This window comes from Marmota monax, unplaced genomic scaffold (assembly GCF_021218885.2).
Source record: "Marmota monax isolate L192 unplaced genomic scaffold, Marmota_monax_Labrador192_F-V1.1 WCK01_AAM20220418_F8-fsc00164, whole genome shotgun sequence".
Taxonomy (NCBI): domain Eukaryota; kingdom Metazoa; phylum Chordata; class Mammalia; order Rodentia; family Sciuridae; genus Marmota; species Marmota monax.
The window spans coordinates 3,936,139-4,077,840 of record NW_026693313.1 but is presented as its reverse complement, the minus strand read 5'-3'; the positions used below and the strand labels follow the sequence as shown (position 1 = coordinate 4,077,840).

General features: G+C 46.7%; 2 protein-coding genes, 1 long non-coding RNA gene and 1 other non-coding gene across 9 annotated transcripts; 3 read left to right on the top strand and 1 right to left on the bottom strand.

Annotated features, from left to right (window-relative positions):
* Positions 1–22,685: 22,685 nt before the first annotated feature.
* Positions 22,686–69,393, top strand: Ezr (ezrin). Of its 2 annotated transcripts, none has more exons than XM_058583202.1 (14): positions 22,686–22,709; positions 23,725–23,808; positions 46,902–46,985; positions 51,274–51,369; positions 52,199–52,473; positions 52,960–53,043; positions 54,023–54,169; positions 59,889–59,985; positions 64,287–64,450; positions 64,811–64,941; positions 65,655–65,815; positions 66,148–66,240; positions 67,681–67,932; positions 68,118–69,393. In XM_058583202.1, the coding sequence occupies exons 2-14, from the start codon at positions 23,797–23,799 to the stop codon at positions 68,280–68,282; spliced, it is 1,761 nt and encodes a 586-aa protein (XP_058439185.1). In that variant the 5' UTR covers positions 22,686–22,709; positions 23,725–23,796; the 3' UTR covers positions 68,283–69,393. The 2 variants fall into 2 exon arrangements, with proteins under 2 accessions (XP_058439185.1, XP_046312596.1); XM_046456640.2 differs by lacking the exon at positions 22,686–22,709 and adding an exon at positions 22,999–23,130.
* On the top strand, positions 38,721–38,794 carry Trnat-agu (transfer RNA threonine (anticodon AGU)). Its single transcript has one exon. It is a non-coding gene; the product is annotated as a tRNA-Thr (tRNA).
* A 267-nt stretch (positions 69,394–69,660) lies between the features above and the next one.
* Positions 69,661–138,277, bottom strand: Sytl3 (synaptotagmin like 3). 5 transcript variants are annotated; one of them, XM_046456636.2, is made up of 16 exons: positions 138,143–138,277; positions 128,440–129,027; positions 126,362–126,580; positions 114,465–114,529; positions 96,429–96,480; positions 95,372–95,456; positions 93,916–93,994; positions 90,383–90,507; positions 84,213–84,344; positions 81,922–82,100; positions 78,183–78,285; positions 74,311–74,481; positions 73,084–73,189; positions 72,061–72,163; positions 70,981–71,186; positions 69,661–70,015 (listed from the first exon to the last, which is right to left on the bottom strand). In XM_046456636.2, the coding sequence occupies exons 2-16, from the start codon at positions 128,658–128,660 to the stop codon at positions 69,909–69,911; spliced, it is 1,953 nt and encodes a 650-aa protein (XP_046312592.1). In that variant the 5' UTR covers positions 128,661–129,027; positions 138,143–138,277; the 3' UTR covers positions 69,661–69,908. The 5 variants fall into 5 exon arrangements, with proteins under 5 accessions (XP_046312592.1, XP_046312589.1, XP_046312593.1 ...); XM_046456633.2 differs by having other exon boundaries at positions 84,213–84,347; positions 138,143–138,276; XM_046456637.2 differs by having other exon boundaries at positions 84,213–84,347; positions 95,384–95,456; positions 138,143–138,276.
* Positions 77,925–81,320, top strand: LOC124100962 (uncharacterized). Its single transcript, XR_006854490.2, has 2 exons — positions 77,925–78,269; positions 78,390–81,320. It is a non-coding gene; the product is annotated as an uncharacterized LOC124100962 (long non-coding RNA).
* Positions 138,278–141,702: the final 3,425 nt, after the last annotated feature.

Genomic DNA, 141,702 nt, shown 5'->3' with positions numbered 1-141,702 from the left:
CAAGAGTCACATGCTGTGGAGCGCTAACAGAAAGCCAGAAGCAGCCTAGGTTCCTGGTGGCCCTGTGGCTGTGCTCATCTGGAGACCAGCAGTTCACAGACTTTCTACTTTGTACCCAAGAAGCCCAAAGAAATCTCTGACTCTGCTAAGCCAGATCCTCAGGGTTCTGTGGGATACTGAAGATACATTATCCCATAAAGAGGTATTCTTCCAGGTTTGAACATCAACTCGATTATCAATGGAACATAAAAGGAAGAATTACTGAAAAAAAATTAATTCCTGAATCCCAACTCATGTGCCACTCTTCACTAGAAAAGAGAAAGATGTTAAAAAAGACTCTGGTTCTTGCTCCTTCATGTCCCTGAGATTTAGGGAATAGGTACCGGCGATGGAGCTAAGGATCCAGGATCCTGACAACAGGGACATGGCCCTCAGACATCAGTTTTACAGCTGATAACAATGGTTCAGGCGGATTTCCCCCATTTTTTTCAGGTGTCTGAGTATAGCTCTGTGGCATAATACTTTCCAAATGTCACAAAGCCCCTCTTCTGGTTGGAAGGTGCTGACCACACTTCTGTGGGTCTAATTCTTACAGCTACCTCTGCACAACTTTCCACGTACATAAGGGTTAAGAATCAGAGATGCTCCTGTTCTCACACATGGGTGAGATGAAGACTTGCTGTGAATGCCAGGATAACACTGCAAGAAAGTTCTAGAAAATTCTAGATAACACAATGGACACTCAATGACTTGTACCCTTTTTAAAAAGTGTCTCCTACTGCTCAGTTTTTGCTCTGAGAATTTAAACTAATTTCAATATGAACTTCCTTGTAACTTCTTTAAAAAGCTTTTTTTGCTATGAGAAAAGACTGTAATGAAATCTGAAGTATCTTATAGACGTTCATAGGTTTTGGACTACATACACATTTAAATAATATATGTAAATTATGTCAAAAACTTCAAAGCACTCTCATTGGTGTGGAGAATTAAAGATCTATTTATCTTTTAAATACCCTAACAATGGAAGGAATATTGGAAAATGATATTCCTTTAAAATTATTAATTTCTTTGTCTGAGCTCTTTCCCTCAATAATATTCAAACTCTCAGTTACAAAACCACTGATATACATTCTGCATTTCTTTCACAAAATCTCCAGGACATATTACTCACATGCAACAGTTTAGAATAAAGAAAGAATGGTCACAAAGATGCTCTGCCTGTCTTGATGCTTCAATGACTATATGTAATCCAAATTTAAAACAAGACTAGGATGGCCACAGCAGCCTATAATTAGTCAAGTTTTTAAAGGCATTGGGATTCTTGGTTGTGAGTGACAGAATTCACTTTCTAGGAGTAGCCAAGAAAAGGGAATTCACCTGTTCACTTAGCTGACAGATTCAGAGGGGTGGCAAAGCTGCGCCCAGGAGCTCCAACACAGTCATCTGGACCCAGTCTCCCTTCCTCTCACCTCTTGGTTCTTTCTTCCACTTTACTTAAATTTCAGCCAAGCTCTCCCAGTACGGTGCTTCTTGGAAAACCAGGTTGACATCCGAATAGTTATGACCCTGTTTCTCAGCCTCCCGACAATTTAAACAAATCCCCTGATGAGTCTCTGCTAAGGATTACTGCAGAGCCTATGCCAATGGACCAGGGATTCCTTCCACCTTTTGGGTCATGATCACAAACTCAGAGGCAAGGTTCCCACGAGCTCACCAAAGCAGAGGATGGAGACGGGGAGTGAACAGATCTCTAAGGTAAATGTGGGCTCTGCTGTTCCAAGAAAGAGGGAAGAATGTTGGAGCAGTAAAAACCAGAAACGTCTGCCATGGGATTAAACAGCATTTCCGCTTCCAACCCTCTAAAATATAACATTGTGTTGTAATTTTTCCCCCTATTCCCCATTCATTTGTAAATTCCTTGAAAGAAGAGAACAGGATTACTTGATTATGGCTACCTCTCCCTTCCAGTTACCTTCTTTGAACAGTATCTACCACTTGTCTGACTCTCAGTGAATGGATCTCAGATCCACAGTTGCTGATACCAGCAAGAACCATTCAAATGACTACTGCAAGTAAGAGTTACACGAGTTCTTTTAAAAGGCTTGCTCACTTTCAATTCATACTACATTAATCCTGGTTCTTTTTAAGGCAGGCTGAGTCACTTAAGTGTGATCTTGAAATGACCTAACATAAAACATTTAAGACTGTTCTTTCCCCATTGTGGGCCCTTGGCAGCCTTGTGGAAGATAATTGGACCATGTACACAAGAGTTTGTATCTCAGCTTTTATCCTATTCCATTGGTCTATACATCTTTATTTTAGTATGATGCTGTTTTGAGTATTGTTACTGTGTAATATATTTTGGAATCAGGAAGTGTGAAGCCTCCGGCTTTGTTTTTCTTTTTCAAGGTTGTTTTGTCTATTCAGGGTCTTTTGAGATTTCATATGAGTTTTTATTTATTTATTTATTTATTTATTTATTTATTTATTTATTTATTTATGTGTGTGCATGTATGTGAGCATGCATGCAGGCGTGTTGTGTGTGTGTGTGTTACTGGAAATCAAACCCAGGGCCTCCTACATGCTAGGCAATTACTCTATAACTGAACTACACTCCCAGCCCTATTTTTTAAAATTGTGAAACAGGATCTTATTAAATTGCCCAGGTTGACCTCAAACCTGTAATCCTCCTACCCCAGCCTCCCAAGTAGCTAGGATTACAGAAGTGCACCACTATCCCTGACTTGGGTGGTTTTTTCTATTTCTGGGATTTTGATAGGGATTATCTTGAGTGTGCAGCTGCTTGGGGGTAATATAGAAATATTAAGTTTTCTTAATTCATGTGACAGGAAGTCTCTCCATTTATGTATGTCCAATTTCTTCCAACAATGTTTTATAGCCTTCAGAGTACAAATTTTTTACGTCCTTAAGTCTATTCTAAGTATTTTATTCTATTTATGCTATTTTAAGTAGGATTATTTCTTAATTTCCTTTTAGGATCATTTATTGATACTGTAGAAAAATGCAACTAATTTTTGTGTGTTGATTTTATATCCTACAACTTTACCAAGTTTGTCTAGTAGGAGAAATAGTTTTTAGATAGAATCTTCATTGTTTTCTATACATAAGATCATGTCACCTGCAAACAGGGACAATTTGATTTTTTCTTTTCCGATTTAGATGCTTTTTTATTCTTGACTGATTGTGCCATCTAGGACCTTCAGTACTAGGTTGAATGGAAGTGCTGAGAGTGGACATTCTTGCCCTCTTCCTGATCTTAGATGAAAAGCTTTCAGTATGACATTGAGTATCATGTTAGCTGTTAATCATGTTTAAAATGTTTGTTATGTTAAGGTAATTTCCTTCTATTCCTTGTTTGTCGAGTCTTTTTATCACAAAAGGGTTTTGAATTTTGTCAAGTGCTTTTTCTGTATACATTGAGATGATCACATGGAGTTCTCTCTCCCCTTCCTTCTCCTAATCTGGTGAATTACGCTGACTGTTTTTCATGTGTTGAACCATCCTTACATTCCAGGAGTAAATCCCAGCTCTTCATGTTTGTAGTTTTTGTTTTTTGTTTGTTTGTTTGTTTTGTTTTGTTGGTTTTTTTTTTCCCATGCATTGTTGAGTTCGATTCACTAGTGTTTTGCTCAAGATTTTTACATTCATATTTATTGGGGATGTTGGTCTGGAGTTTTCTCTATCCTATATCTTTCTCTGTCTTGGTATCAGGGTAATGCTGACCTCATAAAATGAACTTAAATGTGTTCCCTTTTTTCTAATGTTTTGGAAAAGGTTGAGAGGATTAACGCTAATTCTTAAATGTTTGGTAGGATCCTCCAGTGACACCATTTGGTCCTGGGCTTTTCTTTGTTGAAGATTCTTGATTACCAATAAATGTGCTTATTCATAATTGGCCCATTCATACTTTTATTTGGTCATGATTCAGTCTTGGTAGGTTGTTTGTTCTAGGAACTACTCATTTCCTCTAGTCATCCTATTTGTTGGTGTCTAGTTGCTCTGAGCAGTCTCTTATGATTCTTTTTATTTCTGTGGCATCACTTGACCTGTTTCCTCTTTCATTTGTGGTTTTTGTTATTTGATCTCTCTCTCCCTCTTTTTTTCAGTCTAGCTAAGGGTTTTAAGTTTTTATATTTTTTTTCAAGAAAATCAACTGAATTTCGTTGATTTTTCTAATTGTTTTTCTTTATTTTTGTTCTTATATTCATTATTTCCCTCCTTTTAACTTTGGGTTTAGTTTTTTTTTTTTTTCCTCCTTGTTCACTGAAGTGTGGCGTCAGTTGATTTGTGACCTTTTCTTTTTAACATTGATGTTCAGTGTTATAAATTTCTCCTCTTAGAACTGCTTTTGCTATATCCCATAGTTTTGGTACATAGTGTTTTCATTTTCATTCATCTCCAAATATTTTCTGATTTTTCTTGTAATTTCTTCTTTGATCCATGGGTTGTTCAGTGATGTATTGTTTAATTTCCACACATTTGTAAGTTTTCTGTATTTTAATTTATTTCTAATTTTATCCCATCGTGTTCAGGAAAGATATTTGACTTGATTTCAATTTTCTTAAATTTTTAAGACTTATTCTGTGACCTAACACAATCTATTCTGGAGAGTGATCCATTCGGACGTGAGAGGACAGTGTGATCTACTATGGAATGGAGTGCTGTGTCTATGTTGGGTTCTTATGGTCTGTAGTGTTCAAGTTTGGTGTTTTCCTATGGATGTTCTGTCTGGATGGTTTGTTACTTTCTTGTTCTTTCAGTTCTCTTAATGCTTGCTTCATCATCTGGGTCTACTGATGTCAGGTGCATATATATTGGTAATTGGTACGTCTTCCTGGTGACCAACCTTTTTGCCATTACATAATGTTCTGCTTTATCTCTTGTGACAATTCTGACTTCAAGTCCAGTTTGTCGGACATAAGAATGGCCAGCCCTGCTCTCTTTTGGTCACCATTTGCATGGAGTGACTTCTTCTGACCTCTCACTTTCAGTCTAGGTGAGTCCTTATATCTAAAGTAATAGACAGCGAATACTTGATCTACCCAGTGTTCCATCCATTCAGCCACTCCGTGTCTTCTGATTGAGAAGTTTAATCAATTCACATTTAAAGTGATTATTGAGAAGGGGAGACACACTGTTGTCATTTTGTCAACTGCTGTTTGTCTTGTAGTCACTGATTCCCTCTTTTCCTCTCCTGCTACCTGCCTTGGTGTTTCATTGATTTTCTTTACAGTGACATACTTTGATTTCTCCCTTATTTGCCTTTGTGTATCTTCTACAGGTATTTTTCTGGTTACTATGGGGATTACACAGAACATTTTATAACCTTTTAATTTCCATCTTACACAAAATTCCATTTCCTTCACATATCACTTTCCATATCACAAATTATATATTCTTTTATGTTTTGTTTTTTGGTTTGATGATACTGGAGCTTGACCCCAGGGGTGCTCTACCACTGAGCTACATCCACTTTCATTTTTTATTTTGAGACAGGGTCCCCCTAAGTTGCCCATATTGGCCTCAGATTTGCAATTTTCCTGCGTTAGCCTCCTGAGTCACTGGAGTCACAGGCATGTGTCACTGACCATATTCTTATATTTTCTATCCATTTACATAGTTTCATAACTATAATTTTTCTGTTTGTTTGTTTGTTTGTTTGGTGCTGGGGCTCAAACTCAGGGCCTTGTACAAGCAAGATAAGCACTCTACCAACTGAGCTATTTCCCCAGCCCAGTAATTTTTAATGCTTTTAGCTTTTAAGTTCTATAGTGGAAGTGAATGAGACTTAAATGCCACAATCACAGTGTTATGGTATTTTGTATTTGTCTATTTTCCCTTATCAGAGAGTTTTATATTTTCATATGATTTTATGTTGCTGTGAAAAATGCTCATAGACAAAAAAAAAAGTATGTATTTTTGTTTAATTTCTCAGCCTCAAACTCCTGGTACCTCAGTAACTCAGGAGGTTCTTTTCTTGTGGTCTTCTTCACATACACATGATCCATCCCTTCCAGCTGGATTATTTTCAAGGTGTTCCAGTCTCTGAACTTAGCAAAGAGAAATCCCCAACCTTCATGTATTAAAAAGTATTAACAGCTGACTCTGAGATAAGTCGTTTTGTCCTTGGTCCCTGGCTGTCTCTCATTGCGTGCCCAGCACTCTGTCAAAATGTGACATCTCCCGACGTCCGTTACCAGTGAGCGCGTGGCTGGGGCCACACTGGCACGGTTCCCTGTTTCAGAAAGCAGAGGTTCTGGAACCTAGAGCTTTTTGTATATAGTTTGACAACATTACATTCCAGAAAGGTCCCAGGCTGGCCAGTCCCTCTTCTAATGCACCTTGTCGAACTCAAATGGAAAGCCCAACTTTCTCACAGCTAAAAGCAATTACATTCTGCCGACAATGAGAAACTTCAGTTTGGTTTTTTAGTTTATTTCAGACCACAAAGTTACAACTACACATAAACGTTTGATGCTTAAAATAGATTGGAATGATTTTTTTGAGTTGCCATGTCCATTTAAAATACCATATTATAAAGTTTATGGGTGTGGTCATCTGCCAGCAGGAGTATCCATTCCCTGGCTGCCGTCTGAGCTACAGATGAAGTCTTAGGAACTTTTTACTGCAAATGAAATGCTCTTCATAGCCTCTGAATATATTATAAGGCTCACTGGTGACATTATGGGGCAGCTTTAGCTAATAATTATCTAGGCTTTTGAGCTTAAAATCCAGTAGTTTCTACAACATTCTGCTGTGAGTATATAGTCTACCAGAGAAGAGATTTGCATGCCCTGTGTTGCAGAGTTGTCTTGCCTGGGTAAATACAATAAATAAATACAAACTAGAATGACTTTTGGTTTTTGAGACAGGGTCTTGCTATGTTACCAGGGTGGTGTTTGACTCCTGGGTTCAAGCCTTAGCCTTCCAAGTGCTAGGATCACAGGAGAGTGGGAACAGAATGCAGCAACCATAATATGAATTACGGTCCAGGCCACATGCAGCAGAGCTTGCATTCCTACCTTACCTGCTGACCACAGTTTGCTCCTTTTGCTTTATCCAGCTCCTGATCTCTCCTACATCAGAAGGAGGACTTCAGGCACTCTCCTTATTGCCCCCAAGAATGTGAGCTCTTTATTCTTTGACCTCATAACACTTTGTACCTCTATCCCTCTGCACATCTGATCCTTAGCCCTCACTGCGAGACTGGAAGATTTAAATTTAATAATAAACTACCCAGGTTTTGAGGCACGTTTCAGTGTTGATCTGCTATGAGGTTGTCTGCTTCTTAGAAATACGGTTCCTGCATGAAAATCAGGAATTCTTCTTCCCTAGAAATCTGCACCCCATTTTGGTATGTCTCCTTGAGACCATAGCCTCTAAACTTCAAGGAGTTGGTGGTCAGTTTCTCTGGGAAAGAATTTGTCTTGTTTAAGATCTAATATGGGCAAATGCCAGGTCAGAGTTTGCATTGAAGAAAAAGAAATCCCTCCGACAGAAACATGAAATTTGGAGTGTTCATGAAATATGAAGATAACAAGGGCCACCATGTGTGATCCCGTAGCAGATGAGCGTGGAGCCTGAGACCCACTCTCTTATTTCTAGTAGTAATTAATTAGTAATTAATAGATATTTTTAAACTTCTCCTATAAACAAAACCCAAAACAAAGCAGAGCTGCAAATGTGCTTTGGAAACTCAGGTATGTGCTGGGGAGGTTCTTCAAGGCTTGGCAACCAGGGGGCATAAATATTAACCACTGGCATTTGTATCGTGTTCTTCTCTCATAGGGCAGAGGTTATCACCCCACTTGACAGAAAACTAGTCTCTGAGGTCACTGAGCTGCTCAAAGGCAGGGTTCTGTTTCAGACCCAGGTCTCTAATTCCAGCTGCTGGGCTGCGGCCGGCTCCCAGCCTCCTTCTGCAGGATAATCAGGCCTTCCCAGAAATCTGCAGGGCCCACAGAGCCGGAGGACGTATCTGGTTGTTGTTTTTCAGTCCAGCCTGAGATACATTCCTCTGATGGCTGCCTGGCTTCTCTGGCCTCTGTCTTCAGGGCAAGTGCGCACGTACACACACACACACACACACACACACACACACACACACACACACACGGCTTTCGAGAACAGACACTAGGGTGAGAAGTCCCTCTTGTCCCACCTTCACATTCTTACAGAGCCAGCCAGGATTCTGCGCTATGGGAGTGGGAACCAGAATCTCTCTGCCATCAGGACAGGACAGACAGCGTCACATAGCCACCTCAGCAATTCCCACAATGCTGGGGACGACGTGATCTCCAGGGCGTGGGGGCCGCTGCTTCTCCCTCCCTCTGGAAAAGCTCATCAGCTCAGGTGTTGTGAGCCTGCCAGGCTCTGTGAGAGGAAGTGGTGACCAACATTTACCCCCTGAGCACCCGCTGTACTCAACACACATTAATAATAATTACGATTTCATGGGCACTCATGGTGAGCCTGAATGGACTCTAATGAATATCGCAATATCTCTAGGTATTGCAATTTTCTTGCAGGTGAGAAAAGACAGAAGGCTTAGGGATCTTGCTCAGGGGTATACAACAGGTGAGTGTCAAAATCTATCTCACTCCTAGACCACCGAGCTACAGGCAAGGTAGCTAACTCTATGGTGTGTTATGGGCTTAATGGTCTTGAAGTCCCAACCCCGGTTACCTCAGAATATGACCTTATTGGAAACAGGGTCATTGCAGATGTAATTAGTTATGGTAAGATGAAGTCACACTAGAATGGGAGCACCTTAATCCAGTAGGACTGGTGTCTTTATAGAAAAGACACAGAGGGCTCATAATGTGACCACAGAGACAGATTGGAGTTGATGCTACCACATCCAGTTTCTGGGGCCACCAGAAACTGGAAGAGACAAAGGATTTTCTCCTACAGGTTTTGGTGGGAGCAGGGCACACTGACACCATGGTTTCAGACTCCAGCCGCTGCCAATGTGAGATGACAATGACAAATGTCTGTTGTTTAAGTCCACCCAGCTTGTGGTGCTTTAGAACCTAGGAAACAGAGCAGGCCAAATGAGGGGGGGCTTGAGAGAGGTGGAAAGCAACGGGGGGCCACAGCTCACTGGGAAGATCTGGAAAAGGAGAAGGGAAAGTCTGCCGTCTTAGCTCTTGGTCTGAAAGGGTAAGCAGGGTTCAGGAAAGAAGAGGCCAGGTCCCAGGGGCTGAAGAGTACACCTGGGCAGGGGAACGTTCTGCAAAGTGCAACACGAGTGTCTGTGAGGGCCTGGGACAGGGGATGGGGGCGTGAGAGACAGAGGGGGCAACACTGGGTCACGGAGGGCTTGTTCTCCACGGAGGACACCAGATAGGATTGGGGAGCCAGCGGGGGCCAGGGGAGGGGCAGGGTCAGGGTCAGGCTGCCTGCTCCTCAGCACTCCTCTGGGGCCTGAGCTGACTCTTCTTAGGACCTGCCCTCCTTGAAGCAGGTATCCCCCTGCTGGGTGCAACACACCTCCATTCTCACGAGGTGACACCTGGATCCAAGTGTCTGCTGTGTTGTGGGTGCAGCAGAGGTACAGGGGTTGGACCCTCCACTCACTTAGCCAGTCCACCCCCAGGGCCAGGAGTCGTCTCTGTCCTGGAGGGCCTGGGCCCTCGGCCTTTCTCTGAATCTGGTGAGCTCCCAGTCCTGTGCCCCTAGCCCAACAGGTCCCCCACATTGCTGACGCTCCAGACACCAGCTCCCATGGCTGTGCCCTATGCACACTGGCCTGGCCTCCCGTCTTGGCCTTCTTGCAGTGCCCAGGGCTCTGCTGGCCTGGCCTTTCTGTTCCCATGGACAGGCACGGTTGCTCGTCCCAGCCCTCCAGGCTGCCCAGCAGGGGCTGTCCCGAGCTGGTGTGCCTAAGATCTGGGAACAGGAACATGACGTGACCCAAGCCACAGGTCTTGCTGCTGAGTCAGTCTGAACTGCAGAGTGAATCACGTGGACTCCTTGCCTGACAAGCGCAAGGTGCTTAGTGAGTACCTGTCAGTAAATGAATGGTCTAGGGGTGCACGGGATGGTTAGCACAATTGTCCAGGGCAGAGGACCTGAGCTTCTCAGGTACAAGGTGAGCTGGGGACAGGTAGAGTGGCTCTCTGATATTGACTAGAGAGCTAGAACTTTGCCATTCCACAGTCTAAGTTCAACCCTGCCTCCCCGGCCTCTGGCCACATGCCTTGGGTAAGTCACTTAACATTTGGGGTCCCCAAATGGCACAGAGATGGCATTTGGCACAGAGATGTTAATACCTACCTTTCAGAGCAACTGGGAAAGTGAATGTGAATCAGGTGATTTTTAAAGTTTGTGGCGAGCTGCACCCAGGAAAGAAGTGGACAGGTGGTGGGGCTCTCACCCAGATTCTAATTCCTGAGAGAAGGAATAAAAAAGGCATTAGCCAGGTTCTCCAGGACCCAGGTCCCCAGGGGAAGGGAACTATCCAGCAGGCACTCAGAGGTGGAAAAGAAAACTAAGGTCCAGCAATCAGGCCCACCCGGGCCTTGCTTAGACCGGCTCCTAATACATAAGAATGAAGAAGCCATGGTTGAGAAAACAAGGATCAATGACATAGATGCTGGATCTCGGGTACAAAGTGAGGACAAGCAGTGGAGCACAGCCCCAAAGCTGGGCCACCCTGCCGCCCGCACCGTGTAAGGCCCAAGGTGTTGGGTCCAGCGGGTCCTTGAGGCTAGCACAGTTCAGGCCAGGGTTGGGGGGCCATGGGCTGGAAAGGAGGCTGGAGAAGAAGAGTGGAAGAGGCTGGCCCTAAGAGTGGAACCTTCAGGGGCTGGACAGGGGCTGTGGGTGGCAGAGAGAGGAGAGGAGTCGAGGATGATTCAGAGCCTGGAATAGAAGGGCCTGCCTGCAGGAGCTTTGGAGTGGAAACAGGGATTCCTGTCTGAGTCCCAAGGGATCGGGGCTGTGGAGGAGGCCAGGCGCCTCTGCCCAATTATTTGCATGACAGGCGCTGGTCAGACAGGCCCTTCTCAGATGGCACAGCAGGCCGCACTCCCCGTGTCCCGGGCTTTCTGCTGAGTATGCTCACACCATGGTAACCACACAGAAATGAAAAAACCACTCTGAATGCTACAGAGAACTTTCAATTTCTTGGTGCATTTTCATTATACAGAATAATGAGTTTCACTGAGACATATTTGTACATGCAAATAAAACACTTCCCTCGTATCCACCCTCCACTGCCTTCCCTTGCCCTCTAATCCCCTCCCTTCATCCCTCCCCCATCCTCCTCCTCTTTTCTTCTAGTCTCCCTGTTACTTTCATATCTTTTTTTCCCCTCCTAGATTCCACATGAGGGAAAACATGCCAGGCTCATCTTTATGTGTCAGGATTATTTCACTTACATTAGGAACTTCAACTCCATCCATTTTCCTGCAAATGGCATGACCTCATTCTTCTTTATGGCTGAATAAAACTCCCTTGTATATATAAGCACATTTTCTTTATCTATTCATCTCTTGATGGGCACCTAGGCTGATTCCATAACTTGACTATTGTGAATTGTGCTGCAATAAACATGGGTGTGCAGCTATCTCTGTAGTGTGCTGACTTTAATTCCCTCAGGTACACACCCAGAGGTGGTAAAGCTGGGTCATATGGTAGATCTATTTTTAGTTCTTTGAGGAACCTCCATACTGATTCCCATAGTACTTGCACTAATTTACATTTCCACATTCCCACAGTGTATAGGGGCCCTCGTCAGCATTGATTGTTTTTATTGTGTTTATTTGTTTTGGTATTGGGGGTTGAATCCAGTGTTTTGTGCATGCTAAGCAAGTGCTCTACCATGGAGATATACCCCTGGCCCTTATTTTTAGTTCTTATATTGAGATACAGTCTCGCTAAGTGCCCAGGCTGGTCTTGAACATTTTTTTCATTAAATATTGGCAATTTGTACTTCTTTTTTATTTTTCCATATTTGTATTGGTGCACTATAATTATACATAATCATGGGATTTGTTATTGCATATTCATACATGAACACACTTATAACAATATAATTTGGTCAATATTGTTCTTCAGTCTGTGCCCTTTCCTTCCCACCTCCCTCCCCCAGACTCTTTACTAGTCTCTCTCTTATTTTCATGAGACACCCACACACCATTTTATTTCTTTTTCTAACTTCCACATATGAGAGAAAATATATGACCCTTGACTTTCTGAGTTTGGCTAACTTCACTTAACATAATGCTCTCAAATTCCATCCATTTTCCTGCAAATGACATCATTTCATTCTTTTTTTGTGGCTGAGTAAAACTCCATTGTGTGTATATAACCACATATTCTTTATGCATTCATCCATTGATGGATACCTAAGCTGGTTCCAAAATTTGGTTATGTATTTCTTTTTTTTTTCTTAAGAACTCTTCACATTCAATGATCAAACAATAAACATAATATTAAGAGATAAAAGTTAAGATAAAATATACAATGGAGCAGTTCAGTTAATCCATCCTAGAAGTGTCCCAGTGAAATGCCATGAGATTCATTAGTTTATAATGGCATCTCATGAAAATCAGTATTGAAAAAAGGTACAATGAGGAGGAATTTTGTTCTGTCAGATATTAACTTCTTCCTGCTACAGAGTCATAATACAGTGAGATGCAAGAACACATAGTTTAATGGGGGCAGAGCAGTGAACTGGCAGACAGACCTGGTACGTGGAGGCTTAATGCTATACACAGGTTACATTGAACCTCAAAAGGAAAAGTCCACTATGAAATAAGGGTAGCTGGAAACTCTCTCCATGTGGAGAAAAATAAACACCACAACCCTATTTAATTCCACACAAGGATGGACTCCATTTCCAAAAATGTGAAAGGTAAAAACTAAAAAGTTAACAGAAGAAAATGAATGAGAAAGACTATACTCCTAAAACTGAATGTTAAAAATACAAAACTATAAGGCAAAAAAAAAAAAAAAAAAACAAAACCCTGATGATCTTGATTATAAACACCACTGTGGGCAAATTAATAAAACAGAGAAGATATTTGCAGCATCTAAAACTAACAGGGACTCATAGCTAGAAAGCATATGAAACTCTTGCAACTCAATGAGATCCCCAACAGAAAAACAGGCCAAGGATCTGACCCACTTCCAAATAAGGAAATCCAAAAGGCCCACAAATTTAGTAAAGAGGCTCCGATGTGTTAGTAATGAGAGAAATGCAGAATAAAACAATGAGCTATTTCATCACCATCGTCATTGTAGGGCACAGAGAGACGGTGGCTAACAGCAAGTGTGGAGGGAGCAGAGCCCTGTGTCTGCTGGGAGTGTCTCCATCAGTGTGTGATCAGCTTTTCTGCTGCTGTAACTAAATGACCTGACCAGAACAACTGTTGAAGAGGAAAAGTTTACTCAGGAGCTCCTGGTTTCAGAGGTCTCAGTCCGTAAACAGCCTGCTCCATTCTTCAGGGCTCCAGGTGAGGCTGACATCAGGGCGGGAGAGTGTGGTGGAAGAAAGCAGCTCAGTTGATGATTAGGAAGCAGTGAGGGACTCCACTGGCCAGATACAAAATGTCTACCCCAAAGGCAAGCCACACCCCACCCACCTTCAGTTACCATTCGGTTAATCCCATCAGGGATTAATTCACTGATTGGGCTAAGGCTCTCATAACCCAGTCATCTCTCTTCTAAACCTTCTTGCATGGTCTCACACATGACACCTCACATCCAAACCATAATAGTCAGTTTATCAGTGCTCTGAGCTTTTCACCTCCGATGGTCTCAGCTGCTGTCTCTTGTCCTCATGTAATTAATAGCATCTTATTTCATTCTTCAAATTGTCCCTGTCTGGATGATGTCGTATGGCTACCTTCCTTAGATCCAAAAATGTCACTTGTGCTTATTTGTCCCAGTGAAATTCTCAGGTGCAGAGGGATGTAAAGGAAGATGATTTGGGCTTTGCTGGGGTGGGGAGTTGGAATAAATTGAATACTTTGTGGAAGGGAGGACAGGTGAAATGAGGAACAGTATGTGGATGTGAGAAGTAACAAAATCCATGAACCCACAGCAACATGGGTGACTAACTAAAGCGGTGCTGAGTCGCAGGAGAGCAGAAAGAGATGCATAACCTTATATCACTTATGTAAGCCAAAAGTTTTTATTTTTTTCAGAAAATACATGTAAATAAAATACACACATTAAACATATTAAGGTAACAGGGAAAATGAAAGTGAGAATAAAAAGAAATAATTACAACATAAATAGCTGGATTCAATTTGAATAGGTAGAATTTTCTAGAAAATAATTGTTCAGTTGAATCAGCCACAGCTACATCTCAATTGCTACTATTTGCTGAGAAATCTTAGTATTATGGGGAGTTCCAGCTGACAAAGCCCAGTTCATTCCACCACAGTGATGGAATCAAAATGTTGATTGAGCCCTTCTCTGTGTCAGGCACTGAGATAGACCCCAGGGGATAAGGATAAATGTCTTCAAGGAGCCATAATTAAGTTCCTGCCTTAAATTAGAACACTTCCCAATGAAAAAAATTCTGAGGGAACTAAACAGAAATATTTAGACCAAGAAAACCTAGCCTCAAGTGTTTTGAGAGTTGTACAATATTTAGAGAATGGAGTCCAATTCATTATTTAGGGGGTCCTTGGTTCCTGAGCAGTATTTTAAGAGGGGAAAGATAGGATTGCTGAAGATGAGTGCTCCTGATGAACGAGAGAAGCCAGAGAGCATGGAGATGCAGATGGGGAGACAAGAACAAGGGGTGATGGGAAGCAACTCTGGATAGATAAGAAACTAGATTCTTGGAGATTGCAGGCATCAAAAACACCTAGATAAAAAGCCTCACTGGAGGACAGCAACTTGCAATCTTTAAGAAGTTAGTTTCCGTTTGTTCTGGAGGCCATGGGAGATGCAGGGTACTGGCACAGATAATGGATGGTCATTCCTTTCACCTTATGGAGAGGGTCAGGTGGAGACTCCAGGCATTCATCACAGTTTGAAGGTTCTAATAAATAATGTTTTTCTTCTCTGTTCCGCTTCTGGGACAACTAAGATAAAACTCCAAACTGTTATTGCTGATAAAGCCACCATTGGAGAATGTGGCCACCAACTGTGGGCAGGTGTAGCTTAAAACTGAAGGGAGAATCACAGGAATGTGCCCCCTCATCAGAGGCAGCCCCCGTCCCTGGGGGCCTCTCATGGAGTGGGATTGGGGCAGGCCATGATGAGTAAGGCTGGGAGGGGTGGAGCAGCCCTCAGGTGCCCAGGTGGGTCCTCCTTCACTGAGGGGAAGGAGGAGCCCAACACACTGTACTAGAGGAAATGAAATAGTGCATCGCCACATGGAAGAGAGGTCTCCTTCTCAGTTCTATAAGACGACAGCCAGGCCTTGGGATAAGGGAAGAGAATGCAGAAAAGCCAGAAAGGATCAACACCACCAGAGTTCTGAGCTTCGGGGGATACACAGACCAGGTTTGTCCACATTCCTATGGGCTTCAACCTCACCCTCTCCGAGGCTGACTACCTAGTGGACTCCACTCTGAGATACAAAGTAGCTTTTGGATTGTCTTCCTTTAAAAGTAATTTCAGAATGAAAGCCAGTCTCAGGCAATGTGTGCCTAAGGACTTAGATCCACAGTCTCTGCTGTAGGTAGATCCAGAAAGCGGTTGGTTAGCTTTCCTTGGAGTGGTGGAGATTGCACCCAACATCCACGGGTGTCCTTGGAAGTCATCTTTGAGCCGTTTTTCAGCCTGGTGATGAGGCACACGGGATGGGGCATGGCCATAGGAGATCGCCAGTTATAAGACAGGCAGATACTAGAAGCACTTGTTGCAGTTTGAAGAGGCCTAATGAGTGCTTTCTGCCACTCTAGAAGCAGAACCCAGCTCTGCTGGCAAGGAAAACGTGCGGAAAACTGAAAACCACTCTGTTGTTTACTGAGGAAGAAAAGGCAGGGCAAGGGGTTTGGGCACACAGCACACACAGACAGGATCTGCTGGGAGGAAGAGCCCTGGCCAGTCATTTAGAGTTTTGTTCACCACAAATGAGGGGGAAACCCCATCCTCTAACATCCCTGAAGTTTAAGACCTTGAATTACCAACAGTGACAATTCCCAAAATAGAAAGTGCAACCACAGACCTGCCTTTGTGTATACAGAGAATGGAGAGTCTGTGGATGGGCTGCTGCCAGCCTGTGTGTTTCCCACCCCCACCCCCAGGCACATGGGGAGCCATCCCTGCCAACAGTGTCTCCTGTGATTGCTAAACAGTAACAGGGGGGCGACAGCGCTATGGAGCCTAGGGAGACATCACAAATCACCTTGTTGGACCCAACTCAGAACAGACACTAAAGCAAGTCTGCAGGGCATAAGGCGGAGGTGGACACACACCTGGCCCAGGGACACATTTTGTATGGCTTGCAGAGGTTTTTGAAGAAATATTAACCTATTGCCAATGCTTAAGAACTTGGAGATCTCAAATAAAAAGCAAGCTTTCAGACTTTTCTTGAAAATGAGACCTGTAGCAGGACAGGGCCGACATTCCAGCTAGGCCACAGCCCTCCAGGCCATCATGCCTCGCCAAGTCCCCAGGGCCTTCCCTCGGCCTGCTGCTGTGAGCATCCGCGTCTGTTGGCTGGCCAGGGTCTGAAGTGACTGCCAACACTCACAGTCAATGGTGCAACTGGGGCCAGACTCAGGACAGCCGCCTTTGGGCTCCACCACCCACCAGTCCATGAATTCCTGAATCAAACTCTTGGGTTCACCTGAGGACCCAGACCGAGGAGCTGGCTTGGAATTACGTATCAGCCAAGTGATGATGCTGATATCATGGAAATTCAGGAAGGTCTGGTAAATGCCAAGCAGCCAAAGACCAAATTTTAATGAAGTGTAAACTTCCGGGGCTCCTCCACGTGGCCCATTGCCTAGGGAGGGTAGCAGCTCAATAAATATTTGTTAAATGAAAGATGTGTTTCAGCCTGGGCTGCAGCATTGCCCAAGTTGTTATAAAGATGGATTTATTCTGGAGCTGAGTCCTTTTGATATTCAGTATGATCCAATGGGTCATGGACATTCATCACAGGCTACAGAAATTTGTTTGCCTTGTTATCAAAAGGATTTTATTTCCAATTTAAAAAAATTAGGAAAAAAAAACATGAAGTGCCAATTTTCCAAGTTTACATGTCAAATCTCTAGGATCTAGACATCTGTGCGCTAGTGAGATGTTGTCTGCACTGCAGAATACTCACAGGGCTCTGTGTTCAGCTCAGTTCCATAAATTTTCAGTGAGCCCGATCACTGAAGTACTGAGACACAAGATGCTGGCCTTAACTTTGCAGGGTGGGGGTAGGCAGGGAAAACCTTGTGATTTTTAAGTATTTATTGTTTATGTCTGCAATTAAGTACCTAACTACTAATATTTATTTGGGAAGTAGTTTGTTTCACACAAGTGGATTTCTTTTCATATAAAACCTTAACTCTTGCATAATGGACATAACATCTTCAGGACAGTGACCATTCTGAGGACTAGGCAGCCTGTAGCTTATCTATAAGATAATGGGATAAAATAGTTCCATTTGTTCAATCTATAGATGGTGGGTATATAACTGTCCAATGAATTATCTCCTGAAGATTTCAGACATTTCATAATTTTAAAAAAATCACAAAATAACATGTTTTCTGACAGTAGAGAGCAGATATAAAGTCCTTTCCCAGAGGAAACCATCACTGTGAGCATCAATCACTGCCCCAGGCTACACCTGGGCGGGACCCTGAGGAATGCACAGCTGCAGACGTGACCACAGTCACTTACTCTGGGCTCCCTCTGCTCTGCTTCCTTTTCTGCCTCATTGCTGAAGGCCTCTGGCTGCTGTCAGTGTATCGGTCTGTACCTTGCACCCTCCCTCCCAGACTGCTGTGTCCTGGGGAGGCAGCTTATCAAACTCTTAGAAGTGGCATGAGGGTGAACTTTAAGGGAAACCTAAAAAGATTCTAAATACATACATGTGTCCTTTCTGATGGTGTTTTGGGCAGCAGAAGTAGCTAAATAAAAAGTCCTGGGTATTGTGTCATGATTGGCAATGTAGGTGTACAGGCAAGAAAACCAGCCAGAGCACCCACCTTTGACACTAACTAGTAGTGCTCGGTCATTCCCTACCCAAGATATGAACATCTATTACCTGCCAGGCACTGCTTTAGCTGCTGAGGACCCAGCAGGGAACAGGACAGACAGGGAGCTGCAGTCCTGGTCAGGGAGAAGGCGAACACACATGACAACTGTGGTGTGGCCACTGCTCTGAAGTTGGCAAATGGGGGAAGGGAGTGGAGGGAGGTGGCACTTCAGGTGGCCATGTTGGGATGTGCTCTTAGAGGAGGGTCCCTTGGGCCAAGACCCAGAAGATAAGCTAAGGCCAGGCCGACAGAGATGGCACCTTCCAGGCTGAAGAAAGATCAAGCATGAGACCCCTGAGGTGGGAACAGGACCGACATTCACAGAATAAACAATCAGGCATCGGTGGGGAAGTGGAGCCAGCAGAGTTTGGGGACTGTGACAGCATGAGTGGCAGGAGGTGTGGCTAGGGAAGCAGTTACACACAGGGCCAAGGAGAAGTCTAAACTTTATTCCAAATCCCAGAAGTCTGGGAAGGATCCAATCCGCTGTGTTCTGGAAAGGGGGCTCTGAGGGCTGCTGGATAGGATGGATGGCGTGGGAGGGTGAAGTGGGGTGCTGGAGAGACAGGGATCGAGGCCGACTTCTAGATCTAAGCAGCAGGGCTCACAGCAGGGCTATTTGCTGAGAAGAGGAAGGCTGATTTCAAACAATCAAGAACATCAGAGAATCCAAGGTCAGGGCTGAAGAAGTGGCGGAAGCCTTGGGAACAGATGAGATGACCCAGGAAGGGAGTGTACACAGATAAGGGCCCAGGCCTGGGCAGGCTGAACCAGGGAGAGGTTGGGGAGGGGAACTGGAGGAGAGAAGAGAGGACACAGGATCCCCAAGAACAGAGCGTGCCAGGGAGTGCTCGGATGTGTGGAAGGCTGCTCAGAGGGTAAGATGAGGCAGAGGGATCTGGCACCTGCACTCAGCAGGACAGAGAGAATGGGAGCTAGACAAGAGAAGTCTGGGAGCAGGAATACGAACAATTTAATGCTCTGGGTCGGCTTCCTTGTAAAAGGTATCTGAACAGTTGATCTTAGCCATTTCTTGCAATGCACTTTGTACCACATGCTTTTAGACTGGGAAAAAAAATGCTTGGAATAAAAAAGGGGGGTGGATGATAAAGGATAAGAAAAAACTATAATATAGGAAGCCATGCTGTTTGGGAGTTAAACAAGTTGTGTGGTCGTTAATACTCTTTTACATGAAAATTATTAAGGATGTTTATATAAATTATTAAATAAGGAAAACGATTAAAATAGAACTGCTAGTGGCCATTCAGAATTCTTAGCGCACCCAAACTATGTAAGCTACTCCATTAAAATAGAAACAAGGGACTCTCCCTAGTTTACCAGCTAGTAAAATTCCTTAACAATTATGTCTAGACCCAATGCCCACTCACACAGCTGAGTGGCACCTAGGGGACTGTTGTGAAAGCCCCCTCTCACCCTCCCAGTCACTCTTCTGGAAGTCAGAAAAGAAAGTTCCATGATATCAGAAATTTGCATATCGAGTTCATGAAACTTTATGAGATTCCATGAAATGTTTATTTCTCTGTAACTATCATCTTAGCCAAAGAGAAGCTTGCCTTAATGTGATGTTTAAAATAAATATTTCAGCACCACAAAAAAGTAGAAAGGAGGCAATGAAGGGCACCCCTGGACCCCACTCACCTTGATAAAGCATAACCAATGCAGGTGAGCCTGCACAGAGTGTCTCAAATTGCATCATCTCCCAAGAATACTGCATATCTTAAATTTTCACCCAAGGTTAAGTGTTGAAAAATCACCCACAACCCTGTTTTGTCAAGGACACTCCACATGTGTTTCCTGATTGCCTATTGACTGTTCTTTCAAAGCGAGTGAGGCTGGAGATTGTCATGCTATTTGTGGACTTTCTTTAATTGGTTGAGATTAACCTGGCACCGGTGTGGAGACAGGCTCAGAGGTGACTTGATAGGAAGGCTACACTGTGTGTCTGGGATGTGACGGTTCTGTACAAGGGTTCTGGTTGTGGGCCCTCTCACTTTGGCTTATCTTGCCTTAAGAATCCAACCAAGGCCCAGTGCAGTGGTACATTCCTGTAATCCCAGCTTTCAGGAGGATCACAAGTTCAAGGTCAGCAGGAACAAGCCATTGAGACCCTGTCTCAAAATGAAAAGCATGGGGATGTAGCCCAGAGAACTTGCCTAGCATGTGTGAGGCCATTGGTTCAGCACTGGAAAAATTAAAATAAAAAGGTACCAAGAGCCCTCCTTTGCCAGGCTCATAAGGCAGATGTATGCTTGCACTCCTGAAATGGGGAGTCAGTCCAGTAAGCACGATTCCTGGTCCAGGACTCCCACGCTTCCTTCTGAGGTATTATCATATAAACAAATACAGGGAACATATCATATATTCCAAACACAGGGAACAGCTTCACAAATGGTGGGAAGAGAGGCAAGATAAGTAATGCATCAGGGTCTTGTCACGTTCCAAGTCCGTGGTTCTCAAAATTTGGTGCACCTGAGAATCACCTGGGTAGCTTGTTAAAGGCAGATTCCAGGGGCAACCTGGGTCTCCCTGAATTCCTAGGGAGGGCTCCAGAGAGGACCTGATACATGCCTAAGCTTCAGAGCCATTGTCCTAAGCAAGTGTCAAAAATTGCCTTGGAAATCAGACTTCTGCAAGTGCTGGGGGAGGGAGGGCTCAGGTTCTAAAGGCATTTGAAAATAAGTTACCCCTGAAAAATCCCCCCAATTTCTCAGAAGATAGAGTACAAATGGCTTTATTTGGTGGGGGCCCCTTTACAGTAAATGTAAGTTTAACAATATAATGCTTACACATTGAGACATATGAGGAATGAGGAATGCATATATAAAACAGAGCTTTATGCTAGCCTAACTGTACGAGGAAGAGAATACCTAAAAGTTGAATGTAAGTTAAAAGCTTGTATGATATGACTCTGTGTCACGAGAATACTATGAAATAGTCATTTTACAGATGAAGAGTTGGAAGCTCAATTGTGTGGCTTAACCAGAGCGACCAGCCAGGAAGCACTGGAACCAGAATTCAGCCTTAGCTCTGTTTGCTTCTAAACCCTGTCATCTTTACCACATTGCCACAGGCCATTTTTCAGTATTCCTCTGAAGGGTAAAGTTCAGAAATGTTCCAGAAGGTCTAGGGCCACTGCTATTTCAAATATTCACTTAATAAGACAATATATCATAAACTGAGTAAGATAAAAATTACATTACAAGCTTGTCCTAGCAGCAGAGCTGGGGTCCCAAACTGCTACCAAAACTCCAAGTGGTGATAAGGTGCTGCAGACACGGTGTTTTAGGAGGAATATGTACAATGTTGGCATTGTAGCTGATTAAATATCTTCCATAGTTTCCTTCTACCCCAGTTGCCATTATATCTTCTTTTTTTTAGTTGTAGATGGACATAATACCTTTACTTTATTTATTTATTTTTACGTGGTGCTGAGGATCTAACCCAGTGCCTCACATTCATTAGGCAAGTGTTCTACCACTGAGCTACAACTCCAGCCTATATCTACCTTTTAATAGAAGAAATTTTGTCTTTGAGAGGGAAATGACTTTTCTGATTAAGAGGACAAAACCTCAGAAAAGTCCTCCTTCCTCGACAGACCTCTGAAATGCCTGGGCCTACAGTGGGGAGGTCACAGGAGCTGGCAGGGATGCCCCAGCAGCCAAGTGCACCATGGTGGGTTGGGCATGACCATTCACCCAGCGCTGTGCTAAACACTCCACATGCACAATCTCATTTAATCCTAAATCTATATAGGAGGGGCTACTAGTGTCTCTTACCCTACATAGGGGGAAACTGAGTCAGAGAGTTTGGAACTTTACCCCAAATCTTTGGTTACTCCTTGTATCAGGACAGAGTGTTTACAGTACTGTTCTAGGCATTTTAATGCATTAACACCTCTAATCGTCATTACAATCCCATGAAATAGGAGTCATAATTAATGCAGTTTCACAGATATGAAAACAAAAGCGCTAAGGGATTCAGTAAACCCACCCGGCTCCCATAGGGAGTTAGTGGTGAGCATAGGGAAGGAATTCAGGGGGGAGTTCCGGTCTCAACCTTGTCCACATCACCGTCACCTGGGGGCCTTGCTGATACTCAGATTGCTGGACCCCAGCCCTAGAGTTTTGGAAACCCTTGTTGGGGTGGCACCTGTCGTTTCTGCGGCTGCAAGTTCGCAGGGGATGCTGGGACAGCAACATGCTAGTTGCAGAACCAGACTGCGAGAGCCAACGCTCTAGAGGGAGCTCTCTAACTCACTGCACAAGTTCTACTGGTCACCGAGTTCATGTGTTTTAAAAACTCCTCCTAAGAGCTAGTAAGAAGAAAAAAAAAATCTGGAATTTCAGAGATTCCCACGTAACTTTTTGCAAGTCGAGTCAAACAATGCAACACATTAGTCCTTTAACCTAACCAAGCGTTGGTGGAGCGTCTTCTACGCCCGTCTTTCTCGGATGAAGGCGGAGGCGGCACAGACCACGTGCACGGAGCCACCGCGACCAGGTACGGCCGCCCAGACCCGGGTCCCGGCCCAAGGACGTCGGGGCAGCCCCACCCCAAACGGCCGGGCAACCACCCCGGGCGCCCGCCCAGCCAGATTTATGTACATTTCTTGATGTCCCTGTGTCCAGTGCGGAACAGTGTTGCACCTTACGTCTCTTGCCGGAGTAGAACCTACTGCACACAAACCCCCCACCCGGGCAGCGCCGAGGCAAAGGTCCGCCAGAACCAGGGGCGCGGGGCCGCGGCCATCTTGAGCGGGGCGCACCTCGCAGGTCGCGCGGGCGGGGCGGGAAGGGGCGCGGCCCCGGGACCCCGCCCCGCGAGGGCCTCTCGGGCGCGCGGGCGGCGGGCGCACTCGCGGTCGCACGGACAGCAGGAGCGCACGGACAGCAGGAGCGCACGTCCACTGCAGGCGCCGCGGGTGAGCCGGGCGCGCGGCGGGGGCGAGGGTCGGGCGGGCTCGCGTGCGCGCTCCGCGGAGGGGACCGTGGCCGGGACTCGACGGCAGGTGCGGCGGGGACTGTCCGGCGGAAGGACAGCCAGCACGGGAGCCCGGGCGGACGACCTCGAGGGGCGCCCAGCGAGGCCCCACTCCGGGCAGGTGGAGCTGAACCTGTGCGGCCGGTCGCTGCGGCTGCTGCGCGACCGTCCTCTGCCCACTCTGTCTCCTCCCGAAGGGAAAGCGGAGCCAGGGCTGCGTGGACGCGCCCCTCCCGGTTCCCGGGCCTCTCCCGGGCAGTTAGTTTTTTTTAAAGTATTTCTCCGAGGCTGGACAGCTGCGGTTGCAGGCCCGGGGCAGCGATTGCCACAGTAGTGAAACTTGCTGTGCGCTCGGGCGGCCCCAGGAGGACCGCGGCGGACCCCGCGCCGGCAGCCCCGCCCCGTCGCCGCTGCCCGCCCCCCGCCCCCCGCCTCCGACCCCGCGGGGCGGTGACTCACCCGGCGCCGCCCGGCCGGTTCTTAAGCCGCGCGCCGAGGGCTGCCGGGCGCGCTAAGGGCTTGTCTCTGACTCCAGGTCGCGAGAACTTTGTCTGCTGCTGCACAGCCGAGTTTCGGGGGGATTGAGTGAGCCCAGCAGGAACCGAAAATGCCGAAACCAGTAAGTTGCCCTGGTTCTGGGCCGGGTCACGTGCGCCAGGCTCCCCCTCCGTCGGGAGTCACCTGCTTGAGTGGATGGGGACAAGAACCGGGCGCTGACGGCCTGTCCCCTGACCATTTGTTGATCCTTTTGCGGGACGCCAGAAAGACACTATTGTGCTCTTCTCTCGCTAGGCCTTTTCTCCGTGAGTCCCCTTCCCCGAAGTTGTGGTCATTCTTGAAAATGAGGCGGAGGCCCCCTTTACCTTGTTTCTGTTTTTTTTTTTTTAAAAGTGCCTGCTAGTGCAACTTTGAAGTTTCTTAAAAAGTGCAAATCGCACTCTGGTGGTTTTCAACTACCTACACCTGCTGGTCCATTTCCTTCAACGGTCCGAAACCACATGCAGCCCGCACTTTCCCGGGGCGATTTGAAGGGCATTTGGGAGAGAAGACACCCTCTCTGCAGCAGGCAGCCTCCATACAGTCCGATTCCCACCGGGTCCGGGAGGCGCTGGCCTGTAAACCTGGGAATTTGCTGGTTACAGCAGGATTCCTATCTCTGAAAGGGTTTAGCGATGGACTTGAATTGCAGATGAAGCCGCCCTGGAGCTTGATAAGGACGCTCCCTGGGCTTTGGTCGTGTACTGCTGGTGAAGTCAGCTGATTCAAGTGCTGTGTTCCTGCCCCCCGTCCACGAGTATGATTTGATTGTGTTGAGATTGCTGACCAGGCCTGGGTGGTTGTAGGAACAGGTTCTTAGTGCTATTGCTTAGAAAGTTGTATATATTTCAGCGGGTGACACACACCTGTAACACCAACTGTTCCCAGGCTGAGGCAGGAGAATTGCGAGTTCCAAGCCCGTCTGGATAACTTAGTGAGACCCTTGTCTCAAATAAAAAATAAAAAGGTCTGGAGATGTAGCTTAGTGGTAAAGCGCCCCTTTACCACTGGTCAATCCTCAGTACTGGAAACAAACAAAAACTTGTGTATATTCCACCATTTTAACACTGGTGAGCTGGGTGACTTGGCACTAGGAAGAGATTTGAGTCATGGAGAAAATATCGGGTCATTAACATTTATAATTAATGATACATAAAAATTTATTTCTAGTTTTTCGAATAATGTGATTCTTTAACCAATACTTTTGTGCCTTTCCTACTGTTAAGTTTTATGTTCCCTGAAAGGAATTCTTGATAAGAAGACTTATTTTACTATTAGGTTAAAAAAATTACTAATAGATTCAGACACCATAGACTTTTGATGTGAGTCATATTATTAAGATGACTGGTTCATGAGGCAGATGTTTTTTTTCCTATACAAAATTCTTCCTTTCATTTCAAAAGTGACACATAGCAGCCAAGCTCTACAGTGCCTGTGGTCTACCTCTGGCCTGATTGTAGCTCCTTAACCAGGACTGCAGAGTGTAGCAAGCTTGGGGATTTGGGGGGCGACGGGGGTCAAGAAATGAGCTTCTGGTGTGGTTTTCTGCTGAGTGCTAAGATAGTGCCCAGAAAAAACAGTGTTTCTGGTCACTACTTTTCTTTTTCTTTTCATAATTTGTAATTTCTTTTAGTCTTTTTCTGTTTTTTTTTTTAACTTCTTTTAATTGTGGTGAAATGTATGTAACACTTAATTTGTCGTTGTAACCATTTTTAAGTGTGCAACTCACTGGCATTACGTGTTCCTATTGTTAAGCAGCCATCACCTGAACATCATCACCCCACAGTGACCCCCAGTACCCATTAAGCACTCGCGCCCCATTTCCTCAGCCCCCAGCCTCTGGCCACTACCATTCTAGTTTGCCTCTGTGAATTCAGCTACTCTGGGGACCTTGGTGGGGGTGCCTTTCAGTATGTGTCCTTCTGTGCCTGTTTCATTTCCCTCCACATGAATGGCCTCTTCAGGGCTCACCTGCTTTGCAGGTATGTCAGAATTCCCAGCCTTTTTGTCTTACAGCAGGTGTGTTTGAACTTCATTTTGATTTAAAGTCTTGGTGATGCCTAAGAATTTAAAAATTGTTTCTGACACAGGGAAGATGGTTGTAAAACTGCAAAGGAAGGCGAGTAGCCATCACCCTGTGTGTGTGTGTGTGTGTGTGTGTGCGCGCGCGCGCGAGTGAGCCTCAGTACCAGAGGAACTTTTTGAAAGGCTGTGTTTTATGTAATATATTCAGTTACCATTTTTGAATCTTATTGAGAGGTCTCCTTTTAGGTGAGCCAGACTTGTCTGCTGTGGAAATCCCTGCCTGTTCCTCCTTGCAGGAGAGAGTGTTACCATCTACAAATTATGTTAGGACCACCCTGTCTGTCATTGAGAAGGGCACAGTAGCCATCTCTAAGGTAGTTATGGAGAATCTAGTTTGATAGTTTTAAGTTTTGGGGGCTCTTCTGTTGGTTGTATTTTTGGATTTGATAAATGGTGAAGGTATGTTCTTCAGTGAGCTTCATCTTTTAAACAAAGGGCTATTGATTCTAATTATTCAGTCCCAAGTTAAGAATTTCACTTAGGTAGCTTTCATGGGATTGAATGTTTAATAATAGGATTAAGAGTCAATTACACTTAATGTATACATCTGAATAGTTGGGGTTTGGGGCTTCCACCCACCTGGTGATTGATTTACCTGCACTGAGAGGATGACTTTGTACATAAAACAGTATAAATGAAATAATACTCATTTACTGTACCTTAATACTGCTTCTGAAAGCACCACTTATTGAGGGGGTTGAGTGTTTATGTGTTTGGCCAGCAGGGTGCCCTACAAGAGGTGATGAGGATTCTGTCCTGGGGGGGAGGGGGCACTGTCTGGAACCTGAACCAAGACACAGGCACACACTAAAGCGGAAAGTAGGGAACTCTAAGCTTTCTCAGGGGAAAGGAGCCTTAGTGGAGTGTGACAGGACAGACATCTGGTGGGGACAAGGGCGAGCCCTGGAGAAGCCCATTTCAGGGGAGGAGGGCTGTGGCCTGTCTGGTCTTGCTTTCCTCCGCTGCTTTGGGGCAGTATTCCGTGGGACTGGTGGACTTCCAAGGAGGGCACTCTGGTGCTCTGGCCTCCTTGGAGGACGGGGGTGGGGGGGGATTGACATGCAGGGAATGGTTCAGGAGGCAGTCCTTGTGCCACCTTCCAGGCCAGGTGACCCACAGAGTTTCTCCTCCTTCCTCTTTCTCACTCCCTGGCTTGCTTTTCTCATCTGATGGGAAAGCTTGGAGGTGAAATGCCTCAGGCACCAGGAGGTGTCTGAACTGTGTGGGCTGAAGGGTGTTAGAGGAGTTTAACATAAAGGGAGGTTTACCCTCCTTCAGAGAACTCTGAACATGGGTTCAAAGTCTGCCTGTGGCAGAGCTTGAGGAGAGTTTGTGAGATAACCCAGCTCTTTGAGAATAGTGCTTTCCACTAAGTATTTCAACAGGGACAGGATTTCCTGGATAATGGTTTTACTCCCCGCCCCCTGCCACCCTTCACCGAAGACACAGAGGACCCCTCTCCACCCCTCCTCCTTCACCATGGGCAGATGGTGAATGAGGTAGCTAAGATTTTGGCAGGTGGTGGTGAGAAATGCTGGCTGGGGTTGCTGGTTTGCCATCCTCACACCGTAAGGCATGATGAATATTTAGATTTCATCCGCTAGTTCAGCAGAGAGGCACTGAGGCTCCCAGGTGGCAGACACAGAAGTGGCCCTGTCATCATGGGTTTACCTTCTGGTTTGGGGACAGAGTAGTCATAGTAAATGCAGAGCCTCTGGTCTGGCTGTTGTGCCTGAGGTGTGTGCTGGTTGGGGGAGGTGAGACAGGTCAGAAAGGCGGCCCTGGAGGTGAGGGGCTTGCTGAACTAGGTGAGGACTGAAGGGGTTTGAATAGGGTGGGGAGGGGTCAGGGTGGGACTCCACCACTTGGATCTCGCCAAGTAGAGGACACTCTAGTTGGGTGCTAGGCAAAGCCTCCCGTGGCCAGAGAGGAAATCAGAGGTCAGGCCATATCTTACAAGCCATGTTCAAGCTTTTTTTGGTTTTGACCTTCTAGAAGGAGGTGACATGAACAGATTGGCCTTTGAAAAATTGACTAGAGGCTATAATGTAAGAGTCTGCAAGAGGTGGCAGGTAATGATTGGGTCTGGGGTGGTGGAACTGGAGAGAAGTGGATGTCCTGGGGGGCTCTTTGGGAGGTAAAACTCAGAGCACTTGGTGTGGGTTGAAGGTGCAGGGTGTGTCCACTGCCTCCTGGTTTCTGGCTTGCAGAACTGAGTGAATGATGGGCCCATCACTGAGATAAGGAACCATGGAGGAGGACCAGCTGTGAGGAGGGTCAGAGTCTGTTTTTGCACATGCTGTTAGGTCGTGTCTGTGGTGGGTGAAAGAAGTTCTTGCCTTCTTCAAATTTCAGCTTCACCTCCATGGTGCCAAAGAGAAAGAGAACCTAGACAGTGCCCACAATCCCACTCCTCATTCCTGTTTCTCTCCTGTTCCTCCCACAGTGGGCGCTTTTGTTACTGCCCTAAATGATAGCATTGAGATTTCTAACAAAATTTTGAATAATTTTGTAAGAACAAAATTATTTGTTAAGGGGCTGAAGTTGTAGCTCAGGGGTAGAGTGCTTGCCTGGCATGTGTGAGGCACTGGGTTCAATTCTCAGCACCATGTTTAAGTAAATGATTAAAAGGTCCATCAACAACTTAACAAATATTAAGTTTTGTTTTGTTTTGTTTTTTTAAGTTTGGGAAAAGAACACAGAATCACTTAGTGAATCATAGCTCTTTTTTGAAGTTTTTTTTTACTTAGACTTAAACTTGATGTATGTTGGATAGTTAGGAGATTCATTAGGTGATTCACATGCCTGTTCTCTTTTAGTACCTGGATGTTTTCACTCTGAAGAAATAAAACCACAGTCAACTTTAAAAAGCAGGAACACACCTTGAATTAGCCTTTATATTTTATTTTGTTTCAGTAATAAACTCCTCAGCCTATTTGCATTATAACACCTCAGCTACTCTAGTTTTTAATTTAAGCACTAAATGTATTTGCTACCACTAATAAAATATGCAATATTTAATGAAGAGACCAGAAGGTTGCATTACTTCCCTCCCAACATACTTATCATCCATATCTGTCAACATAAGGGATAAAGATGGATTCCAAACTTTTTCTTAAGAAACCAAACAAAACCATTATGCAATAGTGTGACTTAGAAACTTTCTAAATGCTTAGTATGTAGTTAATAGACATTACTTTTTCAAATAAAATTAAAATGTAAAGAACCACAAAAGAATAATTTCATAATTTACTACTTAACCCGCACTTGAACAGGTCATTCAGTATTCGTGAACCTCTGTTTCTTTTGTTTGTTTGTTTTGGTATTGGGGATCGAACCCAGGGATGCTTAGCCACTAAGCTGCATCCAGTCCTATTTTTTATATTTTATTAGAGACAGGGTCTCACTGAGTTGCTAAGTGGCTGAGATTGACTTTGAACTCTCACAATCCTCCTGCCTCAGCCTCCCAAGCCTCTGGGATTACAGACGTGCGCCACCACGCCCAGCTGAGCTTCTGTTTTGTAGTCTTTAAAATGAGAGTAAAGACAGTGTTTAAGTGAAGAGGGTATCAACGTGAAACTCACCTTTGTCTATGAAACCTAAACACTTTATATCCCGGGAGCTTCGTGTGTCCTGGGTGCTTTCTCCCTGGCTATATTTTACACACTTCAATGCAACCCATTGGTTAAAAGTTGGGAGTGCCAGTGAGCCAGGTGAAGTTTGTCCATGCTTCCCAAAGAAACAGCCACAGATGTGTAGTGAGAGGGGGAGTCTCTGACTGTTCTTCCTCTTGCTATATCCCAGATGTCAGAATTCTTTGGGCTCCTTCCTCCTGTGTTGGAGCCCTGACATAGGCCATCGTGTGCCTGGTGCTAGACAGTGAAAATCAGATGGGCTTTGCTTTTAAGGAGTTCTCAGTCTAGTGGGGGAGGTGAGGGTGCAAGCAGGGAACCACAGTGCATTGCACCAGGAGAGGGATGTACCAGGCAGGTGGAGCCAGGCCAGGCTGCAGGTCCTTGGGGTCTGGGGGATGCAGGGGCAGAGGGTCAAGGGTATTTCTGATAGCAGAGGGCATTCCATTTTCCATTATTCACTAAGATAAATAATGATGCTGTTTCACGTGAAATAGAAACACTTCACTGACACAGTTATCCCTTTAATATATATAAGAAAACAAACCTTAAAGGCAATTAAAATTAAAAATTTCTGACCTTGACCCAACTGTTACCAATGAGCGAGAGGAACTGATGTCACCGGTGGGTCAGACTACACTGGTCAGCACAGGCGTATCAGATTCTGCTTATCTTTTTGTTGTTTGAAGTCGCTTTCCACATCCTAATTTTGTTTTCCATCTTCACTAGACAGATCAGCTTACCATTGCTGTGTCAATGGCTGTCGTATCAGATCATGTAAATAATTGTTTTCATTTAAGGATGGAGCACAGCGATTATCTGTAGGCAGGCACTAACTGTGGCCAGTTTTTGTGAGGTCTACCAGCAAAAGATGGTTGCTGCATTTTTGCAGGGTTCTTTTAGAAACAACGACATTATGCAGTAGTCACCAAATAAGGCCCTCAAAGCCTAAAACATTTATTCTCTGATCCTTTACCAAAAAAAAAAAAAAATTTATTTTTTTTTTTTTTTAGCAACCCTGCTTCTAGGATAAAGGCAGTTATTGTGAAGACCTTGTTATAAACTTGTGTGTATTGTATGGCGAGGCTAATATTTGGAAACGGAGCCACCTCATTGGCTGCAGTTTTAAAAAAAACTGTTCTCAAAGAACAAAGAACCAGTTAGCCAGTACAAGTGCATCACAGCCCGAGCATGGATGTCTGTTGTAAAAACTGTCACCTAGGACCAAGGTTGGCTGGTGCTGAGGTCATATTTTAAACAAGGCTGTTGATGGTGGCTGTTCTTTGTTCTATAGAGAAGGTGGCAGTATCTTGTGTCACACCTGCTCCCCCAGCATCTAATGACAGACTTCTGGCATAAGCTAAAAGAAAGCAATTTGTACCTGATATTTGAGTTGGAAAGAGAATGCTGTATAAATGAATTGCTTTTATATCGTCATTTAAAATTAACTTTCGACTTAGGCTAGTCTTATGCTAGTGAATTTCTGACTATGGACAGTTTTATCATTCAGTCCCAAGTTTAGACCACCCCATCAAATCCAGCCGTGCTGCGCCCACCCCTTGCCCCACCGTGCTGTGCTTCACAGAACTTATCTTTGCGTTCAGTGCTTGTTTTTTTGGGGGGGGATCTTGGCTTTCCTGGCTACAAAGCGAGCAGCAGTTAAAAAAATTTAAAAAGGCATCATTGTCTGCATCTAGAAGGAACTTCAAATTCTTGCTCTATTGGCAGGTAAATTGGGGTGGACCACTGGGTGAATGCGCTGCCTCCTGGTGGGTAGTCTGGGGCAGGCTTCTTCAGCTGCCTCTCCCCGTGCCTGTCCACCAGGGCCTGTGAGCCCACCCATGAGGGCTGAGGGGCTGCCTCCAGAGCACCTGGCCTGGCGCCTGGCCCTGATCGGAAGGGCCTGTGTTCTGCTTGCAGCTGCTGAGTTCTAATCTGATTAAAAGCTTTACCGTCTCATGATGGTCATTCTTTCCCCTCCAACTCTGCCTCATGAAACGGTACAGTCAGTGGACTTTACCTCACTGTCGGTCCTTCTCTCCCACCATAAACGCCGTCCACACCCCTCCCACATACAGAGCACTCCTGTGCCAGGGTTTACTTCCTGGTGAACTAAAAGAGCCTTTTGAAGGATTACCTCCCCTTCCCCTCAGTCACATCAAATGATGGCCCGGCCAGTGTCTATCCAAAATGCATGCCAGTCTCAAATGCCCATTGCCCCACTCTCTCAGTGGCCAGAGGCCCAGGAAGGTAGACCCAGGTCTAAGTACAACAGCCTTTGTGCCCAGAGTCTAAAGGGAGCAGCATTGTCCTCGGCCCCTCCCCAGGCTGCTTTGAGAAGCTCACGTTGTCACAGGAGAGGCAAATATCAATAATGCCCCGGAGAGGAAGAACCTACTGCAGGTTCTCATCCAGGCTTTGCCAAGAGGCGGAGTTGTTTTTATTCTTTTACTAACTCAGTTGGGCAAAGTGACCTGTGAGTGGGCAGATGTGATCATTTTGGTTTTGGTAAATCACCTTTGTGTTGACCCACGAGCCAGGATGACCTTTCTCCAAACACTTGTTTCGGGTGGATTTGGTCAGAGCGTGTTGCCATCTGCTGGGCCCCATTGAATTCTTCCACCATTTCTTGGGTGCGCGCTTTCAGGAGAACTGATTGTTCCGGTAGTATTTCGCCTATTGCCGCATCTGTAAGTTCTTGTGCGATGTGTTTTGGAAGACGATCCATCCTCACCCCGTGTTCTTAGAGAACCCTGAACCACAGATCGCTGGTGAGAGCTTAGAGAGTAGATATCATGTTGGAATCTGCCTCCGAGGACTTTGTTACTGTGTCGGTATGGTGTTCTCATTAGGGTGCTGCGTTGCCTTAGTTACCAAATGAAGGGTGTCGCATCTGGTGCTGAGGTGGTGGCCTACATAGCACATTGCCATTTGGGTGACACTCTTAAGTGGGCCTTAGACTAGGCGGTAGGGAGGCGAGAACCTGGCTGGACAGGCCCATGTGGTAATCATCCGAAAACAAGGTCAAAACGTGCAGTGTGGGACTTGAATAGGTCAACTGTAAAAAGATGATGTCTATCAAGCTGGGAATGGAGGCGCTCACCTGTCTTCCCAGCATCTTGGGAGGCTGTGGCAGGGGGATGGAAAGCTCAGGGCCAGCCTCAGCGACTTAGTGAGCGAGACCTTGTCTCAAAATAGAAAATAAATTTAAAAAGATATGGTGGTGCAATGGGGGAAAGTGAGTTGACTGAGTTTTAAAAATTAGGGAACTGGTTTTGGATTGTTGGATATGATAGTGGGATTATGGTTTTATATACATTCCCCCTTGCCAGCTGGGGATTGAACCCGGGGACTCTTGACAGTTGAGCTACATCCTCAGCTCTTTCTCATGTTTATTTTGAGATAGGGTCTCACTGATTTGCCCAGGCTGGCCTTGAACTCTCATCCTCTTGCCTCAGCCTCCTGAGTTGCTGTGATTACAGGTGTGTGTGACCACACCTGGTGGTTTTCAGGTACATTTTAAAGCCCTCTGGTGCTGCGTGATGACGTTTTAAAATATGCAAACAAACCAAAACATTGGTTCTCTTTCTTAAACTGTACAAAGAGTAAAGAGCAACACTGGAGAGTCAGTGTGCGGCCAGGAGGAAGCCTGTGGAGGCTTACTGTGTCGTGGGGTTCCCTCTGCTTTGGGGAGTGTTCCAGAACTCCCACATGGAGAGCTTGCTTTTTAAAGCCTATTACAGGGACAGAGGGGGTGGGAGACTTCGCTTTTGCTCCTCAGGAGAAGTGCCAGTCTTCTTCGGGTGGGAGGAGCCAGCAAGAGGGAGTCCCTGCTGCGAGGGGCTGAAGAGGCGCTGTGTGTGGGACACCCCTGTGCTGGACCACGGAGTAGCTGGAGTCCTCCCGAGGGCCATCTTACCCCCGTGCGGGTGTTAAAGGAGGTCTCCTCAGAACTCCAGTTGACGTGGAAGCAGGAGGAACCGTTGGTTCCCAGCTGTTCACTGGTATTCTGATTTCCAAGATTTTTAGGGGGTGAGAGAGGGAGATGCTTTGACCCAGCTGGGAACAGGACATTGTCTTTATAGCAACTGTCTCAGACTTGAACATTGGGATTGAACATAAAATGCAAGACATCTACTGACTGGGATCTTATGCAGTCCTTTTAAGATGCCACGTACCATCTGTGTTCTGTCAGGGTGGACGCCGTCCATCGGAGCAGGTGGGGGAGGCATTCCTCAGACCAGGAGCAGGGTTGGGGCTGGGGCAGGCGCTGAGAGTTGTGAACTGCACACCGTGTCCTCTTGCTCTCAAGTCAGGCAGTTACACACATGATCATAATCCCATCATGGATACAACATACAGCGCTATTGCCATGAAGTGCAAGTCAAAGAGTTTGTTTCTGAAGTCAAAAAGTTTAACTTTATATGACTTCAGAAACAAGGGTGATTTAAAAGTGTAAGTTTTTCTTGGGTTTTGCTTATTCAAGCAAATTTTGTGATCTTGCTTATTTAGTTTGGATTTTTAAAAAACAAAGATACTATGGTCTTACTCTATGTTTGATCAGTGCCAAAAGAAAAGACTTCATGGGCAAGTTCAGATAGCTCCTGCATGTGTGGTCCTGATTGGGGGCAGAGACTGATCTCAGACATGTCACTAGATTTAAGTATGGCTTATTTTATATGCCCCTCCCTAAAACAGCAGGTCAGCAAAGGAACTGATGTCGGTTTGACAACTTCCCCAGGCTCCCCCCTAATGTCATGAGAATGGAAAGGGAAAACTCTTCACAGGCTTCTAAATTTACAAAGAAAATAGTGCTTTCCAGGGGGTTAGTGGGTCTAGTCGGCAAGCTTTTGGTTTCCCTGATTCATGAGTCTAGAATTAAAACTCGTGATAGCATGAATTAGCCCTTCCGTCATTCCTTGTCCCTTGCTTTTTGTCCTTTATGGAATCCTGTAATTTACTAGACATTTCAGGGAACTAAATCAGTGCCGAAGTACGGGACACACCTAGTAAACCGGAATCACATGTTATGGACCTACAACTTCACAGGTTTGTTAGCTAAAGAGAAAGCGACCTTGAAAGAGACGGTAGTTTGCCTTCCTTGGGGTGGGGAGAGAAGGATGTAGACTATTTGTATTTCTTTAAAGAATCATTTCTTTTGCAGAATGTAGTCTCCTTTGATGCTTCCTTTCCCCTCTAAGAATTTTAGTTTAGTTCCCCTATTAAATGTGCACATCCAACCCGTGTCATTCCCACTATGGACGGAGTTGGTCGGTCCCTACTTACAGAGAGGTACAGAAAAGGGATCTTGGAAGTTAACAGAAACGAACCTTGAAACTTAACAGGTCGTGGGTTCAGGAGCGGTATTTTCACACACCATCAGCAGGTCCCCAAATGCCCGCCGGGGTTGCCGTGCCGCACCGGGAAGCAGCTGCCATCTGCCCTCCCGCAGCAGTGCTTAGCCTGCTAACAGCCGGCAGGGCCCGGCAGGTTTTGAAGTAGAGGAACTGGCCCCTTTTTCATGTGAGTGCTCTGAAAGCTCCTTCTGGTTCTAAGGTCGTGATTTTCTCTAATCATAATGAGTACAAACAGGACTGGTTTGTCTGCTTTGTGTGTTTGTTAAGCAGCCCCAGCCTGTCAGGAAGTGGGTCTGGGGACAGGAAGTGGCTCACTTTCAGAAGCAAAAAGGAGCTATTCAGAAGGATGTGAGAATACATATTCTTGAAGTTATGGGATACATATTGATCTGCACACTTCATTTTTATATTCATAGAATTTCAAAATTTTTTCAGCCCAAGAACTTAGAAATAGAAACTTTTTGTCTTAAAAGCTTGACTTAGAGATACACAACCTTGGGACTAACAAAGGAGCTACACAGATGTAAATGTTTTCAGTGAGCAAGAGTTAAGGAAGTTGCTTAAATGGTTTTTGGCCCCACTTTCTTTCCTCTGTCACTAAGAAGAAGTCAGCAGGCCAGCTGCAGGTGCCTGCCTGTAATGCCAACTACTCTGGAGGCTGAGGCAGGAGGATTGCAAGTTTGAGGCCTACCTGGGCAACTTGGGAGACCCTGTCTCCAAAAAGAAAAAGGAAAAAAAAAAAGTCATCAGACTAGAACAACCTTACACCAAGCAGTGCCCATTCAGAGTCTCCCTACAAAGCAGTTAGTTATACCTCGTCACTGTTTTACTTGTTCCACTTAAAACATACATTTATTCACAAAAACATAACAAAGTAGATACCAGCAGCATAGAAGAAGTCATTGGGAAATTCCAAGACCCAGCTTCTGGGTTAGTACTCTGCACTGTTGGCGTCTGTCCCATGGTAAGAGTTTGACATCTACATGTTAAGCTCAGCCTCACGGTAGACGAGGGGGAGGAGTGAGAGGAGTTTGACAGAGGAAATGAGGGGGGTGGCGTGTTAATTTTCATAATTAAGGTACCCGAAAATTTCCTTAACGTGCCTCTGGCCTTTCCATAAGAGGAGGTGGGTGCCTGCCCCGAGTCAGGAGGACCACGGAGCAGGAGAGCATCCCAGACCTGCCCAGGCTCTGTTGCCCCTTGTCAGGGGTGGATGATGTATGAGGGTTTGTGCTTGAAAGACACAAAAGACAAACTTGTCATGCTGCAGTACAGAAGTGTACAAGTCTTCCAAAATGAAGTTGTGAGGCATTCATAAGTAATTAGCTGGTAGGACAAGCAGAAATGCACCAGTAAAAATCTTTCATTGACACACAAAGATGGGGGGGTTGCTTGGTGACTGTCCTTTTTGCCAGACCTGCTGGCGGTTAAAATTTGAACCAGTGGCTCTTCGAAGTCTCTTTTATACAAGTTAAGATTGACTCACACTTCCTGAAACTAAGTAAGGACTGTGCTTAAATAGAGCACAGAGCTCTGGTCGTACCTTCGGAGCTTTTCATGGTTAAGTTGGTGCCTTTGACTTTGACCTCTGTGGTTGCACTTGGTTTTCATTAGTGATTAGCACCTGGGCAGAGCTGACCAGAGTGCTTGCACCTCCCTGGAGGGTGCGGGGGAGGCCAGGGTGGTTTGAAGGCCCTGCCTTGCCCTGGGTCAGTTCCTGATGGACACTGCCCACAGGGAATGCAGTCATCCCAGCACCTACCCATGTGCAGAGGAACCTGAATTCTCTTGGGTTAACTTTCTGAGGCAGTGACCACTGTCACAGGGATGGCTTCTGCAGTGGAGGTCTACAGCTTCGTCGTAGACGCCGGGAGTTCTGAGAGCCACTGGTACTGGCCTGTGCTCAGCACTCTGCCAGCAGGACCATTTCTCAGGGACTTCATGTTCCTGGGAACAGCGCAACTGTCTTCTGGTGGTTCCTAGGAAAGTTGAAGGGTTAACAGGACTGTGCACCAGCACTTTGACCTTGGTGGGGGTGCTGTCTAGTAGTTGTCAAAGGTGTGACAAGTGGACTCTTGTCCGCTCTGGCATTTGATGGTTTATTATTCTTATTACTCAGGCAACAAAAGACTAGTGTATGTGCTGCTATTGTATAGTTACAGGGGATTTCCTACCAGAACATGAGAACATACCCTTTATCCTACCCATGTGTCTTTGTTGGTTTGTTTGTGCTACAGACAAAACTGTGCACAGAAATCATTCTGAATTGCTTGACAGTTTTTGTCATGTGCAATTAATTTGAGGCTGGCCTTTGTTAATGTTCCTAAGCCCATAGATGAAGCAGCTTTCTGCATGCTGGTGGTGTTTAACCTCGAAGGAGGCAGTATGAGATGATGATCGGGGATGACTTGGAGATGGAGAGCTTGCTAGAAAGGATTAGCAGTGTGATCATCTTCATCCATGGGGCTGCAGATTGCCTTAGGATTATTTCATTAGTACAGCATATTTATCCTGATAGCTCCCACCTTTTCTGCCTGCCAGCAGGAGTGTTTACAAAGTCTGGTGATAGAGCCAGAGCTTCAATATGTGCTCCTGGAAGTTTTCTGGCCCAGGCTGCCTTTGGGTGCTTGGTGACAGATGGCTCTTGCCATGGGTGAGGATTAGGGAGGAGCCACTGTTGCCCACTCTTGATTGACAGGTGGTGTGGTGCCTTCGCCAAGCACAGTGTCAGGTTACTGCCGTAACTGATCTGGATGTGCGCCTCACTCCATTTAATGAGAAAATGTTTCAAGGGCCACATTTCTGTATTACACATCTTTTCTCTTGGCAGCGGTGTTTGAGAATGTTAACGTGGAGATTCTTGTTTGTGTCTGCTCAATCCTTAAAGAATGATGGCTCTTCACAACAGGGAGGTTTTGGGACTGCCCTTCTGGGGTAACAATTGGACACTTCTGACCCTGCTTGCTAGTAACTGTAACAGTGTAAACATGGCCATTGGAGTTTCAGTTGCAACTGTTTTATATAATTTAGTTTTTTCTATAAACAGTTGTATGGCAAGCAGCATTACATGTAAGAAAGACGCATTCGCATTCGTTTTGTGTAATAGATGGAAACAAGGTTATCTTGTAGGAATTAGCTGTTGCTGTGACACCCTACCAATGCTGGTGACACTCTACCAATGCTGATGACACCCTACCAATATGCTGGTGATGTGGATAGAGGGAAAGCAGTAATTAACCCGCACCCCACAAACATTCCACCTGTCCCTAGGGCCTTCTGCCTTGCCTGCCGGCTGAATTTGAGGAGCTGCATTTCTGCCCTAGGCCAGTTAAGTTTGCTAAGTTAGGGCTCCTGTTTTCTAGAGGTTGGTCACATGACAAATGCTATGACAGCTGACATTAGATGGGGGTTTTTCTTTCTTAAAGATGAGGGGATCAGGATTCAGAGGTGTTACAGGATGGGCTCATCTGTTGCGGGTTCCTAAAGCACACCTGTCCTGTGTGCCAGCGTGCCCAGGAGATCCAGGACAGACATGTCACATGGTCACTAGCACAGCGAGTGCGTTGGCAGAGGAGTCGGGCCTTCTGTACTTCCACTGCAGCCCAGGGCTTGTCATGGGCATCGCTCCTGGGCTTGTGGGGTGAATTCACAGTCCTGCCCCAACAGCTGCCCTCACCTGGGCCCAGGAAGCAGTGGGCTGCTTAATAATAAGTGCTGCAGGTGGTTCTTTTGACGGTTCCAGTGGGAGCCACACTAAGGGCCAGCAAAGGGGCACAGCTAGGCCACCTCACTCCAGTTTCAGAAAACAAATCTGGTGATGCGAAGTGCACGTTTCCCTCAGTAAAAGTCAGGGAGGGGTATCAATCCAAGAAGGTCTCCAGGGTACAGGAGGTGTTCACTTAGAATCTGTGTTGGTGGGCTGCGGATATAGCTCAGTGGTAGAGTGTTTGCCTAGTATGCACAAGGCCCTGGGTTCTAATCCCCAGTACCACATTTAAAAAAAAAAAAATCTGCCCTTGGGGTGGACTCAGAACACATTGAAGGCGATAAATGAAGAAAAGAAATTTTTTTTAATTTTTAAAAATCTTTGTCGTCTTTGAGTGCTGACTGTGGCGTGCTCACACCAGCACCCAAGTGCCCGCTTGGACCTAGGGAGGAGCGGGTCTGTTAGGGAGGGTCCTGGGGAGAGGCTGGTTCTCATTCTTGCCCTGGTGTGTACTGGGGGCAGCTCAGCAGTGAAGGAGAAGGGGCTTAGAGTCACGAGGCCACATGACTGCTGGCCTCCGGAGACCCAGCATGGCGCGGAGTCCCCAGTGTTTCAGTCCTGTGTTCAAGTTGGTGTGGCTGCTGGCAGTGTCTTCCCCAGAACATAGAGTGCTTTCCTTCAGAGCTTAAACAAAATCAGCAAGTTAAATTAAAAATGTGGTTTTTAAAAACTGATCTTACATTCCTATCACTCGGTTTCCCTCTTAAGACTTTTCGCTCTAATTAAACTGACAGCGCATTTGAACGTCCTGGTTTCCAGCTGCTTCCTCTTTGGAGCGCTAAAGCAGCAGGGAGCGAGTTTGTAAGTGGGGTGCTGAACCCGGCCCCACCAGCAGGGGGGCGGCCAGGCAGGGATGGTTACACAGTGGAATATTATTGGGCAGTAAAGTGAGAATGTTACTGGGTGTTAAGCAAGTCAGTGAGACCCTTCTCTAAATAAAATATAAAATAGAGCTGGGGATGCGGCTCAGTGGTCAAGTGTCCCTGAGTTCAGTCCCCGGTACCTGCTCCCCCTCAAAACATAATAATGGGAAAAGACTGTTCAGGGGTACAGGATGGGGTTCCTTTTCTTTCTAAAACCAGATAGCATTGGTTGCATAATTCTGTGAATGTACTAAATACTACTAAATTGTACATTTCAAATGTGTGAATTTTATGATATGTAAAAAAGCTGTTATAAGGGCTGGTTTGTAGCTCAGTGGTAGAGCCTTGCCTCCGTGTGTGAGGCCCTGGATTTGATCCTCAACACCACGTAACAATAAATAAAATAAAGGTGTTGCATCCACCTGCAACTGAAATTATATACACACACACACACACACACACACGAAGCTGTTATTTGAAGGTACTAGTGACAGCATGAAAATCAAAGTTCAGTTGTTTTCTCCATGATTTATTCAATGAAGTGAACCAAACAGCATCTGAAGAAGCTGCTGTAGTTCATCTGTCGCGGGGACCGGTTGCCCCACCTTGTTCCTCTTTGTGGGAGAACCTTACTGTATCTACTTCTCGCGGAGCATTTCCAAGCCTGCAGAAGGTCTTATCCAAATATTTGAAAACTGTTAGAAGTTGCTGAAGCGGCACCTTCGGCAGGGGACTGGAATGCTGGACAACAGCACTGACATTTTCATGATGCGGAAGGTCAGGCTCTCGTGGACTCTCGGGCTGATTGGACAGTTCCACTCAGGCTGATCTCGAGTGACTGCAGGTGTGCGAATGCAGAGATCAGTGTCATCCCCGAGTTCACTTCCTGAAATTCAGATGTTTAAATGCCACCGTTCGAATTCCCCTTCTGTGTTAAATGGTCTTCCTGACTCTGGAAGATGTGAGGAAAGTCACCACACTTGTCTCCCTGCAGTGCTCTGGCTCCTCGGAGTCTCTGTCCCTTGCCTGAAAGTTGTAGAGGGATTAGTCCTGGACCTGTCCCTCCTGTCTGAGCTCTTTGTACAGACAGTATTCCTTCTATAAAAAAGGAGAATAGAGGTTCAGAGCTTAAACAAAATCAGCAAGTTAAATTAAAAATTTAAAAAGGAGAATAGAGGTTCAGAGCTTAAACAAAATCAGCAAGTTAAATTAAAAATGTGGTTTTTAAAAACTGATCTTACATTCCTATCACTCGGTTTCCCTATATTTTTCTAAATATGATTATTGTGAAAAATGTAACCTTAATTTTTAAATATTTTCTCCTGAAGGAAATGACACTTCCCAAAGGAAAACTTGCATAGCTAGATGTATACCAAAATGAGGGAAAGAACTGGGAAACAATTTGATGGGAGCCAAAAATTGAGCGATTACTCACTGGTTAGAAGTAAAACACCATATTTCATTATCAACTCGGTGCCTCCCCCCATTTCTCAGATTCTTAGAAGGTGTTTGAGAGACCATTTGAACAGTGAAGCTGGAAAGACTCAGAAATCGTGTATTCCCAAGTGTGTTCTGAAGAACCTCGGCTCTTGCCCTGGGGAAGTCCTGCTTGGGCAGAGCCGCCTGGGAAGCCCAGACTGGGCCCTCCTGGGATTTGCTGTTTGCCTGAGTGTAGCAGAGGCATTCAGAAGCCTTTTGGCTAAAGCAAAAAGAAACTTAACCACTCGAAACATGGCCCCCGCCACCGTCCATCCCGCTTCCCTGTAAAAGTCAAAGAATTTTCCAGAGAACTACACGGTCTCTGACTTGGTGGTGTCCAGGGCCATGCAAGCAGTTTTCAAAAGCTGCAGATGAGCTGGGAGGTCCCTCCCTCACTGGCCACTGGTTTCCAGCTGCTTCCTTCTGCCCGCTCTCCCGAGCTGTCCAGCCCTGAGAGCGGAGAGAGGGCGGCTGGGTTTATTGTGCTTTAGCAGAGTGAACTCTTGGTGAGTTTGTTAAAAACAAAACAGGTTGGGGTTTAAGGCCTTCAGTGTTGGTGCGGCATTGGCGGACTCGCAGTGCTGTCTCATTTCTGCCTGAGAGCTGTCCCCCTGTGGAAACTCCAGACGAGGTGTGAGCACTTCTGGGTCCGCATAAACAACCTGGCCAGCTTCGGCTAGCATTCTAGTGTTATTTTCCTCCTTGTGGTCATCTGTGGGCATCCTCCTGCCCCAGCCCCAGCCACCTGAGAGGGCTCTGACAGTGCTCCGACATCACAACCTCCTCTGGGCTGGCCACCCACCACCTCCGACCCAGCAGTGTCCAGGCCCTCTGCAAATCAAGTGGCCCAGGGGTGGGGGGGGGTCATCTACTTGGGGTCCTCAGTAGAAAACATACAAGTTCTGATCGTTACGTTCCAGTGACACCCTCCCCAAATTTGCTCCGAAGCACTTGGGTGACTTTAAGAAATAGATCCACAGGGCAGCGTGGCACACGCCTGTAATCCCAGGGGGCTCGGGAGGCTGAGGCAGGAGGATCGTGAGTTCATAGCCAGCCTCAGCAAAAGTGAGGAGCTGGCAACTCAGACCCTGTCTCTAAAAAAACAATAAAAATATGGCTGGGGATGTGACTCCGTGGCTGAGTGCCCAGTACCACCACCACCCCCCAAAAAAGAAATACGGATCCCTGGATTGTATCCCAGAAACTGGGGTGTTTGAAAAGCAGCTCTGGGGGTCTGATTTGGGAACCACTGTAGTATATGGTAGCCACTGAGGCCTCTCCCTTCTGGTTCATTGGTAAGATGTTCCTGGGCGGGGCAGCAGTGCCCACAGAGGCCTGCACACTCCTGCTATTTAGTTGGTGTTTGTAGACTGACAAGCCCCAGGGCGTGGGAGGTGGCCTTGTGCAAGTGTCAAGCCTATGGGACATTGGAGCAAAGCTGTTAGTCATCAGCAGGTTCTGTGGGTAGACTGAGCTGAGCTAGCCTAGAGTTAGAACAACAGGCAGTGTTTTAAAAAGAAGAGGGACTAAACAAAAGGTTGGTAGAGTCAGGAGTAATTAGGTTTTCATTAACTTCATTAACTAAGACAAACAGGTTTTTGTGTTCAGCATCTTCACACATGAATGTATGTGTTATGCACTGTACAGGTCAGTGGCTTGGCCCTAATATGTGTGAAATTCTATGGCCATTTTTCATTTCAAGAAATGTGTTTTTAAAAAGCTTTACTGGGTAATTTTGTTTTGTTTTGTTTTCCCAGAAACAAAGTTCATTCCTATTTTTGTTTTTAGGCATTTCTCTTTAAAACACGGATATTCTGGCAATAGATGAGAAACTGAAATAAAAACCAACTTCACTTACTATGTTAGGCAGCTATGGGAGGGGAGATTTTGCTGGGTTTTTTTTTTTTCTTTTTCTAAATATGATTATTGTGAAAAATGTACACATATTCACTACTCACTTCCTTTGAGGGGTTCGGGCCTCTGCAGTACCAAGCTTTCCAGGTTTGTGTTCAAGGTAAGTCATCCTGTTCTGAAACTCATTCTAAAATTCTGAAAGTACAGAGCTATTTTTTTTTAAATTATTTTTAATCATTAGATTACTACTTCTCTGAATTTATTTATAAATTTCCATTATAAACATTTGAATGTGAGTATGTCTAGTTCCCTGCGTGTTTTAACATTTCAGACCTCTGGATGTGACTTTGTGTCTTAGCTTCAAGTGGCACAGCACATGGCAGAAAGATATGAATTATTGTCATCTGCACCATCACCCACCGGCTGTGCGGGCATGGAGGGGGCATATGAGTAAAATTAAACTTTAATCACCTCTACCCCCTAAAATAAAAAGTATGGATTTTAGTTTTTCGGCAAGCCTAAGGTGGATGAATAGCACCCTTTTGGGGGTTAGATTTTAAATGCCTAATTGCATACTGTGCATGTGATTGTGTTGCCTTCAGTATGGCTTTTGACAAAAGTGAATGATTAGTGGGAATTACCCAGACAATAAAAATTGCAGATAGACACTCTTCTCCCTGGTCTTTGCCCAGATTAGGTTTGTGTGGTGGCCTCTTCAGGCCTGTGGACTTGCCGGGCCGTCCTCACATGCATCAGAACCACACAGTCCCCCTTGATTTCCTTGGCACTGTTGAAAAGCACCAGCCTGCCTCCCCACACGCTGCGCCCGCTCAGAACAGTAGCTCACTGTGGAAACCTAACACCACGCTGAGAAAGAGAGTTGGGAGTTAGATGTTTCCCTAATTGCTAAAACCTGGTTTCTTTGAAGCCTCAAAATATATATGGAAATGGTCTTCTTACCCTAGTAAATGTCTCATTTCATGCTTTGGTGAAAGTTTATACCACATTGCAGCACATTATTAAAGGTCTGTAAAACTGAAAATAATCTTCATGGTCTCTCTAAACACAGAACTGCACAGCATGCTGTAGATTGTTTGAGCAGAGACTGAGTAGAGCCCCTACCTGCCTGCACCAAGCTTTTGGAATGGGGGGGTCAGGGGGGCTGGGGTGGGCTGCTTTTTGGTGTTCCCGGGATCACTTGTCCTTAGTAATGGGCTCAGGAACACGGAACATTTTGCAGTGCCTGGGGTGGTCCTGCAGGATGATCCCTTGTGCTGTCCAGAACCCAGGAACACCCTCTGCAGGAAACACTGGTGGGGTCACAACCAATAAGCAACACACACCCCCATTAATTTAAGCAGCTTGGTCATTGACCATTAGCACAGAGCTGGTCACCTGTCACTTAGATTTCATTAGCACTCCTATCTCAACCTTGATGTAAAGATTGTAGAGTTGGGCTGTTTATGAATCTGTACAAATATCAAAATCAATTTGGTAATTTTTTTCTCACATTTGTAAAGTGAGAAAAAAATCCTGGTATATGCCCAAATAAGACCTGGGGTGGTCTTCTTTTTTTTTTTTTTTTTGTTGTTGTTGTTGTAGATGGACATTATGCCTTTATTTTATTCATTTATTTTTATGTGGTGCTGAGGATCAAATCCATGTAAGCAAGCCCTCTACCATTGAGCTACAACCCCAGCTCTTAGGGTCATCTTTTGTTGAGGCCAGAACTGAGCAGGAAAGGGAAATCCTGTTTGCTTCTTGCGCTGGTCCTACTGTGTGTGTGTGTTGCTGGGGATTCAACCCAGAACCTTCACCGATAGGCAGGTGGGCCTCTGAGCCCAGCCTCTCCTCCCCACTCTATGTGTACTGCATGCCAGAAAGCCTCCAGTTGCTCCTCAGCCTTGCCACCTGTGTTGGGGGTTCGGTACCAGATGGCACGGTTTCCCGTGGATGTTGGAACATAGGTAAAGGATTTGTGGAACAACTTGTCCAACTAAAACTTGGCAGAATGGCCCGAGCTGCTGCTGCTGCTGCTGCTTCTGCTTGGGTGAAGTCGCGTGGTGAAGGTGCGGATGTGTGCACTTACAGGGACCCGCTCGGCTTCATTTCTGAGTTCACCTTAGACATTGCTGGGTCATCACAGCTACCCTCAGTATAAAAGTATTCCTTATTCTACTTGCCTTTTCAAAGGGTTGTGTGGACTTTTATCAAATATGAACCTGATTCAGAACATTTAAATAGTACATTTTAAGTTCCCATTCATTCCTGTTAATATGCTTTATTTATTTGCAAAATAGTCGATATCACTTTTTTATGGTGATTATATGCTTTGCTTTGAGATGACACTTTCTCAGGGTCCTTGATCTTAGGAGTGATCAGGACTTGGTCTGTTCTCTCCTTTGCCTCAAATCTGCCCTTTCCTTTTTGCCTTGACCAGGCAGGGGCTGTAGGTCTGCTGAGCTGGGGTTCCACTTCTGAATGGTTATGGAGGGCGTAGCTGGGTGTCGGATGCATGGCATCTGGTCACATTGGATGTGACTGGGAGTCGCGTTTGTTGGAGTATTTAACTTTGCCGCTGGTTTGCGCCTCTCACATGTGTCCTGAGAACCATGATTGAGAGAGATGCTTGCTGATTTTATGCTTCATAACAGCCTTTTTAAAAAAATAAATTATTATCAGCAAGAAATGAAAGAAACTTAGGGTTTTATACTTTAATATGATTAAAGACTTTAAAACATCTTTCATCTTGCTCTTCTGTAAACTTTAGTTCTTTTAATTTGTGGACTTGGGAAATCATCCTTTTATAGAACCTGGCAAGTTGCACCTCCCTCTGTCCCTGTCGGCGAGCTTCCGTGGCGTACTGCGTGTGTGTCGGTGTCTCTCCGCCATCGGAGTCTGGAATTTTCGGGGGGAAATGGTTTTATGAAGACTGAGTGTCCCTAAAGTAGGAGCAGTGTTTGGCAAGCCCTGAATGCATGTGACACCAGGCGTGGACCTCTGTGAGCTGCCTCTGACCTTCTGCAGTTCCCCCATGTTGGGAAGGGGCCAGGTGGGGTGCCTCCCAGCTCTGTGCTTCACCCAGTATCTCTCGGATGGGTGAGAAGCAAATATCGTAACTTGAGGCGTTTCCGTTGCTGTGCGGCTCTGATGTTTTCCTGTGGGTAGTGTTGTAAAGTAGCCAGATTTGGTGTTTTCCACAAGTTTAGTGAATCTGGGTGAGGAATGTTTTAACTGCCTTGAGATCCATTTCGGCGACCTCCCGTCCCCTGGACCACCTCCTACCGTCTTACCCTCTCCTCCGCCTCACCGCCCTCTTCTGTGCAGGTGGACTTCACATCTGCATTGATAGCATATGCACTGTTTTGCTTGCCACCGTTTAAATTTTAGACACAACTTTCTCTGATTGTCCTATCTTCATATTTGCCATTTTAAAACATCTACCATGTTTGATGTGTCTCAGTCATTTTTTTCTTTTTCTTTTTTCGCTACTGAAGATTTGAACCCAGGGGCACTTAAGCACTGAGTAGCATCCCCACCCTTTTATTTTGTATTTTGAGACAAGATCTCACCAAGTTGTTTAGGGCCTTGCTCAGTTGCTGAGGCTGGCTTTGAACCTACAATCCTCCTGCCTCAGCCTCCTGAGCTGCTGTGATTACAGGCATGCACCACTGTGCCTGGCTCACCATTTCCTTCTTCAGTGTGTAGGTGGTTTCTAACGTGGCCCAGACCTTCTGGCTTTACTCTGCCTCTGCGATCTGTGCTGCTGTGGTGTGAACCTCGCCCCTGAGCCCTGGTGCCTCAGGAGCGCTGTCTGCCTCCCTTGGCATATGCAAGGGTCATGAGGATGCGTGGAAAAATACTCTGCTGTTAGTTGGTTTTGTAGAAGAGCTGCTCAGACCTACATGTAGATGTGCTTTATGGAAGCAGAGAGACCTTGCCCTTGAACCCAGACTCTGCACTCTGGCTGACACTGGGATCACAGCCAGGGTCTGTGTCGTGTTCTGTGACCAGCGTGAGAATGGATGTGGAAGAGGGACATGAGGCTGCCGCCCTGCCAAATGGCTCTGCACCTGCACGGAGCCTCGGCGGTTGTCAGAAGAGTGCAGTCGGTTCACTATTTCCATCTTGCTTTCCAGATCAATGTGCGGGTCACCACCATGGACGCGGAGCTGGAGTTCGCCATCCAGCCGAACACCACCGGGAAGCAGCTCTTCGATCAGGTCAGTCTCTGCTCTTGAGAGAGTCACTGTTTGAGGGCGGGAGTGGGGGACAGGGACTTTTTGCAGCATCCAAATCCCTTTGCTGAGTGAATTGCCTCGGTTGGCTCACTTGAAGTAATAGGTTAGAAAGGTCTTCAGGAAGGTAAAATGCCACACCAGCCTGCAGTAGCATTGCAAAACGCCTTTAAAGTTGGGAGATTTCTGTTAAATATTTATTAGTGATGTTAATTTCCATTACATTTAGTTTTTCCTGGTATAGTAGCTGCTTCAGATAAAATCTCATCTTAGTAGCTTAAGTCTTTCCACCGTCAGGGTGAGACAGAAGATCATTATTTGGCATTGTTTTCATAGCTTTATGTCTCAGGCCAGTACACTTTCCCTGCAGAAGGCGGATAGGCCTGCCGGTCACAGTCGCTGTCAACTGTTCACCCTTGCCCTTGTAGTATTGAAAGCAGCCATGAACTTGGGAATGAATGAGTGTGGTGTATTCCAATAAAGCTATATAGGCACCCTGGATTTTCACGTGAGCCTCTCCACCCCCGTTTACAAAATGGAAACCCATTCTTGACCTGAGGAAGCTCATGGGTCAGCTGAACAAGTAGCAGACCACAGGCCGCAGCCCGCTGTCCCTAATTTCTTCAGAAACCCCCTTTTGCAGATGTGAACACTGTGGCCTAGCAGACACCTTAGGCTGGTTCCAGATGCACTAGCCCTTGGCCCCTTGTTCGTTCTTCCTATTGTGTAGTGTGTTGTGATGGCTCATAACCAGGCACTCTGAACAGCAGATCTCCACCTGTAGGCAGATCACACTACAGGGTGCTCATTTGGGGTTTAGGAGTCGTTTCAGCATGTTTTACTTGTCCCCTCAGATGGAACTGGGGTGGTACCCGTAGCTCTCACCTCGCGGGTGGTCTTGGAAAACCCAGTCCTCCCTCCCTGACTTCCTTTGGCTCCTCTGCCTGACTTCATGGGGCAAGTGGCCCTGGGCGGTGGTGAGGGAAGTGCCTGAGGTGCCCTTGTGCCAGCCAGAGCTTGGGTCACTGGCAGGCCTGGCTACTCCTCGGCACCCGTGAGCTTCCTCGGGTCACAGAGGCTCTTTCTTGAGGGGACAGCACAGGTGCCTCCTGTTCCTGCACCTGCGGGGAACCTGAGGGGAATCGCAGAGTTTGACAGGAATGGTGAGCTCCCCGGAGGCTGTGGTGCTTCTCTGTGGAAGGGTCCAGGCCCTGGGAGCAGGATCAGCTTTTCTGGGCTGAGTCAACTCTGCTCAGGGGCAAGGATCCGGGGGGGCCCAGGGCAGAGGTGAGTCATGAGGCTTGCTTTCCTGAGGGCCCACAGTAGTGTTCTACACTCAAGCACCAGATTCAGAAATGGGAGGGACTGGTGACGGGGAAACCTGGGAGGAAGAATTGGGTGCATTTAGAGATTCCAGGTGGCTCCCAATGCTTGATCAGATCTCCAGTAAGCGAGTGCCAGGTAGTGTGGGATGGCCCTGCAATAAAGCCACTAGTGCCAGGGCATGCCCAGGCTGGCTTTGTAGGGGTGGTGACAGTCAGTCGCCATGATTATTGTCATATGTTTTGAGATTCTACTTAGGTCTGCTTCACCCAAAAAGGATAAAGGTAATTTACTGTTCTGGGTGAGGCTCGATTTAGGGCAGAAATCTGAAGGCTTCTCCTGGAAGATAATCCCAGAGTAAGCCAAGTGGATCCAGCTGCACCCTGTGTGACTCGGTGCCTAGGACCTGACCCTAGGCCGTGCCCTGACTTCCAGTGGTGGCTCTGCCTGCAGCCAGCATGTCCTTGGTCACCTTCTGGCACCAGTCCTCACCTCTGAATAGTGGGGTTTCCAGCATAAGTTTTTTTTTAAAGCAGAGAATACACTAGAATAAGTGGCAAGACAAGACCTGGTTACAGAGAAGGGTCTGATGGGAAGGTGGTTCATGGGCCAGACTGGTCAGTGAAAGCCGGCCTTGATGGAGCCAGGTGAGGGAGACTGGGAGGGAGTTGGTCTCCGTCCTCTCCATCCGCCTGTCCCCACATGTCTCCTGCAGCAGCCTATCCCACTCAGCCTAGGCCCTGCAGTGAGTGGTGGTCAGTGGCTGGACTCCAGTCCAAAGCTCCGGTTTGCTGGCCAGCGACTAGGCAGGCTGGGACTGGACGGCTGCTGCTGCACCTGCTGGAGGCGGGGGAGTGGCCCAGCTGTTGCTCAGAGTCTGTGAAGCAGACTCATCCCTGCCTTTGCCTTCCCAAACTAACCCTCTGAGGTGGGGGTGAGGGCTCGAACCCGTGGTTGACATGTCTTTTTATCATGAGGCGAAGCGAAGGACCTAGAAAGCAGTTGTGAGGTTGGGAGGCGAGTGAGGAGGACCCATGGGATGGCTTTTGGAAAGCAATGAATAAAGTAAGGTTGGTTAATTCTCACTTGTCATTTTGGGGAAACCATGGGGGTAGGGTAGGACTTTGAAACAAAGACACCGAAGACCATTAAGCTGAAAAGAGAAGATTCCTCCAATAAAGAAGTGCAGCAGTACTCAGCCATAAAGAAGGGTGAAAATGGCATTTGCCGATAAACAGATAGAGTGGAGAATATCATGCTACGTGAAATAAGCCAGTCCCCAAAACCAAAGCCCGAATGTCCTCAATTCTGACGTACAATAAGGGATGAGGGTGGAGCGTAGGGAAGGAAGTACTGTGGATTTAGACAAGGGGAATGAAGTGACGGGAGGGGGGATGGGAACAGGAAAGAGCGTAGAATGACTAGGAAATAAATTTCCTGGGTCCTATATGAATTCACAACCAGGGTAACGCCTCGTCATGTACAACCTCAGGAATGGGAAGTTACACTCCGTGCATGTATAATATGTCAGGATACACTCTACTGTCACGCATCTCTAAAAAGAACACATTTTAAAAAAGAATTTTAAAAAGTGCAGTAGGTCGGGGCAGCTAGGGGCTGGTTTCAGCCGAGAGAGTGGGGGTCTTGACGTGGCTGCAGAGGACGGCCTCAGATGCAGGAGGCACTCTGAGCTGTGGCCCTGAAAGTCCATGGCAAGCCTGATACAGGACAGGAGAGGGTGGTCAGGAGATGGTCAGGGGGACAGGAGATTCTCTTCAGCTGCTTTGGTCCACGCTGGGAAGGTGAAATGGAAAAGCAGGGTGGAGAGCAGGCACCTGCCGCGCCTGCAGGGCTTCCTTACGCGACTTGGAAGCAGCCTCAGCCAATAAGGTGCTGCTCTGTGGGGAACAAGAAGTCAGCAGGACGGGATGGAGACCCGGTCTTTGCTCTCTGCGCTCATCTGCCATAACACAGGAGACACGGGGCTGCAGACACCTGGCAGGGAGCACTGTGGAAAAGTGCGTCTCCTTCACTTTGTTCCACGGTGAAGAATTTTGAGTATAGTCCATCTGCCCTGTTTTGGGGGCAAGGGAGAGGATGAAGAGGTCAGCCCTTGTTAGCATCGAATGAACAGCATCTGGCCCCCTGAGGGTGAGGAAGAAGCAGAGCTGGCTTTTAGGTGAAATCTCAGGTTTTACTTTAAGCAAGGGCCCATGCGTGGTTTTGAGGGTGTTCCCTCCTCTTTCTCTTTAAAGATGATAGAAGCCATGTGTCTGAAGAATGGTAACATTTTCCCTAAAGGTGGAGCACCATATCAAGGGATTTAATTATATGCCAGAGCCACAGGACTCCTTTGATGATGGTCAACACACCCGACTACCTCTGCTTTTGTTTCCAAGACACCCGTGAGAATCACCAGTCTAGGGCGCTCCCTGTACGCGCCTCAGGAGGCTTCTTTTCCTCGTGTTGTAGGGAATTTTTAGATATGAAGTCTTTGTGACCTAGGGTTGGGGTCCTAACTCAGCTGTATCAGAATTTCACATTTCTGGAGTCCTCGAGAATGCTAGTCTCCCCCCCCCCCAATCTCTGTGGTGACAGCACACCTGGACACACCTGTCCCTGGTAGGCCATGGGTCCCACGGTGCATGTGCTCGCCACAGCCCAGCCTGGTGATGTTCACTTGGGAAGCTGTGTGCAGAGCAAAAGGGCAGAGTGTGCGCTTAAAAAATTTAAAGATAACCCCTAATTGGGTCAGATTTATGTTAAAAATACATCATTCGTGGCTTTGGCATAATGACTCTGTGGGCAACTGGTCATTTGAGAAGGTACTGCCAGGGGATTTGACCAAGCAGGCACCTTGGTTTCTTGGGGACCACTGGACGACTGCTGGTCACTGTGGCCTGTTTAGGGGAGTTTCTCACGACCAGGCCTCTTGCTTGCTGTCTCGCAGGTGGTTAAGACCATCGGCCTCCGGGAAGTGTGGTACTTTGGCCTCCAGTATGTGGACAATAAAGGATTTCCTACCTGGTTGAAACTTGATAAAAAGGTAAGTCGGGGTTAACTATTTACAGGCTAGTTAGGGGATGCTGGTCTGCTTCTTTGACAATAAAGCTGGAGCACTTGAAGTCTTTTGTTTTTGTGTTCCTTTCTATTTGTGTAAAAAGTTTTTACAGACAAAAAGGCTGCAGCCTTCCATTAAACAGGGATGTGGATCGGAAATTAGACCCTGTGTTCCTCCTCAGTGCCCCTTATTGGAGCAAGAGGAATGGTTCATTACCTAGCTTTTAGTTGACCTCAGTTTTGTTTTTTTTCCCCAGTGAGATTGTTAATCTTAGAAACCATGAATCACCCACTCTGTTGTAAGAACCTGTTGTTGCTTTGTTTGAACCTGTGAGAGATTATCTGCCAACTCCAAAGATGGGATAATTCCACTAACAATTTTAAAGAGAAACAATCAGCTAAATGTATTTTCTTCAGATTCTTTGAAAACTCTGCTTTCCCCCAGCGTCCCTCCTCCCGTGTCACTGTAACAAGTCCAGGGTGGAGGTGTGTGCCATGGTCCGAGGCCAGATTGGCACCTGGGCACATTTCAAGATTGCAGGTCTACGTCCTTGGAATTGATAGCATCATCCCTAGGAATGAGGGTTTTGGGGAGCAGCATGGCAGCTCAGTAGGTTTCCAGTGGCGTGTGAGTGTGCGCTGGTACTCTTGACTGAACTTTTTTGTTTCTCATACTAAAGTTGACTTTGAGAACAAACACTGTCGCTGGCCAAAGGCCCCCTTTTGAGTCCTTCCTTGTTCATCAGACACTGTTTGAAAAAGATGTTCGAAAGTGGCTTCTGCGTCTATGATGAGATGTGGCTTCTGTCCTCCAGGTGTCTGCCCAGGAGGTCAGGAAGGAGAACCCCCTCCAGTTCAAGTTCCGGGCCAAGTTCTACCCTGAGGACGTGTCTGAGGAGCTCATCCAGGACATCACCCAGAAGCTGTTCTTCCTCCAGGTGAAGGAGGGGATTCTCAGTGACGAGATCTACTGTCCTCCTGAGACAGCGGTGCTCCTGGGGTCCTACGCTGTGCAGGCCAAGTTCGGAGACTATAACAAAGAGATGCACAAGTCCGGGTACCTCAGCTCTGAGAGGCTGATCCCTCAAAGGTGAGCAGGGGGTGGCCTGGCCTGCTTGAGCGCAGCCACCTGTCCTTCGGAGGTGGAAGTAGTGGTGTGAGAGGAAGCAGGGGACTATCAAGGTGAAGGCCCTGATGATACCTGGAACACAGTGGGGAAGGCAAGCCCCCTCCCTCCTGGAATCTGACAGTGACTCTTCCTGAGGGTCCTTGCAGTCAGGCACCTCATGACCAGCCTGCTTAGCTGTTCCTGGTATGTAATAATCTGGGCTCTGCTAAGTCTGTCTTTAGGCACCATTGGCCATAAAAATTACCCCTTTGGGAAGAAAAGGTCATTTGAAATAAAATACCTTTTTAAAAAATTTTCCACCAGGACTGAGCTTGTCTCATTCAAAATGCTCAGGTTAATCCTCAAAGATAAAAATAACATGCATCGGAAAGCAGAAACAAGTTGATTGTTTCGTTTGAAAGGACAGTCGGGGTCTGACTGTATGTGTGTCCTCCTCCTGCCACCCAGAGTCATGGACCAGCACAAACTCACCAGGGACCAGTGGGAGGACCGGATCCAGGTGTGGCATGCGGAACACCGTGGGATGCTCAAGTGAGTGTCAGCCCGGCAGCTCAACTCTGGGTCGCCTGGGCCTTCCTAGCTTGTCTTAGGGACTCCAGCCAGCGCTCTCAAGGAGGTCAGCCTCACCAAGCCCTGGCCCAGGTGCTAGTGAAGTACTCCAGCTGGGGAAAGAGGGAGATTTGTTTTGTTTTTAAATCAAGATCATGTGTTCTTGCCAGGGAGTGCAGTTTGATAAGGCTTCAGGTCCTAGAAGCTCTCCCTTTCTTTGTGGTAGAGAAAATCTTGTCAAAACTTCATCTTAGTCACGGGGAGCACTGCTCACCTGTAACCAGAGAGAGCATGGTGCTTCATCTCTCTGCTGAAGAGGTGCTGTTTACTCTGTTCATAAGGTCTTTGTCCTCAGAAGTATGCATAAAAGAGAGCTCCAGATCCCAGGTAGAAATGCAGCTGTCAGAGAAGTGTGGGTGAAGCGTGAGGAGGGGCAGGGGTGTGTGGCTTTAAGGCAGTTCAGTGTAAGAAATGGCCAGATTCCCCGCCCTGGCACTGCTGCCCGAGCCCTGCGCTCAGGCCCAACAGCAGCTCTGTCATTGTCCCAGCCTCACAAGTGTTGTGCTCCAAGGTTTCTGTCTGGCCCAAGAGTCTTTTGTTGGGGAAATCGACTCAAAGCCTGCAGCGGTGGCTGTTAGGAGGGCAGGGGCCACCCAGAGCTCTGGGTGCACCCAGAAAAGGGTAAAGATTTTGTCTAGCAGTAGAATCGAGAAGAAAAATCCCTCTTCCCTGGAAGCAAGCAAGAGTCAGTTTTTCCAGTGTGGAGTGTATCGTGGTCAGCGTCCAGGACAGCAGGGACCCTGTCAGGCGCTTCTTCCAAGCTGCCCGGGCCTTGCCAGCCTGCGCTCTGCCCACAGTTGTCAGCCCATCCTGCCCTACAGGCCTCAGTTCTGAAAGATTGGTGGGGGTTTAACTGGGATGTGGAGAGCGCCAGCGACGGTGTCTGTTTGCCTTCCATTAGGGACAGTGCCATGCTGGAGTACCTGAAGATCGCACAGGACCTGGAAATGTACGGAATCAACTACTTCGAGATCAAAAACAAGAAAGGAACGGACCTCTGGCTTGGAGTCGATGCCCTTGGACTAAATATTTATGAGAAAGATGATAAGTGAGTTGAAGTTTGTAAAGCCTTTAGCTGGCCGGGGTGGGGGGACCTGGAAGCAGGTGGGAAATGGCGGTTCTGTGGGGGTTGATTGTGAAGTAGTCGTTCAGCACTTGGCCTGGAGTGTGAAGCTTTAAAGCCTTTTGGACAGCGCTTGGCCTTCTAAGGTCAGCCCAGAGGTGCACGTCCACCACTCTCCTGTGTGGTCTGCCAGCAGCACAGGTGTCAGGGAGGCTGGGGGCCTGTCTCTTCCCGCTGCGAGACAGTGGCTGCAGGAATACACGCCCCTCCAGCTCCTTGCAAGGTCCCGGCACACCCCAGGCTTCTCCCCCTGCTCCCTGGCCTGGGTGGACCCCTGGCTCAAGATGTGAGCTGATCTAAACAGAAATACTTCATACTGTAATCAGACTCCGGAGAATTCTGTCAACAGCCTGTGTGTGTGCAAACGTGAGCTGGATCCTCTCCGCCTGCAGAAGGAGTCTGATTGTTCACAGGACTTTCATCGTATCAGCAAAGTCCCAAAGTCTGCGAGTGCAGAGCAGCGTAAGGAGAGCTGCCTGGCGCAGGGAGAAGGCCTCCTGTTGCTGCGGGTGCTCCTGGTCCCTGCCTTGGCACACACAGGAAAGCATCAGACTTCAGTGGGGCGAGTGGTTCCCTGAGCTCAGAGAACAAGCCGAGGAGGTTCTAGGTGCTTCTGTCCAGAAGCTTCCTGGATTTAAGGAATGGAAGGAAATCCCTTGGGAGACCAGAGAGGGGCTCCTTGGGTCCCTGCTCTGAGTGTCCCCTGAGCCTCCTTCCTCTGAACGGCTCTTTAGCAGACCCTGTGGTGGCACCAGGCTCAGGAACTGGAAGGCAGCTGCAGCTCTGGCTGAGGAGGGGCCGGCAGCGGTGCTCCAGGGTCTCCATGCCCATGGCCTGTGTGTGACAGAATGGCCCACAGACCCAGGGTGTGCTGGAGTCTTGCGACACACGTCTCGGTTCCCACCCAGGTGCAGGCTGTCTCTTTAGGTGACACTGTCCTCGCCTCTCACTGTGGCTCACCCCTGTCCTGTTCTCAGACCTCACATCCCCCAGAACCTTCTCTGTGGAGTTGCTGAGGGGAGGGCAGGGGCACTGCCTTGGACAGATGACACGCACATAGTCGGTCGCTAGTCCAGCCCTGGGTATTCCTGCCACAGCCAGAGCACAGGTGTATGTCACTAGCAGGGCCTGCGCCCTGGTGCGAGTGTGGCCTGCGCACGGGTGAAGGCAGCCTCTGTCCTCTGGGAAGACTGGCACCCACAGAGATGGACGGCATTCATCACAACCCCCAGAACCCAGAGGAGAGCTACTGAGGCTTGTGGCTGGCTCCCGGGCGTGCGGGCTACAGTGTTGTAACAAGGACAGAGGAGTGAAGGAGCCGGGCCGCGGTGTTTCCTGAGCTGGAGGCCAGCCTCAGTTAGCGCAGCTGCAACCAGCCGTGCACAGAGCCAGAGAGAACCTCGCGTCCTCGTGGGAAACTGCCTCTGCCTTTGAACTTGTTCCTTGAATGGCTAGATTTTGTAACAGAGCCATGGCCAGGGCTGTCCAGACAGGTTTTTCAAGCTGCAAGAAACAGACATAGGCAGGGACTTGCTGATGTCCGCTTGTGACCGGCCCAACCCGCGGAAATGCTCATTTCTCCCAGGTGAAGTCTGAGCTTTGTGCCCCCTCAGTCCTGCTCTTGCCCCCCACCCAGCTCAGCAGCACAGTGGCAGCTCTCAAGTGGGCCTCTTTCCCCAAAGTCAGGGCCGGATGTTGGACACCTTCGTCCCCTACCTCTCCTCCTGACCTGGTGCTGACTTCACTCTACAGACGTCAACAGCGTGGTTAGTGGCACGAGCGGGCCGTGGCTACCCAAGTTTGAGGACCACTGAGCGCTCTGGCTGCCGGGTTTGAGCTGCCCTCTTTATCACTAGGACTCACAGTGAGATTAGATATTTTTGATACATTGTTTAGGGAGAAATCTGATAAGATTGAGTGTGTAAATTGAGCTGTAAAAGATTTAGTGCATTCTGCAAATGAACAAATACATCTTTATTTTATCCTTTTTGGTGTTAAAGTTGGCTTAGATGGGTCCCTTTTTCATGGTATAGGTAGCCATTGATTGGGAACCCAGGACTGGAAGCATTTGTCTCCTCCCGTTTCCTTTAAACCCTTAACTCTGCACAAGAGGGGAAAGTAGGAAACCTGATCCTGGACAGACGTGTCCACTCTGAGACAGGCGGTCCGGTGGAGCTGGGCTGGAATTCAGCACTCAGACCAGACACAGAAACCGAAGGACATTGATCCTTTTGCCAAATTCTTTAGACATTTGAAAGCATGTCCCCGCTCAGTGTCATCCCACTCCAGGCTTCCTGGTGCATGAGAGGACCTGTTGGTGGGAGTTTCTGAGACTGGCTGGGTTCCAGGCTCCATCCCCTCCAGGAGAGGGTGGGCACTGCGGGGCTTGGGACATGTTGGGGGCTAAAGGAGCAAGCAGTGTCTGTGCCTTTAACTCTCACATCTCTCTCTGATTCCACATCACCATATGCAGCCACCCCTCTGGCCTCCTGTTGACACATCTCAAAGTAAATCACAGCATCTACTCCCTTTCCCCAAAATGAAAGTGCAGATCACTTGCTAGAGCTTGATATATTTTGATGTAAAATTCAAGTACAGTGTAGTTTTCAGTGTTCATTTGCTGAGTTTTGACAAATAAACATGCCAGTAAAATTCAAAATCCTGTCAAGGCATAGAATATCATCACTCTCGGCTGCAGATTTTGAATTTAAATTTTTAACTATTAATTTTTTCATCTTTAAAAATCATTTTATACTTTTTTAAAGCTCAAAAAGTAGCAGAGAATTCCCATATACCCTTCACCCAGCTTCCTCAAAATATCAACATTATATGCAACTATAGTCTCCAGTTCCAGGAAGTTGATGTGATTTAAATCTGATTTAGATCCAAACCTTGTTTCCATCCCAGTCTTTTGTTAGACTAATGTTGGTTTCTGCCCCAGGACCTTGTGCTGCATCACACCAACATTTAATCGTCTTGTCTCCTAGTCTACTTTGATCTAGGACGGGGTCTGTGGTCTTCCTCATGGCCGTGATATTTTCGAAGAGTCCTGGACACTGATGGTTTATCAAGTCCCTCAACTTGGATTTGTCTGATGTTTGCTCAGTTTAAATTTGAGGCTTGCACTTCTGGGGAGAACCCCACAAAGTGCTGTGCTGCCTTGCAGGGCCTCCTGTGACCTGGTGCTGACCCGGATCATGGCACGAAGTTGTCTCCTAGGTCTCTCCACTGTGGATTCTGTCCTGGTCTTTGTAACTGACAAGTGTGTTATAGGGAGATACTGTGAAACTACGTAAATAGTTGTCTATTCCAGCATCCATCTGTGAGACTTCTATCAAATAATTATTATTGTGGTGTTTGAGAAACAGTAATTCTTAACAAGCACCTCTTTATATCTATTAGTCTGAATTCTGAGAAGCTAGTTTCTCTTTGCCCTTTATTTAGTTATTTCTATTGATATGAACTCATGGATACTTATTTTAATCTTTGCATTTGATCTCTTGGTAGTAGTATTTATTTCATTGCTCAAATAGCTTGAGGTTTGGACTGTGGGAGCCCCTTGGAGTTGGTGCCTGTTCCTTTCCCTGTGACCTCATTGTTCTCTGAGTACTTTCTTACCTCCTGGCACGAGGTGCTCCATGCTCATCACATGCTCATCCGTATATTCATGCTCCAGCCCTGGAAACGGCCATTGCTCCAAAAGCCTCTAAGCTGTTTTGGGGAATCCCACCTTTTTTTTTTTTTAATGTGTTTCCCAGCAGGGACACTTAAGATATAAATCCATAGCAGTCTTCTGGGGACCATGTCCATGTTCTTTATGTGATCTCTTAAGAAAGAGGAAAAAGAAGTCCTTGTAGGTTTTCATTTTCCAACTGTGGTTGAGAATTAAAGGAAGTTCCTCAACTCAAAAGTGAGTCATAACTTTCATGTCGAGCCCTCATCTTGATACAGCAGTTATGCTCATGAGTGGCTGGGGGTCGTTATATGAGGTTCCAAAGTCTTAAAAGGACAAACTTTCCAGACACGGCAGAAAGCAGAGTCGGGAGGCCCAGGGAGCCCACCCCTGGAAGGACAGATGCCTCTTAAGCTCTTGCCACTCAAGTGTTTGAGGGCGAGAAGCTGTTTTGAGAGCTGTGTAAAGATGGGAGCCAGAGACCAGAGCTGGCCTGCCGGAGTCCCAGGAGCTGGGGTGTGGCCTGGCCTGTGGCTGTGGCGCGGGCAGCAGCCACCTGGCGCTCTGCTCAGCCACCGCATGTTGCACTTAGGTCTGGGGAAAGGGCTGCAAGGCAGCAGCTGCCACCTGGTGTCCTTTCCACATAAGGCGGATGTGGCTGAAGACGGTGGCAAGACCAGGCCATAACTCAAGTTCCTCTTGAAACAGACGAAATTACACCTCGAAAAATTCTGTATCCCACCCGCGACGATAAAACAACAGAACAAGCTCTCTGCATGTCTGCGTGCTCTGAGACCTCTTAGCCAGCTGTACGAGCTTCCGAGACAGCCGTGGCAAGGATGTGTCTCAGAAAGCCGTGGTGGGTAAACCAGGGGGCAAAGCAGTGGCCCGTGTCCTGCCTTGCTCAGCAGGTGCACCCCACTGCTGTGCCCACAAAACTGCCCGTCAAGCTCGGAGCCTCTTGCACCCTCAGAGGCCACCTGCTGCCTTGCCCTGGCTCATGTTGCCACAGTAAGGCCTGTGTCACCATCAGTCTTGGCAAGCAAGGAAGCGTCCCCACCCCTGCTATTTCTGCTGAAAGTTGGACTATGGAAAAGGACAGGGTTTGATTGCAGTGTTTGGTGGCTTAGGCTTGTCCTTCCAGAACGGCATTTTCCGTGACTGATGAGTGGGGGCGAGGTGGGAGGCAAGCGGCAGCCCACTGTGGCCTCAGACCCGTGGGCTTTTCTGGGAGTGCCCATGAGAAAGCTGGCGTTCGGGTCAGCATCGGAGTGGCGTTGGTTGAGGACATCGTGGGGCTTTTCCTGCAGTCTCGGGTCATCCTGGGAGTTGGAGGGTGACACAGGGCCGTGTCTGGCCAGCCAGGAGAACGGGTCTCACTGGGAGGATAACCTAAGGCAGACCTCGCACCAGGCCCCATTCCCATCAGCAGGCAGCACTCTGCGGGCGGCTTGTGTGGAAAGCAGGGGGACTCTCTGCCTGCTGGTTTCATAAAGTGAAGCAATAGCTCGGTAGCTTCAAGATGCAAAGAGAAGAATTTATGTGGCGAAGAGACTGTGCTATGAGGGGCAGAGGCTGCCCAGGGACCATTTGCTGAAAGTTCGCCTCAGGTGGCTCTGGGGTGCCGAGTATAGGGTGGAGCTGACGTAGAGGACAGTGGGAATGTCCACTGGGAATCAATCACCAGCAGACTGAAGGAGAGGCATGTAGGATGGAGGTGTGGGGAGAAGGTCAAACAAAGGCCCGCGAGGCCTGGGTAGGACCCTAGCTGCCTGCAGGACCCCCAGCCCTGAGGAGTGGATCCACTCTGATGCCAAAACTGAGATAAACCAAAAGAAATGGGGGCATAACCAGCTTTGTACTTTCTAAAACCCAACTTACAGACTTCAAAACTAGATGCCAGTCTCTCCTAGTCCAGGCATCCACAGTCACAGCCCTCTAACCACCTGCCTCTTCTGTTTTTAACCTCAGGTTGACGCCAAAGATTGGTTTCCCCTGGAGTGAAATCAGGAACATCTCTTTCAATGACAAGAAGTTTGTCATTAAGCCCATCGACAAGAAAGCACCTGTAAGTTCACATGAATTGTGCACCGGTTGCTGCTTGTCATTCTGACAGCTAAAATGAGTTCTTGGGAGAATACCCAGATGTCTCTGTGTGCCAAGGAGCAGTGATGCTCAGAATTCCCTGTCACCGAGGGCCAGGATCCTGGGCTGAGTGCTGTCTACTGCAGCTGGAGATTACTGTGTAGACAAGGTGTCTGCCAAAAGCTAGACGCCTGTAACCCCTAAGTTTTCTCACTCTCTTTGTTCCTTACAGAGAACAGGGCAGTTCTGAATTGTGAACTTTTGATAAATGATGAAAACTTCCCCCAAACTTGGGTTTCTGTCTGGGCACGCCTGGCTTGTGAAATGTCTGTGTTGCCGCAGAGAGTGCCTGCAGACTGGGTGTGGACATTAGGGAGGGGGCTCTCATCGGCTTCTCCCCAGTACGGCTGGAGGGCAGGTGGTGACTGTCATCTGAATGGCCAGATTGTGGCTTTCAGAGCTCCCCTGGAGTCCCCAAGTTAAAATCCCAAACATACCGGAAGCATTGCTGTTCGCCAGGATATGGGGATAGGGATAAAGATTTTATGTGCTAATCAGAAATCTGATTCTTAAAAAAAAGAAAAAGAAAAAGCCACTTGAAGAAATTTGTTACCCTCCTTAGAGCCTGCTCTGAATTTTACTAAAATTATGGGTTGGACAGGACTTTGTGTTCTCATGTCCTTGTTGTTCCCTAGTCAGTTTTATGCTTAGAGGTGGGCGTGGGTCCTGGTCCAGGCCTGGGACATCTGTCGAGCTTCTCAGGAATGGCATCACTTAGCAGTGGCAAGCCACTTGGAATTCTCCACGTCATGTTACTGTCGAATTACTGTTCCCCACGTAGGACTTAGTCGAGTGTAATTTAAAATCAGCAGGTCTTGACATTGTGAAAGTATTTTCTTCCTTATTGAAATGTTTCCTGCTGTTTGTAAACTCTTGACTCTCGCTCCGTGGGTAGCTTTGCAGTTCTTTAAAATTAAACCAGTGTTTAATACAGACTGTCAGGCTCCATGGAAACAGTTCACACTAGCATGCAACCTCGCCAGCTGAGGGTCAGAGGGTACCCACGTTAGCTGTGAGGTTGGCTTAGGTAGAAGAGCAAGAAAATTGTGAAGTTTCACAGAAGATTGCTGCCTACCCCGTGGGGAACTTCTGATTTCCAGAACATGGTATTTAGAAATTCAGCTGACAGGGCAGAAGCTCTTAATAGGCTAGATCGTTCCAGTGTTTAGCGCGCGCGCGTGCGTGTGGTGTGTGTGCATTTTTAATTTGGTCTAAGCTTAGCTTTTGAAAAGCTGAAGAACATTACATAGTTATGAAACAGCAAGCAGAGGGGACAACTTTGCATCTGGTTTAGTTGGCGACGTAGATTCAGTACAGAATTGCTCTCGGTGAAGCCTCAGTTACAAAGAAGGGAAAGGCCTGTTGCTGCAGCCCTCTCTGCGCCAGGTACCCAGGCCATCAGCCGTCACAGTGAAGCCAGGTTCCAGGGCAGACAGGAGTGAAGCCAGGCAGATGCTGGGCTTCCTGGTGGAGATCATAAGCTGCAGCTACGAGGAAAAGTCACACAGCTCTGCAGATGGAGACAGAGGGGAGGGCAGGTCAGGTGGGGAGACCTCACTGGGGTGTTGGGAGCCTCTGCACCACCAGGGCTGCCTATCCTTAGTCTTTCACTTTGGGCAAAACAAAGCCAAATTTCCAAATTTCAACCTTTACATAAAAGAGAGCAGAAACCCCAAAGGTCAAGGAGGCTCGGGCCTCGTCTAGTGTGACCTCACCCTGGCATTTTCTGCAGGGAACTCACAAAGCCTGCCCTTAGGGACCACGGGCAGCTCCTTTCTATAAGCCAACTTCTCCCTTCTGTCAAGCTGCAGTGGGGCAGAGCTTGGGCCCAGCCTGCCCACATGGCCTGTGAGGGGAGGGATCCACACTTCCTCCAGAGCAGGGCCTCTTGTCCTGCAGCTCTCGGGCCACTGCTAACAGCTCTTGAAGTGGCAAAGGGCACCCACCCAAGCAAGCCAGGTGAGGTGCACATCTGTAATTTCAGCAGCTCAGGAGGCGAGGCAGGAGGACTGCAAGTTTGAGGCCAATCTCAGAAACTTAGCGAGGCCCTAAGTAACTTAGTGAGACCTGTGTCTCAAAATGAGAAGGGCTGGGGAGGTGGCTCAGGGGTCAAGCACCCGTCCCCAAAAAAGAAAACAATGCCCGCCCAGCCTTGCACTTGGTGCTTTCAGGAGCCCCACTGACCAGGTGCCCCGCCCCTGCCCATCCTAGGTCTTGGGGCCACACCAGAGAGTGGAGACTAGCCTCTTGGCAGAGTTTCTGGAAGTCCTGTCAAGGCTTCTATCCCCACCACCTTTCCCTGGTCGGATCCAGAAGGTCTTGCATCCCCTTTTTTTTCGGGCACACTCATGCCTGTTTCCATTGTTTAGGGTGTGAGCCCTCTGCCAGTTGAGAAAGCCTGCTGTGGTTTTGCATCCGGAGGCCCGGTCTAGGGACTTGGACTGAGAAACCTTAAAGTGTGGTTTTTTATTTTTCACTGGAAGTCAGCAACTGGCTTCCTTCGAAGGCAGTGGGAGGACTTCCCCGTCACCCGCTCCCTTCACCCGCTGGGCAGCAGACGCCCGAGTGTGTTTCAGCAGCTACAGAACCTTTCTCCAAGGCGGGTGGGAGAGTTCTCACGTTCACCTGCAGCTCTGACCTTGAATCCTTTCAGTGGATTTTTTTTCTGAAGGGTGGCTGTTGCTGCGTTTCTTTGCAAATACTTCTGAGTCTCAGTAGGAATCCGTTTGGGCAATGTGCCTCGGCAGCCATAATGCAGGGTTGTTTTCTCTTGTGTAATAAGAGATAGGTGGGTAATAAAAATTCCTGCTTCTCCCAGCTCTGGACTCCTCCCTGGGAAACCCGATGACTTAATAACAAGTGTGTGAAACCCCGGGGAGCCCCACCCAGGAAGTTCAGGGGCTCTGGGGCTTGGCCTCTGCCTCTCACCCAGGTTTTCTGGAGCCAGGGACCGAGGAACTAACTGAGCTCCTCTCGGGTGTTGCTTGGCTGGTCCAGCTTGCTTCGTAGGCCTCTGATGTCACTGTGGGGCGTGTCATGGTGCTGCTTGGTTTCAACCCCTTCCCCTGTTCCAGACGGTCAGGATCTGAATGCCAGGGACCTGTGGCTCCGAGGATGCTGACGGAGCATTTGAAATACTTACTGTAAGAGTTTCCAAACTGTGTCCTCTTCTGGCCCCTTAGTCATAGCGGGAACCGGGATGGCCTCTGTCCCTCCCTCTGGAGCCTGGCAGGGTAGCAGGTATGTGAGGCACCGAGCATTGGAGAGTGGTCGCTTGGCGGGTCAGCCACTTTCATTGTGCCACATGCTATTCTAAGTCCCCTTGTACAGTGGTTGGGTCTTCTTGGGGGTTCGTTAGGCCCTGTCCTCCCCATTTTGTGTTGACACTGGGGCTGGGGGATGCAGTAGCCTGCTCAGGTTGTGGGGCTCAGGCGTGGCTATGTGCGCCAGGCAGCTGCCCCGCAGCAGAGCTTGCTGACCCCCAGGGACCATGAGTGCTGCTTTGGTCCGGGGGAGGCGGGGGGTGGGGAGAGGAGTGAACACCAGCCCTGCTCCTGGGAGAGGATGGTCTAACAGGAGCAGGATCCGGGAGGACTCAGTGGGTGACGTGATGGCATGTTGTGGGAGCCCCCTGCACCCAGTAGGGCAGGCACAGCAGCAGAGTCGGGCTTCTTGGGTTGGAATTGATGATGACACTGCGATCAGAAGGAGGCTCTCGGGTATGAAAGATGCACCCAGCTGCCTGTGGGGGTTGTGCTGCGAGGCTGAGGTGTGTGCACGCTTAGAAACCTGGAGGAGGGCAGGGTGGCGACTGGCGCACGTGCTCACAGAATGGGAGGCAAAGGCTGTGGCAGAGGATACAGGAAACTCGGGGAACGTTGAGGCCATCCAGGCAAGAAAGGGTAAGGGCGCATGGTGACGGCAGCTGTGGGATTGGAGAGGACAGACACCAGAGGTGGGGCACAGATGGCAGTGGCCTCTCCTTGGAGTAGCTGCCCAGGCTGGGAGTTCAGTGTGTGTGCAGAGACACGCGTACACAGGTGCACCCGGACACACTCCTCTACTTGTTTCAGAGAACTTGTTCCTGGCACTGGGAATGTACGTTTCTGGGCCCTACTTTCTGTCATGTTTGTCCTTTTAGAAAAGGTTCCACGACTTCATGAAGCGTGGCTGGTGGGTGCCACCAGAGCATCCCTGAGTCGCGTTGTCCCGTCTGTCTTGCAGGACTTCGTGTTCTATGCCCCCCGGCTGAGAATCAACAAGCGGATCCTGCAGCTCTGCATGGGGAACCACGAGCTGTACATGCGCCGCAGGAAGCCGGACACCATCGAGGTGCAGCAGATGAAGGCTCAGGCGCGGGAGGAGAAGCACCAAAAGCAGTTGGAGCGGTGAGCGGCGTCTTGGGGCAGGGACCATGGCTCCACAGCTGGCCTGCCAGGACATGGTGCCTGTCGGGTGACCCCCACGTGGCCATGCCCTCCGTGGCCAGCAGAGCCTGGTGGCACAACCTGGTGCAGGCCTGGGCAGTGCCAGCCAGCATTAGCGCTGAGGGCCGAGTGCCGCAGGGAGCCGTCCCTGGGATCTGGGATCTGCTTCCCGGCCTTCTCACACACCGTCCTGACGGCGGCTGCGCCCCTGCTCTCGGTGCCCGAGACAGCAGCTGGCAGCTGCATGGGAAGCCCGCCTCATTCGCCCGCCTGGGCCTGTGGGCCCTAATGCTCCTGTGCCTGTTCCCCTCCCTCAACCAGGCAGCAGCTGGAAACTGAGAAGAAGAGGAGGGAGACGGTTGAGCGGGAGAAGGAGCAGATGCTGCGGGAGAAGGAGGAGCTGATGCTGCGCCTGCAGGACTATGAGCAGAAGACCAGGAGGGCCGAGAAAGGTCGGCTGGCGCCCTGACTGCCCAGGCTGGCTGTCCCCACAGAGGCAGGCAGGGTCCCCGCACACAGCTGGGGGGAGCCTTCCAGAGTGTCTCAGTTTAACATGGTACCCCAAAACAGCCTGATCAGAGAAACGACCCACTTGGTTCCCTCCTGTGCTGGTGGTTTTAATTTTCCCAAAGTCCCTCGAGATGAGGACACTGTCAGCCTTTGGTGGCAGCCTGGGCGTGGCAGAGCCATGCTGCACTGCTCCCAGCCTCTTGACTCCACCAAGGCCACCTGTGAAGGCCAGACCCCTCAGCACAGCCCGGTGGCTCAGAACACAGCTTGGCTGTGATAGTCCCCCAGGCTCCTGACCAGCCCTGCCCTGGAGGGCTCTTGGTGTGGCAGGGAGATGGCTGTGTTCGCTGGCAGCCTGGAAAGACCGGCGGGGAATTGGCTGTTACAGCGAGTGCCGAGGCGGTGAGACTGAGGATCGTGGTACCGCAGGGCACAAGGGTCGGACCCAGCCGGGCCGGTGTCTGACCTCTCGGCAGTGGTTTCTAACTGTCTGGAGGAAGTTGTGTGGAAACATGATGGAGTGAGCCTGAGACCTCCCAGGGGACAGCTGGCCACCTGTGACTCATCCCGGGCCCGTGGTCCTGGGAATGGCTTCGAGTAGGACTCTGGTCCCTGGCCTGGGGTTGGAACCGCTCTGGCTTCGTATTCCCTGCAGAACTCAATGACCAGATCCAGAGAGCCCTCCAGCTGGAGGACGAAAGGAAGCGGGCCCAGGAGGAGGCGGAGCGACTGGAGGCTGACCGCGTGGCTGCGCTCAGGGCCAAGGAGGAGCTGGAGAGACAGGCGGCCGATCAGATAAAGAGCCAGGAGCAGCTGGTAGGGATTGCCTGGGTTTCAAGATGCTGAATTATAGAGGGGCTGCTTCTGGGGATCGAAAAAGCGACACCTGCCTTGTAATGGCTCTTCTCTGAGGCCGTAATCGGATCTACCGGAGGCGTGTAGCAGCCACCGGGGAGGGGGCTAGGGACTTGCTGTCATCTGTGCCCAGTCAGGGAAGTGGACCTGAGCGTGGGTGTCTGGAGTCCCACACAGACACAGGTCAGCTCGGATGAGCCCTGCTGACCCCGGGGAGCGGGAGGGATGCAGTGTGTCGGCAAGTGGAGGCTCAGAGGATTTCAGAAGCCGCTTGGCTCCGCCTTCCCTTCCAGGCTGCGGAGCTCGCCGAGTACACTGCCAAGATCGCCCTCCTGGAGGAGGCGCGGAGGCGCAAGGAGGACGAGGTTGAGGAGTGGCAGCACCGGGTGAGTCTGTGCCTCGGAATCCTGCCTGTTGTGGCCCGCAGTGGGTTAGGAGAGTCCAGCTTGACCCCGGGTCGCATTAGAAGCTCCTGGGACATTTTGCATCCTTGGCCAGCACCTGCTGTGCTGCTGAAGCAGAGATCCACAGGAGCGGGCTCGGCCTGTACACCAGTGTGTGCAGCTGCTGGATCAACCTGCTAGTCCACTCCACCACTGCCCCGCCTCTGAGCTGCTCACCACGATCAGACACCCCTGCTCAGGAACTAGTTTTAAATCCAATTGTTTGGGCCCCTGTGACAGAAATAAGACCTCCTGGAATATATTGGAGGGTGTGTGAAAAGGACCTCAGAGGTCTCCAAACCAGAGCGGGAGCCCAGGCTCAGCGGCGTGGCCACCTGGCCAGGAAGCAGGGATGGCCTCCCCTCTGAGCCTCACTTTCCTTATGGCAGTAGGTGGTGAGACCCACCTGTGAGCTCTCACTATGGACCCTGCACAGGTTTGATGAGCTCTGATTGCAATCATGAGACCTTGCAGAGCCTGTCCTCCACCTGTGGTTCTCTGTGCCCTCCAGGACAGCACAGGGTCTAGGTGTGGTTCATGTCATGGACTTAACACCAAGCTTTGGGAGGCCCCCTCCCCTTCATCCTCCCACCTGTCTGTCTCTAGGACTGCCCTCCTGGGTCACTTGTAACTAGCCTCCCTGGCTGCCTGGCGTGTTTTCCACCTGCTACACACAGAAGGCTCTTTAGGTTTTTGGGAGAAGGTGGTCATTATAAAGTATTAAGTGAGAAAAGCTGGTGACAGAACAAGGCAGACTGAGCTCACCCCCAGGAAGCACTTGGAGGCAGGGCTGGGCATATGTGTCCTGTGAAGATGTTGGGTGGACTCGGGGTAATGGTAGGAAGGTGTCAATAAATGTAGCCCACAAGGAGGGCAGTAATTCACACCAGTGTTGTGTGTGCTGCTCTCTGGGATGTGGAAGACTTGTTTCCGAATATATATACACAGTAGGTGTGTAATAGGGTCATATAGAGAACAAGGAAGGGTTCTTTAAGAAACGTCCAGCTGGGGCTGGGGTTGTGGCTCAGCAGTAGAGCACTTGCCTTGCACGTGTGAGGTCCTGGGTTTGATCCTCAGCACCACATAAAGTAAACAAACAAAATAAAGGTATTGTGTCCAACTACCACTCAGAAATAAGTATTTTTAAAAAAGAAAAAGAAACACCCAGCCTCTGGCACGGTGTCGCCTGTGCCGTGGAAGTGATAAGGACAGGGAGAGCAGCCCACTTCTGCGGAGCCGTGCTGGGGCTGCACTGTTTTAGCTCCCAGGAGCGGGGGACGGAATTCTTGTGCTCCCCACGAGGAGACCACGCCGGCTTCTTAAAGTAGTGCCAGCGCAGGGACCTGGGGGAGAAGCTCCCACCTATTTATTTGCTTTCCAAAGGCCAAAGAAGCCCAGGACGACCTGGTGAAGACCAAGGAGGAGCTGCACCTGGTGATGACCGCGCCGCCGCCCCCGCCGCCCCCGGTGTACGAGCCCGTGAGCTACCACGTGCAGGAGAGCCCGCAGGAGGAGGGCGCGGAGCCCATGGGCTACAGCGCCGAGCTCTGCAGCGAGGGCATCCTGGACGACCGCAACGAGGAGAAGCGCATCACCGAGGCCGAGAAGAACGAGCGCGTGCAGCGGCAGCTGCTGGTGAGCAGGGGCGGGGCGGGGCCTGCTTTGCTTTCACCTGGGCCGGTGCCTTTTAAACCGGGCCACCACAGGGGTCCTCTCCACCCGGCAACCTCTCCCTTTCCCAGCGGAGGGGTCTGCATGCCCAGCCACTCGGTGGTGTCCCAGGGAGGGCAGGTGCTGACTGCTGCCGCTTCACGTTGCAGACTCTGAGCAACGAGTTGTCCCAGGCCAGAGATGAGAACAAGAGGACCCACAACGACATCATCCACAACGAGAACATGCGGCAGGGCCGGGACAAGTACAAGACCCTGCGGCAGATCCGGCAGGGCAACACGAAGCAGCGGATCGACGAGTTCGAGGCCATGTAAAGGCCGGGCCTGAGGGTCCCGGGCAGACACGTCACACTTGGCTCTTTAGTACTCTAAATCTAGAAGCCCCTCAACATGTTCCAGGTCCCTTTTAAAAAGAGCGGTTCCCCAGCAGAAGCCTCTCTGGTTTGTTCTTCCCAATTGTATGCTAGTGCCAAACAGGCCTGATTTTTATGAGAATTATTGAATCACTTCCTGTTTTATGCTTGAAGCAGGACTGATGGAATTAAGGAAAGATTCCTGTAAAGTCTGAGTGACAAACTTCATGCTGGCCTGTGTGATCCAAGGTGCAGTATCATTAAAGAAAACCACACCGTGGCTTACATCTGTGCCATACTTTTTCTGTTTTTGAAATGAACTCAAAATTGATTTGTTCTTGATTTCTGTGAAGGGTCCATCTCTGTATATTTTTGTTGAGGGGTGACAATTATTTTGAAAATTGAGTCTAAAAGCACTCTCCACACAGTGATTTCCTTTCTCCAGACATTCAGTTCTGCTGGCAAAAATCTGCAGTGGTCATTCAGAAAGAACGGTACAGGAGGACTCTCCGGTAAAGTTTTTTTTTTTTTTTTTTTTTTTTTTTTTGCTTAACAGTTAGAATATGCTGTTGGACTTATATTCTTAATTAATGATCAGCTGTAGAATATAGTATTTATATATGTGATAATATGGGTTTGTAACATTAGTTTTAAAAAGGGAAAGTTTTGTTCTGTATATTTTGTTACCTTTTACAGAATAAAATAATTACATATCAAAAAAACCATGTAACCACGGCCCTGGAACTGATGTGACGTGAGGGCAGTAATGAAACTGATTACCTGCTGTAATTGCAGTGTAAAAATGTCTTATGGAATTCTTTGTGCACATAACTGCACACTTCAGTTTTCTAAGATTGTTCAGACTCCAACCATGAAGGGACTCTGTCATCATGAAAACCTCTTTCTGATCAATTTCTATTCTCTGCTATGTCCTCAAAACCTATCGACACAGTGGCTTTCACGAGCTGTTGGCTGGGCTCACTCCTGGCCCTTCTCTGTGGGTTGTCCTTTTTGGTTGTCTCATGCCAACAAATTCCACACTGCAGACACGAAATAAAAGTTGTCCAAGGCGGTGTGCACAGTGTGGTCTGCTCATGCGTGGGTGGGAGGAGCTCCAGGAACTCACCTGGGTCCACACCATCCAGTAGCTGTGCCGTGTGGGAGGCCCCAAGCCCTGCAGGCCCCTCAGGAGTTTGACCTGGCAGTCCCTGTGGCCGGCTGACCTGCTCTGCCACAGGAGGGGAGGGAGCATCGGATACTCACCAGGCTCGTTTTTCCTCTGAAATGTGCAGAAAAGCTGTGATTTTTTTTCACTATTTGCCAAGCTCTGAGAGACGGGGTAACTGCCAAACATTTATTGAAATATGGCCATTTTCCACCTCTCTCAGAGAACAGCTAGGAACCCATCTGAGACTTAGGTAACATGTATAACTGCTCTGTTAAGTACACAAGACATGAGGGACATAACAGAACAACCAGGGGAGGCTGCACAGTCCAGAGGGCCCATCCATCCACGGTCAGCCTGTGGCTTCTGCAGGCTCCAGGCTTTGGCACATCCAGCATAGCCTGGAGCTCCGAGGCCTTCACTTCAGTGCAGGATGAGTGTCATGTCCGTCCATAAGTTGGGGCTGGAGAGAACCTTCTGCCATTGCAGCCTTGATTGTGCATATGAATCTGCACCAGCTGTATCCCCCTCTGACGTGAGACAGACACGTTAGTTAATGGTTGATGAGCACGCCACTTCATCCTTCCCAGCTTTTTAAAAACAAGGCCCATCAAGAAAAGTGGGGTTTTGGCATCAACTGGAGACTATGAAAATGCCAACCACTGCTGGGTTTGAGACTCCCCCAACGACATGTGAGTGCAGGATGTGCTGCAGCCTTGGAGCAGAGGCCCTGACCTCCAATTCCTTTCCGGGGTCTTACGGGAGGACGGTTCTGGTTTGGTGGCTGATTCTTCACTGTGAGGAATCAATATCCTGATACGGGGACTGTGTATGGCAGGGGCTGGATCTGTTGACGGAAGGGGTTCCCTAGAGGAGAGCTGTGCTTTGGACAGCGTCCCTTAGAAAAATCATTCTTACTTATCTGTAGTTCTCAGCTGGATGTTGTTAGAGCTGTGTGCAGGCGTTTGGGGTTGGCACTGTGTGGAGGGCGCTGCTGGCAACCTGCAGGCGGGGTGGGGCACAGAATCCTCCCAGACAAGGGCTGCCCACAAGCACAGTGCCAGCAGCTCCCCTGTGAGCAAGACTGAATAGTGTCCCTGTTTGTCTCACTCTCAATGAAGCACTTTCTGAATTGCCATTTGTTTGGGTTAAGATGTTTTCCTTTAAGAAAATAATCCTCTTATGATTGACAATAGAAACAAAAGCAAATACTGTGCCTGGCCTGTTTTGAGGCCCAGAACTTAGTTTCTTTAGCAGATCTAAATCTGATTTAAATTGTCAAAATACTTGGCTGTATTATCACTCCGTGGTAGAGTTAGGCCTAGACTTAGGAATTTCTATTTTTGGCAGGTAGGCAGTGCTACCTACAGCCAGTTAAATCGCTGCCATTGTGTAAGTATTTTCTCTCTTCCTGGTACCCATGTAGGACACTCGCTAAGTACTTAATAAAACACTGGGAGACAGTCTGGGCCCATGGGGAATCAGGCAGACTTACTTGAACCAAGTCTGGCTCCCCCCAGCAAGCGGTCGCTCATTCCAAAGATGGCCTGGTCCCAGACAGTCAGTTCCAGGCTCGACTGCCTCAGCTGAGACCTGCTGACGCCATTGAACACAAAGGAGTGTTTCCACTGGGGGTGAGCTTGCTTCTTCAGCACGGGGGACCTCAGTCGCAGCTTTTGTTGGTCTGGCAGAGTGAGACAGCTAAGGAGAGAAACAAGATGCTGCGATCGGGACACTGGGGCCTCACCGCAGCCTACACCGCAAGCGCTGCTTCCAGCCTGAGCACTAACCCAGTGAGCGTGGGAATCACAGGACCTGACCGCACGACCTCACTAGGATTTTCCAAGTTTCTTTTTCAGCTGGATTCCGTGTAGGTATTAAGGGTAAATTGGAATTCTGAGGCCACATGGCCCTCACCGTAATCTCCTTACAGCCCTTCGAAGGCATGGCTTATTAGAAGTGCCGCCCAGGGACCATGGCTCTGTATACATGTGACTCATTGTATACTGTTGTCAGCAAAACACATTCAGGAAGGCTACCTATCTTGCCCAAGGACATGCACGGAAGTAATAAGATCAGGACCCAGGCTCGGTTCTGTCTGGACAAGGAGGCCTTCATGTTTCCACCCTGTCTGTGACTGGGGATTTAGCATTTCAATATAACATTCAGTGGTGTTTGCTTTGCTTTTAGAGGCACCAGCGCACCTGCAGTGACTTAAGTGTGGAAAGTCACCCGTGCGACAGTTAATCCAAGAGGCGGTGTTAAACCAAGGAAGTATCTGCTGAACACACTTCTTTCTTCTCATACTTGATTTCAATCGAAACTGATTTTCTGATATAACAAGAACTGACAAGATTTGGGTTTCAGGTCAAAATGTACTATCCCAAATAGGTCTCAGCTTGCCCACATCCCCTGGATTTGTGGAAATCCGGGCCCTTCGTGTTTGCTATAGGAAAGTTGAAGTAAGAAGACTTTAAAATGGCTTACATTTCTGATGTTTCCTCCAGGTTCTAGGAACATACTGTTTGTATTCTAGATAACCAGTAAACAGTATCTGGTTGCATCGAATACTTACCCTTTAACAAATGAGTTTAAGGTACCATCCGACCGCACAGGTAAGTTCTTGGCGCCCAGCACTACCAAACAGAGTTGACCATTAAGTGATGGCTGATCTGTCCCTGGAAGAAAGCCAGTTCCCACTGTCAAACCCACTTCTCCAGAGGCATTACAGTCCTACCACCCCCAAACTGAGCTCAGTAAGAGGAGTGTTAGACTCCAGGCCGGGAAGAGCAGGCAGGAAGAGGCACATTTCCCCCAGAAGGCTCTGCTAGCCCTGGCCACACGCTGAGTGGTCCGCACAGGGACGGGACTGCTAAACCCCCAGCGAGGCAAAGCTCTGAGAGTACACTGGCTTCTAGGGAGAGATGTGGAGGTTTTAGTCTGGCTGTTGCCAGTAGGTTTGGGGAAACTGGGAGCCCCAAACCCATTTCAGGGAGTTAGAGGTGACCATAGGGTACCTGCCACTGGTCTGCTGGTGGTCTCATGAGCTCAGAGGCTCTTCTTCCCACCAAATAGTCACTACTCAATGGAAATATGCATCATCCCTGTCTACTTTGCCCACCCTCAGGGTCTCACAAGTTCAACTCCCTAAAGGCCCTGCAGGACCTGTCCTTGATCCACATCACTCACGGGCAGCAGTCGCCCTTCTGAGACCTGCAGGTACCAGCACCTGACAATTGCTCTTGGCTCCTAAAGTCAAACTCCTAACTTATGACACATGTTGTCAGGTGTACCTTCTTCCAGAGGGGACATGGTTTCACCAGACCCTGTCCAGTCTACCCGTTGGGAGGGACGCCTTGGAGACAGTGAAAGTGGACACTGAAGGCCTTGCCTGCTTTGGTCACCCACGTCCCCTGTAGGCCACAGGTTCCAGGGAACACCTTCCCAGGGAGCTTCTGCCTCTCAGTCTCTGGGACATGTGGGTGTCAGTGTGCAGTGGGTAGGAAATGCTAGAAAGCCTTTTGCCCACCTCTCAGCATGACACCTTCCAGGCTTTGGGGACAGTGACAGAGGAGTGCTCAAGGGGCTGGCCACCTACCTTCTAGAGCTTCCTGGGACTTTCTGGGCCCTACAGGGAGAACCAGTTTGGCCCGAACAGCAAGTTCTCCATTATTCTGAGGAATGCTGTCTTCAAATTGCTCATTCTGGGGGTGCAAAGGCAGAGCTTGAGACAATTTCTCCCAGAACCTTCCTCCCTCCTCTGGCTGCCTCAGCTCTGACTCTAGATGTCCCCCACCACCTCTGCAAAGCCTCTCCAGCCCAGGAGAGCCCAGGGATGGATTGGGCACGTCCCTGGTGGACTGGTCATCCCCCATCAGCAGGGACTTGTCCTGCCACCCTCTCCTCTCCCAGGCTGGGGAGAACAACTTTGCCTCCCCAGAAAAACCAGAGGCAGATGTGCCTGAGGAAACAGGCCCATGGGAACAACAGGACAGTTGTAATAAAACCTGGATACAACCTGAATTTGAAAAAGGTAAATAAAATAGCGTCCCTCCCCAGCAATTCTACCCAGGACAGTGAGGTTCCAGGCCACCTTTCCATGCCAAGGTCAGCTGCAGGCACTGGAGACAGAGGAGCCCTGAGCAGACTCGACCCAATGCCACAGGGTGGCTCTCCAGGCTGTGGGTGCCACATTGTCCTGACCCCTGCCGAGGACAATACCCTGCCTACAGAGATGGCCTCTCTGGTCACGAGTGATTTCTCCAGAGTGAGAGAAGTGCCCAGAGCAGAGGTGGTCCTGAAATCTTTCACCCGGGGCCGGAGAAGTGTCCTGGGAGGGATCCATGTGCCTAGCCCATCCCACCAGCAGAAGCAGCAGCCCCCATAGTAGCAGAGAGGGCTCAGGACTCCTGGGACGGTGTGGGCCAGCCTCCTCGATGCCGAAGCATCTCTTCCTGGCCCCTGCTGTGACCTCTGCCACACTCAGGATAGAACCAGGTGCCACCCTTAGGGCCCCTCCTGCTGGAGCCCTGGGGGCAGGCCTGTGAGTAGGCATTCAACATGCAGCATGGGGTCGCAACCCACCAGCTGGCATCAGGAGGACCTTTGAGCTTGGCGCTCTGCCCCTTGCTTGCTTGTCAAAGGTTCGGTTTGACAACCTTGGCGGCCTTATGCAGGCCCTTGTGCCAGGTACTGGCACAGAGATGCTCCAGGCCTCGCAAGCTGACAATAGAGGAGTGGGGGGTGCAGGGAGCACCGGGGTTTATCCTCTGGCAAATGAGTTCACAGTGGCCATGCCGGACACTTGGTCCCAAACAGGCCTCACCTTGGCCCGGAGCGGATACCAGCGGAAGGACTGTGTTGCTCTGTCTTCAAAGTCCCATGTGGCCAGAGGAACAGTCACTTCTCCAAGGAACACCCTCCTGGTGAGCGTGCCCAGGTGCCACACAGAGACTTGCAGCTGCCGGGTCGCCAGCTGGGCAGCGTCCACCTGATACTGCAGAGCAGAGTGGAGACGGTCAGCCAGGCTCCCGGGCCCCACCTCCCAGGGCCTGTCAGCCTCTCCCATAGCCAAGCTCCAAGATTTGGCTGCAGCCAGAGTCTCTATGGTCAGGGTGGCAGCTTGGAGCCAAAGCCAGGAAGACCCCTCTTCCTCAAGAGTCCCCCCACTCCCCAAGTGCCTGGGCTCTCAGTCCTCCATGCCACCCCTGATTCCTCACCCCCATTTTTCAGGACAAGATAAGAAGGAAAGTTCTCATCCAGTCCAAGGCTTCAGGAAATCAAGCCGAGACCACCAAGGCGGGACTTGGACATGGACCTGGCCTATACAGCACCCAGCCGGGTCCAAAAATACTAAAAATAAGACTGTTATTTTTAAAAATTACAAAGTATTGGGGCTGGGGGCCTGGCTCCATAGTAGAGCACCTGCCTAGTGTGCCCAAGGCCTGGGTTTGACCCTCAGCGCTGCAAAAACTAAAACTCAAAAAATGAAAATACAAAGTCTGAGCTTTTACCCCTTAGGTTTGCCCTAGACAGACAAGGCACACAGATGGCAGCAGCCTGTGACACCTCAGCACACCTCAGCACCTCAGCCTGTGACAAAGACCCCTGTGCGCCTGTTTGAAGGCTTCTCAAGGTGTGGCCAACCCCGCCTCAGCCCCAGGGTCTCTTTTGAAGACTAGCAGTTGGATTGTCCCAACAGTGAAGACTGTCACAAGTTACTGAGCCCTCCTTCTGCAGGCTTCTGGTTGCCCAGATCCTCAGTTTTTACATGCATCCTGTGAGATCAGTATCACTTATCACCATGTGACCCTGAAACATAGCAGCCTAGAAATCCCCCGAGTCTCCTGTGGCCTAGAGGCCATCCATGGTGGGCCAGCATCCTCACCTACTGTGTCCAGCCTGGGTTCTCACTGCTGGCCCTGCCTGGTGCTGCCCCCAACATGGCGCTTGCTGGGGTGTGACTCTCAACCCTTCAGGACCCTCTAGGCTGTCCCAGGGGAAGGCAGGACACTCACGGCCACCTAAAGCAGGTGGGCAGGGGTTGGTTTGGTTTTGGTCTCACCTATCCCGGCCACCTTTCCCTTTAAGGGATGAGATAGAAACAAACCAGAACTGAAGTGCACTTCTCCCCCTCGGTCTCCCCAGAGGGAAGGGAGGGGGAGCTCTGTCCCTGGCCCTTCTGTCTTGGCTGTCCTTCTCTTCCTGCTGGGGTTGCTGTAGCCAGTAGGTCAGGAGCTCTGGGCCGTGTTCCCCCTCCAGGGCTGGGCTGGTTTTCCATGCTTTCCCTCAAGTCCCCGGCCTGTTTGTGACTCTGCCCACATTCCTGGCTCTGGCTGGGAACTCTGGAATAACCTGGCTGCTCCTGCCTGCCCCGCGCCCAATCAGTTAAGCCCAGACCTCTCTGCCCACCTGCTGCACTCTGAGAAGTTCACTGCTCCAGGGAGGGTCAGGAGGCCATGGCCTGAGGCCACCCTCCTGGAGGCAACTCCCTAATCTCCACTGCTCTATGACACTCACACAGCAGCCCCTCCCCAACTCCCCCACTTAGCCCTGCTCTTCTCTTTGGGTCCTCACCTACTGGTCACCCTATCTGATAAGCAGGACAGCACTCTTCTTGTGACTGAATCTGCTATGTCAAATTAGATTTTCCATCATCCTGTAGTCCATAGGCCTGCTCCAGCTGACCCCGAGAGTGCTCTCCATTCCATAAGTTCTGGCATATAAGGATCTTCAGAGAACAGAAGGCTGCCCAGACCTGGGTCTCAGCTGGTCCTTCCCAGGTCCCCACTGCAAGGATCTCAACAGAGAGCTGCCCAAATTGTACTTTAATCAGGAAACTTTTGGATTCTCAAATTTCACATGCACTTTTGTCAAAACCAGTTGGAGAACGCCCTGGAGGCTGTTATCTCCCCAACCTTCCTGTGGCCTGCCCTGGGCTCTACAAACCTAGGAGCCCAACCAAGGGGTAACTTGAAATACTGGTTTCCCCAAGGTTTTTAATGACTGATCTGCTCTCCAAGCCCTGCATCTTTTCTGTATTACGTGAATTTCTTTAAGAATAAATCTGGCCGGGCACAGTGGCACATGCCTATAATCCCAGCAGCTCAGGAGACTGAGACAGGAGGATCACAAATGCAGTGCCAGCCTCAGCAACAGTGAGGCGCTGAGCAACTCAGTGAGACCCTGTCTCTAAATAAAATACAAAATAGGGTGGGGATGTGGCTCAGTGGTTAAGTGTGCCTGAGTTCAATCCCTGGTAACCAAAAAAGAAAAAGAAATCTAGACTGTGTCGGGATCCTCTGAATTTAGATGAAAACTTGATTTTTTTTTCAAAAATATCTGGATAGTTTCCCAGGACTACAAAATATTCACAATAGACTGGATGAAACCCTTGAGTAAATGTAATTTTAAATGATTTGAGATTCTGTGTATAATTTAAATAAGGTAGGAAAAACTGTTTAAATTGACCTGTGTAATTAAATATTTATCTAAAACAGTCCCCATTTCATAAACCACTTCTAGCACAAAACACCTTATTAAACTTATGATGAGACGTTTTAGATATCAACTTAAATGTGTGAGACAGCACAGAGTTTCCCAAATTCTCCAGCAGGCATGGGACTCCAGGGTGGTCTGCAGCCCAGGCCTGGCCAGGGGTGGGGAGTAGAGCTTAGTAGAAGAGAGGCACTGCAGGTCCCACCCACAGCTGCTGAGTCAGACTCTGCAACTTTAAAATAACACCTCTGGGGGATTCCTAAGCCCAGGAATACCTTCCATGCTGGTTTCAAGCTAAGCTTTCAAGTATTCCCAAAGTCTCAGGTCCCCCTTGGTAATGAGGGTTCTAATGCCTACATCAGTGTAGATATAAAGCACTTGACCACAGCAGGGGGCCCAGCAAACAATGACGATTATTATTTAATGAACTTGTCGCTCTGTGCCATCCACCCAGATGGCCCCTGGCTCACAGTTCACAGATGCCTCTGCTTGCCAAGGAAGCAAACAAAACCCTCTCCTTTTGCCAGTGTGAGACGGCAGGACTTCTGGTTTGCCCAGTCCTGGCTGCGGTGTCCCCCAGGTCTAGACTACCCTTCTGGCTGGGGCTCCCACAGTTGGCTGTCTGCCTGTGCTGGGCCTCCACTCTGCCTCTTCACCCCAAATCAGAGAATGAGGTCTCAGCTCTGTTCTAAGAAATCATATTTCTTAGCATCAAAGAAAGTGAGAACCCAAACAATTTCTTTATAATTTTTTTCATAAAATAAGAAGAAAACAGGCGTTTTGGATATTACAATAAAGAGCACTTCATCAAAGGTAGTGACTTAGTCATTTGATTTTCAGGGCCCCCCTGCTTGAAAATGCCTGATAATCATAAAAATTCGACAAGACAAACCAATTTCTAAGCCACTCTGTGCCCAGACATGGCCTGAGACATACAGGCAGTTAGATTCTTTCTCCCCATTTTCTTAGAAATCATTAATCAAAGCCCTTCTCTAGTCTGGCCGACTCTGCACTTCTCTGGTTCAAAGGCTGAAATCCATTTTCACCCAACCTGCCACTGATTGACAGAGAAATGTATAGGTGTCTGCACTTGTGTTTAACTGATTTGAGGGTTTAAAGAGCCACCCGTTGGACTCTGACCCTAGACGTGAGCCCAGCCCAGGACGGGAAAGACACAGAGCATGAATGTACCACAAGTACCTTCAGGGTCTCCTGAAAGGTCGGGTCCAGTGTGTTCTTTTGGACTGCAGTCTTGCGTTTTCCCTGAGAGGATCGGTCAGGCAGCAGGTAGGTCTTTATATACCTAGTGGCCAAATGCAGAAAGACAAACTGGGGCTCTGAGGGCAGGTGGGCTTCAGAGGAGCAGAGCGCACATATGAACCTTTTCTTTACCTTGTTTCTGACTAGTTTTTGAGCTGATAGAAAGGACTCAGGGACCAGGACTGACATGAACAATGTTAGTGCTGAGTGTACAGCTGCTGATTCACAAGGTCATGGCAAGGGGCTGGAGCTCCCGCTGCATTGCTCATCCCCTGCTCCTGGAACCTACAGCCCCCTCCTCCTCCTCGTCACCTGCCATTTGATGAGGACCATGAAACGGGATTCTCCAATCTGCCTGGATGTCCAGGCCACACACCAGCTTCCCCTGTCTGCACCTCCACCTGCATTTCCTCCAAACAGTGGAAGTGGAAATGGAAAGTTCCTGACTCCGGGGGCCTCAAAGGCTGCACTTCTTCTGACTGCTGAGGCAGTTTTGAACTTTCATATCCACAGGATTGCATACAGACATTCTTTTACAACTTGTTTTTCCTCTCCATGTGTTTGAGATTTGCCTATATTGCTATGTGTAGCTGCAGCTCATTCATTTACATTCCTACACATTGTTCCATTGTATGAATATGACACAAATCATTTATCCTCGTGAGGAACCTTTGTCTTATGCCTTAGTGTTTGCTTTATAAACAATTCTGCTATGACCATTCCACCATGCATGTGTGAGCGCTTCTCTAGGCACAAAACTAGAAGCGACAGGGCAATGTGTTTCCCTCCACACCCACACCAGTGCTCAGGGTGGAACCCAGGGCCTTGGGCATGGTGGGGAAGTACTCTACCACTGAGCTACACCCCCACCAGTATGTGCATTTTTAATTTCAGCAAATTATGCCAAATTACTAATTCAATTTCTTTAAAACATTCAGGACTATTTAAGCTTTCTATTTCATCTTGTGTCAAGCTTAGAAAATTTGTGGTTTTTAAGAAATGTGTCCATTTCATCTCAGTTATTAAGTGGTGTTTTTGTTTGTTTGTTTGTTTGTTTGTTTGCTTGTTTTGTTTTTTTGTTTTTGTTTTTTTGGTGCCCAGGATTGAACTCAGGGGCGCTCAACCACTGATCCACATCCCTAGCCCTATTTCATATTTTATTTAGAGACAGGGTCTCAATGAGTTGCTTAGTGCCTCACCAAGGGTGAGGCTGGCTTTGAACTTGCCATCCTCCCATCTCAGCCTCCCATGCCTCTGTGATTACAGGTGTGCGCCACAGCACCCAGCTTCAGTTGTTAAGTTTTACATAATATCCTCTTCTTATTCATTAATGGATAAGCTTTGCCACAGTGTCTCTTTTCTTTGGCATTTGTATATTCTCTTTTTTAAAATCTTGATAAAATTTACCTCAGTGTTTACCAATTTTTCTAATTTTTTTCGAAGAACTGACATTTGGGTTCATTATTTTTTCTCTATTGTTTTCTATTTCATTGATTATTGATCTTATCTTTACTATTTCCATCCTTCAGAATAAATTAATTTTTTTTCTAGTGTTTTAAGTTGAAGGTTTAAATGATTCACTTTTAATCTTTCTTTTTAAATAGAAACACTACTTCAAATGCATTCTTCAAATTTTAAAATGTAAAAGTCAGGGGACATTTTGGAACATTCTTGGGTGTATGATATAAGTAGAAGAATATTGCAAGTTATAGACCAGAAGTATAAGTAAGATGGTTATGGAGAACCTTAAGTGCTATAGAAATTTGTACTTTTTTTTTTCTGACACTGAAGAAACATTGAAGGTATAAGTACTAATGTGAAAAACAGTTCTGTAGAAAAATGTATTCACAACCTCAGGTAACACAGAATTCTACATACAGACAGATACACATACACCAAAAAAAGATTTTGTGTGTGTGTGTTTATATGCATGTATGTATTATGTATGTGCTGCGGATAGACCCCAGGGCTTTGTGCATACTAAACATATACTCTACCAATGAGCTGCACACCAGACATCCCAAAGCAGAGATTTTAGAGAAGAAGATACACGAATTAATATTATCAAAATTTCTACCAAGAAAAATCATCACAAATAGGCTGGGGTTGTGGCTCGGTGGTAATGTGCTTACTTGGCACATGTGAGGCACTGGGTTCGATCCTCAGTACCACATAAAAATAAATAAAAATAAAACAAAGATATTGTGTCCATCTACAACTAAGAAAAAATTTTTTAAAAAAAGAAAAATCATCACAAAGAGATTAGAAAATAAAGAATAGCTGAGATAACATGTATCAAATAAGGCTGGCTGTGGCAAAGCAAACCTACAATCCCAGCTATTTGGGAGACTGAGGCAGGAGGATCACAAGTTTGAGAACAGCCTCAGCAACTTAGCAAGACCCTGCCTCAAGATAAAAAATAAAATGGGCTAGGCATGTATTTCAACATCACTGGGCTCAATCCCCAGTACCAAAACAAAAACAGACAAAAAAGTAACATACATATAACCAATGAAAAGCTTTTAAAACCTATTCAAAATAGGTTCTTGAAAATATTTTCCTTCTGAGTATGGTGGCACATGTCTATAATCCCAGCTATTTGGTAGGCAGAGGCAGGAGGATCACACATAAAAAGGTCTGGGGATGTAGCTGAGTGGTAGCATCTGAAGTGAACTTTGCATGTGGGATACCCAGGTTCAATCCCCAGCACCACACACACACACACACACACACTTATAATTTTCTTATAAATAAATAAGAAAATGACAAACTAATAGAAAAATGGGCCAAAGGTATGAACAGAATGTTCCCAGAAGGAGAAATCTAAGAGGTCAATGTGGGTGTGTATGAAGCTGCTCGTCTTTATTAGGTAATCAGGGATACACACATTTAAATAACGGTGATACAACATTTCTTATCTATTAGTTGGGGAAAATTAATCTGTTAATGAATTGTGTGAAACACAATTCATTTTGTTTTTCCTACACGGAAAGGCAAACTTTCCAACACCATTTGTTGATGTCCACCTTTCCTTCCTGATTTGTAATAGTCCCTTGCAATAGACTGAATGTTTATGTGCTCCTAAAATTTATATTGAGACTTAACCCCCAATGTGATGGCAGTGGAGATGGAGCCTGGGGGAGGGGACCGGGGGGAGGGAGCCCTGGTGAGGGGATGGACTAGTGCCCTCTTTTTATAAAAGAGTCCTCAGAGGGCTGTCTCACCCCTTCTTCTGTGATGACATGGATGCAGAAGCTGATGGCCACCTATGAACCAGGAAGCCCACCCTCACCAGACACCAAATCCATCAGCACCGCGGACTCCTCACCATCCAGAATGGGGAGAAATGAAGTTCTGCTGTTCAGAGGCCGTCCTGTCTGCAGCCTTCTTTAACAACAGCTAGAGAAGTCTAAGAACCCCTTGATCATAAAGTTCCCACATATTCAAAGGTGGACGGCTAGACTTCTGATTCTGTTCTACTGAGCTATCTATTTTTGCCTCCATAACTTAGTTTGAATTACTACAGCTTTATGAAAATTCTTGAAGTAAGTAGTTTCTATTTTTGTTCTTTTTTATAATCATCTTTGTTATTTTGGGATTTTCACTTTTCCATATAAATTTTAGAATCAGGACATCTATCATCTTATGTTAAAACTTAAAAAAAAAAAAAAAAACTCACGGGTTACACTTTTTCTTCTTTTCTTCTCCATAAGCAAGGTTCTTACAGGTTTTGATGCATATTTCTAAAGAATGGGTTTTGAAGCAATAACGAATGGCAAATTCTATTTCTCCAGTGACATTAGCGTTGTCAAAATTACCCATCTCTGTGCAAGTGCTGTTAATGCTAATTAAACTTCCCTGAAATAAAAAATGACAGAGGTAATAAATTACTTCACAGTTAAAAGGTTTTTTGGCAGTCCTGATTTCAAGGTATCAAATCAATCTCAATTCATACAGAGCATGTATCCTGACTCATATTAAGTTACCTTGTACCAGTTTGTACTTTGCCAAAATAAGCAGCCACCTGTTCGATCCCGAGGAGATGGGGAATCCTCAGAAGGCCCTCTCCTTCCAGATATGGTCTTTGCCTAGCAATAAAGGTTACACAATCCCGCTCTTTAACACAAGTCACTTAGGACAAGATGGACTATATCTGTGCAGTTCTGCCAAGACGAGGTCCTGCCTTCAAGGTAGCCACGTATAAAGAACGCGGCCCAGCATGGGCAGGGCCTGAGACTGGGAGTCCGACAGACCTGATTCAGATGCTGGCTCTGCTACTCATTAGCAGTGTCCAAGTCTAACTAGGAAAGAGACTGGTGTCTTAGGGTTTTGGTGAGGACTGACAGGAATGAGGTACAGGAAGTGTGCAGACAGAGGAAATGATAAATTGTTTTAATGTTAATGGGCACCTAAAATTAAAAAAGAAACACTGTCATCATAAATTAGGGGGTTCTAAGCTTACATGGTGGCTATAAGTAGCAGAGGAAGCCTGTGCCTAAAGGATAAAACAAATCACCTTTCAATAATTAGATTTGCTTAGACAACTGCCACCATTTGCATGCAACTGATCTCAGTGCTGTCTTTATAGGAGTAGAGAAGAAGTGTGATTTCTGCTGGCAGTGGGTTCACTGATTATTCATATTAAAAAACAGCTACAATCTCTACCATTTACAAAAGAATTAACAAGCTGGAGCACAGACCTAAACATAAAAGCTCAACTTTTTTTAAAAAATATATTTTTTAAAATATATTTTTAGTTGTTGATGGACACTACATCTTTATTTAATTTATTTATTTTTATGTGGTGCTGAGGATCATACCCAGGGCTTCACACATGCAAGGCGAGCCCTCTACCACTGAGCCACAACCCCAGCCCACTAAAAGCTCAACTTTTATTAAGTTCCTAGTTGAAAGCAGGAGACCATCTTGTTGGCTTGTAGAAAGACAAGACACAGAAGGGACTACACTAGAACAATTTGATAAATTAGACTTCGTTGAACTTAAAACCTTTTCCTTGGGCTGGGATTGTGGCTCAGCGGTAAAGCGTTTGCCTAGCACATGCGGGACCTGGGTTCGATCCTCAGCACCACATAAAAATAAAGGCATTGTGTTGTGTCCATCTACACCTAAAAAAAAAAAATTAAAAATTTAAAAAAAAAAGATTTCAACCTGTCTTAAAAAAAACAAAAACAAACAAAAAACCCTTTTCCTTGAAAGAAACGCTCATTTTATTCAATACTCTTTGAATGAAAATTTTCATGATAAGATGTAAAAAAGGGAAACCATCCTCAAAACGTAGCAAGGCTCAATATGACCTCCAGGCTCTTCTGTGCTCCAAGTCACCTCGCCCCTGCCCTTGTCCACCAGTCCAGTTTGATGTTTTTTATTCTATTGGTTCTGGTTTTGGTGCTAAGCACATACTGACGTCAGGAGGAAGAGATGAGGCTGGGAAGATAGGGAGACGGGCCCCTGGTCACTTCCTGGGCAGCAGAGCACAATCAGCACCTGCAGATATTTGCTAAGAAACTTACAAAAAAGGCTGTTCTTAAATCAGGGCCTACGTGACTAGGGTCCATGCCACTCCAAAGAAGGAAAAATGCCTGATTGATGTTTCGATTGGACTAAAAGCTGAATGAATACCTAATGGACACTGAATGCCTTCCCCAGGATTGGGCAGGAAGCTAGCTGACTTAACCCTACAGATCTATATAAATGCCTAGACAATAGCCACTCTTCGGCATCCTTCTCTTGGGACCCCTCTCTTTTTGGGAACACTGCTTTCTTTCTATTACTCTAATAAATCCTGTTACTTTGCTCAAACCCTTGTATCCATGGATCTTATTCTTCAAATTCATGAAACAACTTGACCCCACCCTCAGTGCTACACTACCATTCAGCTATATCCCCAGCCCCCAAGTGGTGTCCTAGTGACCAGGCACTCTGTGTTAAGAGTGTTGGGACAAGACTCACGTGTCTCAAGCCTCCCGAGAACAAAGGGCTGGGGGAGGGGCCCAGTGGGAGAGCATCTTGCTTCAAACCAAGGCTGGCAGAGCGTCTGGGATCCTCTTGAGGAAGAGGCTTCGAAATATCTGGTGTGCTGACCTTCTGGAGAAGGAAATTCAAAATTAATACGATGGCCCACATGCCCATTTGAATCTATTCAAATACAGAGACTTCAGCAAGCATAGCCCACACCTATCACTTGGTGGGAGTCATATAAACTTGGAGTGACTGAGTAAGGGAGACACTTGTGTTTGGATAAATGTATCCCACCCCCAACCCTGAGGAAGACATTGTCAAGCTCTGGGATAGTCATGAACATGGATGGGTGAGCTGCTTATGAATTAGTAAAAGTCTTAAAAGAAGTGCACGCTTTGGCCTTCATAATGATCCTGGCATTTAATCACATGAAATATAACATTCAGTCTGATACACAGTAAGATTTAAATGCTCATAAAAAGAGAAAAATCAAGCCAGGTATGGTGATACTTGGCTTTAATCCCAGCTATTCATGAGGCTGAGGCAGGAGAATAGCAAGTTCAAGAGCAGGCTGGGAAACTTAGTGGGACCTTGTCTCAGAAGTAAAAAGGGCCAGGGATATAGTTCAGTAATAAAGTATTTATCCAGCACATGCAAGGCCCTGGGACCAATCCTAGTACAAAAAAAAAAAAAAGTGGGAGAGATCAAAATATACCTCTAAATTTTATAAAGATACTTTTTTAATTATTAACACTGTTTACAGCTGAGCTTCCCAACACGATAGCCATTGGCCACATAGGACAACTTGAATTTAAATTCAAGTTAATTAAATTAATAAGCTCAGCTGCTCAATTGCACTGGACACATTTCAAGTGCTCAGACACCACGTGTGACAGTGGCTACAATATTGGACAGTTCACACTGTCAGGTAAAGAACATTCCACTGCTGCAGGAAGTCCTGTCAGACATCACCAGCAGAGTAATACACATAATATGTAAATTAGAAAAATTGCTTCCAGACCAACAGTCCAAAGTTTCTGAATTGAGGCTTCCGTCTTGGTGCTAGGTCGGAAGGAGAATTCGAATACCAGCTGCACCAGAGTCCTAAATGTCATGAATGAAATGCTAAGTGAGAACACCAGAGAACTAACAGAAGAATGGATCGTCTCCAAATCACTGTCTGTGCTCTTCATCTCCACAACACCAACTCAAGACCAAGAGACAGTCACACAACACTCCATTGAATCCACGGCTCTAAACCCTGGGGTTGGAAGAGGATCCAAAGCTGGCATCAGGTCTCACCCACTGCAGGGAAGATAGAGCCACCAGCCACTTGGTGGCAAAGAGGTGAGGGGAGTTTACTGGGTGTGGGGCATCTGGGTGACCTTCAGTGGTAGACCTGAGTGGGGTGCTGACAGGTGGCTGGGGAAGACCAAAATCTAAGGCAATTGGGGCGCAATTCCTAGGCTACAGAGACTCCAGGGCCAGGCCGACCAGACCCAGGGACCATGAGCACACAGGGATGTGAGCTTGTCCAGGGGGCTCCAAAGGGTGGGCAGAGAAGGCCACCAAAAGCCCCGTTTCCAAGAGTCCTGGAAGATGGGCAACTGCCACCAGTGGTCAGGTGAACCAAGTCCCTCAGAGGCAGCCAACTTGGCAGAACTAAAAGTCCTAAAAACTAGCTGTCAAAGGTACCTATGTGTTGATATGGAAAGAACAAGTTAGACTCTTCCTTAAAAGCAAATGACAAACATGGACCTGGGATGGGTGCCCTTTCTGTTAAATGGAGTCTGTGGAGTGCAGAGGCATTTTATTTTATAAGGCAGAGAGGATTGGGATGTGTGTGGGTGGTGAGAGGCCCATAGGGGCTCTGGAGGGAAGAGACCCCACCCAGGCTCAGGAACAGGGGAAAAGGCAGCCAGTAGCCAGACAAGTGCCCAGGGAAAGAGGCTCTCTCCTGCTTCCACTTCCAAGGGCCTGGAGCCCTGGAGGGTTCATGACATGTGCTAGGACAGACTTCATAGAAATGATAGGTGAGTGTCTGAGAAGAGACAGTGGAGAACTCCCTCCTGGCCCCTCCCAACCTGTGGGACACAGCAAGAGGGCTGGAACCTTCCCATATCTTGGTCCCAGACTTTGAGCTCCCAGAATTGAGAGAAAATAAATGTCAGTTGTTTAAACCACCCGATCTCTGGTAATTATGTTTTGGAAGCTGGGCTGACTAATAGAGTGTTCAACATACATTTTAAAAATCATGTTTTTTGAATCATAAAAAATTAATGGCAGAAAGTTTTAGAAAGGAACAAAGAGAACTATCTTTACAATAGAGGTTACATGGCACATTGGATTCATGGCCAGGGAAGACTATATTTCTAATTGGTCAGGACACAGGAAAACCTTCAATGGAGTTAAAGCACAAATGTAAGTATTTCAAGATTATTAGGAAAGCAGATACTATTCTTAAGGTTTATTTTTAATTCACTATGGAACCCAAGATGAAGTTCTGTGTTCAGCTTTTCCCCCAGTAAATTCTGAAGGATCTGGACAAGACTGTCAGATCCAATGTCCTAAGAAAGGGCTTCAAGATCCTAGGAGTTTATCAATGGCATTGAGATGGGCATTGTCCCCCTGCCCACAACTGTGATTTTTTTCCTTTTTTCTTTTTATTTATTTATTTCTGTGATTTTTTAATGTACTTCATAATTATCTAGTTTTAGTTAGACCCAGAGAAAAATGCTGGCCCTGAATGAGGTCTAGTCTGCAAAGCGTTTGACATTCTATGGGAAAGATCAGTAAGTAGTAAGTTTCGTTCGATCAAATTATGAATCCTCTGGAAGAGTTTTGCTGTTAATAGCTAAGAACACAGAAAATAGTAGAAGGAAGAGCAACTGCTGGTGCCTCTGCGACTTCCTCTGGGGACTACCTAAACTTGAAAGCCCACTTGAGTGAAGAAACCACTCAGTTTGGTTCGACCAGTCACATGCTCTGAGCAGGGGCATCCCTCTGAAGGGGGACCACCTCTCCTGGGGCACAGGAGGGTCACTGCCATCCAGCCTGGTGTTAGCAGTGAGAAATGACGCTGCTACTCGCCCGGCCTTCTCCGCCCACTCCGCCTCTGGGATGCGGCTGCAGGTGGCAGGGAAGACGTGCAGGGACTTAGACATCACACAGTACAAGGAGAGTGAGATGAAGCAAAGTCCTTTTCCTCCACCTTTGTCCTCAGGCCCTCTCCCCAGAGACAGCCCCTCCTACCAGCTTTTTATAATGCTCCCTGTTTAACAGGTACATGTTTTTATGGGCAGTATAGATCAACCACACGTTCATAAGGTACAATAAAACCCACGGGAATGCACACAAGGAGAGGTGGAGAGAACTCACTTTGGAAGAATCCTGGCCCAGATGCTCCAGGGAGGGTCTCGGAGCACTTTCAAGAATATGCTCTTCAAACTTAATGACCAGAAACTTGGAAGAGATCCTGAGCCACTTGTTCAGTTAACAGCCCTGAGTCACCCCGGGGGGTCTAAGAAAGCTACTTAAACCAAGTGCAGCAGTGCACACCCTCCTAATCCCAGCATTTGGGAGGCTGAGGCAGGAGGATGGCTTGAGCCCAGGAGTTCAAGACCAGCCTGGGAAACACAGCAAAACATTTCAAATGAGAAAAAGAGAGAAGAAGAAGGTCATCTATTAGCTCTGTGCCGTAGCCACCTGCAAAGTGGGCACCAACGTCCGACACTTCCAAAGGGCACTATGTCATATGATTAATGTTGGCAAGATGTTCCAAAGTGTTCTCATGGAAACAAGTACCATTACTGTGGGCTCCCCAGCTGAGGCATGTGTGATTGCAGTCTGGAAAATGTCCTATTAAAGGGTGTACTCCTTATATTTCAACCCAATCATTATTTAGCATTTATAGATTATGTTTGCTGACTTTTGGTTGAGTATAAACATTTGGCTAAAGTGCTCCGTGAAACAGCCCTATCCTCAATGACACTGGCAGAGAGAAGTCCTGTCAAGAGTGCAAGCATGCCCTGCCCAGAGCCTGGCAACAGAGGGCACACACGTGTAAGGGTCCATGCAGGTGGGGGCTCTACCCACAGCCTCCCCCTGCACCTCCTCACTTCTATCCCTGAAGTCTCCTAGCCTACTTGAAAACCTCCATAACTGCTTGGCAGGTCTATTCTGTGGGCACAAGCTGCAGGGGAACAGTGCACCAAGGATGCCACATTCTGACAGCATTCCCAAAGCCCAAAGCAAAGTCCATGGGAGCTTGGTGTGCCCCACACAGCACAGCACACCGCAGACGGGAAAGGTACTGAGTCTCCACAGCAGGGTACCATGGGGAAGGTCCTGGGGCAGGTTCTATCTGACCCCAACCCTCCTGACCCCATGACCCCCTTCTGCCCACATGACCCCAAGGGTCCTCATCCCCAATGGGGACAGCAATAATGCAACCCTCATGGGGTTGTTTTAAGGATCACAAAGATTAAATACCAATAAGGGCTCTCTGCAGAGAACCGTGCCCAGAGCACTGCTGACCCTGTCAGTGTTGGCATCAGAGTGGCTTCATCAGACCCAGTAAGAGAATTGTTCACACTTCCAAATCCCTCTGGAACCCTTTTTTCTCAGTGGCCCTCGCTTGTCCTTACATGGGGCATAGATAGAACAAAGAGGCTGAATTTTTCTGACTTAAAAATCATACAAACCCAGGTTCTATTTCTGGCTTTTTTTTTTTAAGCTATGAGCTGCTAGTGAAGTTGGTTAACCTCTCACTGACACTCAGGTCCTTGTTATCATGGGAGTTTTTGTGAGACACAAGGTGATGATGTGGTTCATGGTGAGCACTAACTCCCTGCCTCTGGTCTCTTCAGGAAGAGCACGGATTCTGGTGTGAACTCATGCTTATGCACACCTGAGAATTTCAAAGACTTTCAGGGTTTCAAATACTCCTGGCGCCTTGCTCCTACAGGGTGGGGAATTGAGAGTCAGTGCCCAGAGCTCAGCCTTCAAACCCAAGTGGGGTCAGTTCAAACACAGCTCTCCCTGGTTCACCTATGTCGCTGTGGCCTGTGACGTAACCCCACCAAGGCTTCATGCTCCTAGATGTAAAGAGGGGCTGCCTGCAATACCTACCTCCTAGGGTGGGTATGTCACTAAAATGAGATGACTCAGGCAGAGCATGGCACATCATAATTAACGCCAGCAATCTGAAGAAGGTGTTTGGAGGACTTTGCTGGCAAATGAGATAGTACAGCACTCAAGGGAGACCTGCGAGAACCCTGTGCTGGGGAACAACAGGTGACTTCATTTTACAGAGGGAGTCCTGGGCTCAGGTGCGAGGCAGGAGATGGAGGCAGAACCTAGCACCTTGAGAACAGGTGCTGAGGTTCTAGCAGGACAGTGGGCTAACGGGAGGACAGTATCTGGGGATGTCTCCAGGGGATCCCACGGCCACAGAGAAGGGACATGTGTCCCATGCAGCTGAGCAGAGCAGCCATAATAACGCTGCACACAACATGGCTGGCACCTGCCCAGTCAGGTCACCTCAGCTGGACTAGAACCCAGGCATTCTGATCCCAGAGCCAGCTTGCTCTCGTGCCTGGTCTACCCGCTGCGGGCCAGGTAGGTGAGCTCGCCCTTGGTTCAGACACCGGGAAGGAGCCCCCTGCTTGAACATGATTATGCAGTATTTGTGTTTTCCATAGTTTCCATCAGAGACCAGGACAGATTATAACTAAAGGCTGTTAATCCTGAACATAAGTGAGGGGTTTCACAGACCCTGGGAACAACGGCAATCACAGGCCCTGCAGGTGCTGTGGCCTTGAAGCCCGTGGGCAGAAGCCTTGGGGACTCATGGCCACACTAAAGCTTGTAGCTGCTCTGAACAGTTGTGCAGGTCGAATCCTTTTCTTTTTGAGGCTCCTGGGCTCAAGGATCCTCCTGTCTTAGCCTCCCAAGTAGCTGAGACAACAGGCACAAGTCACCACACCTGTTTTGATCTTAAATTCTGACTCTCTTTGGCCAAATGCAGGAGCTTCCAATCACATTTTTCTGACTGTGAATTGTTTTGCTATCAAAGGAAAAATAAATCTACAGAGAAAAAGGCTGGAAAGCGCTGGAAAGAGAACACAAAGGGGGCGGTGCAGGGCGGGGGCCTCGGGTACCCTGGTGGTGACGTTGACCGCAGTGTCTGACTGGCTCCGTCTCTGCGTCTGGCCTGCACACTGCCTGGGGCTGGTGGCTAGAAGATGCTTCTCAGAAGTCATGTCATTCTGGGACTTGGAGAGCTCTAGAACACAAACACAAGGGACGACAGCTGGGAGCGCACGGCTTTGCGGAGTCCCATGGAGCCCTCCCCTGGGATTCCTGAGACCCGCAGACCCGGGGGCCCAGGTGGGCCAGAAGGGGCTGGGGGGGACCAGGGAGGGACCAGGGAGGGGCAAGGGAGGCCTGTTCACCATGGAGCATGTGGGCACCCAGAGGAAGCCAGAAACTGTGCTGGACCCAGGGCCGGAGGAGGGCTGGGGTCCTCTAAGGGGCCTCCTGTGGTCATGCTCTACACACCCGACAGGTGGAGCCTGTGAGAGTTGAAGGGACCCCCAACTTCCCCAGTATTCCCCATCACTCATATGAGTACACACTTGTCCAGACCCAAAGATGGCAGCCACCAAACAAGCTGGCTTCCTAGGGGTTCCTGACAGAGCTTCCGTGACTCAACACCGCATCTTAGGGCTCTTAGAAGGGAAGGGAAAGTAAGATTTGAGGTGTCCTTACAAGTATCTCAGTAAGAAAGCAGGCCCTGAGAAGAGGACTCAAACGTTTGTCTTTACAGCATAACACTGGTCTAAAACAAGAGTAAAAGAAGGAACCGTGCACAGAAGGGAAAGATCCGCCTCATAGATGCTCCCCCCTCCTCAGGGGCTCCCTTTCCCAGGAGGCCTCCCTCTCTGGGCCCTGGAGCTACCTTCCTACAGCACTGCTGTCTGCTGAGAGACACAGTGCAAGTCACTTATGAGTCTAAGTTTTTGCAAGCCACATTAGGTAAAAAGAAACAGGCAATATTAATTTTAATTCTGCATTTCGTTTAATGCTATGTCCAAAATGCTATTAGAACATGTAACCGATATTAAAGTTATTCAGGAAATAGTTAACTCTCTTTAACTCCAAGTCTCTGAAGTCTGGTGTGTGTCTGACTCTGGCAGCACATCCTGTGACTACATTTCAGGGCCTCGGGAGCGGCATGTGGCTTGGGCTACAGTAAGGGACAGCACAGCCTCAGGCCAGCCCTCTGTCTTCTGGTCCACCCACTGAGCCATTACTGCCTCTGCATTGGCTACCTATGAGCTGACTCCTGCCTGCACGGCCATGGGGAGCTTTAGAGGCCCCTAGAGGGAGGTCCCTGGCAAACGCCCCCAACCCCAGGCCACCCACCCTTGTCCACCTCGCCATGGTCCTGTCCCAAGAGCCCTGTCTCCCTGCTACCTCAGGTCTAGCACTAGCAGTGTCTGGGACGTCTCTCAATGTCCAGCAGCTAGGAAGGACTAGCATTCTCTGGTCCTCCAGCTCAAGTCACCTCCATGAGCTCCCCGTGTGGCCAACCCCAGGCTGGCTGAGCACGTGAGAGACCCCAGTTTCCAACCCCCAGGAGATGCCATCCCTCCTGGCTGCTCCCCCCATCATCTGTTCAGGGCTCACCCCACAGCCTGAGCCTACTTGGTCCACTGCAAGCCACAGAATGAGGAGGAATCTCCTTGAGCAGCTTGGGTTCTGACAGAAGGCCTGGTTACCCGTGGGCATGGCTAGAGGACACCAAGAGCCCTGAGCAAGAAGCCATTCCTCTTTCCCTTCCAAGGCGACAATCTGCCGCCACCTCCTAGAGATGAGCTGATAACAGAAGGGCTGTTGGAGCAGTAATAGCAGCCAGAGGTCATGTGAGTCAGCCTTCCCAAGCCCCACGGCGCAAGGCCTCCTCCTCCATGCTAGGTCTTTGGTCCCTGAAGGGCCTGGGCCCTTTCCAGCCCCTCCCATGACCACTAGGTACCAGTCTGACATCCTGCCCACAAGGGGGGGTTTTCTCTGCACCCACTTTTGTAGGGAAAAGGGTTGCAGCACAGATCAAGAGGACATGTGGAGAATCACTTAAAACCTGAAAAAACATGAATCAGTGCCTACAAGATGTTGCGTGCCCTGCGGCAGACACAGGGAAAGGGGCTGGTGGAGTCTTGTGCCTGTTCCTGCAGACCAAGAGGAAGCGCTCAGGAGAGTTCTCAGGTTCTTGGCCCTTCCCAGGAGCCAGGAAGCAGGGCTTGAACTACCCCTCCCTCTGGGATGAGGGCAGCAGGGACATAGGTCACAGAGCTTCAGCTGAGTCCCCTATCTCAGAGGGACACTGCTTTGCTCTCATGAATCCCTGCCCTCACCCCACCCAGGGATTAGCTCTAGTTGTCCACCCAGGTGTCTAACTGGCAAACCTCGGATGAGTGAGCAGAGGAATGTGAGACTGTGGGCTGGTCCCTCAGGAGACTGTGCACCCAGGGCCCTTTTGAAGGAAGCTTAGGGTTGGGGTCCATTCTGGGCATCGATTCCAGTAGCTGGGGAGGGGGGATTCACACAAGCCCCGTGGATCTGGGGAGGAGCGGCACAGCTAAGATGTGGAGCAGGTCCCACTAGAACCTGCCGTGGAAGGGAGCCAGCTGGGCGAGCATGGGCAGCTCCACCGCCAGGCCGAGGGGCACAGGGGGTCTGGTGGGGTGTGTGTTCTCTAGGAAAGCCCTGCAGGGTGAGATGGGTGATTTTTAAACCCCCAGGCACTGTTGCCAACAGGCCAATGAAATTCAGTTGCTTCTCCCTTCTGAAAAAGAAGGCGACAGACCCTTGCTTGTGTAGTCACAGTTGTTCTTAACTGAAGAGCGGGGGTTGGATTTCAGTGGTCACCAGGGGACAGCTTAGACAGGGCTCATGTGGACTACAGATGACTACTTAAAATCAAATCATCAGACGGTCTTGGAGCCTACAGGGGACAATGAGACCATCCACACGAGACCTCAGGGAAGGAGGTGATGAACCGAAGCTAGTCAGACACGGACAAAGGGAAATGATGCCCCAGGAGCCCTGATCCCACCCTGTCTGAACCCGGGCCTGCCCTGTATGTCTTAGGAGGCATGAAAGGGTCCGAGACCTGAATTTTAAGATAAGCAGAAAAAAAAAAAAAACCAATGGAGGGGAGAAGGCCACTGAGGGAGACAGGGTTCCAGCTGAGGTGGTCACCTGCCTTTGCAAACTACAAGGTAACTGCCAGCGGAAGACCAGACATTGATAAGGAGAAAAAGAAGAGACAAGTAATTCCACACAAGAGACAGATCCTGGACCCCATCGCCTTGAAGGGTTCTGGTTTGGGATTCATTGGAATCCTCATGTTTTCTTTGTTGGTCTCCCGGGGTCTCCTGGGAAGCCCACACACGTCGACCTCCCTTGTCCATGGCACCGAACTAGGCAGGTTCGGGCCTGGAAAGGAGGAAACTGGGCCAATGAGTGGACTGACATGGCCTCTCCTCCCGCGAGGAACCAGAGGCCTGCTCTGTGGGTGGCGAGATGAAGGGCCCAGTGCTGTGGCTTTCCCGAGGGTCCAGGGACAGTCCCATCTGAGGTGGCCTGCCTGTCTGGCGTGGGAAGGACACACCCTGAGGCATTGACTTACTTTTCACGTGGGTGGTAACAGACAGAAACAAATTCTCCACGGACTTATTAAATCCTCTAAACTGACCAAGTTCCTGTAACTAAAACAGACACAGAATGAGTTAATGCTTGATGGTCTGCTTTGCCCTGCGTCTCTAGACTGTCGGGCCCCAAAACGCTGCAGATGGGTGCGGGTGCTCATTGGGCATGCAGGTGGGGGTGGGGGTGGAGTGACCCTCCCAGGACTAGGCACCCTGCTACTCAGCGTCTCCACTCTATATTTTGATATCCTCATAAAGGAAGAAGCATTATCGACGTGTGGTTCATAAGATAACAACTACCTCTCAGACATGATGAAGGATAGTTCCTTGGCTCAAAGATTGTATCCAAGTAAATTACTGTTTGTCTAACCTCCTTTTTCTTATGGCCCCACCCTAACTCCATGCACAAAGGGTACCAACGTTGGCAAAATGCAGGTGACATGGGGGCTGAGGGTGGTAAAAGGCACAAAGTGACCAGCCTGGAGTCAAGGAGTTCCACCTCCCAAAGCAGAAGCAGGGAGAAAAATACAACATTTCCTTCTCCAAGTCTCATCTGTCTATCCACCCACTGTCCATCCAGCCATGCATCCACCATCCATCCGTGCATCCATCATCTGTCCATCATACATCCAACTGGTAAATATGTGTCTAACATACAAGTGCTAGAAATGCTTTGGAGAATTTAAAATCTCCAGGGAAAGAACAGCAGGATTTTGAAGGTCACCCCAGAGTCTCAGCTTAAAATTGGAAAAGAATGAACATATTGTCTCCATTGGCAGACAAGGATGTTCTCCAACATGCACAGATATAATTGCTCCCCTTAATTTATAGGATAAAGGAGATAAACCCACATTTCCATGGCACTTTTACAGTTTGCAAGACATTTTTTCATTGATTTCTCACAATAGCCATGGGAGACCATCCAGACAGAATTATTTCCACTTCTCAGGTGCGAAACCTGGACAACTCCCTCCCCCAAGATCACAGCTAATTCCTTGGGATGGAAATGATGCTGCTCTACTTTACATTAGAACCTGCAAACACTCAAAAGCCACCTCCACAGCCCCTGCCAGCTCTCACACACTGTACGTCCATCTGTATCTCCCTGGGGCTCCCCTGCGACCCTACACACAAGTCAGCTTATCCAGAACCTCACACACTCACTCAAAGGCACAGTGCATAGCTGGGGGTGAGAGCTGATCGCAAGAGCAAAAAGATGAGGGTGCAGGTACAGGCAGCGGTGTGGCGCACCGGGCAGATGGCCCATGGCCACCAACCCATGAGGGCGGGAGCACTTCCATGCCTCCACGGGGATCTTTGCCCTCTGCCTGGCTCTGGGACCCACCCAGCCAAAGCAGGACCCCTCTGCTCCCAGGCCATTGGCCCCTCTCCAGCCTCCTTGCATCCCCCCCTCCGGCTGCCCTCCAGGACACTCACAGGCACACGTACCCTGCCAGGGCTGCCGCTGCACTGGTTTTCACTGAGAGGAGGAGGAGTAGGAGGCACCACAGAAATTCTGCTGCTAAGGAAAAATACAGGAATAAGAAATGGGTCATAAACTACATGAGCTACTCCTTTTACAAACGCACAGATGTGCCTCGATTCTATGATTCACGTTCTCAGCTTTTTAAAGTAGAAACTAAGTTTTCAAGGAGAAGACCCAGCAGCTCTGCTCAGACCTCTGTGAGGAGCACCTTTGCCTGGTACCTGGACACGGGAAGAAGGTCGTGCCCATGTGTTCTGAAACCACAGGGGCCTGGCTCACCCCCGAGGGCCCCAGGCTTCACGTGCAGGGTCTTGTTTGGACTCCCAAATTCTCTCAATGCAAACCACACCAGCACAAGGGCCCAAATTGTTGAGAATATAAAAACAACCAGGAGAGGATCTGGAAGCACAGGCTAAAAGAAGTGAGAACAAATGGGAGAGGAAGGAAAGAAGAAGTTCTGAGACCGGAAAAATCTCTTCATGGGTCCAAAAAGCAGTGGCTGGTGGGAGCGCTCACTCACGTGTTAATAAACTCAGTCTCAGGTGTCCAGACCACCGCCAGCTTCCAGGTGCTAGGGGTGGGAACTTTGTACAAAGAAGTTAACATCTCTAGGACCATTATTCAGTGCCACCAGTTCCTTCCACCCATCTAAGATGCCAGGCACTGGGTGCCAGGTGAGAGACGTGGATGAGCAATAGCAGCAAATGCTTGGCTCAGTATGTCCTGCGATGTGCAATCAGAAATGATAGTTTGTTTCCTCATAACATTTCAGGAGAATTTGAGAAACAAAACAGGACGTTAAATGAGAAAACACGTTGAAACCAGAAGGCTTCTCATGAGAATCCGGAAGCATCTTTGAATCTTTTCCAGGTACTTTATCATTAAAAAATAAAAAAGCTACATTCCAAAGCAGTGACCTCTAAAAGTCAGGAGATCTGAAAGTTCTTTCAGGGCGTCCTCTGCCTGCCTGCCCTGAGGGCGGGACGATCTGTCCTTCACAACACTCACCTCAGCCTCTGATAAGATTGCAGGAGCTTGGCCCCAGCTGTCTCCCGTTTGCCTGGAGGAGAGATCAGCAAAGGTCATTCAGAAATGAGAATATAACTTAGGTAATACAAATACAGGAATCAATCAATTAAAATTATTTTCCTTTAACACCATTTCTTGTGCCTAATAAAAGAGGGGGGGCGGTGATAGAAATGTTAAAAAATCAGATTGTGAGGAGGGCTGTACAGCTCTCAATTTATTGAACATCATTGGTTTGCACACTTAAAACAGGTGAATTTATGTTATAGGAATTCTCTCTTACTAAAGCTGTTGACCCAGTAAGAGGCCACAATGGCTGGGAATGACTGTTTTTATGAAAAGTTGATTTTGAATTAGATTTTCTAAATCTGGATAACTTAAAAAACAGTTCAAGCTTCCAATCTTCAATTTTTCCTTTAAAAACATGTCTTAATTGAATGGATACATTCCTTTAAATGTTCCTTGTGATGAAGATTAAATTAATCTCTTTAAAAATGTAATCTACTTATTTCTAATTATAGTGCTTAATAATTTCCTGAATTGTATTGTATCTGATATATTACCCTTTTTGTTTCAAGGAGAGAGGTTTCCATGATGTATTAAGACTCCAAAATGAAACTCTGCATGTCTATTTTCCTGTGACCACAGGTTCTTGGCCACCACACAGGAAGAGTCTGCCCAGGGTAGAAGGGCCCAAAGGCCTCCACTCTGCCCCTCATACAGCCCAACCCACCAGGCTGCACCCTGGGAGGTCAATCCAGCTCCTACTTCATCTGTTTGGAAAGTTTTAATTCTGAAGAAACATTTAGGTATTAGTATCACTTCCAGAGGATAAACCGACAGATGTGTTTAGTAAGAAAATCAGAATGGGCAGGGGAGCCTCTGGAGGGGTGGACAACAGCTGGTGTTAAGTCCTTGAAGAAGCCCCAAACCTTAAAGCAGGAACCCGCCCCAGGTCAGTCCTTAGCTGGGCTGGCCTCAGGGAGCGGGAACCCTTGAAGCCGCATCTCATTTTTCCAGTCTACCTACCTGTGTGTGTTTCCAGGGCTTCATAAAGGTGTTCACTGGATTCTAAAAGGAGTCCAAGGGCTGTCCCCACACCCCATTAGGAAACACTTCTCTCAGGCAAAAGAGCCCTGCCCCGAGACTGAGAGCTCCGTGAGTGGAACCGGCTCCCAACAGGTGAAATCCAGCATCTACAAGAGCCCCTGGAAGAAACCGTCTGGGCCAGAAGCAAAGAGCGCGCAAACTTGCACACAGCACAGGGAGCATGAAAGCAGAGAACGGAAGGGGAAGACAGCAGGAGCAAGGCTGCTCATCCTGCAGTCCTGGGGCAAACAGGTGCTGAGACCCAGGTTGATCATAGGGCATGATGCGTCCGCCGTAGTGCACTTATGTTACTCCAACTAACAGACAAGAAATGCCAAGCAGAATCCTAGCACCCGGGTGGGCTGCTCACCAGAGCCTACCCAGCACCTTGGGTCTCTTGCTGGGGTTGTTTCCCCAACATCCCCTGAGGCCCAGCCGCAAAAATCAGTCCCTGTCCACAAGCCTCAGGTTCTCTCTCTGTAACCCAAAGCCCTTCAGGGGCACTCTATTGCCTTAGCCTAAGGTTCAGGCCCCACACTGCGTCCCCACCCTGCCTGGGCGCTCTCGGGCCTGAGGCCTTGCAGTTAGAAATTGCTTCTTATTGCCCCACTCACCTGGGCGTTGCCTTCCTCTGGCTCCACGATTGCTGACACCCCATCCTTCTCCTCAGGCCCCATCTCAAGCCCTCCACAAGGAAAGCCCAGCTTTGTGCCCCATTTCACATTCCTTGGGTTCTCTCCTGGGATCCCTGCAGGTGGCCTTGCCCCAGTGTGGCCAGCACATGGCCCTCTGCTGCCCCCTGCTGGCTGTAGCAGCCTGGGGAACAAACTTGCTCTTAATTCCTTTCAGTACTAAGGACTGAATCCAGGGCCTCACGCATTCTAGACAAGCCCTCTACCACTGAGCTATACCCCCGCCCCTTTTACTTATTCATTTTTTAATGTTTCTTTCTACTTGTAGATGGACACAATACTTTTATTTATTCATTTTTATGTGGAGCTGAGGATTGAACTCTGTGCCTCACACATGCTAGGCAAGCGCTCTACCACTGAGCCATAACCCCAGCCCCTTTTATTTTGATACAGGGTCCCACTAAGTTGCCTAGGTTGGCCTTGAACTTGCAATCCTCCTTCCTTGGCCTCCCAAATGGCCGTGGGAATGGCCACAGCATCTCTGGTCACTTCTCCTCAACTCTGCCTGTGAAAGCAGCTATGGGCACATCTGTGTGCTGATCAAACTTTGCAGACACTGAAATTTCAATTTAACATTATTTTTATATGTCACAAATATTAGTCTTTGTTAACTATTTAAGATGTTAAAACAAATAAACAAAAATGTGCTTACCTCATGAGACATGAAAATAGGCAGGAGGACCAGCTGGTCCATAGGTTCTGGTTTGCCCAGGCCCTTGCCACCTGACACGGCATGGATCGGGGCAGCTAGGAGGCCACCCGAAGCCCCCGATCCAGCCTCTCCTGTGCAGATCCAAACCTAATGGGCATGAGAGCCCCAGTGTCTGCAGGCCCCACTGATGACAGAAATGCCCCCCAGTGGCTTTTGTCCGGCTTCCAGGTTCAGGTTATTTCCCTTGCTCTTCTTCTGTTGCCCTTTGCCATAGCTTCTAGCCAAAAGCTTCCTTCAAAAGCACCAAATCTTTTTTTGTTGCTTATTAACCTACTTTAAATTTATGCAGCCACTGTGAGGAAACTCACAGGGCAGCTCTCTGGGGAGGCAAGGTGTTGGGATCAAGGGTCCCTGCCATCCTTCCCAGCCACCTGGCTGGTCAAGTGGCCTTTGAGGGAACACAGACTTTGCCAAGGGCAGGGCCGGACCCAGGCTGCCAGGGCTGCTCAGGAATGTGCAGCTGACCTTGTGGATGCACAGCACTTGCTTACGGTGGCTACTTGGGTGGGAAGCAAAGTAAGGTGGGGAGACACGGAACTGAACACAGCTTGGATGACTGGGGCTATCTGGTATGTTCTTGGGAGTTACCACTTTACTTGGGTTCATATTTTTTCATAATAAAAAAATTAAAAGGAGAACAATCACACATAGGCCAATAACCAAGTCCCTGAGAACTGTACCACTTCCCAACTTTATCAATGCGTTCACATTTGTCATTATATCTTCCCTTGCTGGAACCTTCCGGAAGCAAGGCCCATGCTCTTGTGTTTGAGGCATCCCTCACCTTGGGCATCAGACTCCTGAGGGAGAGAGGGCAGGGTGGAAAGGGTGTACATAGGGCAGTGGCTGGGTGCAAGAAGGCCCCAAAGTAGGAGGCAGACTCCTCCCCAGCCCAGCCGTGTCCCTCCTCACCTACAGCCCCCCTTCATTTCCCATGTCCACCACACCCTCCGGGGCACACTGAGATCCTGCCCCTTCTTCACTAGGCACCTGCCTCTGTGGGTCCAAAGGCAACTTCCTTGCCCAGCACAGGAGGCTGGTAGGGGCTGAACTGTCCCCTGGAAAGACAGGTTGAAGTCCTCACCCCTGCTACCTGTGAACTGGACTTTAGGTGGAGATGGAGCCTTTGCAGATGAAGTCAAGATGGGCCACTAGAGAAGGACGCCACCCATGTGGCTGAGTCTCTGTTCCCTGCCCAGAAGGACCCACTAGCGGATCCACAGACACTGCCTCGTGAAAAACCCCAAAACCTAAGAGTAAGGCTGAGTTCCTGTGTGTTCCTGGAAAGCCTAACAGAAAGGACTTCCTTGACCACATCACTCTCCCCTTCCTGAGGGGCGCACCACCCCCGGCAGGGAAGCCCAGGGCCCACAGCTCCCTCCCCGGGCAAAGAGAGGCAGACACCCAGCTTCCCAGGCACTCTGAGTTAGGGACGGGGAAACTGAGCACCAGGTCTCCTGGGGCCACATAAAAACAAAGATGGGGTCATTAGAGCATGTCCTAAGTCCTAAGCTAGTATGACTATGTCCTTATCAAAAAGGGAAAGACTGGACACAGACATGGATGTGTCAGTGCACAGACGCTGTGAGGGTAGCCAAGTGACATGGGCAGCCTGGAGGACACTTCTATAAGCTACAGCAGTGCCCAGGATGGCTGGGAGCCTCCTGTGGTCAGAAGAGGCCGGAGGATGCAGGGGGCACCCACACCTCCACCTCAGGCTTCCTGTCTCCAGAACAGGGAAGACCATAAATCTCTGTTGTTTGAAGCAAGCAAAGTACCAAAGGTTGTAGTTCTTTGTGACAGCAGTGCTAGGAAGCTAGTCCACAGGTCTCTGCCACTGAGTCCCTACCCTCTTCTCCAGTGTCCCACACTCAATCCTGGCCAAGCTGAGCTTCCCAGACGCCCAGGCCTACCCACGCCTGCTCTCCACCAGGGCTGTACCTCACTTATCCCTGCCCACACTCCCCCGGGGGTTTTGTTACAGAGATTTGGTGACTGTGCCCACCAGGCGGGCCTTGTGGTATCACTGTGCACACTCACACAGAAGTCTTCTGACTCCGCTGTAAACAGATGCACACATCTGTCCCCCCACCAAGACGGAAGTCTCTGCGGACATGGGTCTTGTCTTATGCAACTTGGTGTCCCCCGTACCCAGAAGAGGGCTTGCCACGTGGGAGGTGGTGGCTGTAAGAATGACATTGATAGCAACGACACTGTTCTAACAAGAAGCATAGCCTCATTTAAGCCACACGATCAGATACATATTAAAATAAGTCACGGTCCCGTTTTCCATGACTTTCCTGTCGTTTCATTCACTCACATGAACTGACTGTAATATGCGCAGGCGGCTTGCCCGCCACGAGAGGGAGGCAGACACAGTCCCCCGCTCAGAGCTCAGCAGTGCTGGAGGATGGTGGGGTGAGGATTCACACAGATTCCAGAAGGAGCCAGGAGTCAACCTGTGGCTTATGGTCAGAAACTGCTCTGACCCTGCAGCTAGTGTGTCCATGACAAATCACTATGCATCTATGTGTCCATTTCTCCATTTGAATTAAGGAAGAAAGAAACTTGTTTCAGATGCTCACAGAAACTCGTAGACGTGGATGCCCGCCACAGGCAGGGCTCTGCTGCGATGCTGGCCAGCCACACTGGCTCCTGACCACACCAGCACCCTGGACTGCGGCGCCTGTGAAAGATGCCAGGACCCGTCCTCCCAAGGTCTCTCTCTGGGATGACTTGGCTCACAGGGGAAGAGAGCCAGGAACAGTCTCCCTGGAATGCCCCAGTGGAACTCGATTCACCAAGTGATGGAGGGCTTTCCCATCTGAGTGCACCACCCGTGCAGCCAGCTCTCTCTCAAGATTTGCCCATTAGCCTTCCCTCCGAGGCAGCCAGACCCTGCACCAGCTACTTCAGCCTCATGTGGTCTTGCTGCAGAGCTAACAGGGCAGTCAGGTGGAAGAGCAGCCTGCCCTGTGCCCACCTCTCTGCTGGTGCCTGTGTATCAGAACAGCGGCCCTCTAGGAAACAGTACCTTGCAGTTCCCAGGGAGACCTAAAGACAACACAGGAAAGGCTACCTGTATGGAGCTTCCATGGGAGCTGAGCAGATGTGCCCTCTCCTTGAGATCTTTAGGTCCATCCTGGGAAGCTGTTCATAATACAAGGATTTTATGAGAACAACACTTTGCTGTGTTAGGGTCTTTCCTTTACAGGGAAGAAAAGGCCCCAGAACAACAAAGCTTTAAACCACTGTCAAGGCAGAATCTCTCCCAGAACATTTCAAAATTTCTTCACAAGTACAGAATTGTGTACTCTGTCACAAGTGGTTTTCATTCTACACACACACACACACACACACACACACACAATTAACCAGGCAGGATGATGGTGCGTGAAACGGCTTCTCCATAGCAACCTTTTTACTATCTGTGCATACCCCATAACATCATGCTAGATGCTTCCAATGGGAATAATTGAATTTTTTAAAATAAAAATCAAACATTTAAAAAAATAGGTTTGAGCTGGAGTCCAGAGCCATTTTAAAGCATATTTTAGTTTTTAGAGATGTTTTGAGTTAAGATAAATATCCCTGGGGCCAGGCTAGTCCCAGGGTGAAAGGAGACAAAGAACACTGCCTCAAATCAGCAACTGATGCCTTCCAGGGAGAATTAATAATGGTAGATTTACAGCCCTGTGGGCACCAAACATTTCTCACGCAGTGTCCTTTTGCCACCAGACATTACTCTTGTGCTTAGCTGCGGGAGAGAAAAATACTCTTTCCCTTTGATGAAGCTGCCCCCATTCATCAAGCAGAGATTCTGGCTGGCTTCCAAGGTGATAACGGTAATGGAGGGCCAGACAGCACCTCTTCCACTAAGATCTGCTTATGGTTGATGGTAACTGACCTGAGTCTGTTGAGTATCTGGGTCAACAGGGTCTGAACTCCTTTTCAGCATCCTTTAGATTATTTCTACAAAGTGAATGTGAGTTTTAGGAGTTCTCTCTATAGTCTGAATATTAATCTGTTAAATTGAATTAAGTCTGGCTTCAACAATTCTCCATACTTAGTAAATTGTAAACCTAACTTGATGTAACAAAGACTGTAACCTATTCTTGTAGCAAGTAGTCAAGTCTCAGCCAATCCCAAGCAGACAACTGTTCCAACCACATTCAAATAAGACAGAGGAGCTGTACCAACGGGTCTGGCTGGGTGCCTGTTTCCCTTTCTCTGGTTATGAAAGTGACCCGCCCATGTGGTAGAGCAGAGCATTCTGTAACACTTTTGATCCAGACGGCTGCTCAATTCTAGAATCACAAATAAAGCAAATTAAGACCTGCAGAACTAGATTTGTTGTAATTTTCTCTATTAACAGTTTGGGCAATAGCAACAAGACCCTAAGTAAGTGCTAGCAGCTACTGAGATCCTTGAGGAACACAGGAAAGAAGGCATCCTTGACCCCTGGAGGTCCCCTGTCTTTCTTGGAGGCTGGGGGTTGTAAGCTCCTCTCTGAGGGTCTCTGCTCTTTTTGTACTGAGCCCTGATCATTATTAGGCTTTAGATTTAGGCTTAGTTTGTATTGTGAGAGAGTATGTGACCTTCGGAAGTCGTAACAAACAAGTAGGGAGACCTCAGTCTGGGTCAGACAGACGTGAAGATTTTCAGTAGCCAGGTAAGGTTTGCTTGACCACAGGTAACTTAGAGTTACTCTGGCTGCAGTTGGGGAGTTTTAATTATTATTTACTTGTGGGGAAGGGAAGGACCATAAATCCCATAAGAGCAATGAGATAAAATTATGTGGTTTGGGAAGAAAAAGGAAAAACGGATGGGGGAGGAGGAACTTCGGATTCCTGGGTGGCAGGGCGGTCACCCATGGCACATAGCCAGAGTTACACTACACCCAGTTTTGAAGGTAAAAATTACCAAGGGGCTTTGGAGGTGCCTGCGATTCCTGGGGGGCTATTCCCTGGATTCATAAGGAAATGCAAGTGAATAGGGAGAAAGCAAAGGATAGAATCCTTGGTTCTTGTACCTGTAATGGCTCAGTGAAATTAGAAGGAATGCTGGGTCAGAGCTGGAAGCTAGACTAAGCTCAGATTCTGGTCAGTCCAAACTGGTGTGGCTACCAAGGGCGGTGCAAAACCAAGAAACTTGAAACCTGGCTCACGTGTGAAGGAATTGTTCACCCTGGAAATTGGTATTGAGGTAGAAAGGAGAAAGGGGGGAGGAAAATGAAACTGTCGCTGTAAGTCTAAAAGCCCCCTCCTGTCCCATCACTCCCAAATTTCTGAGAAATTTATAAACCTTAGAGTTACTGTAAATTTGCTATCAATGAAAATTGCCTAGCTTTGATTAAAGCTTAAGTTCACTGTTAACCTACATGATGCATTTCTAGGTTAGATCAAGCAAAGGGAGAAGTCTTTTCAGAAACCTTATAATAATATGGGTACATTCCAAACATTACCTACATAGAACAGACACTGTCAAACTGAAGGTCTCAGAAGGAGAGCAGACCGTCAGAAACATCTTGTGACGCATGATCAAAGAACCCTACGCACCAAGCCGATACCTTCCCACGCTGTCTTCACAAAGCTTCCCTCAAAAGAAGAGCCCAAGGCCCCAAACATGCTTCTCACTCCCAAGATAGCTGGCATTCTGCTTTAGGAATGTTGTCTTTCTTTTCTTTTCTTTTTTTTTTTATTGGTTGTTCAAAACATTACAAAGCTCTTGACATATCATATTTCATACATTAGATTCAAGTTGGTTATGAACTCCCAATTTTACCCCAAATACAGATTGCAGAATCACATCGGTTACACATCCACATTTTTACATAATGCCCTATTAGTAACTGTTGTATTCTGCTACCTTTCCTATCCTCTACCATCCCCCCTCCCTCCCCTCCCATCTTCTCTCTCTACCCCATCCACTGTAATCCATATCTCTCCTTGTTTATTTTCCCATTCCCCTCACAACCTCTTATATGTAATTTTGTATAACAATGAGGGTCTCCCTCCATTACCATGCAATTTCCCTTTTCTCTCCCTTTCCATCCCACCTCATATATCTGTTTAATGTTAATCTTTTCTTCCTGCTCTTCCTCCCTGCTCTGTTCTTAGTTGCTCTCATTATATCAAAGAAGACATTTGGTATTTGTTTTTTAGGGATTGGCTAGCTTCACTAAGCATAATCTGCTCTAGTGCCATCCATTTCCCTGCAAATTCTATGATTTTGTCATTTTTTAGTGCTGTGTAATACTCCATGGTGTATAAATGCCACATTTTGGGATTGAACCCAGGGGTGCTTTACCACTGAGCCACATCCCCAGCCCTTTTTATTTTTTTTTTTGGTTTGAGATAGGGTCTTGCTAAATCAATTGGCTTCAACTTTGTGATCCTCCTGCCTCAGTCACCTGAGTCGCTGGGATGACTGGTGTGGGCCAGACACTGTGCCCAGTTCATCTTTCATTTTCTGATAAAGCTCTTACTTTTTGCTAAAACCCAATTCATCCTTAAATTCTTTTCTGCAATGTGTCAAGAGCCTGGAAGATGAGAGCAGGGGTCCTAGCCTCTGGAGAGACCTGCGTGAACCCTCTGCCGTGGCAGAATCTTCTAGAGGAGTCTCTCCTAGGATGGGTTCCCAGGGGAGCTGGAGCAGGGCTGCTTCTTGGTGCTGAATGCAGAGTGGAAGAGTGCATGCGAGTCAGTGCTCTCCATGGAACAGTCACAAATGGCTAGACCTGATCTAGACACTGGAAAAAGCCGCTGTGGAGCACCCCGGGTGAGCAGTTGACATGCTTCGTGCCCAGCGTGTGGGACTGGCTTTATGACCACAGGGACTTTCACCCACTGAGTAGGCCTATTAACCAGGTCATGGTCAATGTAATCTCCCTGCCATAAAGTTGACTGCAGTGAAAAAGAGTTCCTATCAAATCTGCTCCCTTAACACCCCCTTCTCTCCCCCCACTCCCCAGGTCTTACAGATGCTAATAAAGAGAGTAGGTCAATTAACAAAAAAAAAGAAACCAGTCACAGAACAGATTCCAGAAAGGTGGAAAATTTTTAACAGGTCCACCTCTCACAATTCCAGGCTCCCGGGACTGTGCAGCCCTTAGGGACCTTGAGGTGAAGCTGACATCATCTTAGACACAGCTTCCTGGGGTCACAGGGTGGCTTCTCTACCTTCATGAAACTCTTACCCCTCTTAATTTTTTTTTCTACTTATGCCTACCTCTTTCACTTGATAGGATGATGCTGTAATTAGAATTTCAGAACCAATAGCTTCTTCAGCTAACTCGACAGAGTGTTGGACCTGTTGTGCCAAACTAAGATCCTTCCATGCCTACGGGTCCCTGAGTTCTCGCTGTAGGTAACTCCAGCCACGCCCCTGATGCACTGTCGTTCAGTTGTACTTGTGATACGATTTCTCCCTATTTTCCGTTAACACAGTCATAGGACTCAAGAACCAGGACTGATGAGAACATCGCAAGCAAGTTTGCCCCAGAAGCCCAAATGTTGGTTTTGCAAACTGACTTATGTGCCTGCTAACTAAATTTCAGTGCCAAGCAACAAGGATATAGATTGGAGAAAAAAAAGAGTCTCCTCAATAAATGGTGCTGGGAAACCTGGATACCCACTTACAGAAGAATGGAACTTGACCCCTCCTCTCCCTAAGTAAAATAATCAGGCTGGGGTAGAGCTCCGTGGTGGAGCATTTGTCTAAATGCGCAAAGCTCTTGGTTCCATTCCCAGTATAGGAAAAAAAATCAACTCAAAGACTTAAATGTAAGACCTAAAACTAGGAAACCACTAGAAGAAACAAGGGGGAAACACATCAGGATATTGATTTGGGCAAAGTTTTTTTTTTTTTTTTTTTTTTTTGGACATGACCCCCAAAACAGGCAACAGAATCAAAAACTGATGAATAATATCACATCTACTTAAAAAGCTTCTGTACAGCAAAGGAAATAGTCAACAGAGTTAAGTGACAACTGCAAAATAAGAGACAATATCTGTAAAACTGTTCGTCAAACAAGAGGTTAATACCCAAAATATATAAGGAGCTCAAGTCAATTGCAAAAAAAAAAATCTGATTAAAATATGAGCAAATTATCTGAATATATATTTCTTAAAAATATATACAATTGGTTAAAAAAATATGCAAATATGCTTGGTAGCACTAATCATTAAGGAAATACAAATCACAATATCATCTCATCCTCATTAGCATGGCTATTATCAAAAAGATTTTTAAAAAAATAACATGCTGGTGGGAACATGAAGAAAAACTCCCAAATGCTGTAGGTGGGAATGTAAATTGGTACACCAACGGAAAACAGCACAGAAGCTCCTCAAAACTCTAGAACTAGAACTAACATATGATCCAGCAATCCCACCCCAGGTATAGATCCAAAGGAAAGGAAGCAGGTATATCAGAGAGATGCCTATACGCTCTGTTGCAGCACTATTCACAATAGCCCAGGTACAGAACCAACCCAGGTGTGCACTGATGGATAAATAAAGAAAAAATATACACAACAGAATATTATTCAGCCATTTAAGAAGGAAATACTGTCATTGTGGCAACTTGGTGGACCTGGAGGATGTTATGTTAAGAGAAGTAACCAGATATCAGAAGAAATCCTGCAAGTTCTCACACATATACAGAAGGTTTAAAAGCTGATTTTACTGGAGAATAGAATAGTGGTTAAGACCCTGGGAATCGGGTGGGAGGGAAGGATGAGAGGGGATGGTTAACAGGCACAAGGGTGCAGCTGGATAGGAAAATAACTTCTAACTGGATAACTGCTGTTGACAACAATTAATTGTATGTTTCAAAATAATTAGTAGAGAAGATTTTGAATGCTCCTAAGACAAAGAAACAATAACTGTTTAAGGAGGTGTCCATCCATTATCCTGATCTGTCATGGTATATTGTATGCTTGCACTGAAATGTCACACGTCGCACTCCATGAAAACCCACAATTATTATGATCAATAAAGTAGATCTTTAAAACAACATGACTGAATAAGATCAAGAACCTGCCTTGGGAAGATTATTACCTGGAAACACTGGGTGAAAGCAAAAAGTTTGAAGATCAAGGTCTTAATCTGATACGATCATCTCTGCTCTACCCAGTTTGAATGGACCAGTCTAAATTTTTTTCAGAGACATGACAGGCAGTCCAATCCCTTGGGAATATCACTTCCAGAGCACACCTTTTGTCTTTTCTCTCAAGGAGGGGAGTAAAAGGAAAATATTCAAAAGCAGGATGCCACATTTTCTTAAAGACAAAAGCATATACAAAGCAACCCTGTCTCAAAATAAAAAATAAAAGGGCTGGGGATGTGGCTCAGTAGTTGGTGCCCCTGGGTTCAATCCTCAATATATACAGAAAGTTTTATGTCTTGGAAACAAACATGGCTTCATTAAAGACAGCCTCTTAGGAGAGTAAACACATCAACTAGGGGGTCTCCTTGTCACTTACAGACAGCTCTGCAGACCTGAATCCACCTGCTCAATTGTGGGGTGGGGGTCTTTACTGAAGAACAAGCAGGACATTAGAATGGAGCCATCTCTAAATATTGACTGGAACCTGATTTTTTCATCTACAAGTCGAGTGCCTCAAGCCTACACCTCCAGCCTGATGCTCTTCCCGTAACCCTGTAGCCAAATGGACCATACCCAGGCTGCCCACGTAGGAAAACAAAACTCTGAACAGCCACCTCAAGGACTAAGCCACATTTGCTACCAGAAGAGGAGGGGAAAAGTTATTTCTGATAATTATCAGACACAACAGCCTTCAAAGATGGACATCACTACCTAAGTACATGTATGAAGACACGAGTGGTGTGGATCTACTTTGTGTACAACTAGAGATATGAAAAATCGTGCTCTATATGTGTAATATGAATTGTAATGCACTCTGCTGTCATGCATAACAAATTAAACTAAAAATAAAAAATATTCAGCCTTCCTAAACTATCCTATTTCCCAAATTATTAATAGAATGAAATTCTTAGTAAATCATTTATATATTACATTTATCCTCCTTTAAGCTTCAAAAAAGTGTTAGTATTAAAAATAATCGTATTAAAATCTTTCTGCTTTTAAGCTTGAATAATCAAGCAATAAAACTTTCAGGCTGGGGTTGGGGCTATAACTCAGTGGCAGAACGCTTGCCTAGCAGGTGCAAGGCACTGGGTTTGATCCTCAGCATCACATAAAAATAAACAAACAAAGGCATTCTGTCCACTTACAACTATCAAAAACAAAAACAAAAACCTTCAGGCTGAGAAAAAGAAAAAAAGTGCATTTATGGCAAGGAGCCACAAGAGGGTGCCATTTTTCCATGCTGAGCAGATGCCTGAAACCTAAAGATAATCTCCAGCTTCATTTTTCTAGTTATCTGTAACCTAGACAACTTCCATCATAATGGTTCATTAACTTGGCTACTTTACCAATGACTCTCAAACAGAACACATAAAAAAGATTCCAAGGGGAATACCCTCTTGAACCCGCGAGTCCCACTGAGTCAGAACCTCTGTGTGTGAGGCCAGGAGCTTTGATTTGACACAGCTTGCAGCTTGACCCTGGGGCAGGCCCCAGAAGCCACACTAAAAGTTCCTGCACAGAATGCCAGCCAAGTACCTGTGGACAGAGTGGCTGGAGGTAACAATGACAATGCAGAATGGTGCAGAGAGCTTCCTGGCTATCTATGGACTGAGACCTCTGAAACCGTGAGACCCAAAAACGCTTTCCACCTCTATGTTGTTCTCATCAGATCTTTTGGACACAGCAGCCAAAAAGCTGACTGAAACAGTTCTTGACCTTTGAGGCAGCATCTTGGCCTCTGGGGACAGCCCTGAAGCACAGGATTGATGCACCTTGGAGCTGTACAAACCAATGGCCCTGGATTATGAACCAATGTGAAGGGCACTGATAATGTAACACATAGTTCTGGAGCATTGCACACCAGGGAAAAGATTAGATCAGGCTTTTTGATGGACTGTGAAGAGCTAAATAAAAGAAGAAAGTAAGTGTGAGTATTTAACTGAATTGTAGGATAAGGAAGTCTCTAAGCAGTAAAGAAAAGAAAAAAGTTATATAAGAAAAAGTGAATTTGATTACACACACAAAAAAATTATATACGTCAAAGACCACAAACTGGAAGACACATGTGCAAGTAATATGACTGAAAAGGGTTAATAATTTTAACATAAGAAGAACATCTATGGGGCTGGGCTGTAGCTTAGTAGAGCACTTGCCTCACACATGTGAGGCACTGGGTTCGATCCTTAGTAACACATAAAAAAATAAAATAAATGAATGAATAAAGATATTTTATCTATCTATAATTAAAAAGATATTTTAAAAAATAAAGATCATTTTGTTGTTGTTGTTGTTGTTTTTAAAAAAGAACATCTATGGAAGGTCAAAAAGATAGAAAGCCAGGCATGGTGGCTCACATCTGTAATCCCAGTGACTTGGGAGGCTGGGACAGGAAGGTCTTAAGTTCAAGGCCAGCCCAGGCAATTGGTGAGATCCTGTCTAAAAAAGAAAAAGACTGGGGATATAGCTCAGTGAATAAATGACCATGGATTCAATTTAAAAAAAGTGAAAATATTCAATCTCATTAGTAATTAGATGAGTGCAATTAAAATATAAGAAAACCACTGTGCACTACCAATGTGGCTTTACCAAATTGACAGAGTTGTTTTTTACTTTGTTTGTTTGATTTGTTTCAGGCACATCCTCTCTGGAAACCAAGTTTCTAACCTTATCCTTGTAGAAATATTCAGAGATTTGTCTTCAAGGCTGTTCATTGCACCGTAAAATATGATTTTAATATTACAAACATCCCAGAGCGTAATAGAAAACTGAAAGTTCCCTGGCTATCTAGCAATCGTGAGTTGATTAAATTAATGCTCACACCTTCTGAGGCTGGATGAGATGCAGTAGGCAGAAATCACACGATGATGGTGAAAGACATGGAAAACAGTCTTTATAAATTATTACATAAACATCAGGATAAAACTATAATCAATTTGAGCCAAATTACATAAACACATCGGCTTGACTTAAGAAACTGCCTCTGGGCTGGGGATGCGGCTCAGGGTGTAGAGCTCTTGCCCATCACGCTCAAGGCCTTGGGTTCCACTCAAGAAAAGAGACAAAGGAGACAGAGGAGAGAGAGAGAAATGGAGCCAGGGAAAGGCTGAGTATGTGAAGGAGCCCAAGAAGTCAGAGCCTCTAGCCCCAGAAAAGCCTTCAGCTGGAGACAAAAACAAGAATGCTAGTTGTTTTAAGCCACTGAGTTTGGAGTGACTTGTTACGCAGCAACAGGTGACCAATGCACAGAAAGGGATGATCTCAAACCCCTCATGGTATAGGCCATGGTCTAGTTTTTTGGGATAGGATATAGAGGGCTTGAAAAAGCCTCCTTTGCACCATCACAACACACACTACAGAAATCACGAAAATACATCAGAGAGCTGGGGGTGCAGCTGGCTCCCTATTGGGGTGCAATGGGGACCACTGGGGATCCCAGACACCAGGGGGGTTGTCTGCTGCTCCCTGTGCACCTGCTGTCTGTTCAGCACAGACAGAAGGGAAGGGTGGTCCTTCTGTGTCCCCACACTGACCCCTTTGCTGTTTCCATCCTCCAATAACAGCTATTTAACCAGCCTGAATCTCATCCCCATTGTTCCAACGACCAGGTGGTTTCCTCTCTCCTAACTGGACCTTACCTGACCCGTGACACAGGTATTCAGTTCAATGCACCCATTTCTCTACCATGTTCTCCTTTAGGGGCACAGCCAAGAGCAAAGAAGACCCCCTCCTTACCCACACAAGCCTTGTCAGTTGACCCCTGATAACCTCTCCAGACTCCCCTGCTACAACTCTACCCTACCCATCTGGCTCCCAGAACTACTCCCAGCCTGTTCCCCCAGCCTGGCAATTTTCTGGATCTCTCTGTACCTCTTGAGCCCACTCAGAGATAGGCCAAAGAAAATGAGACCTCCCAGAATTTGAGGAAATCTTGTAGAGAAGGATTTGTTTTGTTTTTTGGTGTTTGCTTTATACGTTGATAAAAACAGCAGCCACAGAAAAAGAATGATTTATTCTCAGATCGATTCCTTGCTCTCCTTTTTTCCTTTCTTGTTGTCATTTTCTTTCCTGTAGAAAGTTACAAGGTGAAAAAGGGACCCCGGGGTGTCAGGCTTAGCTCTTTCCGACTCCCCTTTGTAGCTTGAGTATCACCATGGCGACCTACTTCTTCCAGAGGATGGGGTGCTGAAAGAGGGTGAGGTGTGAGCCTGTGTGTTTACACACATGCCTGCACACACATTCACACCCAGGTGCACACACACACATTCTGGTCTGAAAACTCACCTACCCAATGAGACAATGGGGCCAACGCTTCCAACAACGTGTAAAACAACGGAGGTGTCTTGAAATTGAGAGATGACAGGAACTTCAGTTCCTGTGGTTCAATTTATAAAGTAGGATTTGAAGTGAGGGAAAAAAATGGAGTCTCTACCACCTGAAGAAGGGCGACATCCCCAACACAGCAAGAATTTTAAAGAAACCAAACGAAGCAATAAAAAACAGAGCAGGCCCTGTGCTGCTGTGGCTGTGCTGGCTTGTGTTTTAAGGGGAGGACAGCACCCTCGGGGGCAGCAGCTGGACTAGGCGGGTGATTCCCAGACGTTACAATGAACACTCTGCGGCTTTCCTGAAGGCCCCAGCACATAACCACAAGTAAGGCCCCTGGGATACGGCAAAGTCATGGACCCACAGTAATTAGGAAAAGGTGCCCCACCAGCCACCTGGTGTGGGGGGGATCATGGAAAGGGCCGAGAAGCACTGGCCTGAGTGAAATCAGACACCCTTGCTTCATTCTGTGGCTTCAGCCTTGGCATTTATTCTTGAGTAAGAAGTGTCAGCAATATGATCCCAGGGAGAATTTAATCCCTTCTAGCTCTGCACCGTGGCTGTCAGGACTTCTTGTAAAGCCAAGCATCCGCACTCCAGCGAATGGCTCCCTTATTGCCTGGTTACCCTGGTGAGGCTATCGGGCTTCCCTAACTCAAACTGACACTTTTTCTAGAAAAAGTATCGGAAGCCACCCACGCCCGACAGTCTGAGTCCAGGCCCATCATCACAGTCACAGAGGAGACGAGCCACCCATGTCACCACTTGAGACAAGAGCTCCTCACAGCGAGCGGCCTCCACCTGATGGCGATGTCACGTGTGCACACCTTTACCATGCCCAGGTAAGGCCACTTGTGTGACCAGCGTACCATTCCCTCCCCGCAGAGTTCTCAGTGTCAGCATGGACCACACCGCCGTGTCTTACTCTGAAAACACTTTATTATCTTAATACCTGCATGGTATTAAGACCAGCTGCACACACCCACTCACAGGCCACAGCCAGCCTCCTCCCCTGCTCCCTGCAAATGCTCTTCTTCACTCTCTGTGGTCTTCAGTTAATTATTGTGACCCAGGATCATGAGGGAAGAATTGTCCTTGGTGCTGTAGAGGGGAACAAGATTCTAAAAGCAGTTTCTACTCACACAAACAAAAGCACACAAACAAATCTATGATAAAAGGAGCTTTGCAATAATTGCAGAAGAAATGTACCAACCAGAAGCTGTTGGTGTCCCAGAGGAACTGTCACTCTGAGAAGCAGGAAGTCAAGGAAACTCCCTGAAGCAGGAGTCCTAAAGAAGGGAGCCCATCTCGTGGGGGTAGAGTGGGAAGAGCCACAGGCACAGGTAGCAAATAGTGTGTGGTAAGGTGCAGGAAAGCTTGGGCGGAACAGGAGGACCAGTCTTCAGGGCCTGTGAACTAAAGTCACGGGAGGCCGTTGTTCTGGACCGAGTTCCCCCACGAGACCCCAAGAGACCAGACCAGACCAGACCAAAACAGTCACTCATGCTAAATGCTGCAGAAGAAAAGTGACATTTTAACGATGCAGTTAGATCCCCAAACAGACCAGTTTTTCCTGAAAAGAGTAGATTCCAGCCTCCTCTGAGTCAGCCTGACAGGGACCCCCCTCTGCTTTAACCCCACCAAGTAATTTCTGATGTTAGCCAATCAGCTTTTCTGCCATGCTCTGTTCCCTTGTTCCCACCTTACAAAAGCCACTGTCCTGCCCTGGCCATCCTGGGAGCTGACTTCTATTTTGTACAGTAGAGGCTGCCCCATTCATAAATTGCAAATAAAAGTCAATTTGATCTATAACTAAATTTGTTGTGATTTTTGTCTTTTGACAATTCTAAGCCCATGAATTATTTTTAAATTTTTTCTAGTTGTAGATGGATACAATACCCTTATTTTATTTATTTATTTATTTATATGTGGTGCTGAGGATCAAACCTAGTGCCTCACACCTGTGAGGCGATTGCTCTACCACTGAGCCACAACCCCAGCTCCATGAACTTTTTTATAATCAAAAATCATAGCAGCAAATATTTTAAAACCAGGACTACATATAGTAAAAAGTTGAAGAGCATTTACCTGCAGTTGGAAATTTTTTGGCTCGTTCCTCAAAGAACCATTCCCCAGTTTTTGCTTTCACGTTTCTGAAAAGCAAGCAGAAAAGGGGCCTTAGAATAGGTACGAACAGTGCTGTTTCCGCCCCAATAGTGGATGTAGGGAGGGAGAAGGGGAATATCACAACATATTAATTTTAAAAGGACCAAACACCTCATTTTACCTATTTCTTACTGAGGTTAACCAATCTACAAAGCTAGTCTCCTGCTGTGGTGTGCTGTACCCTCCATGCTACAGGTACATGGGATGCATTCATATTAGCATATGCTGTGCCCAACGCAGGTCAAGAAATGTAATATTTCTGAATACACACAAAGCAAAACAGAATTGCTATGGAAATAGTCACATTGCCATGATAATGGTGGTATATACACCAAGCAATGTCACAAAGGATGAGCTCCAGAACCATTCAGCCTTCTGCAGTCAGCCAAGAGGAAGGTCCCCCCCAGGTTACCGTCAGTGTTTACCAGGATATTTGCAGAGCACCAACAGGCCTGAGAAGGCTCCGGGGAGGAGCTGAAGTCCACAATTCTCTCTGTCAATAAGCTTTGACAGAGACCAGGGAGGTGGTTCCAAGGGCACTACCTGACATCAGGGGAACAACTGTGGTCGGCCAGTTGGTCTGGTGGCCCCCCAGGACCAGGCCTCGCAGCTGCTGGCTCTCACACATAACTGCGCACAGAGCTCTTTATGTGCTGGCTGCTTGAAACTGAGGTCCCAAAGTGTGTTTTGCTCTCGACAGTTGTGACGTTTCTGGAGAAACCAGAATTGTTAATATCCTTTAGGATGTAAAAAGGGAACACAGATATTATCAATTGTTTGATAATACACCAGATGGGCTGGGGGGCCGTGTAGCTTAATGGGAGCATGCAGGAGGCCCTGGGTTTAGTGCCCCACACAGCAAAAATATTATTACCCTAAATACATAAAATGTGTCACTAAACTTGACAACTCCTTGCCTATGTAAGTTTTTAAAAATTGAAGTTTTAACTTTTGTGGAAAGTCTTTTTTTTTAAATTTGATTTGTTGAAATAAATTCTCTGCTAGGTTTAGGCTATAACCTAAAAAATGGACTTACATGAACTCAAATAGATTTTTTTTTTTCTTTTTTAGGTGCAAGGAATCAAACCCAGGGCCTCTCGCATACTAGGCAAGCACTCTACCACTGAGCTATATCCCCAGCCCCTCTAATGAACATTTTTAAAGTTAATGCTTATGAATGCTGTTAATGTAAATAAAATCACAAATATATGCCAATCTACCTTTTTAAAATTACCTATCTTTTTCTAGCATTAGTAAATGTCAGAAGACCTCAATCAACTTTTTACCGTCATCTGGTTAGGAACTATTATTCTCTGGTTTAGAGTAGAACAAGGAAAATCTACAGTGTTTAAAAATTTTATGACAGAATTTTGACATTTGGTACCACATTAAGAATCAAAAATATGTAACATGCTCAACCATGATATATTCCTAGGGAGACAGAAAAATGGCTGATCCATAAAATCAGAAACTCAAATATCTCACCTTCTAGATCTACACAAAATACCTGAAGGCACCGCAGCCTCTCCACAGCCTTCCCCTCTACCTCGAAGGCCAGCAGAGCATCGGAAAACCAGGGAGGGTTGGGCTGGGCTGGGCTCAGTGGAGGGCTCTGGTTAACATGGGCAGAACCCTGAGTTCAATCCCAGCACTTCCCTCCCCCCCCCCGGAAATAATAATAATCAGGGAGAGCGTGGAGAGGTTAATGAGAGGTAAATTCACACCCCTGTGAAGTGCTCCGTGTACTGGGTGTTCAATTTCTGAGGATGTAAGCAGGCCAGGTCTGATCATCAGAGGAGGTGGGCAGGAGGGGGCCTCCAGCTGGCCAGTGGACTGCCCCTTCCTGGGCTGTTTCTCTGGAAGTGGTGACCTGCTAGAACTCATCTACTCTCCCACACTTCCTCACCCATGTGACCAAAGCCCTCATATCATCTGTTGAGCCAACCAGACACAGGCTGGCCTTGAGGGGTGACCATACCCACAGATGCCCAATCATAAAAGATGAAAAGCAGTCAAGGAGAGGAAGGTAAGGAAGGTGGGCACACCTGAGTAAATAAATACCGCAGATACCTCTCACTGAAAGGATCACCAGCCCCAGTTCAGGACCTATACACTGAGCAAACTAAAACCCTAGTCCCGTAGTGCCAGTCATTAAAAGAACCATCTAATCATCTCATTTAATCTCAACTGAGTCCTCATGAAGTTTAAACAGCTAAGTTGGCCCACAGAGATTTGGGCACAAAAATCAGAGTTTCTTGAGCTAATCTGAATCAATGAATGAAAGGATAAAAACATCACCATCCCTTACACTCAGACATTGCTGGTGGGACTGCAAATTGGTGCAACCACTCTGGAAAGCAGTATGGAGATTCCTCAGAAAACTTGGAATGGATCTACCATTTGACACAGCTACCCTACTCCTCAGTTTATACCCAAAGGACTTAAAATCAGCATACTACAGTGACACAGTCACATCAATGTTTATAGCAGCTGAGTTCACAATAGCTAAACAAGTGAACCAAACTAGATGTCCTTCAACAGATAAATAGATAACAAAAATGTGATACATATACTCAATGGAATATTACTCAGCCTTAAAGAAGAATGAAATTATGGCATTTGCAGGTAAATGATTATAACTAAGAATATGGTGCTAAATAAAATAAGCCAATCCCAAAAAAATAAAAGCCGAATGTTTTCTCTGATAAGTGGATGCTGATCCATAGTGGGGTGGGGGTGGTGATAGGGAAGAATGAAGGAACTTCGGTTTGCGTAGAGGGAAGAGAGGGGAGGGGTGGGGCTGTGGGGATAGGAAGGATGGTAGAATGAGACAGACATTGTTACCCTAAATACATGTATGATTACACTACTGGAGTAACTGTGAACCATGTACAGCCAGAGGAATGAGAAGTTGTGCACAATATGTCAAAATGCATTCTACTGTAAAATTAATTAATTAATTAATTTAAAAAACCCACCACCATCCTAAACTACATGAAGACCACTGATTTTTGCACTGGAGGCCATTTCCTCTGACTGCTAGCTTTGAGCTACACCCCTGTCACCCCTTCAGACAGAACTAGCCATTATATAAGCAATTACTCCATAATGACTTTTATAAGGACTCCTGTCTACATGTGTCCTGAGTTTCAGATGGAGGACCACCTAGCACTCTTATCTAGGAGAAGCAAGTCAATTCTGAAGTCTCTGTCCCCCCAAGGCCAACCCAGGGTGGCATGACTCATGTCAGTAACCAAAGGAAGCCTTTGATGCCTCTTCCCAGATGATTAAATCAGAATTGGGCTAGGAGAGCTTCTTGAAACATTTTAAGAGCTTAGTAGGTTAACACTTTTAGTAGGTTAACATTCTCAGGTAGAATCATGACTTGCTTATTTAAAAATTTTCAATCAACCCATAAATGCATCTCAAAAGGCAAACACATGGGGTGTGGAGAGAGCAAGAGCTATGGAGTCAGGGGAGACCTTCCACTAACTAGGCAGTCCCCTGCAGGAGGATTCTTAGAAGAATCATCGCCAAGCACCTGGTGCATATATGGTGTTTCTGGAGGTTTCAGCATCCACCTTCATGGTCTTGACCCTGTGAATGCTGTAATTTCATCAGCAAAAAAATAAACAATTGTTGAAGAGCACCTCGCAAAATTCTAGTCCACAGACGTTCAACAAATGCTAAGGAGAATAGAGGATCCTAACAGAAAGCTATTTGATCTCACTACTATTACCAGTGAGCCACATGTTGGAATGCAATTTTATTTTGCATCTAAGTTACTTGCATCTGCAGAGGCATAAGCTATGGCACCTGTGCCTCATACACCAAGAAAAGTGAACATATGCAGGCGCAGTGGCACATGCCTGTAATCCCAATGGCTCTGGAGGCTGAGGCAGGAGGATTTCAAGTTCAAAGCCAGTCTCAGCAATTTAGTGAGGCCCTAAGCAATTCAGTGAGACTTTGTCTCTAAATAAAATACAAAAAAAAAAAAAAAAGGTGGTGCTGGGGATGTGGCTAAGTGATTAAGTTCCCATGAGTTCAATCCCTGGTACAAAAAAGGAAAAGAAAAGTGAGTTTATTAAATATTAAGGTATTTTTATCAGTCAATGCAAGAGGTGGAAAGTTGGTTTGCATAATCAGGATTCATTGACTATCTGCAAAAGTACATCTGTGCAGATCTGCTCTTCCACCAGTGCCCTAATGGCAAGGAATCCTCCAGAGAGCTCTTAAGAGGGCCCTGGTGGCTCATCAGATGCATGAGCTGAAAATAGCCAAATAAAGAAGTTGGATTGTAAAACTGAGAAAAATCTAACTGCTAGTTTGTCCAACTGCTTGGGGATTCCCAGCTAGAACAGACCTGTGTGTGCACACAGTTGAAAGCTTTTTACCTCAAATAATCTGTATCTCAGATGCTTTGCAGTTACAAACCAGTGGGGTTTTTCCAGAAGCACATCTGATCTGATTTTGACTTTCTTACAAGAAAAGAGACCAATCCTGAGTAACCATGAAGAGTCAGAGAATCGAGATAAAGATAAAGAAATGATCTCATCAAGCTGCTATCAACAGTTCTTGCAAAACATTTATAACTGTCCTTTCCTTAACTTCAGAGAGAGGCAAGCCCCCAGTCACACCCCATGCCAGTCCCAGCCCCAGGCACTGTGAAGCAACATTCCCCCTCTGCAGGGGGCACCCTGAGAACCCGGTGGGAGCCTGACGGGTAGAGCCCACAGCAGGGTGCACTGAAGTTTAGCATGTGTCATGCCCTAGAAACATGTGGGGTGGGGGGACACACTCAGGCACCAGGTGGAGGAAGTGGCTGGCACAATGGCAGGGAGGGGCAGGCACCGTGGTGAACCCACGGCCCACTGTGAGGCATTGATCAGTATTGAACTCTGTGCAGGCCAAAAGCAACAAGGGCTGGGATGCCTGAGTCTCTGATTACGAGAGTGAGTCTGGGGCTGTGACTTCTGGTTTGCTACATCTAGTTGATGAAATAAGAGAAACTCTACTACAGCCTGACAGAGCTGTGGAGGTTCAAGGCCTGGACTATGGGAACTGGGCCAGGTGCCAGGTGCCAATCCACCTTCCCACATTACCCAAGGGGCACAGGGAGGAAGGCATGAGAGCATAAAAGTAACAAATTTATCAGTGCCAGATTGTGGAGCCTGAGAATTCCTTTGAAATTAAATATAAAGTAACCATTGCAGACAGGCTTGGGGAACTCCCTTCAAGGTTACAGTTTCAGTTCTTTGTTACAATTTTCTTTGTCTTTCTTTCTTTCTTTCTTTCTTTCTTTCTTTCTTTCTTTCTTTCTTTCTTTCTTTCTTACCATTTTGAAAGGGAGAAGGAATTACTGTTTTCTTATCAGCTGACTTCAATACCATAGTTACAAATACGGAAATATTGATAACCGAGTGCATAGCAGATTGGCAAACTCGAGCATTTCCTTTTAAAGGAGCACTTTGTTCATTTCCAAAAACCACAGTGTAATTTGAATCTGAAAAAGGCACCCCCCAATCCTAGTCCCCTACATCGCCAAACATCACAGAGGGAGGAGGGACTTGAGAGGACAATCACAAGGGTCAGTTTTGCCATTAGGCAGAAACCCAGGGGCTGTCTTCTTTCAGCAGAATGTGGGCTTAATAATGTTGATTCTGAAATATCTGCTTTAAAGGAGCAGAAGACGAATCATCTGAAATCTATGAATCACACACTGCATGTACTTGGTATGGGAATGGGCTGTGCACATGGGAATGTTACTGTGGAAATTCTCGTAAGAGCGTGACCTAAAGGAACAGCTAGCCTCCCAGCATCCTCCCAACTCCAGCACTTGGCTACCATGCACTGCGCCAGCCCGGAACGCTGCCTCCTGAGGCTGACCTTCAACTTAGAGATGGTAAAAGACACAATGAAACAGGAAGCTTACTAATTCTCAGAAAGTTATTTTAAAGGCAGGACTTGCCCTAACTAATCAAGTGCTGACCACAGAATGAATAGGACTTTCAGCAAGAATGACATACGTAACACTATGAAAACATTCTCTTCAGCAAGTACAAAATAAGCTTTTTTCCCTAAAAAGTATTCCATAAATGTCTACGTTTTTACTGCTTGTTTTGGTATTATAAGGTGTCGAATAACAAAATAATCATTACATTCAGTACATGCATAAAAAGAATATTGTGATCATCTACTGTGTTCCTAAGAAAACAATGCACATGTACTAAGTAAAATAGGCAAGCTGTATGCAAAAACTAAAACAGATGTCAGTGCTAGGTCAGAACCAGGAAACACCATATATTACCGGGTGCGGTGGCACCCACCTGTAACCCAGGGACTCAGGAGGTTAAGGCAGAAGGATGCAAGCTGGGGGCCAGCTTCAGCAACTTAGCAGGAACCTCAGAAGTTAAGCAAATCCCATCTCAAAATATAAATAAATAAATAAAAAGGTCTAGGGATGTAACTCAGTGGTAAATCACCCCTGGGTTCAATTCCTAGTACCAAAATAAAACAAAACAAAACAAACAAACAAAAATTAAAAATTAAAAAATCTTGGGCCAAGGATCTAGGTGAGTGGAGCCATAGAGTATTCCTTGGTGCAATCTAGTTCAGCAAGATTGAAACTTGTACAGCAAAGAACAAAGCTCTTCCCTTGTGAAATCAGGCTTAGTGGCTATGCTCTTGAGAATTTATAAATGTATGACTCTGAAATATTTTACACATTAATTTAACTTGTCTTCATGTATTTTTTTCTCTTTCTTTCTCTACCAGGGATTGAACTTAGGGACGCTCAACCACTTAGCCACATCCCCAGCCTGTTTTTGTGTTTTATTTACAAACAGGGTCTCTCATTTAGAAACAGAGTTGCTTAGTGCCTTGCTGTCGCTGAGGCTAGCCTTGAACTCGTGATCCTCCTGCCTCAGCCTCCCAAGCCACAGGCAAGTGCCACCATTCCCAGCCAGGAGTACATTTTCTAACCTCTGAAAGTTTTATTTTAAGCAGGAAACAATTTTGTTATAGAACCATTATTGAAATTTTGCGTGATTTTCAATAAAAATTCTCCCATGCGATGTAGAAAACACAATGAATGCATCCTGTGACAACACGCTTATCTCCAAATCCTAATCAAAAAGGCACCCGAGCCAAATTAAATCCCTTATGATAAATTCCAAGATGTACGTTCACCATTTCTGCTCTGCAACAGCTCAGGACTGAGAACTGAGGAAGTGATGGTGAAACGCCAAGATCAAGGTCTGGGTCTGTTTCCAGCTGAGCATTATGCTGCTCCCCATTGGCACCAGCTGTGGCACCAGAGGCACCCGAGTTAACTAAGAAACCACCGTGAACCTGCTGCAAATTGAAACCTTAGTCTAAAATCTTCTCATTGTCTTATTAAAAAGTTCAGTGGCACATTGTTAAAATATTGAAAACATGGAGAATTTCTTGAGCAACAAGTTTTGAACCTAATCAGACCAAAGAAGTCTTACTACCAGCAAAATAGCCCAATGAAAACAAAGCAAAACAAACTCTGGGGCTCAGGGGTGCAGCTCAGTGGTAAAGCACTCACGTATCACATGTACAAGACCCCAGGTTCCACCCCCAGCATTGCAAAATAATAATTGTAATAATAATGATAAGTATACGTAATAACCTCTTGAGAATTTGTAAATGTATGATACATATTCTCAAATGAAACAGGAGCATACTCACAAATATCTGAAGAATGAATCTGTTAGGTCATAGCCAATTACAAAGCAAGTGGGAGAGCCTATGTGATAGCAATTTCTCAGCAATCTTGTACTTCAGAGATGAGCAGATATCTCCCAGACAAGTGGAATTTGAAGCCACTGCATATAGAATTGTTATTATTATTATTTTTTTTTTTGCAGTCTTGGGGATGGAACCCAAGGCCACATGCATGCTTGACAAGTGCTCTCACTGAGCCATATCCCCAGCCCTAGAACATTATTTAAGAAGAAAAAAAAAAAATCAGTACAAACCTAAGTCACCAAGTTCAATCTTACCTTTAAAAAAAAAAAATGGGGCTGGGGTTGTGGCTCAGCGGTGGAGTGCTCGCCTAGCACATGCAAGGCCCTCAGTTTAATCCTCAGCACTCCATAAAAAATAAATAAATAAAATGAAGGTATTGTGTCCAACTACAACTAAAAAATTTTTTTTTTCTTTTTTTTAAATGAGCAGCTTGGCGTAGAGGTGTACACCTGCAATCCCAGTGACTCAGGGGACTGAGACAGGAGGATCAAAGTCAGCCTCAGCAACAGCAAGGTGTTAAGCAACTCCATGAGACCTTGTCTCTAAATAAAATACGAAATAGGGCTGGGGATGGGATTCAGTGGCTGAGTGCCTCTGAGTTCAATACCCAGTACCCAAAAATAAATAAATAAATAAATATTTTAAAAATAAGCAAAAACAAGCAAATATATAGCTTAGTCTCCCTGACATTTCAACATAGTTTTATCTTGGGCCATTTCGTTTTTTTTAATTAATTAATTAATTTTAATTAGGTATATATGACAGCAGAATACATTTTGATTCATTGTACACAATTGCAACACAACTTTACATTTCTCTGGTTGTACACGATGTAGGTCACGCCATATGTGCAGTCACACATGTACCTAGGGTATTGATGTCCATCTTATTCCACTATCTTTCCTGCCCCCATGTACCCTCTCTACCCTTCCTCCCATTTGCCCGATCAAAGCTGGGCCATTTCACAGTAGAAACTCTCAATAAATTCCATGGGAGGGAACCCAAGTGTTAAGCAAGGGTACGTTCATGCTTCTGTCTGCTTTCCTCTTCCTTCTCCCCAAGCACACCCTTCCTACTGGAGTCACCTTCTGGTTGGCGCCTGCCGAGGACCACACCTGCCCTCTCCCTGCAGAAGGCAACGTTCAACCAGCTTCTTGGAGGCCCTCTCCACCTCCTCTTCCTTCACCGCGTTCTCTCTGTTGCTCCTCTCCCCCTTCTCTGTTTCCTCTGGTTCTCTGAAGCCTTGAGACTGCTGCAAAGCTAGCTGCTCGCTGCTTGGCCAGGCCTCAGAGCGGGCTCCACTCTTCCCTCTCTCGTCCCTGCAGCCGAGTTCCCTCACCCCTTTTTGAACTGCCTCTCAGTCCCTACCACTTCAGCACCAGGCTCCCACTGGGTGCTCTCCACTGCAGGACCTTCTCATTGCTCTCTTCCCTTCGTCTTCCGCCTCTTGAGTCCCCCAGCAGAATAACACTCTTGGTAGGTTTTCAGGGAGTAAAGAGCCTTTGCTCAGCCTTCATTCCTGCTGCCTGGGACACAGCTATTTGAGTAGCTTTGAAGACTCTGCCCTCCCACGCAAGTATCCCAGCAGGTGGCCACAGTGGGGACTCAGAGGGGACCTGGGCTCCAGGGCACACTATATTATGTCTCAGCCTCCCCTTCTCCTCCACAAAATGAGGATGATGCTAGTAGCTACCACTTGGGATTGTTGGAAGGTTTAAATAAAGCTGACAGGAGTACTCCAGCTACGGATGCTCTAGAATCCGCCTCTTCCCTCCCTCCTCAGAGCTCCTCTGAGCTCCCCACCCCCAGCAGCTCTGCTGATGGCAGTCCTCCAAGAGAGGACTTTCCCTGGAAGCAGAAGCCCTCTAAACAGGTCCCCTGGGCCTGCCACACAGCCCAGGCCAGCCCAGCTCACAGGCCTTTTGCTTTGCAACAATCTGTAAGTTGGTCTGTATTTTTTTTTTTAATATTTATTTATTTATTTTTTTAGTTCTCTGGTCTGTATTTTTAATTGCTACCCCAGAGCTCCCCATTCCTGAATTTAAAAACTTTCCCCCCTCATCCTGTCCTCAAAGCACTTCTTCCTGAAAAAGGAGCCTCAAGCTGAGGGAGAAGCAGGGGAGAAAATTGAGTGGGGTCAAGAGGATTTCTCAGGTCCCAGGGGAGGCAGCGAGGAACAGCCTTCCAACAGCCTTCTGAAGTTTTACAAAGCCTCGTCTTTGGTCCTAAATCAGGAGGGCAGCCAGAAAGGACAAAGCTGGAGAGAGGACGAGGGCTGTGAAGAAGGGGCAGAGCCAAAGGAAGAAGGCAGGCGCAGATTAACGACCCACCCCCATCCCCACCACTCAGTGATGCAATTACCTCCGGTATTTTGAAAACACCCTTATCTCAAAATAAGGAAACTGGGGTTTTAGAAATGACATTTCATGGACTTAGAGAGTCGGGTTACAGTGCCTGGGCATCATGCCCTCTAGGACAGAGATTTCAAGACGGGTCAGCTTCCTGGGAGTTGCCTCAGCCCTTGAACTCCTGTTTTGATTTTTAATTTACAGTTAATCATGAGAAGATGAAAAACTACTGAGGGATCTTGAGTCTCACCAGGCAAGGTTTATCAAATTAATTTCTTTCTTTCTTCTTTCTTTCTCTCTCTCGCTCTCTCTCTCTCTAATTCTATCTCTCCCTCTCCCTCTTCTTCTCCCTCCCCTTTCTTTCATGCCAGGGATTGAACCCAAGCGCAGTTAACCACTGAGCTACATCCACAGCACCCCATCCACCTTTTTTTTTTTTTAATTTTGAGTCAGGGTCTCACTAAGTTGCTTAGGGCCTTGCTAAATTGCTGAGACTGGCCTTCCTGCCTCAGCCTCCTGAGCCACTGGGTACTAAATTTCAAATCCATAGCATTGATTGAAATGGAAAGAAGGTATTTAGACCTTCCTAGAGATGATTGGAATTGTCATCTGGTCTCCTGAGGGCCCCAAGCCTGCTTCAACACACATGTGTCCAGGGCAACTCATAGTAGGGCTTTGGTTTTCACTCTTGAGCTAAGAAAAGCCTGAAAGGCTCAGACTCCAGCCAACCAAAGAAACAAGGGTGACTAATGGAAGTCAGGGCGACGTGGTGAGCTGCTGTAGAATTCAGCGCAGAGATCAGGTTGAACCACTTTTCTCTTTGGTTGAATAATTGAAATACATTACACCTTGCAAAGGGATGGGAAATTAAGTAGATTAATGTCAGGGTATTGGGTAAAGACAGCCCTCCTGGTTTAGGAGAGAGAGCCTAGACACCACCCCCACTGTGTGAGCAACTCTCCACTCTGTCCCTGGGCCACCTCTGCAAATTTAGACGACATTTTCAGGTCTCTGATTACTCTCCAGATTGACACATGCCTCACATTCCTCCTTCTGGTAAGCTCCGTGGTGTCCTTTTTCACCCTCTCTCCCAAAAGAGACCCCTCCTATGTTTTCAAGGAATCCATGACTTGCCCATTCTTGCTTTGAATGATACTGGTCCAAGGCAAATCAATATGTTGCCATTTTCAAAACAGGCAGCTCAAAAACACCAATTCTGTGTTAAAATTTGTTTAAGAACCTCACCACCAAAAGGTTAAAATGAACATAGATTCAGTATTTCACCAATAGGAACCAAATCTAGTTCTTTATCTGAGTATCAAATATAGTCTAGCTAGCCTCCTGCAGAGAGGCCTTGTTGAAAGGTGCACAGGCTCACCCTCACATTCCCTATGCCCCATTCATTCCATTTTCACTGAGGAAGATAAATTAAGGCACTAGTCAAGTGGTCCAGATGAACTGAACTCCAGGGTTAATCCCTCGGTAGCCTGACAAACTGCTATAAATTAAAAAAAAAAAAAAAAAAAAACTTTTTAATATAACAGTTTTTTTCAAAATAAAAGGACTCCCAAGCCACTTTGGGCACACTGGAAGCATCTATCAATTGGATTGAGGAATGGCTGCTCTCTTTATTAAAGGGTTGTTTCAGACCTCTGTGAGGCCTGGTAGTAGAGTGATCTGACCCCTGGAGATGCTCACCTTTCCTCGAAGCACACCGTGCACTTCCAGGTGGAGCTCCTCCTCAGGAACACACGGCACTCAGAGCACACACGGTGGCTGCAGCCCAGGCACACGGTCCCCCGGTTCAGCAGCAGCCCCAAGGCCCGCTGGCAGCGTGCGCAGCACTTCTCCTTGTACTCACGGCTGGGATTCCTGGCTCCTTTCCACCGGAGATGCTGCAGGTGTGTTTTCAGTTTCCTGTGGCCCACAGAGCCAAAGAAGACAGGGCTGCATGGAATGCCAGGCTACAGGGCAGAGCCCACAGTACCCCGCCCGCTGCCTATGGCATGGGAAAGGACTTTGGCATCCGACATCCTTGGGTTTCCACCGCAACCCTTGGAGCTGAGACTCAGGGTTCTCTGAACTGTGAAGCAGATGTCAAGCTTACCACCCAGGTGTCTGCAAGGATTACTTGGCAAAGCATAAGTATATGCCTAGCGTAGAGGAGCTAGCTGCTACTTTTGTTGTAGGTTCAGCCTTGTGTGCCCAAGAACAGCGAAAGAAGAAAAAAGACACAGAATAGGGCATCCATTCTAATAGGCAAGGCATGGAAAGATCCACAATCATAGAGCACACATCTCTGCTATAGGTGCAAGTTACTCCATAAAATTATTTAACTGATGCTAAGCTTTTGCTACTTTCTTTTTAACAGGTGATCAGCGCACTTCCAGCCCCTAACTCCTCTAGACAATAGCCAGAGTGGAAAGGGACACTGTATTATATCCCCCCCAAATTGTCATTAACCAGAGCAGTTGTTCATGGAATGTCTCTGTTACCTAGTTTTAGAAGAGAAGAAACAAGATTGCATCAGAAAGGTACTTTAAAATGCAACTTTCAGTATTTGCCCTAGAAACACTGGGACTGAGTTCCTTGCCATAGTACCCATGTAACTTTGTTAATGTTCAAAATGTCTCCAGATCACTGAAAGCTCTTTAATCATCAAAGAAAATGCCATTTTTGTCAGCATATTATGTTTTCTAATGGAAGAAAGTTTACAAGTAAGTACACTCTGAGAGCTTTGCAATCACAAGGGAGGATGGGAAAAGAGCACTGTACCTTCCAGTTAACCAGAAAAATGTTCCTTGTTTCTCAAGCATTTGGTTGTCCAAGTTTTACATTCTGTGTTTTTCTTGGCAGACTTCAAAAGAGTTCTGCCCTTGGATATAAAACAAAACTAAAAACATATTCCATTTGCTTTCTCTTTTCTTTTTGGTGGGGGGACTGAACCCAGGGCCTTGCACATGGTAAGCACACTCTTCTTATTTTCTAAACTTCATGTCCCCTATAAACATTGATAAACAGGCACCAATATATTTTACAAAGATGGACCTTAACAACTAACAGTGAACAGTTTTTTATGAATATTGTTTTTTATATATCTTTATTTAATTAATTTATTTTTTTAATGTGGTGCTGAGGATCAAACCTAGGACCTCTCACGTGCGAGGCGAGCGCTCTACCGCTGAGCCACAACCCCAGGCCCATGGACAGTTTTGATACCATCCAGCACTGCCTTATTAAGTGTTAATTCATATCAGATAGCTCCTGCATCTTAGAGACAGACAGGAAAGAAACTTTGTTGGCAAAATAGTCAGGGACAGGCTAAGCAGGTTCGTGTGTATGCTCTGTCTTTCCTCAAAGCCAACACGGAAGCAAAGGTGGCCAAAGGAAAAAAGAGAGCAATGGATTCCATCAGACTTGCTCTCCCAAAGCTGCCTTCTGGGGTATTCAGGTTACACCAAAAGTAAGGTGGGAGAACTCTTAACCTGAGAGCATTCTTTTGGGGACTTCCAGAAACCTGAAAGTGCCCCAAAGTAGAGAAAAGGACAAGCAGACGGACAGCAACGTCACAAAATGACGAGCAAGGGCAGCCTCCCTTTGTTCTTACCACCTTCCAAGTTTAGTCTGATAGCAAAAATAAGCACCCACATGCCTTCATTCGGGCTCAGCAGTGAGTGAGCAGTAACCAGTAAGCAGGTAGCCCAAAGCCAAGCAGGAGCAGACTCGGGGCAGAAAAAGCCAAATCTGCAGAGTGTGCCCCTCTGCAGACGACTCACCTTATCCTTTCTTCCTCTAGGCTTTGAACAGCCTGGTCACGGTGCAGGACCTGGAGAATGACCTCGAGTTCTAACTCCTTGAGGGTATCCAGATTGACTTCGTGGGCCATTTCTTCTCCTTTTTCTTCCACCCAATTTGGAAGGGTTTCACTGTCCTGCCAAAGGGCTCCAGCGTCCACAGTCACCCCCACGTTCTCAAAAGAGCCCCTCTCCAATTTCATTCGTGACTCTGCTTTGCCTGGCGCCCTTTTTTCCTTTTTAACTGTGTCATAATCCTCAAGAAGAAAGCTCTCAGAGGCTGTGCCTCTGCCAGAGTCACTGGGGGAGTGTTTTCACTGGGTGCTGCTCCCGCCTCTGACGTCCGCCTGAGACAAGAGCATATCTCTTCTGAGGTTTTGCCAGAGATTGTTATAAATTATGCATGGCTCCAAGCAGATAATTTCTGCAAAGCAGAAGCAATCTCCAATCTAAAATAAGTTTACAAATAGCAGTAAGAAGACTATCAATGACTTATAGAAGATAACCTTTCCTTTAAACTGTTTCCAGGTCAGAAAAAAAACGGTCATTAAAGCCCAGGCTTTTCAATACCTGTAGAAAAGAAAAAAAAAAGCGTCATTTTTCCTGGCTTGAATATCTCTGCAGCATTATTGCAGAGAAGACCAAATGTTCTACCCAGACAAATCTTTCCATTTTCTGTTGTGGTGATGGTGTAGCATTTTAAATTTTATTAAATAAAACTTCCTATATCCAAAAACCCTAAACTTCCAAAGTTGGATTTCTTAAAAATTTTTTTGTAGTTGTAGATGGACAGAATGCCTTTATTTTATTTGTTTATATTTATGTGGTGCTGAGGATCAAACCCAGTGCCTCACATGTGCTAGGCAAGTGCTCTGCCACTGAACTATAGCCCCAGCCCCAAAGTTAGATTTTCCTAATATTGATTCTTTATCTTTGGTGGTCAGAGGTATAAAGGTCTATGTTTGATGTACAATCATGCATCACTTAATGATAGGATAAGTTAGGCGAAATGCATCATTAGCCAGTTTTGTTACTGTACAAACATCAGAGTTCACCTGCTGCATCACACACCTTAGATGGTCCAGCCTGTAGGCCATCTAGGCTACACAGAATACGTACATTGCTCCTAGGGCCACGATGAACAAAATAATGTGAGCTTAGATCAAGCACCAGGGAATATTATGCAACAAGAGATGCTGTAAGAGAGCTGGATGAGGTTGCCATGGTGTAACATGGCTCTCCCTTTCTTTCTTTCATTCATTCTTTCTTTCTCTCAGTACTAGGGATTGAACACACGGGTGCTCTACCACTGAGCTACATCCCCAGCCCTTTTGTTTTTTATTTTGAGACAAGTTCTTACTAATTTTCCAAGGCTGTCCTCAAACTTGCAATCATCCTGCCTCAACCTCCAGGGTCACAGGGATTACAGGTGTGGGAATTGCATGCTGCAAGCACTAGGCATACACACACACACACACACACACACACACACACACACATACACACATGCAAGTATATATCAAACCTCTAGAATAATGGTAAAAAAGCAAGTATAGTAAATGCATAGACCAGTAACAGGCATTGATTATCATTCGCAAGTATCATATACTGTACAGAATTGTATGTGCTGCTTTGACATAATTGGCAGAGCAGTAGACGTGTTTATACCAGCACCACCACAAACACAAGAATAATACAAAAGAAGTTTTCAACTCTCCATAATCCTATCAGACCCTTATGGTATACTATGACTGACTACATCATCTTAATTGAAAATAAATTAGAGAAATGATGTTCTTAGCTGTTAGATATTATTTTTTTTCAAATAATGTCAAAACTCAAAAAAATATAATCAATTAGAGAAGCATGAAGTGGCAACACCACAGCCTCAATCTATCAATTATTTATGGTTTTTAATAGTTTTCATGAGGCTCCTTATCCTTATGCATGAGGCCTTTTTCTGTTTAGTGCAAGTTGAAAGGTTTGATAGATATCCCTCTATCAAGAAAACGTAGAAGATCAAGTCAATATACTTCTATGATACCATTTTTGTTATCACACCTACATGATTCCCTTAGTAATATGATGCCCTCCAGGGGGGCAGAAGTGACACTCCCCTTGTTGGACTTCAACAGAAATCCATATTATATTAATTTATGATCCTTAGCAGATTTGTGAATGAGGTTAACAGAGCCCTAAGCCATCATTCTCTTTAAGCAAAGATTCTTAAACTTTTCCCTTAATCTTGGAAGTCCAGTGAGGCCTATTATTTAAATGTATAAAATAAAACACATTGGGTTACAAAGGAAATTGATTATACTGAAATCATTTTTAAATTGTGACATTAATCTGTGTGTTGATTCATGAAATAATACGTCTATTCGTGACCTAATGACAACCTTAATTTCAAAGAGGAGGTGGTATAAACAATATTTTGAGATACCTACAACATATAATTGGTATGAAACTCTTTAATTTCTAGTCTTTCATGTTTTACACATTTCAAAAATACAGGATCCAATTATCATTAAAAACATACCAACCCACACCTAGGTCCCTCAGTGCAGGTGAGGGAAGTTCCTTTCCATGGAGAAGCGAGAGCTAGGGCTCCCCCTTGCGGCCACTCACTCCTAGCTACAGAAAAATGAACTCTTGGTTTCCCAGAGCCATCCATGCCATCACTCAGTAAAGGTTTCTTGAGCACCTTTTAAGTGCTAGGTACCCTTCTGGATGCCTCGGATACATGGCTTGACTTGTAACAAAGCTATGATGAGTGATGTGTCTTACAATAAGAGCACATGGAGGGCCACCAAAATAAAGTCAGAGAGGCATCAGCAATGAGAAAGAAAAGGAACAGATGGCTCCAACGGAAAACTTTGTTGTTGTTGTTACCAGCGGCCTCCTGGTGCCCCACCAGCTCATGGCTTTGAACATTCCATTTGACATGTTTGAGCCACACGTTGCTTCATTTGGGATTTGTTCGGGACTTATCATGGGGACAGTACCACACTCCCATATTTAGAAATATGTGGGTATTTTTGTTGTCACAGTGACAAAGAATTTTCTTTAATTCCAATACAAATGTTGATTCTCTTAGCAGAAATTAATTTAGGAAAAAAAAGTATAATTATCTGATGAAAGACTCTTAACCCCTGGGACTGGGGTTGTGGCTCAGAGGTAGAGCATTCACCTAGCACATGTAAGGTGCTGGGTTTGATCCTCAACACCACATAAAAATAAATAAATGAAATAAAGGTATTGTGTCCAAATACAACTAAAAAAATTTTTTTAAAAAGATTCTAGCCCCTATATAAACACCAAGTATATTTTGCAAGTTTTTAAGATGCTGAATTTTTTTTTTTTAGGAATGCAACTATTATATAAATTGAAGGAAAACTACTTGGTTTCACTCAGAACTTTAACAAGAATCATTGCCATTGCAGAAGGACGTCACTGAAGAAAATACTGCTTGGAGTGTTTGAATCCCTAACACCACACTTTAGCAAGAGTCTGGGTATGCTGGCCCATTCAACAGGACTCTGTGTGTGGACATCTGGTTACTTCCTGTTTTCCCATGAACTTTTCATACCAATGTACATCTTGTATCATTATTACTTACTGCCCCTTTACTTCTCCTTTCATCACAATGACATTGCATTAGTACAAATATCATGTATGTGGGTCATACTGTACATAAATTTAATTTCAGGAGAGTAACAGGTGAACTACAAAGCATTTCCTGTAATGAGTGAGCATAAGTCTTACAAGTTGAAGAACTATTGAATTAGAGGATCCATTATCCCTCAGGTCACTTTCAAGTTAATTATATAATTATCTTGTTCATTTCTCAACATATTATTGAGTTTTCAGGAGAATGAGACACAGGGAAATAGAGGATGGGTTGGTTGTTGTTTGGTATTGTTCGGAGTTCAGAGATTTTGATTGTGAGTTTTCTTGTTTATGCAATAGATTCCAGGTCTGATCTCCAGTTACAATTGCGAGTTCAGAACTCCTCTTTCCATACAAATTGTTTTAATTATTTCAACTTTTCCATCCTCTTGTGCAAGTTTGGTGCTTGTCTGCGCTTTGTCTCTTAGGCTAGCACTAGAGTCTTAGAAGTTAACTGTCAACATGGAGAGTCTGCTCTGTAATATTTCTTCTAAATCACTCAAAAACAATTCACTAAAACTATTCTTTTTTTCTTTTTTCTTTTTTAGTTGTTGATGGACTATTTATTTTTATGTGGTGCTGAAAAATGAACCCAGTGCCTCATGCATACTAGGCAAGTGCTCTACCACTGAGCCACAACCCCAGCCCATCACCGAAACTATTCTTGGCTCATAGTCTACTTACCCAAGACAAGGTGCCCATAAGAGACAATTTACTTATGTTCTAAAATTATTTAAAAGACTTTTGTTGAATAAATCTTTCCTAGTCAGTAGAGGGCTCTAGGGTGGCAGATGGAGTTAATTAGTGAGGTGAGTGGGCCCTTGGGAAGTACCCAGCGAGTCAGAGACAACTCCATCAACCCCACAGGGCTACCAGGATAAAGCACAGGTTGACTTCTGGTTCCTTACATGAGTAGGAAAGTAAAAACCACATTGGTTTACTTTACATATTCTTGAAAACCTGGGTAAACAAATACACCTGCCTCCAGTGACTTAAACTTTTGCAATGTTGGGAGCAGAACTCAGAAGAGGAACACAATTCTTCAAAAAATAGGAGGCCCGGTCTTTGCACTGTTTTCAGGTCCCGCCACACAGCTGAGGGTTTGTGCTTCATGCCCTTCTTGGGCAAAGACCACGGTGTGAGGATAGCACTCCTCACACAAATGGGCAAGGGGAACACTGGCAGGTCCAGAACGGGCTGTGCCCGTTCGCTCCCACACAGTCAGCTGGATACAGCGAGTGGGAGCAGCAAGGCCCAGGGTGGCTAGGAAGAGGAAGAGGACCCCCGACGACAGGACAGAAGTCTCCCTGGCAAAGGTGACTCCAGCTGAGCCTGGGAGAAGAAGGACAGGCAAGGAAGGGTGGGGGACAGCCCTCAGCTCTCAGCGTGAACCTGGCATCCCCCACCGTCCCCAACCTGGCCTCTCTCTACCTCTCCATCCACAAAATCTCCAGTTCCCACCACAAGCTCCACCCTCCCAAACGGAACTCAACGTGCTGTCCTCTGGGTCCAGGCCCGTACTCCGCCCGTCCCTCGGCCCACCTGAATCTCATTTACTCTGAGCAAAAGAGGGCTCAGGAGACCAGGGCTTGGGCCTGGCCATCCCGTGAATGGCTCTGCTCAGCTGCTTACTGGCTGTTGAGGTGTTGGTCAAGTTCCATGAGCCCCCTGGACTTGGTTTCCTTATCCCCAAAACAGAGTGAAGTGCAGCACCCACTTCATGGAGCTGTGATGAGGAAATGTGCTGACTCAGCCGCATCTGGAGCACAGTGCGGAGCACCTGGTGCCGGGTGCAGGCATTGGCTGGGGTCAGTCAGGGCTAGTAAGAGCATCATTATTATTGCTGTCCGTGCTTAAAGGGCCCGATCTCCCACTCCCTAATTCAGAAATTATTACCTAATATTACCTAATTCAGGTAATCACTTTCTACAACTTTCGCCCCTTTCTACTTTGACTATTTCTCTATGGAGACTCTGGTTTCATTTCATCTTGTACTGGAGTGTTTCCATGTACTGTGGGCTTCAGGGTTCGGTAATTCCCCCATCACCCGGCAAGGAGGTGCCCAATGTTCAACTTGAATTGAGAAAGCTGGTGAATATTGTGACATGTAGGTTTACTAAAGCAGGAAGTCAAGCAGAGCAGTAAGTAAGGACAGTCAGGGAGAAAGCAAATGCTCATTTCAGAGAGCCCCCGCCTTCAGCAATCTGAAAAGGGTAGGAAACCCTGAGTCATTTCCCAGTTAGAAAGGAAGAGTAGAAATCATTGTATTTTAATGCTCTCAGGCAGCAATTCACAATGCCATACACAGCCTGAATAATGAAATCTTGCAGATCCATTTTTCTGGGTTAATATTCATAATCTCATTCAATAAATTGGTCAGGTCCCACCCAGAGGCCGTCTCCTAACGCCTTTGTCCCTCACACCTCTGCACTGGTGGCTGCACTCCACTATCACATTCAACAAATAGAAATAAATAAAACCTACAGCACAGCACCAGTGTGAATGAGTTTCCCTAAGCCCCTTAGAGAAGCACACCAGCCCGGCCCAGCGTTGTTTGGGGTCAGCTAGTTCCGAGGCCAGAACTCCCACCTGCGCTCAGGCCAGTTGCTTCAGTCTGTGAGACCTACCTTCCTCCTCTAGCAAGGGGAGCAGACGGTCCCTGCTTCACAGGGCTGTGTTGCGAACTAAGCAAGTCACTCAAGGAGCCCCCAGCAGGCACGACTCAAGTGCTTCTCCATGGCTTCCTCTGCCCTCCAGGAAGGCCCATGAGAAACCAGGCCATTTCTCCAGGATTGGTGGAAATACAGACAGCAGTGGTGGGCTATCGCATCCTAGGCACGCTGTCCTCAGGGTACCTTCCAGAACCCCCAGGGGATGCCTGGAACCACAAACAGTACCCAACACAATATATGCTATTTTTTCCCTGCATACCTATGAAAAAGTTTAACGTATAATTTAGGCAAACTGATATAAAATGGAACAGTTGTAATACTATTGTAAAAGTTATTTAAAACTAATGAATTGCATATTTCTATAATTTTTTTTTTTGAGACTGGGTCTTGGTAAGTTGCTGAGGCTGGTCTCAAACTTGTGATCCTCCTGCTTCAGCCTTCAGAAGATTTTATATTCAGAAGGGATTATAGGTACATGCACTGTGCCTGGCTCTATTTCTGGAATTTTGCATTTCATATTTTTGGACCGATGTTGTCCATAGGTAACTGAAATCATGAAAGTGAAACTGCGGACGAGGGGACTACCCTGTTTCAATTTGTCTTTAACCCCTCTTGCTGTTTTTATGTGTCTGGCACCCGGACAGTGTGGTCATGGGATTTAGTGCATCTGTTTGACAACACAGGTTTTCTTGGTCTTCTGAGGACCAAGCACATTCCAGGTAGCAAGGACATGAAAACAAGTGAAGCACAGTGAGCTGTGAATTCAAGAAGTGCACACTCTAGCCAGAAAAATTGACATGAAAACAAATAAATCATAATGTGGAGGATGCATATAAACAGTCAAGGATACACAGGGAGGGAGAGGCTTGGTATGTGGGAAGACAGAGAGGGCTGCTGGGATTAGGGAGGGTTCCCAGGGGATGGAAATAATCACGAGTCTGCCAACAGCTGATCACACTACAACTGTGTCTCACCTTAGCTTGTTTAAGAACGTGCAATGATTTCACACAGCACACAGTGTTTTCCAGAAAGTGCCTCGTCCTTATCTGACACGGGATTGCATTCCCTCATGCTCTAGAAGCTGCAAACAATGCTGGCTTCCTTTACTCAGCCTGACAACAAACCTTAACTTCAGCTTTCCCATCTGGCAAGGGGATCAAGTGCAAGCAATGTAAAATTGAAGGAGAGAAAAACAAAGGAGAATGGGAAAGGGAGATATTCCTTATCTGCAGGCAGGTCCTTGTTTCTCTTATCCAGTTATGTCTTATCTCTGAGCAGGCAGACCTCAGGTCAAAGGAAATAAGTTCTCACCACCTCATTCCGATGGAGGGAAAAATGACACTTGAGTGGAAATGCAAATAGTAGCAGATCACTACGGGTCTTTCAAGAGAAACTACAGGCATTTTCACAGCCTCGAAACCACAGTCTCCGTCACTGATACAGAAGGCACATAGCAAGGTCTTCTCAGGGGCTGCACCTCCGCCCCGCCAGCTTCGCCACAGCCACTTCCTTGAGCAGCTTCGCAGGCTGTGTGCAGCCACAGTGCAAGTACCTCATATGCAAGGGAAAAGCTGAGTGACTAAACTGCCCTTGACGTTTTGCCAGGACAGCAAACGAATACAAGCTACCGAGGCAGGTGATAAAGGAAGAGCTCCTCTAGTCTCCAGTTCCAGCCCAAACTGGGCTCCCAGCCATAGCCTACAAAGACTTAGTCTGCAAAAGCTGAGACGAATACACACGGGTTCCTTCAAAAGCCTGACACGGGAAGAGAGATGGGTGCTTATAAAATCCTCTCTGTCTTGTGACTTAGAGGTGGATTTTCATTAGTGAGCCTGAGCGTTAGGACCCTTCACTTGGGCGGCCCCACCCAACACCCCACCCAATTCATACTTGTTTTCTTAGTCTCCACCTGTTGTATGAGCTTTAGGTCCCTGAAAGCTGTGCATGTCATGTAGGAAGAAGTGTGTGTGTACACATAAACCAATACAGCCTGAAGCCCTCCTGGGGGGTGCAACTCAATGTTGATTCTATGTAATCTTCCCATCCAGGTGGATTTCTTGCCATCCCACCCCACCCCTCTCCAAAAGCTATTTTAGAATCAATAAAAACTAAAATAGATATCCATGATTTTCATGGCTTAAATGTGACCTCCTTTTATAGATGGAGAAAAAGCACACACCTATAATCCCAGTGGCTAGGGAGGCTGAGGCAGGACGATCATGAGTTCAAAGTCAGCCTCAGCAACTTAGCAAGGCCCTAAGAAACTTAGCAAGACCCCCCTGTCTCAAAATAAAAAATTAAAAATGGTCAGGGGTGTAACTCAATGGTTAAGCACCCCTAAGTTCAATCCCCAGTACCAAAAGAAAAAAAAAAGAAATGAGAATTAATGTTATTGTATTGATATAGGTATTACTAATAACCACTGTTATACATTTTGTTGTGCCAACAGCCATTTATATAGTACTTACTCTGGGCCAGTTTAAGCACTTCACATACCTTGTTTTAACTAATCCTCATTGCAACATTATGAAGTAAGTGTGCTCACTGTACAAATAAAGGGGGGAGGGAGAAAGGGAGAGGGAAAGAGAAGGAAAGCTGTGGGGTTGGGAGAAGAAGTGCAAAGTGGGGACAGGAGAGGTGCAAAGCCTGGAGCAATTTACAAGACATTTACCTAAATTCACACTGTAATCTGGGTCTGTGTAACACCTAAATGTGATGCTTCCTTTAGGCAGGAAAGAAGTAACAATCTCCCACTATCTTAGCTCAGTAATTTTTTTCTAAAACAATTTTAGTTACTTAATAAATTTTTAATATCAAATGTGTATTTCCTTCTGACAAGATATTTGGGAGTCAAGGAAGTTTGATTAAAAGAAATTTAAATTAGACCCTATCTAACAATTTCTTTATTCTAAAATCATACTTATGTTCCACCTTCAAACTAGAGATTATGGATGATAAGAACAATGTGAATGAATAAGCTGATCTGGAGAAAGTGAGCAGTTTACTGTATGCATAAGAATTTACAAACCAAAGGAGAAATCCAAAGACACAATCACCTTAAAAAACCCACACCATCTAGCTTTGGGATAGTGTCTTCTGTTTGTTTTCTTAACTAACTGAAATTACTTCCTCCATATCACTTAGATCATGACCACATTTTAAATGTATGTTATTCAAAATAAGTTCAAGTCATTCTTCATCTAATTTATTATTTATTAGCTTTGTTTCCCAGCTTCACCATGCCATTGGCTTAAGGCAAGTTAAGTAACTGTACAGTAACTTCAGTCTCAACCCACCCTACCCACAATGACCTGCTCCCACATAGACATGGATACTCATCCTACCTTATCTGCTTTACTCAGAGCCAGGAGTCTGCTCTGGCTGGGCAGGAGGAAGTCAGTTCTTCAAATAACTGACCTGGTTCTCGCTCCTTCCTGTCGGGCAGAGGCTGAAATAGCACATCTACGCAGCCACCCTGAGTGCTTCTGCAGCTACTCCCCACGTCATCAGAGACCCAGGCAGCAAAGCTACCCCAAAGCCACACCCAGGAGCCCTTGTGGGTCATCATTTCACACTGTTAACTATAGGAAAGGCCAAGTTGATTGATATGATGAAATCTATCATCCTTTCCAAGAAACCCTCCAGAGATCGGTGTTCCCCATTTGCGAGTTTGACTACATCTCAAAGGATAGCTGTTAATTCAAGTCTGGATTTATAATGAGACTGGCATAGGTTTTGGTGGCAGGGAGGATAAAAATTTTTGCAGTATATTATGCATACAGAATATTACAAAAATCATAAACAGAGCTGTGGTCTGAACATCCCCTCCCACACACGTGACATTTAACTGCCGTTGTGTTCACAGAGTTAAGATGTGGGACCACAGGGAGGCGATCAGGCCTTGGGCACTGCCCTTGATAGTGGGTTGATGCTGTTATCATGGGAGTGATTGTTATCTTGGGAGTGGCTACCTGTAAAAAGAGTTTGGCCTCTCCCCTTCTGCATGTGCTGCCTTCCATGACCCAGCAGGAAGGCCCTTGCCAGATGCCAGCACCTTCACCTTGTACTTCCCAGCCTCTAGAACACTGAGATTAAATTCCTACCCTTTATAAGTCACCCAGGTTTTGTTTTCCTGTTAGAGAAGCACAAAATGGACTGAGACACCCAGCCTGACAAATGTTCCCAAGGTGAGCTCACCCTATCAAGAAACAATATGATCAGCCCCTAGAGCCTTCTCCTGTTTCTTGTTACTATCTTCTTCCCTGGGTCACTACTCCCATGATCTAACACCATTGATGAGCTGTTTTTTTTTTTTTTTTGTATTCATATAAATATAAATAGAATCATAGGCCATTACCTCCTCTGGATCTGGCTTCTCTCTCCCAGCATTGTTTGTGAGAGTCATCCACACTGTTGCATGTAGTCATCTTTTATTCATTGTTGTATTGTATCTCATTGTACTAACTTCTATATAAATTGTCATATTGTTAACGGATATTTGTGTGACAAAATCTTGGTTGCTATGAATAGTGTTGCTACAGACTTTTATTTTTTGGGTGGGGGAGGAGTACCAGGGATTGAACTCAGGGGCACTCAACCACTGAGCCACAACCCCAACCTTATTTTGTATTTTATTTGGAGTCAGGGTCTCATTGAGTTGCTCAGAGGCTGGCTTTGAACTTGCGATTCTCCAGCCTCAGTCTCCTGAGCCACTGGGATTACAGATGTATGCCATCATGCATTAAAACATTATTGTATAGTCTTTTGGATGAGTATTTGTTTGTTGCTATTGGTTACGTGGCTGGAAACAGTTCGCTGGGTCATAGGTTAGGGATGTGTTCCACTTTTGTAGATGCTGTCGAGCAGTTTTTGGGGGGTTGTATGAACTCACAATTCTACTGGCAACATGTTCCAGTTGCTCTACGTCCTCACTAACACTTGATATTATCTGCTTTTCTTATTTTATCTGTTCAGGAGGATGTACAGTGGTCTCAAATTTTGGTTTTAATGTGCATTTCCCTGATATTTAATATAGCTGAACAATTTGAACATCATTTTATATGTTTATTGATTATTTGGATACTGTTCTAGTCAGCTTTTTCATTGCTTGACCAAAAGAGAATAACAGAGAGGAGGAAGTTTATTTGGGGCTCACAGTTTCAGAGGTCTCAGTCCCTAGATGGCTAACTCTATAGTTTGGAGCCCTAGGTAAAGCAGAACATCGTGGTGAAAAAGTATGGAGGAGAAAAGCAACTCAGGACATGGCAGTCAGGAAGCAGAGAGAGAGTGCGCCATCCAGGGACAAAATATAAACCCTATGGACTGGGGTTGTGGCTCAGTGGTGGAGCGCTCACCTGGCACATGCGGGCCCCTGAGTTCAATCCTTAGCACCATGTGAAAATAAATAAAATAGGGCTGGGGTTGTGATTCAGTGGTAGAGTGCTTGCCTAACATGAATGAGGCACTGAGTTTGATCCCAGCACCACATAAATGTAAAATAAAAATATTGTGCCACTTAAAACTAAAAAATAAATATTTAAAAATAAATAAATAAAATAAAGGTATTGTGTCCAACTACAACTAAAAAATAAATAAATAAATAAAATATATCTCCTTAAAGGCTACTCCCAGTGACCTAACTCCTCTAGTCACATCCTGCCTGCCTTCAGTTACCACCCAGTTAACCCCTACCAGAGGATTAATCCACTAATTGGGTTACAACTCTCAATATCTATTCATTTCACCTCTGAACTTTCTTTCATTATCTCACACATGAGCTTTTGGAGGACACCCCATATCTAAACCTTAACAGATATCTACTCTTACGTAGAGCTATGGAAGTCTTTCACCTGTTCTTCAATTGGACCATCTGCCTTTCTCTCTTTGCTTTGCTTTGTTCTTTATATATTCAGGACATGAATACTTGGCTAGAAATGAATAAAGTGTGTGTATATTCTCTCCCATTCTATGGGCTTGTTTTTTCTCATTCTCCCAGTGAGCTCTTTTGGAGGTCTCAGAGTCACTCATGAGGTGAAGTCTAATTGAAATGTGTGACTTTTGCCCAGTGAACTGACAGCTAAGCTTAAGTTGCTCTGCTTGGTTTCCTCATGAGCACATGAAGTTCACGTTGGCCATCCTTCAGCTCTTTAGTTCTCAAATTTCATTCTTCTGAAGCCTAAGGATGATGACAACTTAAGATGGTGAATCCCACCTGGTAAGGAGCAATCATGGGTGGAGGGTGCGGTCAGAATAAATAGGGAAGACTAAATTAATAGGGCAAGCTTTGGAGTAAGATGGATCTGAGCGAACTTTGGCAAATCACTCAACATCTCTGAACCCATTTTCTGGTTCCTCTTGGTTTTTCGGTTTGTTTAATTCATTCACAAAATTTACTGTGTAAATATTAAGTTTCAGGCACAGTGATAGTGATTATGGTTGAGGACCTCTAGATTAAATAAGTCTTCAATAATTAGTAACTACCATTTATTTTCTAGAATTTCTGGTTTGTATCCTGAGATGCTTAGTCAATCTATTTAAGAATATTTGGAAGAAAATGCTTTTGAAATGAGAATCATTAGTTCCAAATCAGCATCAGTTTGGTCAGACCGATGTAACGCAGACCCCAGAATGATGGCTTAAACAGAAATAAATTTTCTTATAATTCTGGAGGCTGAAAATCCAAGGTCAAGATGTGGGTAGGTTGGAAATGCCTTTCTTCTGGATGCCCCTCTCCATGACTTGCACATGGCCATCTTCCACCAGTGTCTTCACATGGTGACATCCCGATGCACATTGTGACCTGAACTTTTCTTTTTATAAAGATGTAAATCACTTTGGTTAAGGTCACAGACATGACTTAGTTTTATCTTCTTACCTTTTTAATAGTTCTATATCCAAATAAAGT

Excerpts from the sequence above, each read along its gene's own strand:
- Ezr (XM_058583202.1), top strand. Across the intron at positions 65,816-66,147 it reads TAAAGAGCCAGGAGCAGCTG|GCTGCGGAGCTCGCCGAGTA; the intron begins GTAGGGATTGCC and ends CTTCCCTTCCAG. Across the intron at positions 67,933-68,117 it reads GCGTGCAGCGGCAGCTGCTG|ACTCTGAGCAACGAGTTGTC; the intron begins GTGAGCAGGGGC and ends TTCACGTTGCAG.
- Sytl3 (XM_046456633.2), bottom strand. The coding sequence starts at position 128,660 with ATGAAATTGGAGAGGGGCTCTTTTGAGAACGTGGGGGTGACTGTGGAC. Across the intron at positions 90,508-93,915 it reads TGTTACCACCCACGTGAAAA|AGCTCTCCAAGTCCCAGAAT; the intron begins GTAAGTCAATGC and ends TTTGTGTTCTAG. Across the intron at positions 70,016-70,980 it reads GGGAGCCAGACTTGGTTCAA|AGGGGGATACAGCTGGTGCA; the intron begins GTAAGTCTGCCT and ends GTCTCACGTCAG.